Source organism: Phacochoerus africanus, chromosome 2 (assembly GCF_016906955.1).
Source record: "Phacochoerus africanus isolate WHEZ1 chromosome 2, ROS_Pafr_v1, whole genome shotgun sequence".
NCBI lineage: Eukaryota > Metazoa > Chordata > Mammalia > Artiodactyla > Suidae > Phacochoerus > Phacochoerus africanus.
In genome coordinates this window covers 205,695,662-205,839,840 of record NC_062545.1, presented here as the reverse complement: position 1 = coordinate 205,839,840, position 144,179 = coordinate 205,695,662, and the positions used below count along the sequence as shown (strand labels likewise).

The window sequence follows — 144,179 nt, the reverse complement described above, 5'->3', positions numbered from 1 at the left end:
AGACACCAACATCCAATGCTTTCACTGACATGTGGAATCTGAAAAAAGGACACAATGAACTTCTTTGCAGAACAGATACTGACTCAACAAACTTTGAAAAACTTAAGGTTTCCAAAGGAGACAGTTTAGGGGTGGGGGGATGCACTGGGGTTGTGGGATGGAAAGCCTATAAAACTGGATTGTGATGATCATTGTACAACTATAAATGTAATAAATTCATTGAGTAATAAAAAAAAGATTTGGGGTAGTCATTTGTCTTTTAATAGGATTAGTTTAGTCAGATTTCAGTCTATCAATAGACTAAAATAACTATTCATTCAAATACTTAGTGAGAGATACTATGAACCATTGTCCTAGGGATTGAGAACACAACAATAAATCAATCATTAAACAACTAACACGCAAGTTGCAAATAACAAAAGGGCATCTTGAAGACAGGAAAGAAAGTAGTTATGCTGAAGCTTGGGACACAGGGGCGGGCAGGCCTGGGGTCTCAATGGGGGTCTGTGCACAGCCACAGGACACTAAACTCCTAAGGGAGGGAGCAGTGGGCAGCCAGGAAGCAGATGTGATGCAAGGACCAAAGGGAGCTGCGAGACATTTCCCAGGTCTCATGTCCAACCTCTCAGAGGCCAGCAGGCTGACCTCTCACCTGTGGTCAGGCTGTCACTCCAATGGCATTAAGCCCCATCTGCGGTGTCACAGGGTGAAGAATGGGACAAATCAGGGGTGATGTAAACTGGTGCAGCCACTACAGAATACTTTGTGGAGGTTCCTTAACGAATTAAAAATGGACCTACCATACGAATCAGTTTCACTTCCGGGTATACGTGCCAAGGAAATGAAAACAGGCTATCTGCACCCCCTCATTCACTGCAGCATTACTCTCAACAGCCAAGACATCAAAACAACCTCAGTGTCCATCAGGCGATGAATGGACAAAGAAAAGACGGTATCTGCACACAGCAGAACATTACTCAGCCATTTGTGACAGCATGGATGGACATTGGAGGCATTACGTTCAGTGAAGAAAGCCAGACAGAGAAAGTCAAATGACAACATAACATTTATATGTGGGACAACAACAACAAAGTCAAACATTAAACTCAGAGAAACAGTAGTGGTTTCCAGGGAAGTGCGATGGGGAAAATAGAGAAAGATTGGCAAAAAGGCACAAACCTCCAAACTTCCAACTGTAAGATGAGTAAGGTCTGAGGATCTAGTGTATAACATTATGACTATACTTGAGGAAGGGAAGAAGGAAAGAAGGAAAAGGGAGAAGGAAAAAAGGAAAGGCAAACTATGTGAGGTAATTGCTACATTAACTAGATGGGAGGAATTCTTTCACAACATAGATCAAACTCTCAAGATGTATACTTTATATCAGTTTTAATTGTCAACTACACTTCAATAAAGCTAGGGAAAAAACTGTAAGAAAACCGTCTTTTCAATAACAGTCAAATAGAGGGGAGTTGTGGGGACTGAAGTGTGTCCTAGCCACTGCGGGGAGTTTTTCAAGCACAGCTCTCTGTAAGCTCTTTCTTTCTTTTTTAGGGCCGCAGGTGTGGCATATGGAAGTTCTCAGGCTAGAGGTCAAATCAGAGCAGCAGCCCCTGGCCTACACCACAGCTGCAGGAACAGGGGATCCAAGCTGCATCTGCAACCTACAGCGCAGTTCATGGCAATGCCAGATCCTTAACCCACTGAGCAAGGCCAGGGAACAGAACCCACATCTTCATGGATACTTTGCTTCCATGAGCCACAATGGGAACTCCTGGAAGGAAGCACTTTTGAACATGTATGCAATTTAGCTGCTCATCTAGGTGAATGCTGATGACAACACTCAAAATTCATTAATCCCCAACTCAAAAGCAAGTCATCGTCCCACTAACTGATGGATCAATTTAGCCAAACTGGCCAAGTGTCATACATGCGGCAAATTGTTATTCCCAAGCAAAAATATGTATTGTGCCTTCAAATAAACAAAGGCACTTCATTTTGTTCAGCACCACACAGCTCTGGCAGACAGAACTGAATCTGTCTCTACTGTCTGTCATTTTCCCTTCTGCTCAGAGAATAAAAGACTGATGCTAACAACAATTTGCTAAAGCTACTTTCCGTATCTGCGGGGGAAATGGTAATCTTTGTTTTTAAAAACCTTCCAAATTAAAAAAAAAAAAAATGTTTTAATCCCAGTGGAGATGAGAAAGGTCAAAAGGAATTTTCAAAATTAGGTCACCCCAAAGAGTCACAGCAGAAAACTCTCAGAGATGATGTTGGTTTTTAAGCATGAGGAGACCTGCCACTTCTGAGATTATAGTTTGAGTTGAAACTAAAAACTCAACTAGGAATACCCAGAGAAACAACCATGATGACATAAACAGCTCAAAAAGGAGTCCCCTGTTCTAAGATGTGGCAAAAAGAGGGAAATGGCAGATGCTTTCTTGGCTCTGTGTGGACTCCTGAGAACCCAGGTGGAAACTGTGAAGTAATAGAAGCAATTTGGTATTTAAATCTTCAAGGAGAGGCGTACACAGGGTGAAATGGAACAACTATCAGGGAAAACTGAGACTTCTCATGGTGTTACTCCCCAAGTGGAAGCCCTCTGCCTACTAAAACAGCTGTGAGAAATCCTGACTCCTACATGCTTTCAATCCTGAAGCCGGTCAGATTTTCCTTCACGCATGCAATTTCCATCACCTTCAGAAGAGAATATTCACTCTTCTAAAGAGGCAAAGTCCTTTAAAGTTTGGGGGGGGCGGGGAGTTCCCATCGTGGCGCAGTGGTTAACGAATCCGACTAGGAACCATGAGGTTGCGGGTTCGGTCCCTGCCCTTGCTCAGTGGGTTAACGATCCGGCGTTGCCGTGAGCTGTGGTGTAGGTTGCAGATGCGGCTCGGGTCCCGCATTGCTGTGGCTCTGGCGTAGGCCGGTGGCTACAGCTCCGATCGACCCCTAGTCTGGGAACCTCCATATGCCTCAGAAGCGGCCCAAAGAAATACCAAAAAAAAGTTTTGGGGGGGTTGGAGGGGAACAATGTTTACAAATAAACATTATTAAAGCTTAAAAAAAAAAAAATCCCATTTGGAGTTGAGACCTCATAGGTTCACTGGCACTCATTCTGCACCCTGCTCTTCCCAGGAGGGTCTAAGGTGCTTCATTGGCTCTCAGGTCCTCCTCAGCAGAGAAAGCCGTGATCCGAGGGAAGGCAGCCCTGCCAGCACAAGGGCTGGAAGCCCCATTTCCTGCCTGCTTATGAATCCGTGTTTCCTCCACGCTTACCTCAGGTGGGAAATAAAGATGAGCCGGGAGCTACTCACTGTTTCCTTACACTTCTGGTCCTGCTAAACAAACACTCCGCTTAGCCAGATTCCACACTTCTGGAAACCCCAAGCTTTCAGAACATGGCCAAGAAGTCAGAACAGCACCAGCATTGGTGCTGCCCCAGAGCTGGACCTAGGAGGCCTCCTGTAGGACCCTCTCTTTTTCTTTTTTTTCTTTTTAGGGCCACGCCTGCATCATATGGAAGTTCCCAGACTAGGGGTCTAATCAGAGCTGCAGCCACCAGCCTTCACCACAGCCACAGCAATGCTGGATGCAAGCCACATCTGCAACATACACCAGAGCTCATGGCAACACTAGATCCTTAACCCACAGAGCGAGGCCAAGGATCGAACCCACATTCTCACAGATACTAGTCAGGATCATAACCCACTGAGCCACAACAGAAACTCCCCTGCAGGCCATTTTCTTGACTTCTTTGTGCACCCTGTTGGATTAGCTGGTTCTCAGAATAGAAGCAGCTTATTAAAAAGCAGGGGTGGGAGTTCCCGTCGTGGCGCAGTGGTTAACGAATCCGACTAGGAACCATGAGGTGGCGGGTTCGTTCCCTGCCCTTGCTCAGTGGGTTAACGATCCGGCGTTGCCGTGAGCTGTGGTGTAGGTTGCAGATGCGGCTCGGATCCCGCGTTGCTGTGGCTCTGGCGTAGGCCAGTGGCTACAGCTCCGATTCGACCCCTAGCCTGGGAATCTCCATATGCCGCGGGAGCGGCCCAAGAAATAGCAACAACAACAACAAAGACAAAAGACAAAAAAAAAAAAAAAAGCAGGGGTTAAAAAGACAAACCAATTGCAGGCAGTCACACTGACTATAAGCAAAGCACTTTTAAGACAGGATCAATGGGTCCATGTTTCTGCTATCAGGAAAAAAATTATTAAAGAAATCAAAATGCTATATAATAGTACTTTCAGAAATTCTCTTTCAAAGTGATTTACCTGAGTAGTAAACATGGAAAACCCTTCCTTTCTCAGTACCACCACTGCCTAAAGGAACATTTTATTAGACCCAGTTACTATGACTATCTACCAAATATTGAACTTTTAACCATATGCCAGGCTCTAGGCTAAATACTTTAAAAATTTTTAAAGTCAGGAGTTCTTTGATGGCTCAGTGGGTTTAGGATCCCAGCACTGTCACTGCTGTGGAGTGGGTTCAATCCCTGGCTCAGGAACTTCAGCATGCCACGAGCATGGCCAAAAAAAAAATTTTAATGTAAAGGTTACATAGTAAAATAAATACATATATTATCTCATAATCTTTACAACATCAAGAAACTAAATCTCAGAAAAGTTAAAGAAATAAATTTTTAAAAAAGCAGGCCTGTCTAACCCCAGAATCCCTGTCAATACATCACATGGTGCTGCATTGCTCTCTAGTTCTTTTATGTTAATGCTCCAAATGCATAAATTTTAAACTATTTTTTGGCCACACCCAAGGCATGCAAAAGTTCTTGGACCAGGGATCTAACCCATACTACAGCAGCAAACTGAGCCACAGCAGTGAAAATGCTGGATTCTTAACTGCTAGGCCGCCAGGGAACTTTTAAACACTTTAAAAACGGGAATTAAGTTGTCTACTTATCTTCATGGTGCCTGAAACCCAAGCAATGATCAGAGCACTAAAAAGCATTTAAATAATGCTGACTGGACTTTAATACCAAACAGCTCATTTTTTAATAGTCCTATTTCTCCAAATCCTCTAGAACTACCTAAGGAGGCATCTGAGCCCACTGCCACCCTCTCAGATGAAAGAGGCAGGGATTGGCACAACCACGAACTCAAGCACGCACATGTCTTTTCCTCCCTTATATGAGAACGCGAGGGATGAGTGATTTTAACAACAAATGACTGAAGGAGATACACCCTAGAGCCTATGGAGATTCCCCGCTCAACTAAACTGAGCATAGAAATAAAAAAGACCAAAAATTTTTCCCAGTAAGCATTTCCGTTCCTTGTGTGTCCAGAACCAGGTCTTAGATTTTTAAGACCTGAAGCTGGTCAACATCCTTTCTAACTGCAGACAAATTAGTGGAAACTAAAGTTAAAAATAAGATTCAGGGGAGTTCCCGTCGTGGTGCAACAGAAACAAATCCGGCTAAGAACCATGAGGTTGCAAGTTCAATCCCTGGCCTTGCTCAGTGGGCTAAGGATCTGGTGTTGCCGTGAGCTAGGGTGTAGGTTGCAGACGCCACTTGGATCCAGCTTTGCTATGGCTGTGGTGGTAGGCCAGCAGCTACAGCTCCAATTAGATCCCTAGCCTGGGAACCTCCATATGCCACGGGTATGGCCCTAAAAACGACAAGAGACAAAAAAATAATAAGATTAGGGAGTTCCTGTAATGGCACAGCAGAAACAAATCCAACTAGTGCCCATGAGGACATGGGTTCAAACCCTGGCCTTACTCAGTGGATCATAGATCCAGCATTGCCATGAGCTGTGGTGCAGGTCGCAGACTCGGCTCAGATCCCCCATTGCTGTGGCTGTGGCATGGGCCTGAAGCTGTAGCTCTGATTTGACCCCTCGCCTGGCAACTTCCATATGCCACAGGTGCGATCCTAAAAAGCAGAAAAATAAATAAGATTCATACTAGCAACCCCACTCCTGGGCATCTATCCAGAGAAAACCATAATTTGAAAAGACAATGCACCCCTAAGTTCACTGCAGCACTATTTACAGTAGACAAGACATGGAAGCAACCTAAATGTCCAACAACAGAGGACTGAATAAAGAAGATATGGTACATACACACAATGGACTATTATTCAGCCATAAAGAAGAATGAAATCATGCTATTTGCAGCAACATGATTGGACCTAGAGATTATCACACTAAGTCAGAGAAAGACAAATATCTTATGATACCATTTATAGGTGGAATCTAATAAAAATGATACAAAAAAACTTATTTATAAAATAGAAATAGACTTAGTCTCACATGTAGATGGTTCCAAAATTTCCAGGAGGTAGTATGTTTAGTAGCCACTAAATGTGACTTAACTATGTACAGTGTTTCATTCATACTAGTTAATCATTTTCAGATTGTTCATACTTTTTCTTGAGGAAGAATAAGCTTTTTCAACTTGATTTTCAAGCTTACTTTTTATATTCTGATTCAACAAATGGAAATGTAAAATCTGGGTTCATTGTATCTGAGCTGCTTTACAATTTTTTTTTTTCAATGCTATACTACTGTCTCAAGGTTTAAATTTTAATGCAGAGTACTTTCTTGGTCTGAGGCACACAGGTAAGAGGAAATGTCAACATTTAAATGTATGACTTTTTTGGTAAAAAAAAATTTTTTTAAAAGGAAACTAAAAAATAAATACAAATAAAATAGAAATTTTAAAAAGGAAAATAAAAGATAAATAAATAAAAATAAAATAAAATAGAAATAAACTCACAGGTTTCAAAATCAAACTTATGGTCACCAAAGGGGAAACCACGGGGGTGGGATAAATTAGGAGGATGGGATTAACACATACACACTACTATATAAAAAATAGATGACTAACAGGGACCTCAAGTGTAGCACAAGAAAATCTACTCAATATTCTGTAATAACCTATATGGTAAAAAAGAATTAATATATGTACATGTATAACAGATTCACTTTGCTGTATGCTTGAAACTATTACAACTCTAAGTCAACTATAACAAAATTTTTTAAAAGATTCATAGGCTAATATGCATCTTTAATTCAATATTAGCTTTACCTAATGTCATATGGATAATTATTTAACTCAAACCAATATAGAAAAAAACTGACAAGTTTGACAACCAGTCAGTTTTTTAAAAACCCAAGGCCCAATTATTCCACTTGTGCTCTCTCTTCCCTCACTTTTCCCTATTTCTACATTCTTATTAAACCATTTCATGTCTTACCAGCATGAAGGGATAGATTAAAAAAAGAGAGGAGAAACAAATGAGGCAACAACGAGCCACTCTGCTGTTTTAACCGTAGGCAAGCAAAGAGAAGAAAGCCAATAGAGAAAAGATTTGGAACCATCATTTTCACTTATCTGTACTTAGTCACCATACGTGGTTAATAGCTAGTTTTATTTTCTTAAACCCTTGCGGTCCCTTCAGGCACTATTAAAGGGGCTAGGGGGCCTCACACCCCTAGCACCACCCCACCCCCCAAATACTTAGGCCTAAATTATTAAAGTCATCTGTAATAGCCTAAAGGTGCACAGAATCTAAACTGAAAAAATGCCACATGTAAATGGGATCTAATAACTGACTTGTGCGTGATCTACAGACATGAGGAGCAGGGTGCAAACAGAGTCAGAGGCACACATAGGAAGGTGCCCCCAGCACCACTCCCTTAAGGACACAGAGTTGCTCCACCCAACCAGCCCCTCCCTGCAGGCCAAGGTCAGAACATCACAAGGGGATATCCAATCAGCCCAATCATACCACTCTCCTTGCTCAGAACCCAGACAAGCAACTTGGCAATTATATGGTGGCTTCTACTGTTAATTTTTCTAGAAGAAAAGTACACTCTGCTCAATAAAAGTTAGTTTCTGGGCCTCCTCTGCAGATACAGCTCATCTAAATTAAGAAAGAGGCATTTTGGAGTTCCCATCGTGGCTCAATGGAAACAAATCTAACTAGTATCCATGAGGACATAGGTTCGATCCCTGGCCTCACTCAGTGGGTTAAGGATCTGGCATTGCTCTGAGTGTGGTGTACGTCGCAGATGCGGCTTGGATCCAACATTACTGTGGCTGTGGTAATAGGCCAGCAACTACAGCTCTGATTAGTCCCCTAACCTGGGAAATTCCATGTGCCACAGCTGTGGCCCTAAAAAGCAAAAAAAAAGGAAAGAAAGAAAAGAAAGAAAGGAAGGAAGGAAGAAAGAAAAGAAACACACATTTTAGCTAACACATCCTCTCTGTTGGCCTGGTGAGGGTTAAGGCAACCCCAGGGTGATGGCTGGGGAATTCTAGGCCGTTAGACTGTCCCCAAGAATCAGGCATCTCCCCAGAAACTCTCCAGCCTCATCAGCCTCCACCAGACTTCCACGTCCTCCACCCAGACTGAAAGGTGGCCCCAGAAGCTGACAGCAGGTCCTCCTTGCACACAGTTAGCTCCAACTGACTTTCCGATGAGCTGAATTGAGATCCGGAGGGAAAGACATTAGTAGAGTGTGAAAGGAGCACCACGTGCACTGCACGCCCACTCAGCCTACAGGTGGGCACCCACCTCACTTCACTGCACTGTGGTAACAGGCTGAGAAGCTTTGAAATTTCAGTCCCTTTTACTTTTTGAGAGATTATGTTGCCCTCTTGTGGGAAACGGGAAGGTAAAGTTTCACGGCACTTTCCTTTCCCTTTATCCTAGGACACTAGAGAGAGAACCAGCCCCTTCTCTGGGAAAGGAAGGATCATCCCCACTTAGGAACGTGGTAACGGTGCTGTCACATCTTTTAGTTTTCCAAGAGAAACAAACTCCAGACTTCTTAAAAAAAAACAGGAACTATCATGTCAGCAACCCATTTCTTTTTCGAAGAAAAATATTTGGCAAGCCCCCTCTTTGTGAACTGGGTACTGCATTCTCGTCTGTGTAACAGTCTGGTGGGTCTGGAAGATGGGGTGTTAGAAGAGTTCACATACAGGGCATCAGTATAATTCCTACACAGGGTATCAGCACAGCTTGAGGAGCCTAGCACACAGTGCGTATGGCAGGGCATAGCTGGAAAGACAGGCCGGGGTTGGGGGAGGTCTTGAACAATGGAGAGTTTGTCCTGTGATCAATGGACAACTACCAAAGGCATTGATCAAAAGCCACATGATTCAAGTTTCAGAAAAATGCCTGCCAGAAATAGCACTGTGACTAGTCCCAGGTAGAGAGGAAGAGAAAACAGAAGCAAGGAGCTCAAGCAAGCACCTCTCTGGCAACCCCAAACATGGTACAAAATTGCAAGAAGCTGTGTCAATGGATGGAATCTTCTCGCTCAGATCTGAGGCTTCCTGAGAGAGGAGGGGCTCAGGAGGACCAGAGCTTTGTTGCAGGCATTACCAGATGCCTCCTCCACCCACCATGAGAATGTGGGGTCCCCCCGGCATGGAGGCTGCACAGGGGAGGTGAAGCCAGTGATGCTGAATTTGCTCCTGTGGATGTTAGGACATCCGTGAACCAGGCCACAAAACAGATGGGGGGACCTGGAAAGCATTAAAACCTCCCAGAGAAGTCTGACTAAGACTTAAGGAGGGGGGAGCAGGGAGAAGTGAAAGGTCCTTTCCCAAGGGAGATGGGGAGGCAAGTCAGAGCTCCAAACAGAAGACACTTCTCACTGACGGTGATGGAGGGCGATGAGTGCCAGCACCACATGTCAAGTCTTATTCCAAACAACCCTTGCCAAAAACTCCTGTAAGAACAGACCACATCTTTACCTTGCTTCTTTATAATCAACAACTGGAAAGATCTGAAAGACTCAAAACCATGTCTCTTCTCCTCAAAGAAACACATGCCTTTTGTTTTTGAGGTCGATCGTAATGAAGGAGCTACGTGTTTCTCAACGTGTGGTCCACGGACCACCTGCATCAGAATCACGAAGGTTCATTGTTAAAACTTGCAGATTCCCAGACCTCAGACTCACAGAGCCAAACTACACGGAAGGAGGGCCCCGGAGTTCACATCTTTCAGAGAGTTCTCCAGCTGGGTCTTAAGTACTCTCAAGCTGGAAAACACTGAAATTTCAGACCTTCACATGCAAGGGAAGGGCACCAGGTAGGGAAAGCTTTGTTTCTCCCCAAGGACAATAGTATAAAATCCATTCCTGTGATACAGCCATTATGGCAAGGCTGTCAAATCCTAATGCATGGTTTAAGAATGCCTCTAGCCTAGTGATTCTCAACAGAGATGATTTCGCCCCCCAGGGAACACATGGCAATAACTGAAAACATTTTCTCTTGTCACAGCCGAGCGGATGTCACTGTCATCTAATGGCCTGAGGCCAGGAATACTGCTTAAACATCCTTATCATGTACAGGACAGGCATCCACATCAAAAATGCCAAAATGTGCCACAGCTAAGAAACCCTGTTCTAATTGCACTCTCACAATTTCCTACAGAAACATAAAACAGTTCTTACCAATTCATAAACCAATTTCTTTTTTAAGGGCCTAACATCTGAGTCGCTTCCTCTGAGGAACCCCCAACCATGTTCATCTCAGGAAAGGCAGTGACCACAGCTCCAGAAACCAAAAGGTCAAACAACCCTCCCAATCCTCAACTCCACAGCAAGGCCGGACACATGACCAAGACATGGCAAATCAGAAACTCCCACCTGGAAATTTTAATGTAGAACAAATGGTGCAAAAATATATTAATTAAAAATGGGTTGCAAGTAAGGAATTCACTCCAGAGGAGGGACATCAGCAGGGTCAGGGCCATGTCCACTGCAGGAGCGCCATCACCAGCATCCTCACCGGGCATCCCTGGAGAGTGACTTACGCTGTGGCTCTGGCCTCCAGGCCTCTCCCCATCTTCCATGTGCAGCTCTCTGCCCTTCCCGCTAACTTTGTGCATTGCACTACAGCTTTTCATTTGTTTAAACCTGCTTAGACCAGCCAGTGTCCATTTCAGTTGCTTCAGCCAAGAATTCTGAATAGTATAAGCATTCTAAAAGTTCTCCTTGGTACTAGCATCATCATGTGAAAATAACCACACCAAGTTCCTACACCTTGGAGCTCCCGCTGTGGTGCAATGACATCGGTGGTGTCTTGGGAACGCTGGGATGCAGGTTCGATGCCTGGCCCGGTACACTGGGTTAAGGATCCAGCAGGTTGCAACTGTGCTCATATATGATCCTTGGCCTGGGAATTGCATATGCCTTGGGTGGCCAAAAAAAGTTCCTATACTTTATGTAGGGACTAAACGCTTGATAAGTGAAAGACAGCAAAGCATAAAATCCACACTCGATAATGACTCCAAGCAGATGCCCAAGCACACTATAGGGATGCAAGACCTGGGCCTAGTCACCATGTTTTTCTTTCTTATTGCACTGCATTATGTGGGTTATTTAAGATTCCTCACATTTCTATGAAGGAAGAAGGCACCTTAATAAAATCCATTTAGAGATAGAGCAGTGGAAGAGACATGTGAAGGTGTGATTCGTGGAAGTGTCAGGATTCCAGGAACTCTCACTGTGGGCAGCAAGGAGGCTTCCCAGCCCACAGCCAGCTGAGAAGAGGCCCCAGGGTAGTGTGCAATGCGATATCGTAAGGCAAGGGAACCATTGGCCATCCCAGTGTTGCAATGGGACATGTGTCAGAAGTCTATACACTGGTTGCTGGACTTGAAATACATTTCCCACCAAAGTATTGCTTCATATAGTGGCCAGTGTCCCAGGCCAGCCCACAAAAGCCTCCCCAACATGAACCTCTGCACATAGACATAATCAGGGGAAGTTATGGAAGCAAAAGATGAAGCCTTCTTAGACGTTCCCCAAAGGTTATCAAAGGGCTCTCAGAAAAGCAGGAGCACCAAGGAAAGAGCCAGGTTCAGCAGGAACAGTGCGTGAAGACAGGAGGCTCTAGCCTGCACATGTGCTTTATGCATTAAATACAGATGCCTTAATAACCCTCTTAACTTCCTTGGTTTTGCAGGCACATATGGATCTCAGCTTATTCTCCCCATCACATGCACCCATAGTTCTTTCCTCTGCGGTTGTCTTTCAAGTTCAATCATAGTGTTAAAATAAATGCTATTTTCTCCTCCCAGAAATCCAGGTTTTCAATGCTGAAAAGGACCCTAGAGATCATTTTGTCAAAGCTCCTGTCTAAGCAGGAATCCTTTCCACAGCATCCCACAGGCATACACCCAGCTCCAGGGCCAAAGCCAGTCCCCTTCAAGTCCCTATGGCTCTGCTACAAAATGCTGCTTTCTCTGTACTGACCTCAGACCAACTTTCCTAAAGCGACCACTCAGTGGTCTTAGATCTACCCTCTGTTCAACCCAGAACAAGTACAGGCCCTCCTCTGCAGAACAGAGCCTACTTGATTATCTATCCATTCCCGATCTGGTTAAGTTCACATTATCTCACTTCCAGAATACATTCCCCTCTGGCCTTCATGATCACTTGCTGGTATCCTTTAAAAAAATACAGTGCCCCCCAAATGGAAATGTCTCCTTCGGTTGTGTCTGACCAAGCCCAAGTCCAATTAGGCAATCATGTGTGCTGACCTGGACCCCCTACTTCCACTGAGCCTGAAATGACGTTAATGTTTCTTAGCAGTCACATCAGACCATCAAGATCACATTAAGCTTGTGGTTAAGTCAAACCCCAAGACCTATGGCCAAGACAAACTTCTCCCATTATGAATATGCAGAACTGATTTTTCATCCCAAATGCAGTGATTCATGTTGACTCTTGTTAAGTCTCAGCTTGGTTTGGGGCCCTGCATTCCAGCCTGTCAAGAATAGTTTGAATCTTGACTCTGTTATCTATCACTTGTGATCTCCGTCCCATTTTGTGTTTTCAGTACATTTGATAAGGATGACTTCTCTGTCTTCAAGTTTTGATAAAAATGAAAAGGAAGAGCTCATGATGGGGTCTTATGGCAACGTGCTGGTGATATTGTTCCAAGGAGGCAAAAAGCCATCAGTCGACACTCTAATGGGCCTCCTTGTTCGAAGATGCGGAAGCCACCTCACTATACTATCATCCAACCCATCCTTCACCAACTTTATCTACAATGGTATCTTGGCAAGAGTCTTCGAGAATCCAATCATTTCTCATCATTGTTTTTTTTCTACCCACAGCCTCTTACACAGAACATCCCCCTTCCCCAACTGCCCATTTTGTATTAGATAACCTCCCAGGCCCTACTGACTGGACCATGGGGAAGGACGCTGAATGCCAGAGGAACCAGCTCATGAACTGACCCAACTAGGCCCTCTTCCATTTGAAATTTAGAAATAGGACACTGAACTCAAGTCCATCCCTTTTGCTACATGAAATAAATAATGGAAAGCTAGGGCTGACAGCCACACACAGCCAACATGCAGAGTGCTGAGGGGAAGCCAGATCAGATTTGCATCCAAGATCAGACAAGGCCCCCACGAGGCGTGAAAAAGATCTCATTCTAAACAGATGCTCAATAATTTTTGGCAAAGTCAAGAGAACATCTGTCCATCTTCAGCTCTGTGACACATCTTCAAGATCACCAACAGAGGCACAGGGAGACTTCTGCACACACCTTCAGAATCCTGAGACGGAAATTCTCTGGGCTGAGGAAAAAAAGCTATGATAGATGATAAGGGAGACCCCACTGTCTGATGACCACTAACTTTTTATTTTAGCTTTATGTGCTAAGAGCACATATGAGATCTATCCTCTTAATTTTCAGTGCTCAATACAGTATTGATGACTATAGGTAATGCTGTACAGCAGATCTCTAGAATGTATTCATCTTATACAAGTGAAACCAAGCTCCCCATTTTCACCTCCCCTCATTACCTGGAAGCCACCATTCTACTCTCTGATTCCGTGAATTTGACTATTTGACATAACAGGGTGAGTAGAATCACATATTATTTGTTTGTGACTAGCTTAATTTACTTAGCATAATGTCCTTTGAGGTTCATCCATGCTGTTACATAATGCAGAATCTCCTTGTTCTTTAAAAATCTAAAGAACAGTCTATTACATATATAAACAATACCTTCTTTATCCATTCACCCATCAGTGGACCTTGAGGTTGCTTCAACATCTTGGCTATTATGAATAATGCTGCCACAAATGTATGAGAGTGCTAAGATCTCTTGGAGATCCTGCTATCAATTCTTTTGGATAAATACCCAGACCTGGGATTGCTGGATTATATGGTAGCTCAATTTTTTATTTTTTGAGGAACCCACCATACTGCTTTCCATCGTGGCTGCACTATTTTGCACTCCCACCAACAATGTGAAAAGGCAGCCCATCAAATTGTAGAAAAGATATATCCAGTAAGAGGCGAACTCCAAAATATATAAGGAGCTCATAGAACTCGGTAGCCAAGATAACTAGATTTCAAAATGGACAAAGGACTTGAACAGACACAGGTAGTAGCAAAAATCTCAATAGCACTAATCATCATGAAATGCAAATCAGAGCCGCAATGAGGTACCCTCTCCACACACTTTTATCAAAAAACAAAACTGATGATCACTGGTTTTTAAAAGTTGAGACATTAAATTAAAAAAAAAGAAAAACCTGAACAAGTTCACAAACCTTATAATTAACCAAAAGTGAGTCTAGAATTTAAACATTCCCACGGTCCCAAGTTCTTTCCCTAATACTACCCACTGCCCTCCCATCTGAAGCAGAATACAAAAACAAGGGAGTCAATCAACTCTTTGCTTTTCATTTTGAGCTCTTGTTTACAGATACTATGTAGACTTTATATTTGAAGAACAGAGTTGAAATACATTATACTTGAAAGAGAAAATGGATAATTATGGGGCAAAGTTTTAATTTTTAAAAATAATCACTTAAAGGATAATGTTTCTAAAATTAAGTATCTGACCAGCAGGGGCAGAAATTTAACTTATTCCTACATTACAATTCAATTTATTAACATAAGAATAAGGGGTTTGGGGAGATTCTGGACAGCTAAAATAAGGGGTTTGGGGAGATTCCGGACATCTAAAATATAGGGACATATTTGCCTAAGTGGTTTACTTGACAGCAGTTTAGAAAACCCTGTCTTTTCCTTTTAGAGAAATAATCACAGATGCAAAGTTATTTCAAATGATCCCATAAAGAAAACCCCAGAAGAGAATGGTAGCGTACACTATGCCATGAAGATGCTTCTTATCCCCAGGTCATTGTTTTCAAGACTTGGACAGCACTACCCGGACGAAAACTTAACCTTAATGTTTGTTAATGTCAGTCTGAACTTGAGAAGTAGAATCATTACTGGACTCAAGTATAGACAGCCCCACGAGGGCAGAGGGCTTGTCAGCTGTGTCAAGAGCAGGTTCAGTCTTTGCAGACCAACCCCTACCCTTCAGATTTAATCAAGTTCCCCTAGCACTTCTGCACATCTCTCAGCCTTAATTCTCCACAGAGCATTTCTCACTACCTACCAGTTAATAAACAAAATTAACGCTCTCCCCAGAGTGCAAGCTCTCCAGGAAAGCAGAGGTCTTATTCACACCTCCCAGAGCTTCACGGCCTAGAATGTAGACTGACATCTTATTTATATTTATTTAATAATCCTTATCTATGCCTTACTATGTATGCCAGGCACTGTTTTTGCTTAATTAGGACACAAACCTCACAACAACTCTATGGATCAGGCTCTGCTGTCATCTCTGTTTTATAGATGAGAACACTGCGGCACAGAAGGGAAGACCATGCTAGAAAATGGTTCAAGACACAGTACTACGTTAGCCATAAAAAAGAACGAAATAATGCCATTTGCAGGAACATGGATATAACTAGAGATTCTCATATTAAGTCAAGTCAGAAAGAAAAAGACAAATACTGTATGACATCACATATCTAGAATCTAATATGTGGCACAAGTGAACCAATCTACAGGACAGAAACAAACTCCTGGACATGCAGAGCAGACTTCTGGTTGCCAAGAGGGAGGAAGAGGGAATGGGATGGACTGGGACTTTGGAGGTGGTAGATGCAAAGTATTGCATTTAGAGTGGATGAGCAACGAGATTCTGCTGTATAGCACAAGGAACTATAGCCAATCATTTGCAATGGAACATGATGGAGAAAAAGGATGCATGTGTATGTGTAACTGGGCAACTCTGCTGTACAGAGTTACAAGACCTCTGCTCCCCTGGAGAGCTTGCACTCTGGGGAGAGGGTTAATTTTATTAACTGGTAGGTAGTGCTGAATACTATAAATCAGCTATAATTTTTAAAAAAGAAAGAAAAGAAAAAAAAGGGAGTTCCCATTGTGGCGCAGTGGTTAACGAATCCAACTAGGAACCATGAGGTTGCGGGTTCGATCCCTGCCCTTGCTCAGTGGGTTAAGGATCTGGCGTTGCCATGAGCTGTGGTGTAGGTTGCAGACGCGGCTCAGATCCCATGTTGCTGTGGCTCTGGCGTAGGCTGGCAGCTACAGCTCCGATTCGACCCCTAGCCTGGGAACATCCCATATGCTGCAGGAGCGGCCCAAGAAATGGCAAAAAGACAAAATAAATAAATAAATAAATAAAATAAAATAAGAGAGGGAGGAAAAAAAAGAGAGGAAAAAAAATAAAAAAGGACACAGCTGCTGAGAGGAAAGGCTGGGACATGAACCCAGGCGGTGGGTCGGGCTCCAGCATCTGTGCTGAGGGCTGGCTCTCAGAGTAAACCATCAGTAACTTTATGCATTATTTGATGCATAAAGTTAAAAAAAATGACAAGAATGGAACAGAGATGATACATTTAAAAAATATCAGCATTCCAATTGGACCCCTAGCTTGGGAACCTCCATATGCCATGGATGTGGCCCTGAAAGGTTAAAAAATAAAAATAAAAAACAATACAAATTATTAGCAAACTGCAAATCCATTTAGAAGATCTAACTGAATAATAAACTTAAGGTTGGCCTGATTCACATACTGCATGTGCATTTAACAGGAGAGAGAGAGAGATGCTGTTCCTTTAAGTACTTCTCTTGAAGAGAAGAGTGTTTTATTTGCCTGCTCTCTTTGCTGCCTGAGTTCACTTTCTGGGGCATTGACAGGCCCCTGGGCAATTTGCCACCAAGGAGCGTCTGGTATGATTCCCCTCCCCCACCTTGGGCTCCAGCACTCAATGTAGCTGGGAGGGCTCCACATCTCTGACCATCAGGCCCCTGCCACTGGGCATTCACTCCACCCCCACCCTGCCCCAACAAAACCCTTTCCTTCAGAGCTCACCTCTCAATTCCAGGTCTGTTAAGGTATGATGACGATCCCCCCATCACCCCCCTCCACCCCTCCTCCACCTGCATGGGCTCAGTTACAAAGCTGCAGAGCCAGGATTTGAAACCAGGAAATCTGACTTCAGCACTTACTCTCCTAACCACCCCAAGAAAATTATCTCCCCTTCCTAGAGCTTGCAAGGTACCCCTCCCAGAGCCATCTTCCCACATCTGAAATCCCACGTCACCTACTATATCTGTCTTGTCCATTTATTTGTAGCTTGGCTACTATTCCTACCACCACCCCACCCACCTGAGACACGTCACCTTCTCAAATAAACTCTATCACCTGAAGGTCAATCTAAACTATTTTAATATCACTGGTTGGAACAGTGTTTCAAACTACCCAGGCAGGATGGAATTAGAGCAGGGGTTCTCTAACTCATCCATTTAGAAACTCTAAGACTGAGCAGACCACTTTAACTACTATGATTTGAATTACAGTACTAAACTATACTCTGTATTCTTCTAATATCTGAAATTTGACTAATTATATATACTGACTTATACTCATTTTATAAGATGAAAGGTATCTATGAGCAAACATTAGCCCTGATCGCACAAAAATACCATTTTTAAAGATCATACAACATAACATTTGAGTGCATAAGTTCTGCAATAAAAATAATTCAATATTAAAATGAAAGGTTTTTTTCTTGGCTCCTCTATCTGGATTCTGTTAAAGATAAAAACTCACCAGCAATCATCTATTAAAAGCTGTTCTTTGTCTCTTTTTTCTTAAAGAGAATTTATGAAGTCAATTTTATTTAAATTAAAAACAAGAATTCTTCTTGAAACATGTAATATCAAACCAACTCCTCGATTTTTTTTTTCCTTCCTCTTAATTTGTAACAGAGACTCTAAGAAAATAAAATCTAAGGTTAAGGAAATTTCCATCGATGTGAAGAAAATATTTTCCAAAATTAAAATAACAAGTTCCTCCCTGGTTAACATAACTGATTTAAGTTGCAGATACATGGCTGCCCCTGAGATCACCTTCCTCCCCAAGCTCTGTGAAAGGGCCAAATCCACATCCTTTTCAGCAATTTGCAAGTCCTCCATGGGACTACCTTTTTTATGAAATGCTGCACATACTACCAATGCTACATAAATATTTCATGATACATTACCCAGTCCTGGAATTTCCTGTAAGATTGCAGAAAGTCTTTAAAACAGTGCACTGCATGCCATAAAATAATCAGATATAAAAGTAAGCTATATCAATCCCTTGATTAACCACAATTTTTTTTACAAGAATTTCAGAACAAGTAGTGTTACTACGTCTTAATCTCAGGAGAGAGATTTGCTATTTATATTACTTTACTAAAAGGCTTTTAGAATTACACCTGTTTTTTTATATCAGATAATATTTCTTAACTGGACAGGAGCTTTCCTATTATAATCCAGTCAAAAATGGCTCAGAGTGACTTGAAAGCAGATCACAGACTAAATTACAACATCTAGCAGTGTCAGATATATGTAAAAGATGAATAAAAGTTAACTGCTGACCTAGTTGTGTCCAAATCTTAACAAAAGATGTTCCTTTTTATTAAAATTAATCTCAATGCTTCAAATTCCTTATCTGGAAAATAAGAGCTCAAGACTACTAAAATGAGTCCTTTCAGCTTTAGAGAGCTGATTAACAATTCACTTTATCTATCTGCCCCAAGCCCCCCTCCTCCCACCCTCCAATTTCAAATGGAGTAATCTGGCACAGGAACAGTTCAGTAAACAAAAAACTTCCCTAGGGAAAAACAAAGGCTAAGATCAAGGAATCAAATTTCCCAAACTAAGCAATACTCCCATGTTGAGGGACAACCCCTCCCAGGAAGATAATAAAGTATGAGAAAGCGGCTTTTACATTTTTCAAAATGCTGCAGAAACTGTGAAAGGTGGCGGGGTTTTTTGGGTTTTTCTTTCAGTAACAGAAGTGCTGGGGATATTCAGCTGATCTTATTTTCTCATGTACAAAAGTACGGTCAAATCCCCGCAAAGGAGCTCTGTTATCAAGATAATTAAGTGGTAGGATGGTTAGAAAACATTTTTTTTTTTTTTGCCTGTATTTTTTTTCTCAATTTATTTTTTATTATTACTCAATGTAGAAAACATTTTTAAATGGTTCCCACCTTGCTATATTTCTACAAATCATGTATAGTTTGCTTATTTGGCATTGATTATATGGGAAAGAGATTATGATACTGATGTTAATAATTCTGATTGCTGGATTTTGATTGTCAAGTGGAGAGCTGTTGTGGCTGAAACCACAACCAGGAAAATGTGTCTGGTTTTTTAAAACCAGCAAAAGTCATTAAAAAGTTTTATGAGTGGTTGCAAACTCTAGATTGATATATTTACAACACCTTCACTTTATAATCTGTGATCTGCTCCTCAAGGTATATCATTTCCTGAGATCTGCTGAGCCCTAAACTCTAATTGGTATAGATTTAAGTTGTCTAATTTTAGACATGCAAGAACTCTAAAGCAGACATTTAGGCTTGTCTGGCAGAGTGTTAGTTGGGAGAAGGCTACCATCTTGTGGCCAACATAAAGAACTGCTCCAAGAGCACAGTCTATCTCTCGAGTCTCTAACAGGTGCTCTCATGGCGGCAGCCTTCCCAACCAGCATGCATCCTGAGCCTTCCCACTAACAATGTCTTTAAAAATTAAAGTTAAAAGAACATTAAATAACTTTTGGCTCGAACAAACCCTTAGGAAGAAAATGAAGTGGAACTGAGGAAGAAAGAGATGTGGGCTTCCCTAGCAGCTCCAAGTTCTTTCGCAAGTCTCCTGATTTTAAATATTTGGAGGAACTAAAGCCCTAGGAAATCAGAAACCCCAATCTCCCCTCTCCCACTTAAAAAGTGCTCTCCTCTGACCAGTAGAGTTCATCTTCACACATGCTTTTCCTCCAGATTTCTCATCACTCGTTCCCATAACCTCAAGCTAGAAAAGTAAAAAGTAAAAAAAAAAAAAAAAAAAGCTTTGATTTATAGAGCCTAGCGAACACCTATAAAATACCTCCTGGAGTTCCTGTTGTGGCACAGCAGAAACGAATCTGACTAGGAACCATGAGGTTGTGGGTTCGATCTCTGGCCTTGCTCAGAGGGTTAAGGATCCTGCGTTGCTATGTCTGTGGCATAGGCCAGCAGCTACAGTTCTGATCAGACCCTTACCCTGGGAACCTCCATATGCCATGGATACGGCACTAAAAAACACACACAAAAAAAATCTCCTCTCAGTCTATTCCAACCCATTTATGAGCAGATTTAATTGGGAGGTAAAGAGGAAGACTTTCAAATAATGAGACTCTAGATCAGCACTGTTCAATGTAACTTTCTGCAATGACGGAAATGGTCCCTACTTGTACTGTCCCATAGAATAGTCACCACACTATGGCTGCTAAATACTTGGAATGTGGCTACACACATGACTGAGTACATGACTGAGGAATCGACATTTTATTTAATTTAGATGAAGCTGCCATATATGACTAGCAGCTAACCTACAGGACAGCACAGCTGTAGATCTCGCCTCCCTACACCATTCCAACTTAGCACCTTGGAGTTCCCATCATGCCTCAGTGGAAATAAATCTGACTAGCATCCATGAGGATGCAGGTTCGATCCATGGCCTTGCTCAGTGAGTTAAGGATCTGACGTTGCTGTGACCTGTGGTGTAGGTTGCAGGTGCGACTCAGATCTGACATTGCTGTGGCTATGGTATAGGCCAGTGGCTATAGCTCCAATTCAACTCCTAGCCTGGGATCCTCCATATGCCATGGGTGCAGCCCTAAAAAGTGAAAAGAGCAAGACTACTTATCACCTTGACAAACAAACAAAAAAAATTTATTCAAAAAGATGTTATGACTATTCTATGGAGAATAGTGTGTTGGTATCACCCAGAGCACACACACAAATACAAAACAAGGTCTCTGCTTTACAAGAGTACACAAAGAGGGAAGAAAGCATGCAGACAGGTAACTAGAATCATTAACAGAAAATGGGGTCGCTCTCTGATGGTGAACTATAGGGCTGGGTTAACAAGACATGCAACTGAGAAGGGCCTGAAAAGGTCATGCAGGAGGAGGAGGGGACACTGGCATTTTAAAGAAGGGGAGGCAAGAGTGAGGAACAGAGAAGGGTGGTCACAAGTTCTGCTCAGTTGATGCCAGGAAGCCCGATCCCACATAAGGAGTGGTTTCATGTAAGGGGATCATAGGAGAGAACTAGAAAGGTACACTGGGATGAGTTTCCAAACATGAGAGACCCAAGGGGAGAAAAGAGAGAATAAAAAGGAAGGGACCAATAAATACACAGATTGCAAAGGAAGAGAGCTCAAGACTCTGGAGACAATCAAATGCTGGGGATAGCAGAGAATAATATGCTTCGAACGGTTTTTGGGTTTTTATAGCCACACCTCTGGCACACGAAAGTTCCCAGGCCAGGGGTCGAATAGGAGCTGCAGCTGTCAGCCTACGCCACACCACAGCAACACCAGGTGCAAGCCTATACAGCAGCTTTAGGCAACACTGGCTCCTTAACCCACTGAGCAGGGCCAAGGATCAAACCAGCATCGTTATAGAGGTTAGTTGGGTTCTTAACTCTCTAAGCCACAGCGGGAACTCCATGATTCAAAGGTTTAAACCCAGGGTAGATAAATGACAGCTGGCATTGTCAACAAGGCAGATACTAGAACAAAGGGAAAATGGTGACTGAAGGTTGTTGAAGCTGAGATTAATGAGGTAACAAGATAGACCAACAAGTACTTTAAGAAGCGAAATGAGACTAAGAGAGGCTGCTAGATATAAGCATCAAAGCAGAGACCCCTGACTGAAACCAGAGTGGAAGGGTAGGTTCAGCAGAGGAGGAAGGAAAGAAGGGATCCACAGACACACTGATATCTGATGGGAAATAGCCCCTTTTCAGAGATGAACAAGAAACGGAGAAGGGACATCACCTCCTTACAGGGACAGGAGGGCGATTTCACACTGTATACCCTTTGCATGTCCTCAATGAGCATTCCACTTGCCTTTCTAGCTGGAATATATACAGTGCAAAGATGGTCATATATTTCAATCCCAAGGGTCCCAAAGAACAAATTAAGCCCCAGTGACAATCCTACCTGAGTAAGTCAATATCTCGAGAGGAAACAGGAGCATATGTAAGGGACCCCAGAGGAGGTTGAACCATAGAGGTTTTGCCCCAGCAGTGTACAAATTAGCCCTAGATTAAAACACTGCTCTGGGCCCACCCAACCCTCAACAAAGCTTAAAAAGCAAGACCCCTGCTCATATATGACCTAGTTCAGTGGTTCCCAGTCCTGGCAAATGGTAGAACCACCTAAAGGCCGCTGCAGGGGCCCACCCTCAGAGAGGATGATTTCACAGGCTGGCCAACCCGATCATGTTAAAGCTCCCCAGGTGACTCTAGTGAGCAGCTAAGGTGGAGAACTGCCTACTGATATCAGAGACATGTAAGGCTGCTACCCCAGTTTCTTCAGTCCCCTTTAACTCGCCCAACTACTGATGCCATTTTCAAAGCACAGACTCTTTGCAGATTTCAAGATGCTGACACACTTTAAGCACAACCCATGAGGAGTCTCACATACATTATCTCATTGACTCCTTAGAGAATCCTGGAAAAGTTCTGTTACCTGCCCACCCCCTCACAATTAACAACAGCCCCAGAAGGTTGACCCCAGAGCTGTCCCTCTTTGTCTGTTGCTCCTCCACTGTCCCCAAGCCAGCAGCATCTTAGATGTCCTGGGAAGCAGGAAGGCTCAGGCGCTGTAAGATACTAGAGAGGAGTAGATAGCCACAATTTGACTAAAAGCCATGATTTCTCCCTGGAAACACCTGCCTTTGCCAGCTTCGCCCACACCTAGTTTTTCAAGGCAATGAATGGCTCAGAGAAACACCTGGCAAGGCAAGGACAAGAGACCGCTAAAATAATTACCATTCCTTATTCCTGTTCCACTCTACACAGGTGTGAACACGAGTTTTACAAATTCTTTACATTTCTGACAAAGTAGCAATTATTTCTCCCAGTGAGAAACACAGTTACATTAAAGATTCCTCTTCCCCAACTCAGACCCTTTCAAAAGGAAACCAACAAAAGATGCAAGACTTGTCCCAATCTGGCCAGGGGCTTTCTAGCCTTGTCTGACCCTCTCTTGGCTGCAGGGAGGGGAGCACAGACTCTGCAGGTCTGTGCCCGTTTTCACCCTCCATGCAGCTCTGGGGCAAATGAAGACCAACAAGGCCTGAGCATGGCCACGCTCATGAGGCCTGACTGAACCCGCCACCTTAACTGTTAGTTAACAGTGCAGCCTAAAGGAGGCCCACAAATGGACGAAATCACCGTGATGCTGCCTGTGACCACAGAGCACAGCGGCAGGTCACAGCCTCGCCTCCACATCTGCAAATGTCCGCTCCTGGGCCCCAGACCGCCTTACCCACAGGAGCACAGCTCGCAGATGCACTTCCTCTTCACCGGAGTCATACCGAGGCCTGGAGGTCCGCGCTGAGCATCCCCCCCCATGGTTGCCGCCTAGACCCCGTCCACCTCGCAGGTAACACGCCAACTCTTAAGGGCCTTGGCCAAGGTTCGGAATCCTGCCTCCCAGGAAAAGTTAAGTGGCCCTTTGCAAAGTCCGGTCTTCCGCTTCCGTCCCTGAGCTGGCCTTGCGCGAGAGCAGCACCAAGCGTGGACCTCGCAGCCCTGGCAACTTCCCCCTGCACACGCCGCCCCCGCCTCAGCCCGCCCTACCCACGCACCCGCCTCGCCTCAGGACCTCGGGGTCTCTGTTACGTCACCGGGGCCGCGAGGTGTGCCCTGGGTAACAGTGATATCACGAGCACTGCCTGTGAGGTGAGCAAGCTCCCAGAAGCTTACCTGGCAGGCACAGGACAAAGGTCTCCCACTGGGCCTTGTTGAAAGTTCAGGATGAACAGAGGATGTGACATCGACTTTGGAAGGCTCATGGGTGCACAAGTCAGCAAATGCCATGCTCACTAGAGCAGAAGCCTACAAACCCCACTGTCATCTCAATGGATGGCATTTTCTTTCTCTAGGATCCATGGTGCCCTTTCTTATAGAAAGCCATCCTTTAACTTCCAGAAGGCTGGCCTTATACGCCATTTCAAGATCTTCCTGGTGGAAATCGATGCCTTCAGCTCCTCCCATAGACCTCCTGCTCTGAGAACCTAGTTACTTCAGGGCAGCACGGTCTCGACTGCCCAGGTGGATGCTCAATCACCTAGTAATGCTAGTAATGCTAGGCGATCCTCAAGTTGTAGTGGGCATCAGCATCACCTGGCTTGATAAAAGCCAGACTGCCCACACCCCAGCCCCAAGTTTCTGATTCAATAGGTCTGAGGCTTGCTTAGGATTTACATGGGTAACAGGTTCTGAGCCACACTGATGCCACTGGGCCATGGACCACACTTTAAGAAGCACAGTTTGGAAGCTCGTTTTTCCCTCTCTATAAGCAGCCTTCCCCAGTATAGTTTTGCTTTGGCTCACCTGCCCATGAGAATCACTACATTACAGATCCTGCCCAGAAGCCACTGGGACATCAAAATCTCTAGTCTGGGACCCTGGTTTCAACAAGAAACCAGGTGATTCTAATCACCTAGCAAGCTCAGGAGACACTGCTCTGGTAAGTGATTTGGAATTAAATATGATGACTTCTCGGCTGTGGAAAATGGGAGCTTAAAGTATTGACAAGCCTATTTTTGTTTTTCTTTTCCACACTTCCTCTTTCCTTTATTAGCTTTAGTCAGGAGTTTCTTAGACTGCAGGACACTTAACATTCAGAGTTTTTTGGATTTTTTTTGTTCCACATTAGGCTCCAGTACAGAAGTCAACAAACTATTGCCAACAGGCCAAATTCAGCAAGCCACCTGTCTTTGTATGGCCAGCAAGCTGAGAATGGGTTTTTTTTTTTTTGCATTTTTAAATGGTGGGAAAAAATTAAAATATTACATAAATATGAAACATAAAATTCAAGTTTCAATGTCTACAAATAAAGTTTCAAATTTCATAACAAATTTGTGGGAATATTTCTGATTTGCCTCTTGGCCCACAAATGCTAAAATATGTACTGCATGACTTTTTACAGAGAAAATTTGCTGACCCCAGATCTAGAAGGTCAAAGATGGAGTTGCACCGGGGAGCAATGCTTACTGATCATTCTTTTTTGTTGTTGTTTTTGTTTTTGGTTGTTGTTTTTTTTTTTGTCTTTTTGTCTTTTCTAGGGCGGCACCCGCAGCATATGGAGGTTCCCAGGCTAGGGGTCTAATTAGAGCTGTAGCTGCTGGCCCACGCCACAGCCACAACACAGGATCTGAACCGCATCTGCAGCCTACACCACAGCTCTAGGCAATGCCGGATCCTTAACCCACTGAGCAAGGCCAGGGATCAAACCCAAAACCTAATGGTTCCTAGTGGGATTCGTTAACCACAGAGCCCAACGGGAACTCCTGGACATTCTTTTTTGTTTTGTTTTGTTTTTCTTTTTGGCCAAGCCCAAGCCATAGCAGTGACCTGAGCCATCTGTCTAGGCCATCTGATTATTGATCATTCTTAAGAACAGTGGAGGGTGAGACTGCTTCTTGCCTTCTTGGTAGGAGGTCAGGGCCCTAAAGAGGATGAGGGAAACCTGAGGGGAGAGGCTGGAGAGTTGGGAGCTGCTGTCGGAAGCCAAGGAAAAGCCTGCCGACCATCCTTTGCCATTGACAAGTAACATCACATGGGCCTTACAGAGAACTACAGTGATGAGTAGCAGCCTTCTCTTTATGACTGCCTAAATGTTATCTATGAGTCTTCCAGAAGAAGAATGGCCCACTCATGACCCCCTATTTGGATGAGAACCAACCCCTCATTCAAAGTGCCCTTGGGGACAGCAGCTTTGGCAAGAACCTATGGCATTCCCCACTTACACATCCCCGGCCTCAACAAAGGGTGAGGATCTTTAAAGATGAAGAGGGTGTGGGTAAATACTAGCCTCAGCACTAGTATTTCTGCAGAGATGGTCCTAGACAGGACAACCTTCCCCCTCCTCCTTGTTATACTTACTGCCCATCTTGCGTTAGTTCCAGCCAACAATATCCTGACTCAAGCAACTCTATAAACTTGTTCAAAAATGTCCTTGCCTAAGAAGAATTTGCTGTCACTTGCTATGCATTAAGTACTTTGGGGAGTTCCCATTGTGGCTCAGAGAGTTAAGAACCTAACATAGTGTCCTTGAGGATGTGGATTCCATCCCTGGCTCACTCAGTGGGTTAAGGATCTGGTGGTGTTGTACACTGCGTCATAGTTCGAAGATGTGGCTCGGATCCAGCATTGCTGTGGCTGTGGCCAACAGCTGCAGCTCTGATTTGACCCCCAGCTCAGGAAATTCCAAAGGGGGGAAAAAGAAATTGCATCTTTTTCCTTAAGCTCTCTGGTCTGTCTCTTAAAACTGACATGAATCACTTATACCGATATTATAATAAGAACACCAGAGATCCCTTCATGGCTCAGTGGTTAACAAACCCAACTAGTAACCATGAGGATGAGGGTTCGATTCCTGGCCTCACTCAGTGGGTTAAGGATCTGGTGTTGCCACGAGCTGTGGTGTAGGTCGCAGATGTGGCTTGGATCTGGCATTGCTGTGGCTGTGGCATAGGCCAGCAGCTATAGCTCTGATTAGACCCCTGGCCTGTGAACCTCTGGTGCAGCCCTAAAAAGCACAAAAAAAAAAAAAAAACACACTGAAGCTGGGAGGTAAACTCACCCAAGATCACACACCTAATGAATACTAGAGCTGGGACTCAGGACCACTTTGATTTTTCTTTTCAAACTTATCCACCCAGGAAAAAGAATGAATGAGTAAACTGGAGATCTTAGGGAATCACTGCAAATGGTATTTTATATTTACTTTTTTTTTTTTTTTTGCCTTTTTGCCTTTTATAGGGCCACTCCTGTGGCATATTGAGGTTCCCAGTCTAGGGTCTAATCAGAGCTGTAGCCGCCAGCCTACGCCACAGCCACAGCCACAGCAATGCCATATCCGAGCCACGTCTGCAACCTACACTACAGCTCATGGCAACGCCGGATCTTTAACCCACTGAGCAAGGCCAGGGATCGAACCCAAAACCTCATAGTTCCTAGTTGGATTTGTTAACCACTGAGCCACGACGGGAACTCCTATATTTACTTCTTAATAAGGCCATTTTTAATATTGTCCCCAAAAATCTTTTTGTGAAATTGACATTCAGTGAAGTTACAAAATTTTTTTTCTCTGGCATATAACCTACCAAACCCCAAATTCAGAGATGTATGCCACCTGAAAATCTGCTCTTTGTAGAACATTATCAAAAATCCATGGTTACTCCTTTGAGCACAAAGCACTTTAGCAAATAGTCTTTTTTAGCATTCTTAACTATTTGGGATTACTAAACTTCATTGGCACCAGTAGAAGACTAGCCTATCATGACACACAAATTGGGCATCTACCGTTCATTTACTCATTCCACAAACATTTGTTGACCTCCTGTGATGAACCAGACACTGTGCTGAATGACAGAGACAAGGGACAGTGACCTAATGGCACATAATCTAGAGAGAGAAGCAGGTGACCAAAATATTGCCCAAATGTATCATTATAAACTATGTTAAGTATCAGGAAGGATAAATAGGGCACCTGGTGACTTCAATTAAGTATTTGAGAAAGAAATAAAACCAGTCCTACATATACTCTTTTCAAAGTAAAAGTACTCTTCTCAATTAATTCTATGAAAACCAGTATTATTCAAACTCCAAAGCCAGACAAAATTGTTACATGAAAATGACAGACAATATCTCTTATGAATATAAATGTGAAAACACTTTAAAAATGGAAGTTCCCTCGTGTTACAGTGAGTTTAGGATCCAGCATTGCCATAGCTGTGCTGCAGACTGCAACTGCAGTACGGGTTTAACCCCACATGCCTCAGGAGTGACCAAAAATATATATATTAGCAAACTGAACCAGTTTTATATGGTTCAATTTAGCAATATATATATTAGCAAATTGAACCAGTTTTATATGGTTATATGCCATGACCAAGAGGTGTTTATCCCAGAAATACAAGGTTGTTTTAATACTGGAAAATCAGTTATGTAATACACCAAATCAACAGAATAAAGGACAAAACTACCTGATCTTCTCAACATATTCATAAAGGCAATTAGGCAAAACCCTATCCTCATTCTTAATTTTTTAAAGAAATCCTCAAGAAGTTAGAAAAAGAAGGAATTTCTTCAACCTGATAAATGGCATTTACAAAAAAGCTACAACTACCATTTTATTGAATGTTCCCCACCTATGTGAGAAATAAGACAAGATGTCCATTCTCACCACTTCTACTCAACACCCTACTGGAGGTTCCAACCAGTGGAATAAAAAAGAAAAAAGAAAAACAAGTTAAAGGCATCCAGATTGGAAAGGAAGAAATAAAACCTTATATAGAGATGACAAGTTCCCATACATAGAAAATTCTAAGACATCTATACACACATGCACACACATTATGAATTACTAAAAACCAAAAGTTAAAGCCACAGAAGACCAATCACAAAAAAAATCAATTGAATCTCTATATTCACGATAGTATAAAATAAATTAAATATCTAGGAATAGGAGTTCTCTTGGTGGCTCAGTGGAAACAAATCTGACTTTTATCCATGAGGATGTGGGTTCAATCCATGGCCTCGCTCAGCGAGCTAAGGATCCAGCGTTGCTATGTGCTGAGGTGTATGTCACAGACACAGCTCAGATCTGGCATTGCCATGACTGTGTGCGTAGGCCAGCAGCTATAGCTCAGATTCGACCCCTAGCCTGGGAACTTCATATGACATGGGTGTGGCCCTAAAAAGACTAAATAAATAAATATCTAGGAATAAATTCACCCTATAAGTGCAAGACAATGAAAACTGCATTGCTGAGCGAGATAAGATCTAAATCATTGGAGAGCTATACATCTCATGTGCATGGATCAGAATATTCAATATTGCAGTATAGCAATACTACCAAAATTAATTTATAGATTCAATTCAATCTATCAAAATCCCAGCAAACTTTTTGTTACAGACATCGGTGTGCTGATCCTAAAGTAATCAAGACAGTGTGATGTTCATAAGGATCACAATCAAGGGAAAGAATGGAGAGTCCATAAACAAACTCTTATATTTATGATCAACTGATATCCAAAAAAAGTGGCAGGTTGGTAATTCAGGGAGGGAAGGATGATCTTTTCAACAAATGATGCTGGGATAATTGGACATCCATATGCAAGAAATTTTAAAGAGAACTTATAAACTTTGACCCTTACACCACCTCATACAAAAGTTAACTCAAGGAGTTCTCCTATGGTACAGTGGGTTAAGGACCCAGTGTTGTCGCTGCAGTGGCTTGGGTCACTGCTGTGGCATAGGGTACGGCCAAAAAAAAAAAACCAAAATACATCATAAATTTAACTCTAAAACCTAAAACTTTAAATTTGTAGAAGAAATCATATAAGTAGATTTTTGTCACCTTCAGTTAGACTAAGGTATATCAGACATACACCAAAATCATTATCCATAAAAATAAAAAATTGATACATCAAACTTTACAAAAATTAGTGTTACTCTTCAAAAAAAACACTGCTAAGAGAATGAAAAGACAAGTAGAGACTAGAAGAAATACTTGCATATCATTTATATGACTAAAGGACTATATCCAGAATATATAAACAACTCTTTACAACTCCATAATAACACAACCCAATTTAAAAAGAGCAAAATTTAAGAAATATTTCACCAAAGAAAATTCGTGAATGCCCAATAAGCACACAAAAATATGCTTGTGCAGAAAAGAGTTAACATAGCAAGCCTGAAATTACTATCCTTAGGAAGTTCTGCCTTTGGTTAAAAACTTGGATTTCAGGAGAGTTCCCATCATTCCCTAATAATAATGGCCCATTGTGCCCAAGCTGTAAGCAGTGTGGTTTACACCAAACAACTATTTCGCTTTTAGGAGCCCAGAATTTTTTGGTGCATGCTAGGTAGATGGTGCCTATATGACTGGCCCCTAGTAAAAACCCTGGACCCTGAATCCCTAGTGAGATTTCATAGTAGATGAAATTTTGCATGTGTTGTCACAACTCGTGGCTGGAGGAATTAAGGATATCCTGTGGTCTCCACTGGGAAAGGACTTTGGAAGCTGTTGTACCTGGTTTCCACCAGACTTCACTCCATTTGCCTTTTCCCTTTACTACTTTTGTTATAAGTTCTTTTACTGTAATAAATCATAGCCATGAGCATGACTACATGCTAAGTCCTGTGAGTCCTCCTAACAATCATAGACCTTGGGGGTAGACTTCAGGACTCCCAACACAATGTACAACATCAATAATCATTAGGGATGTGCAAATTATAACCATAATGAGATTCCACTTCATATCCATCAGAATGGCAGTAACCCAATATTGTTACTGAAGATAAGAAAAAAGTGGAACCCTCATGGATTGCTGGGAGGAGTATAAAATGATATAGCCACTTTAGAAAAAGGTTGGTAGTTTATTAAAAAGTTAAACATAAACCCCAGACTCCCAGTCCTGGGTTAATAGATGAAAAGTATTGCATTTGGAGTGGATAAGCAATGAGATCCTACTGTATAGCACAGGGAACTATATCTAGTCACTTATGATGGAACATGATGGAGGATAATGTGAGAAAAAGAATGTATATATGTGTGTGACTGGGTCACTATGCTGTACAGTAGAAACTGACAGAACAGTGTAAACCAACTATAATGGAATAAACAAAAATCATTTAAAAATTTTAAAAAAGGAGGCACAGTCTTTGAGGCATTAGCCTGTGAGCCTGCTTGACAAAGCAATAAAAAATTTTTTCTCTGTTGCCCCCCAAAACAAAATTTTAAAAAAACTTAAACATATACTTACTATATTTCCACCCATAGGTACTTACCCAGGAGATATGAAAACATATATCCATCAAAAACTTTAATATAAATTTTCATAGTAGCATTATTCATAACAGCAAAAATCATGGAAAAAGTTCCAATTTCCATCAACTGGTGAATGAACAAAATGTAGTAGTGTATATTCATATGATGGAATACTATTTAGCAATAAAAATAAATGGAGTACTAATAACATGTCACAATATGGATGAACTTCAAAAACCTTATGCAAAGAGAAAGAAGCAAGATATAATATACACTGTCTGATTACACTTAAAAAAAATTTCTAGAAAAAGAAAATTATAGAGACAGAAAGCAAAATCGTAGTTGCCTGGATCTCAGGTTGGGAGTAGAGATTCACTGTAAACAGAAGCAAGGAAAACTTGGGTGGTGGTAGAAATATTTTTTTAAATGAGCTATAGAAATTTCTATCAATAGATGAATGGATAAAGAATATGTGGTAAATATATATAATGGAATATTACTCAGCCATATAAAAGAATGAAATAATACCATTTACAGCAATATGGATGGAACTAGAGATTATCCTACTGAGTGAAATAAGTCCGAGAAAGACAAATATTACATGCTATCATTTATATATGGAATCTAAAATATGATACAAATAAACTTATTTATAAAACAGAAACAGACACAGAAAACAAACTTAGAGTTATCAAAGGGGAGAGTGGGGTGAGGGATAAATTAGGAGTTTGGGATTGGCAGATGCAAGCTACAGTGTATAAAATAGATAAACAATGAGGTCCTACTGTATAGAACAGTATCTTCTAATAAAGTATAATGGAAAAGGGAGTTCCCTATTGGCTCAGTGAATTAAGGATCTGACGTTGTCACTGCTGTGGCTTGGGTCACTGCTGTGGAAACAGTTCTATCCCTGGCCCAGGAACTTCTCTATGCCACAGGCATTGCCAAATAAATAAATAAACTATAATGGAAGAGAAAAAATAATAAAAAAATTTAAAAATAAAAATGAGCTGTGGTAATGGAACTGTACATTTATATAAAATGGATGAATTGTGCAATATGTACATTGTACCTCAATAAAAAAATTTTTTTTGTCTTTTTGCTGTTTCTTGGGCGGCTCCCGAGGCATATGGAGGTTCCCAGGCTAGGGGTCGAATCAGAGCTGTAGCCACCGGCCTACGCCAGAGCCACAACAACTCGGGATCCAAGCCGCGTCTGCAACCTACACCACAGCTCATGGCAACGCCGGATCGTTAACCCACTGAGCAAGGGCAGGGACCGAACCCGCAACTTCATGGTTCCTAGTCGGATTCGTTAACCACTGCGCCACGACGGGAACTCCTCAATAAAATATTTTTTTTTTAAATCAATTGCAAAAAGTCCCATTCAGTATCATTATCAAATTATTATTATTTAGTTTTGAATAACTTAGGTCAAGAATTTTCTTATTTCCAAGTAAGATGGTAGATTGAACATGTGGATTTATATCCAAAGAAAAGAAAATTATAGGCCAATCTCTCCAATGAACATAGACGCAAAAATCCTCAATAAAATACCAGCAAACAGAATTCAACAATACATCAAAAAGATTGTACCGGGAGTTTCTGTTGTGTCTCAGCAGTAACGAATCGGACTAGCATCCATGAGGATGCAGGTTCAATCCTTGGCGTCTATCAGTGGGTTAAGGATCCAGCACTGCCATGAGCTATGATGTAGGTCACAGATGTGGCTGGGATCTGGCATTGCTGTGGCCATGTTAGGCCAGGAGCTATAGCTCTGATTTGACTCCTAGCCTGGGAACTTCCATATGCTTGCTGCAAGTGCAGCCCTAAAAAGCCAAAAAAAAAAAAAAAATTATACACCATGACCAATTTCTCACTTATCCCTGGGATGCAAGACTGTTCTTAACATATGGAAATTAATCAGTGTGATAGAGCACATAAAAATCACATGTTCATAAATAAATGCATAAAAAGCTTTTGACAATGTTCAACATTTATTTGTGATATAAATTCTCAAAAAAATAGGTACAAAAGGAAACTTTCTCAACATAACAGAGACCATTTATGAAAAGTCACAGCTAAATCATAATCAATGCAGAAAAACTGATAATTTTTTTCTAAGATTCAGTACAAGACAAGGATGTCCACTCTTGCCACTTCTATTCAACATTGTACTAGAAATATTGTAAACAGCAATCAGAGCCCCCACAAAAAAGAAATCCAAATCTAAAAGGAAGAAGGACAGTTCTCACTGTTTGCAGATGGCATGATCCTGCAGGAAGAAAACTCTAAGGACTCCACACACACGCACACACGCACAAACTCTTACAACTAATAAATCCAGTAAATTTGGAGTATTCAAAATCAGTACACAATAATCAGTTGTGCTTCCAACAGACACATAGATCAATGGAAAAGAAAAGAAAGCCCCAAAATAAATCCACACACTTATGGTTAATTAATCCATGATAAAGGAGGCAAGAATATACAATGGAGAAAATATATTCTATTCAATAAGTGGTACTAGGAAAACTGGACAGTTACTTGTACAAGAATGAAACTAGAACATTCTCTAACACCATATATAAAAATAAACTCAAAATGGATTAAAGACCTAAATGTAAGACTGGAAACCATAAAACTCCTAGAAGAAAAAATATAGGTGGGGGAGTTCCCTGGTAGCGTGGTGGTTAAGGATGCAGCACTGTCATGGCTATGGCTCAGGTCACTGCTTTGGCATGGGTTCAATTCCTGACCCAGAGAATCTCCACATGCCTTAGGCATGGCCAAACACACACACACACACTCACACACACACACACACACACACACAATAAGATATCACCTTACAATGCCTATCATCAAAAAAAAACCCAGAAATAACAACAGTTGGTGGGGATGTGAAGAAAAAGGAACCCTTGTTCACTGTAGGTGGGAATGTAAACTGGCATAACCACTATGAAGAACAGTATGGAGGTTCCTCAAAAAATTGAAAACTGCCATATGATCCAGCAATCCTACTTCTACGTATATATTCAAAAGAAAGAAAAACCACTATCTCAAAAAAGATACCTATCTGCACCTTCATGTTCATTGCAGGATGATTTACAACAGCCAACATATGGAATCAACCCAAATGTCCATTGATGGATGAACGGATAAAGAAAATATGACATCAGTATATCAATATATATCAGAGGAAATTCAGCCATAAAAATGAAGGAACAATGTTGTGAAACAACTATATTTCAATAAAATTATTTCTAAATAAAGGAAATCCTGCCATTTGCAATGACAGATGGACCCTGAAGGCATTATGTGAAATAAGTCAGAAAGAGAAAGACAGACCCTGTATGATCTCATCTATACATGGAATCTTAAAAAAAAAAAAAAAAAACCCAAACTTGGAGTTCCCATTGTGGCTCAGTAAGCTGTGGTATAGGTGGCAGACACTGCTCGGCTGGCAGCTACAGCTTCAATTCAACTCATAGCCTGGGAAGCTACATATGCCACAGATTCGGCCCTAAAAAGACAAAAAACAAAAAAAAACAAAAATGAAAACCCAAACTCATAGATACGTATTGGTAGTTGCCAGAGGTGGGGTTTGGGGGTGAGGGGTAAAATGGGTGAAGGTAAGCAAAAGGTACAAACTTCCAGTCATAAGATAAATTCTAGGGATGTAATGTATAGCATGGTGAGTATGGTTAACAATGTTGTATATTTGTAATTAGCTGGGAGAGTAGATCTTAAAAGTTATTATCACAAGAAAAAGAATTATAACTATGTGAGGGTATGAGTGTTAACTAAATTTATTATGGTAATAATTTGGCTATATATACAAATATGAAATCGCTATGTGTACAACTAAAAGTAGTACAATATTATATGTCAAGTATATTTCAGTAACTGCTGGGGAAAAGGGGGGAAAAACCACCATAATTCAATGTAAGTACTAGAAGAATTTAAATTAACTGAATGTTAAAAACCAAAAATGTATTTAAGGAATAGCAGGAATTCTTCTGTTGATATATTTTAGCTAAAATTTATTTCAATATCCACTTGTAGAATATGGTGTTAGAGAACATGCTTGTTGGCTCAGAAAACTCAAGATGTATTAACTTTTAAACATAAAATCACTCATACCAGTCAGAAGGGCCACAGATAACAAATGCTGGAGAGGGTGTGGAGAAAAGGGAACCCTCCTGCACTGTCGATGGGAATGTAAGCTGGTACAGCCACTATGGAGAACAGTATGGAGATACCTTAGAAAACTATACATAGAACTATCATATGACTCAGCAACCCCACTCTTGGGCATATACTCGGACAAAACTTTCCTTGAAAAAGACACTTGCACCCGCATGTTCATTGCAGCACTATTCACAATAGCCAAGACATGGAAACAACCCAAATGTCCATCGACAGAGGATTGGATTAAGAAGATGTGGTATGTATACACAATGGAATACTATTCAGACATAAAAAAAAGAAAAAAATAATGCTATTTGCATCAACATGGATGGAACTAGAGACTCATACTGAGTGAAGTAAGTCAGAAAAAGAAAGACAAATACCATATGATCACATATCTGGAATCTAATATATGGCACAAATGAACCTTTCCACAGAAAAGAAAACCATGGACAAGAAGAACAAACTTCTGGTTGCCAAGGGGGAGGGGGAGGGAGTGGGATGGACTGGGAATTTGGGTTTAATAGATGCAAACTACTGCCTTTGGAATGGATAAGCAATGGGATCCCGCTGTATAGCACTGGGAACTGTGTCTGGTCACTTGTAATGGAGCATGGTAATGTAAAAAAAAAGAATGTATACATGTATGTGCGACTGGGTCACCTTGCTATGCAGGAGAAAATTGACAGAACACTGTAAACCAGCTATAGTGGAAAAAATAAAAATCATTATAAAAAGATAAACATAAAATCAAAACTTTAACTTAAAAAAAGAAATGGTGGGAGTTCCATCGTGTCTCAGCAGTAACAAACTCGACTAATATCCATGGGGATTCAGGTATGATCCATGGCCTCACTCAGTGGGTTAAGGACCTGGTGTTGCTGTGAGCTGTGGTGTAGGTCGCAGATGCGGCTTGGATCTGGAGTTGCTGTGGTTGTGGTGCAGGCCAGCAGCTAGAGATTCCGCCCCTGGCCTGAGAACTTCTCTATGTCCAGGAGTGCTGTCCTAGAGAGACAAAAAAAAAATATATATATATATTATTCACTTCAGAAAGGAGATCCTACTACTGGCAACAAAAAGGATAAAACCGCGAAGGCATCAGACTGAGTGAAATAAGCCAGACATAAAAAGAAAAAACCTTACATGATATCATTTACATGTAGAATCTTAAAAAGTCAAAATTCATAGTAGCAGAGAGAAGGATGGTTGTTCCTAGGAAGAAGCAGAGGTAATGGGAAGACATTGGTCAAAGGGTACAAAGTTGCAGTTACATAGGATAAGTTCATTTTTTTTTTCCTTTTGTCTTTTTTGTTGTTGTTGTTGCTATTTCTAGGGCCCCTCCATGGCATATGGAGGTTCCCAGGCTAGGGGTCGAATCAGAGCTGTAGCCACCGGCCTACGCCAGAGCCACAGCAACACGGGATCCGAGCCGCGTCTGCAACCTACACCACAGCTCATGGCAACGCCGGATCGTTAACCCACTGAGAAAGGGCAGGGACCGAACCCGCAACCTCATGGTTCCTAGTCGGATTCGTTAACCACTGCGCCACGACGGGAACTCCATACATAGGATAAGTTTAGAGATCAAACCTACAACACGATGACTATAGTTAAAACTACTGAATACTGGAAGTTTACTAAGAGAATAGATTTCAGGTGCTTTCACCATATACACGGACAAAAATTGTACCTATACAAGATATGCCAGCTTGACCTTAATCATTTTATTGTGTGTATCAAATTATGCTGTTCACCTTCAATATATACAATTTGTATTTTAAAAAATAAACTGCATTTCAGCATTTAATACACCTGTATTAACCCCTATAAGCTTCGACTGACTTATTTGAAAATAGGATTATTTATTCACAGGGTTATTGTGAAAATTAAGTAATGTACGTGTTCCATATTATAGTTTCCTCGAGCTGAAATTCTGATCTAAATTCCAAAGTCTGAGATTACAGGGAAAGCAGGTGTAAGAAAGGAACTTGCTTCCAAATGGAAAAAACACTAGCTGGGAGTCAGGATATCTCCCAGTAGGGATTTACGACCATTCAGCTGTGTAGCACTGAGCAATCACTTACTTTTGCACATCTCTATAGTTTTCATAAGTCCTGCCCCATTCAGTAAACCAGGGAATCTGGGGAGGTCTAACTGGGCTGATAAATTAAACCTTCCTTTGCTTCACCCGTCTGTGGCCCGCGCCTAAAACCACCGCAAAGCACAGCGCGGTCTTAAGGCGGGTAGCGGTGTGTTGGGGGTTTCGGCCACGAGATGGCAGCATTGGCCCAACCGCCCACATACGTACACCTTGCAATCGTAACCTCAGTTTAATAGAACAGAACGCCAGAGTCCTGGGTTCTCCCCCCATTTTCTCTTTCGGATGGGCCCTGCAGAGTGTCAGTAAAAGAGCAGTTTATCGAAGCTCGTTGGGCAGCGACGGCCGAGAGCGCGGGTTCTCGCGAGACCGCCCCCGGAAGTGGGTGGCAGCGGAGACGCAGAGACTCTCCTCTCCGGAAGGCCAGCGTTTTTCCGGAGCTACTGCAGCTGTCCGCCCCCCACCGGCGCTCTCCTCTGAGCAAGAACTCACTCGCGGCGGCCTTTCCAGCCCCGAGCTCGCGCCTTCGGCTTCCCCGACTGCACAGCGGCGGGCCCAGTCAGCGAGCCCCCGCGACTCCGGGCCCTTCCCTCCCTCCGCGCTGCAGTTAGGCCGCGCCCTGAGGCCCAGTCCGCGGCAGCTCCAGCGGGTGATGCCAAATACAGCCATGAAGAAAAAGGTGCTGTTGATGGGGAAGAGCGGGTCGGGGAAGACCAGCATGAGGTCGATTATCTTTGCAAATTATATCGCTCGCGACACCCGGCGCCTCGGTGCCACCATTGATGTGGAGCACTCCCACGTACGATTTCTGGGCAACCTGGTGCTGAACCTGTGGGACTGTGGCGGTCAGGACACCTTCATGGAAAATTATTTCACCAGCCAGCGAGACAACATTTTCCGTAATGTCGAGGTCCTGATTTACGTGTTCGACGTGGAGAGCCGCGAACTGGAAAAGGACATGCATTATTACCAGTCCTGTCTGGAGGCCATCCTCCAGAACTCTCCTGATGCTAAAATCTTCTGCCTGGTGCACAAAATGGATCTGGTTCAGGAAGATCAGCGTGACCTGATTTTTAAAGAGCGAGAGGAAGACCTGAGGCGTTTGTCTCGCCCTCTCGAGTGCGCCTGTTTCCGAACATCCATCTGGGATGAAACGCTCTACAAAGCCTGGTCTAGCATCGTCTATCAGCTGATTCCCAATGTTCAGCAGCTGGAGATGAACCTCAGGAATTTTGCCCAAATTATTGAGGCCGATGAAGTTCTGCTGTTCGAGAGAGCAACCTTCTTGGTCATTTCCCATTACCAGTGCAAAGAGCAGCGCGATGTCCATCGGTTCGAGAAGATCAGCAATATTATTAAGCAGTTCAAGCTGAGCTGCAGTAAATTGGCCGCTTCCTTCCAGAGCATGGAGGTTAGGAATTCTAACTTCGCTGCTTTCATCGACATCTTCACATCAAACACCTACGTGATGGTGGTTATGTCTGATCCCTCGATCCCTTCTGCAGCTACACTGATCAACATTCGCAATGCCAGGAAACACTTTGAGAAGCTGGAGAGAGTGGACGGCCCCAAGCACAGCCTCCTTATGCGTTGAATACTGCCAAAATACGCTTTCTGAAAATGCTGAATTGCCTTTCTCCCCCCACCCCCACCCGCATCCTTTTCTTTTTAATATTCATAATGTTGTGTGCTTAAAAGTGGGCTTTGAAATGTGTGCTGCTTACTCCTTCCTTCTCTTTCTTCCCTGCTCCCCAATCTTTAAGCCTTGGACGCTATTTACTCAGCTATCCAGTAGAGCTTTCAAGATGGCCTTTCTGAAAAGTTGGTATGGTAAACAGTAAAGTAGGTGGTGTGTGTGTGTGTGCTCTAATTACCTGGTTATAAAGATATACACATCAAAGCCTTTACATTACCTTCCTGTATTCCTTGATTGCAAAGATGGAATGTTATTTTATCAGCAAGGTATTAAAATGCATTTATAAATTCTACTTGGCTTCAATCATGAATAAACATTTGCTTGTTAGCAATTTAAAATATGGTCTTATTTGAAATAATTTGAACATGGTTAATACTAAATCTCTAGATTCTGACTGCCCACAAGTATTGCTTAACAAGTTAATTTTGTGATCTTGGCTCCCATTGCCTTAGCAATGTTTAAAATTGACTGTAGAAGTGTGATTAATAAAGGGACTCTGGAGCTAGACCACCTGAGCTGAGTTAGTATTCTAGTCCCTTCTCTTACTAGCTTGATGAACTGAGAAGGTACTTAATTTTACTATGTTTCTTTCCTCATTTTGTAAAATAGGGATAAGAAAAGCATTGCTTCATTAAGACTAAATTAAAACAGGGACAGCATTTAGAATGGTGCCTGCCACATGCTCAGTACTGTTCACTGTCAGTACCACCTTCTGGGCCATTCTTCCTCCTCTTTCCCAAATTACTGGATGTAAAACTTGGCAAAATATTTGAGCCCTTACTTGATCCCAGGTATTCTTAAATAGTTGATTGCATTTTTCTACTTAATCCTCACAACCTGTGAGGACTTTCATCTTTTAATAGATGAATAAACAGGTATGACCTTATTAAGGTCATACAGCTGAACCTAGGCAATGAGTACAGATCCTCCCCCTCCTAATCCTTACATGCCACTACTTGATAGAAAAGTTAATCATAAAATCCTAGCTTTTTAGGTGTATATTATTCCTTCATATAATTTCACTAATTTTACAGTTTGTGTGAACTGAAGCCTAGGAAGTTGACTTCTCAAAAATGTTTTACTTCAGGTAAGATCACACTCCCGTCTGTATTTATCTGGAAATTGAATAATACGTAATCATTGTTAGATTATGTACCTTTGGGGAAGGATTCTAAGGTTCTTATTTTGGATTGGCAATGTGGTATAGTGAAATCAAGAAAGTTCCCATTATAGCTTAGTGTGTTAAGTATCCCTAGTTGCTGCAAGGTGTGGCATAAGCTGCAAATGCGGCCCCAGTCCGGTGTTGCCATGGCTCTGGTGTAGGCCTCAGCCCCTAGACCTAGACCAAAACTTCATATACTGCAGGTGTGGCCATTCATTAAAAAAAAAAAAAAAAAAAAGACCTAAAACATCCTGGTTCAGCTGCCTTATAGTTTTAAATGAAATCTAAGAATCTTAGAGCAGAGACCTCTAATAACTCTTCTCACTTCTCATTTTACAAATGAGGCATTATCTCTATATATAGACATTAAATATGTGATAGGGAATCCCCAAACCTTTATAGTTATTTAACATTTATTAAACCCTTTATAGCAGCAGCTGTGGATGACAGGGTCCTACCCATGAAGAGCAAGAAGCCATTCAGATGTTATTAAACTAATCTAATTAGGGTGTTTGGTAATAATATAATAATATATAATAGTAATATAATAATAGTATAAAGATTCCAAATAGGAAAAACTTGAAGGTTATCAATTTACTTTTTAAAATCACTTTAAAATACCCTATTTAGTAACTCGAGAGCTAGAAGGTAAAATGCTGAATGTTTGTTCAAGACTGTAGTGTGTAAAACACTTAGAAATAGTACCATGGAAGACTTGCAAATATTTTTAATTTAGGATGTAGACTTGACCTTCACAGTACATAAGGAGAAAGGTAGATCAGCCATGTTTCTGTAACTTAATGTGAAAGAGAATTTTACTTTAGCAAATACTTCCTTTACATTGTGAAAAACATCCTTTAACATTTTAATTTTAGCAATACTCAGAGTAGAAAAAAATTATTTTCCTTTTATATAGGTCTCAAGAATTAAGTAAAATTGACTCCAAAATTCCTGGATAAACACAAGGTAGAGAACAGTTTCAAAATGCTTGTATTTTTGTTCTCAATTAAATTCCAATTGATTTTAACATCAAATATTCTTTATTCTACTTGATAACATTTTTTATGTTAAACAATACATGCTTGTCCTCTTTAAACATTTAAAACAATTAGGACATACTGGCATTACCTAAAGTTTCAAACTGACACAAAACTCATTTACACACCTTCATCTTATGAATAGTGAAAAAAACAAGGTACGTTCTGCTATGAATATAATGAGAAAAAAATATTCTTACAAGCAATAAAGTAGCCCTTCCTCTTTACCATTACTTTAATTCCATCACAGAGAAGGCAAAGAAAACAATTTGAATAATATCTGCTAAGGATGATCTATGGAGTATATGTATGTGTGGACACACCCCACACACACACATATACATGGCTATATATGTCCATGTATTTAGTCAATATAACTGGAGAACCATGAAACATACAACCATGAAAAGATATGATAAAAGCAATAAATGAAAAATTCTAAGTGAATAAAAGTTAAGATAAACCATGGGAGATTACAGAAAAAGGAGAGGCCTATGAATAAGGAAAGAAATTAAGACTTCAAGGTGAAAGACTTGTTCTGACCCTAAAGGACAGCTATAATTATGATAAAGCTAGGAAATGAAAGTTAAGATATTCCAGCTTCAGATTTGTGAATTAAGATTTATAAAGATCCAGAGTTTACATCGTGGATCAGGGAAATGAATCTAGCATCCATGAGGATGCAGGTTCGATCCCTGGCCTTGCTCGGTGTGTTAAGGATCCAGCATTGCTGTGAGCTGTGCTGTAGGTCGCAGATGTCGCTTGGATCTGGTGTGGCTGTGGCCTGAACCTCCGTATGCCGCAAGTGTGGCCCTAAAAAGACCAAAACATTTTTTAAAAATAAATAAATAAATAAATTTAAAGAGTTATGAAGATCCATGTTCACCAAAGCACTTCAGTAAAATATGGGAGAGCATAGTGGAAGGGGGAATGGAGAAATCTATGGAAGGGAACATAGATTAAATCTGACCTCAATTGTGGAATTACCAATGAACTATTACTGGACTTTTAAAGTACTAGATCAAAGCAGTCCCTTAACATCAAAAGGCCGGTACCAGGCAATACTGGGTAAGGAAGAGGTTGAAGATAGTCATAATCAAATTGATTTAGAAGAAAATGGTACATTTAAGACACTTTTGTTTATAATACTGGCATACAAAGCACAGGAAAGAATGCCACAAACTCTCGGCAATTTCATTTTGTAAATCCATAATAATCATAGATATTTTGACCTTTTGATTTCTCAGCAATTCAGGGCCAACACTTACTGGTAAACTTGAGCTTCTTTATCAGGTAAGATCTCTGAAGTAGTAGTGACAGCCTATGTTGCTTTCTTAAGATATCCCAGGGCTAAATGTGAATGAATCTATATCTCCCAGCATTGGTTCACAACCTTATTGAGCCTAGGAATTACCAGGGAAGCCTAATGAAAAAGCAGAATTCTAATCCCCATTTTAGACCTATAAAATCTACTTTCTTTTTTTTTCTTTTTTTTTTTTGTCTTTCTGCCATTTTCTAGGGCCGCTCCTGCAGCATATGGAGGTTCCCAGGCTAGGATTTGAATCGGAGCTGTAGCCACCAGCCTACGCCAGAGCCACAGCAACGCAGGATCCAAGCCACGTCTGCAACCCACACCACGGCTCACAGCAACGCTGGATCCTTAATCTACTGAGCAAGGCCCGGGATTGAACCCGCAACCTCATGGTTCCTAGTCGGATTCATTAACCACTGAGCCATGACAGGAACTCCTGAATAATGGATTTCTTATGGCAGATTAGAGAAGTAGTTTCCCACTAGACTTGCAGAGTCCATATTTGTTCTATTAACTAATAAATACAGCACCTTAAGAAAAGCTTTTCTCTTCCTCTTTCTTTTCCACTGCAAATAAGGTAGTTACATGTGCTTTTCTTCTGTCTTTTCTCACACAAAAAAAAAGTCTGACCTTCAAACTGGGATTAAACCAGTAACTTAAAGTAAGCCCAAAATGACTAAAGAAAGATGAACTATTAAGCTCATCTACTTGCAGAACTCTCCCCTTTAAACTCTTCTCCACTTGTTGCCAGTTTCTTGGCAAATGGACAAAGTTGTGAGAGTTGGGACTAGATGCAAGGGTGCTGTAGGTGCTATCACCCTTCCACTGCATGCTCATTCTTCCTGGCATGTATTCACTTGGATGCTAAAGCCCTTTTCTTAGACAGGGATCCTCACTAAGTGAGGCAGGACACTGTAGGAAAGGCCTCATATCCCACTCTCATTCAGCGTCTAAAAGGTCAACTGGAGGCTCACTCCTGCAGCCATATCTACATCCTAGCCTTTTAGTTACATTGAGGAGGTCTTTTTGGTATATTAAGGAAAGAAATAGAGTCAAATCCTAGCTTCACCACTGACCTAGCTGTGTGACAATGAAAAAGCTATTTAACCCCAAATTCAGTTTTCTCAAGTTAATTTGAAACTACTCCATAGGCAGTGGAGAAGTGACAATTTTTGAGGAGGAAAGTAACAAACAAAATTAGCTCCTTTCCAGAGTTCCCACTGTGGCTCGGTGGCTTAAGAACCTGACACAGTATCTAAAAAAAAAAAACTCCTTTGCTCAAAAAGTGTCCCTCAATCACCCCCCAAGAGAAAACAAACTAGTTTTTAATTTACATTTTTTGTTACAATTTTAAAAACTAGATTTAAATTCTCAAGTCTAAATTAGACTAAATATAAAACTGCTATACAACCCACTGAATGGATTTATAGTGTTCCTCAAAAGTGTCTAGTTATCCTCCATCTTTTTCCTTTTTTCTAAATTCATTCTATCCCAGTCTTCACTATCACCACATGCACTTTATTCCATCAAACATTCTTTAGGATCAACCTACTAAAACTCATTACACCTGTTTAGAGCTTTCCCAAAATTAAACTTTGTCATTTTCAACTACACAACCCAAAGCATTACTTTTCTCACATTTTTCAGTACCAGAATGTTCCATAAAGAAACAATTAAAGTTTGTACATTTCCCTAAAAAGAAAGATCAGAATACTAAATGGCTATTATGTTAACCACTTAATAAAATTACATCAAAAACTACTCAGCCTTATGTTAATTAACTGAAATTAGAACATAAGTTAAACTACTCCTTGCCATTTACTGAATGTTTAGAAGTTTACTCAAAAAATCAAAATGGCTTCACATAACTTTATAAGCAAGCATCCATTAGTGAACAGCCTCTAGTAGTCCTGCTCAGTCACTGGTAAGCACTGTAGTGGACCCTTCCTCCAAACAAGGAGCCTGAATTCAGACTGAAGCAATTTGGTTTTCTGAGACACTAGTCTGCCATCTTCTCCGTCCACTGGCTTTTGGATTAAAGTCATTGTCCCTTGCCCCAATAACTCGTCTCCAAATTTACTGGTCTGTTGTGCAGTGAGCAGAGTGAACTTGGGTCCAGTATCAACTTGATGTTTGTTTTCCAAATACTATTTCACTCCCACATCAATAAAAAGAGAGAAAATCCAAACATACTCTCCTTACATAAAAATGACAGAGAAGGCTAAAAGGCATTATTTAAGACTTTTTTAGACCTTGAAAAATTATTCTTCCAATGTGTTATTTAAATTTACAAATCAGTTTATCTTGTGACACTGCTTCAATTTCAACGCATCATAGTTGAGCTGACTGGCTACTGCTTCATCTTTTCAAGTCAAATGGAGATTCTCTTGCATTAAGGCTCTTATTCAAGACTTCTTCTTCTGCAAAATTGATGTTAAAAAGAGAGGAAAAAAATAAGCAAACATTACAAAGAAAAAAAAGGATAAATTCCAAGTAGTAGCAAACTTTAGTTTTAAGTAAAAAGTTTATATACAACACTTAACTATGATAAAATTGCCATTATTTTCACTGAGATACCTTTTCCCCAGAAAATATCAACACATCCCTCTTAGAATACTTATTCATATGTCAGTGTTATCATGAGCAAATCAGAATGATATATAAGCTGTTATCACCAGATATGTATCCATTCTAACATTCTTTAAGAGCAAGTTTTGTTATTCTTAGGGCTGTACCTGCAGCATATGGAAGTTCCCAGGCTAGGGGTTGAATCAGAGCTTCAGCCACCAGCCTATAACATAGCCACGCCAACACCAGATCCAAGCCTCATCTTCGACCTATGCTGCATCTTGCAGCAATGCTGGATCGTTAACCCACTAAGCGAAGCCAGGGGTCAAACCCACATCCTCACAGACACTAACTGGGTTCTTAGCCCACTGAGCCACAACGGGAACTCCTAAGAGCAGTTTTTGTTTTGTTTTATTGAAGTAGAGTTGATTTACAATATTGTATTAGATTCAGGAATACAAGCAAAGTGATTCATATATTTTTATTACATGTATTTTATATATTACACATATTTTTATTATGTTACTTCTTTCAGACTATTTTCCATTATAGGTTATTACAAGATATTGAATATAGTTCCAAGAGCAATTCTTTTTTAACTCTTTATGATGAACCAAACTTATCCACCATCAGGCTTCAATAATTACAATTTTAACAATTAACATTAATACTAATTGTTACAGGACGAACTGTGTCCCCAAAAAAGACATGTTGAAGTTCCAACCTGAATACCTCAAATGGGGCCTTATTTGGAAATAGGGTCACTGCAGATACACTCAGTTAAGAGTAGACTGGGAGAAGGATATGTCCTTAATCTATATGACGAGTGCCTGTACAAGTATATAGAGGGAGTTCCTGTCATAGCGCAGTGGAAATGAATCCGACTAGGAATAATGAGGTTGAGGGTTTGATCCCTGGCCTTGCTCAGTAGGTTAAGGATCGGGCGTTGCTGTAAGCTGTGGTGTAGGTCACAGACGTGGCTCGAATCTGGCATTATAGTGGCTATGGTATAGGCCAGCAGCTGTAACCCTGACTAGACCCCTAGTGTGGGAACCTCCATATGCTGCGGGTGCAGCCCTAAAGAGCAAAAAAAAAAAAAAAAAAGAAAGAAAGAAAGAAAGAAAGTATATAGAACACAGCAGAGAATGTCATGTGACAATGGAGGCAGAGATGAGTTACACTGCCGTGAGTTATGAAGCCAAAGGATATCTAGGTGTATTAGAAGCTTGAAGAGTCAAGAAGGATCTTCCTCTAATGGCTTCCAAGGGATCATGGCCCTGTCAGCACTTTGATTCTAATTTCTAGCCTCAAGAGACAATAAATTACTGCTGTTTCAAGCCACCGAGTTTGTTACACCAGCCTTAGGAAACTAATACACTGACCTATGTTACCACCATACCCACATCAAATTATTTCAAAGCAAATCACAGATATTATACTATTATAAAAATGATATTTAACATAGCATTTCTCAACTTTTTTAGAACCATCTTCCATTAACCAAGGTTTTCAAGAGATTTACTTTCAGCAGTTTGTATTATAAAAGCAATAGGTTTGGGATTTTGGTTCTGTTTTCCAACCCTGACCCATACCAATTATAAATTACATACACATCACTAGAGATTCTGAAAATACTCATAAAAATGAAGAGCTCACTCTTCTTGTCCTAGTTGAAGGAATGAGGGCACATTTTGTCATATTTACAATAAGGATCATATAACATTCAATACATACTATTTTTAGGAAAAGTTGAAAGAGAACTTCAGCAGGTCAATATGCACAGGTCCAGTTAAATCTTACCTGTTAAATTAGGTAGAAGTTCTCCAAGACTACATGATATTGTGGTCCTCAATCTTTGTTCCACTGGAGAAAACTTAATTAGTGGTGAAAGAGACCGTTTTCTTTCACCAGAGGACATGGGTAACGATGGTTTTGTGTAGTCTGTGTGCAAATCATGAGTGCCCAAAAAGTTAAGCATATCATCTGCTTGCATGTTTTGGGGAGAGAGGCTCAATTCTAGTTCATGTCTTCCAAGTGTTTCAGGATTAGAGAGGTAAATTTCTTCCCTTTGCTCGGACAGAGTCTTTTTCAGAGCCTCATGTCCACTGCAAATAGCCTGTAAATTGAAGTTTAATTCTGGAGTAGTTTGTCTTTCTCCCACATCTTCTGGGAAAATGCCACTGTGCATAGGACTATTTGGTTCCAGTTTAAAACTGGCCTCTGTACTACTGGAGCTATTAAGACTTAAGCGACCATCATCTTCTGGAAGAGTTTCATGTAATATGCCAAAATCACTAACTTTAAAATTGGAACTAATTCCACTGGATATTTGGAAAGAGTTCCATAACATACTTTTATGCATTGAAAGATCTTTGTAAGAAGCTTTCGAGTGGTCTGATATCTTAATACACTCCTTTTCACTGTCATCTATCACATCTCTCTTATTGCCTACAATGGGGGAGAACGTGTCTATTTGGCTAGTTTCTAAAAGCTTGTTCTGTAAAGCTGTACGCTCCAAATCTTGCTTACAAATTATTTCCTTATTTAACAAATCTGATATATTTTGTGTTGTTGGTTCACCTCTGTGACTAGACACCACAGGTTTTTGAGGCACACACTTAAGACGATCTGAAATAACTTTCTCTTCAGGAAAATGAGAATGGCTAGAATTGGACATGGTGGTTGTTGAGAAATAACTGGCCATGCTAAATTCTCCTTGATTATGCACCTCAGGAAAGGATTCTGGCAGTACTTCTCTATGTTCAGTATCCATTTGAATTGGTTCTGTACTTTTGGTATCTTCTACTTCAACAGCTTTTCTCCATGAGCTTCTAATTTCACTTACTAATTAAATGAAGGGGAAAATAACACGTTATTAATAATATTCCCAAACAGAGCATGCAATTAAACAATTCTAGTGTTCAAGATAAAACTGCTGACTCAGTATATGTTCCACAGGTCTGCCAGTTGGATGACAAGGCTCTACAACATAACAAAGCCCAACAAACATCAAAGGACTCCATCTGCAACTGATCACATACAGAAAACAAAAGCTGTGCCTGAAATATACATATACTTTCACACAGCACATACAAATTATATGTATTAAAAAAAATATTTTCTTGTCCATCTAGGCCAGGGTTCAGCAAACTTCCAAAAAGGGCCAGATAATATCTCTTCAGGTTTTGCAGGCTATCCGCTCTGCTACTATATACAGTGTGAAAGCAGCCATAAACAATACGTTGACAAACAGGCTGGGTTCAATACAACTTTATGTACAAAAATAACAGGGTGAGCCAGACTTAGTTTACAAACTGTACTTTGCCAACTACCAATCTAGACAGTGGCTAAGTTCAACCTGAAATGAATCAATTTAACTTTGGATATGCCACTTGTAGTAGCAAAACAGAAATTAATCATTCAACCAGGATGGTATGCCTACATAAGGACAACAAAGCAGAACTTAGCCTACATAATATAGGTTCTAAGAAGAAAGTATTGGAGAGTCTGCCTCGCTTGGGAGAGGTAGATAAGATCTCTGTACGGTTTTTGGCTGATGCTGCTGGTTGTTGCCTAGAAGAGTATAGCCTCCACACTCTATAAATGTTGATCACAGATCATATGTGGTGACAGAAGGTTTTTTTTAAATGATCCACTATTCTCCGAAGAAAAAGCCAAGTAAAACAAGAGCAAAATTGTGTTTCATCAGCAAAATAATACTGATAAAGGACTACCATGTGAGAGTGCCGACATTCAATATTTCAATAAAAGTCCCCTACATCAAAACAAATAGAACCAATGCCACTAAACTGAAAGACACAGTAAAGTTATAAAGTGAGTTTCCAGGAGTTCTCACTGTGGTGCAAGGATTGGTGGCATCTTGGGAGCTCTGGTATGCAGATTTGATTCCCGGCCTGGCACAGTGAGTTAAGGACCCAGCGTTGCCACAGCTGAGGTTTAGGTTACAACTGTGGCTTGGATTTAATCCCTGGCCCAGGAACTCCATACACTATGGGGTGGTCAAAAAATAAATAAGTAATAAAGTGAGTTTTCCAGAAGATCTGTCAGACCACAATTCCAATAGTAGTAATGTCTAAGAAAGAAAATAGTGGCAGAAAGCATTATTAACTTACTCAAGTTTTCTGGAGTTCGGGGAATTTGGTTCCTTGTTAAGAACGGATTAGAAACTAGAGAGTCAATTAGTTCCTCTAATTTCACTTCTCCTTTAGAGGGCTGTGGTGAATCAGATAAAACTGCCCTTGCAACCTAAAACAAAAAAGAAAAAGTAAAAGTTACCAAGCCCACTAACAGAATGCAATAAAACCCCTGATAAAAACAATAAGCACTTCACCACCAGCAGCCCTTTCCACAGCAGAAAGCAGAAAAATAAGCTCAAGCTCAACAACATAGCTCTCAAACACTCCATACACATTACCCAGGCACAAACCTATAAGGTGAATCAATTTCCTCCCTTCTTATCGTAAATGGATATCCCATCATACAAGAAAGATAAGAAATCTTCATATTTGGAAATATTTAAATATAGTTCTTAGAGCACAGTGAATGGAGCTGCTCTCTGCCACAAAATTGAGCTTCATAACTCCTAATGAATGGTTCTAAAGCACACAAGTTCTTCTTAATCATAATTCACTGCACAGTAACACTTCTATTAATAAAAATAGTGCATTCTTCTTTCCCAAAAGCCTCATTATCAGACAAATTAGTGAACAAAGCATAGGAATATATTTTAAAATAGAGAAAAAAAATGTACAATATGAAAACAGCACTCTATATTAACTAAATTTTAATAAAACCACAAAGAAGACATGCAAACTAAAACCTTTGTGTCCTGAGATCCCCAAAAAAGAAAATGGCTACAATGGTAATCAAATTGACTCCAACTGACCCTCCGCCATGAAAATAGAGGCTTCTTAGAATTCTTGGAGTTCCCGTCCTGGCGCAGTGGTTAACGAATCCGACTAGGAACCATGAGGTTGCGGATTCGGTCCCTGCCCTTGCTCAGTGGGTTAACGATCCGGCATTGCCGTGAGCTGCAGTGTAGGTTGCAGACACGGCTCGGATCCCACGTTGCTGTGGCTCTGGCGTAGGCCAGTGGCTACAGCCCCGATTAGACCCCTAGCTTGGGAACCTCCATATGCCGCAGGAGCGGCCCAAAGAAATAGCAAAAAGACAAAAAAACAGAATTCTAACACACTAAATATTCCTTGTCATAAATACTATTAAAGGAAATTAATTTTACTTTACTTTCCAGCTTTATGAGATTTCTTTTTTTTTTTTTTCTTGGCTGTACCTGCAGCATACAAAAGTTCCTGGGCCAGCAACTGAACCCACACCACAGCAGCGACCCAAGCTGCTGCAGTGCCAACACCAGATCCTTAATCCACTGCACCACAGGGAAACTCCAGAGTTTTAAGAGGTTTCAGGACCCTCCTCTTCCATCCTATCTTATTCCACTGCTATAAAAATTATTTACCAAAAAAATGTGCCTTTCCTCCTACATCAGGAAAGAGAAAAAAGAATGATTAACCATCTTTTCTTTAGCATAGTCAATCAACAAACACAGAGAAAACAATAGAACTTGAGAGATCTTTAAGTATTTGAGAGACCATAAACTGATCCAACCTCAAGTTAAAAACAAGTGGCTGACATCCACATCTCTTATTTGGATAATATTCATTAACTCTGATCATGATTGAGATAAAGGAGGGAAATCCAATACCTAAATCAATATGCACTAATCCAAATTTTTCTTTCCATCTCTCAGGAATATAAAGTAGCTGATTTATTTCCTGACTGTTTCTCTAAATTCAAACAATGGGGAGTTTCTGTTGTGGTGCACTGGTTTAAAATTCCAACTTCGGGAATTCCCATCATGGCGCTGTGGTTAACGAATCCAACTAGGAACCATGAGGTTGCAGGTTTGATCCCTGGCCTTGCTCAGGGAGTTAAGGATCTGGCATTGCCATGAGCTGTGGTGTAGGTTACAGACATGGCTTGGATCTCGCATTGTTGTGGCTCTGGCGTAGGCTGGCAGCTACAGCTCCAATTAGACCCCCTAGCCTGGGAACCTCCATATGCCATGGGTGCAGCTCTAAACAGCACAAAAAAAAAAAAAAATTTAATTTTTAATTAAAAAAATTCAAGTAATAGGAAATGCATAATAAAAGTAACATTAAGGAATAGCCTATTTATGGAGTTCCCATCATGGCTCAGTGGTTAACGCACCCAACTAGCATCCATGAGGATGTGGGTTTGATCCCTGGCCTCGCTCAGTGGGTTAAGGCTCCAGCGTTGCCATGAGCTGTAGTGTAGGTTGCAGACATGGTTCAGATCTGCCGTTGCTGTGGCTGTGGCACAGGCCAGCAACTACAGCTCTGACTGGACCCCTTAGCCTGGGAACCTCCATATGCTGTGGGTGAAGCCCTTAAAAAAAAAAAAAGACGAAAGACAAAAAAAAATGGCCTATTTAATTTGTATTAACTGAGTTCTGCAATTCTCAGCAGCTATAGTGAAAAGTATTAAGGAACAGGGCTGGTTAAGAAATCCAAGATCGGGAATTCCCATCTTAGCTCAACGGTAACGAACTGAACTAGGATCCATGAGGATGTGGGTTCAATCCCTGGCCTCGATCAATGGGTTAAGGATCTGGTGTTGCTTGGGATCTGGCGTTGCTGTAGCTATGGCATAGGCCAGCAGCTCAAATCTGACCCCTAGCCCGGGAACTTTCATATGCTAAGGGTGTGACTCTAAAAACACTAAAGAAAAAAAAAAAAAAAAACAAGATCATGAATAATGATACATCTATTCACTTATTAAAAAGCAGAAGGACAAAGTTTCTACTGTGGCTCAACGGTAACAAACGAGGATATGTGTTCAATCCCTGGCCTCGCTCAGTGGGTTAAGGATCCTGCATTGCTGTGAGCTGTGGTTTAAGTCACAGACATGGCTCAGATCTCACATTGCTGTGGCTGTGTCATAGCCAGCAGCTGTAGCTCCGACGGGACCACTAGCCTGGGAATCTCCATATGCCATAGGAGTGGCCCTAATAAGACCAAAAAAAATAGTAGAAGGACAACTTTGTTCAGTGATATTTTGCATAATCTTTGTTCTAATATCAAAAAAGAACTATAAATCTAATAAAAAAAGTTAAAGAAAAGAGGAAGTTTGGCTAAGCAACAGATAACATTCAGAGAGTATTTTAATGAAGTATAATCATTGGGTATATTTATCCAACAATTTATGTAAGGTTAATCCCCAAAATATTACATTTGTTTTATAATTTTGGATATTTATAGAATGAGACATAAGTTTTAACCATGGATATAATCTTAACTAAGTTTATTTTATATCTATTTCTACTTTTGGGAAGGACCAATTCTGCTTTAACCATGATTTTTATTATCTGTGACCTCCTTCTCCAAATTATCCCCAATTAATAATTATTCTTCACTTATGACCCCAACACCACTGAGAAAATAATATTTCAGTATATTTCTTACAATCTTTTTCTAACCTCTTCTACCAGATGATCTTGCTCTTTTTGGAATGGATCACTTTTTTCAGCTGGCAGAGATCCTCCAAATGCACTACTATTTGTATTCTTTGCAATACTTAATGATGAAGATTCTTTCATTTCAAATTCTGTTTTCTTAGAAATTATTTCATTTTTCTCTCTAGGAGTTCTCTCTTTCATGTCCTGAAGAAGAGAGACATGTACTGTTAAAACCTTAATAATTGCAGCTGACATTTATTAGAGATTCCTGAGTTATCATGAATCTATAAAAAGTTGCTAACATTACTGTGAAATTATATGTTCACTGGCACAATTTCAAAATTCCAATATTCCCATTTAGAAGTAAGAGCAAATGTATAAACAGGGATGATATATAACGTGTACATACTGGGAAATGTGAAAATAGAAATTTAATTGAGATATCAACAAAAGCAAAGAAAATTTTATCATAAGTGAATATGGTCAGAATTAACTGTTTTAAAAGGTACCTTTTCAAGTAATGTGACACTGTTCCTATGTGATGATGAAATGGCCTGCAACAGGAAAGAAGTGGGGCTAAAAGGGAAAAAAAGTAAGTGAAATTCAAGGTATGAGTTACAAAGAATTCCATTCACTTGAAGTATCTGACTATTCTAAAGAAACTGTCTGCCTCGTATCTGTCCGTTACGATTTCACTCAATTCGTCCCGGTCATCAAAAGGCAGTTTGTTCTAGGGAAGTATGGTGACAATTAGAGCAGTACTCCAGCCCAATTTGTGTATCAGCCTCCCAAATTAAGAAAAATTTCCTTACCTGTTATGTATTTTAAGTAAACAGAACTTTTTACAAGTGCTGAATGACCTGATGAACAGTCAAAAATTCAACTAACTAGAATGACATTTTTATATCACAGAATCTCACTGCAGCAGAGACTTTCAGATGCCTTTGATGTATCCTGTCCAAAATCAACTTCTCTTATGCTAAATTTTCTAAAGCAAATATGGTACACTTATAGTAAATGCATGAAATTATCCAATTTCAGCTTGTTGCATTCCACACATAGTATTCCTTGATTTCTTAGATTCTCTTGCCCCTTTTGACAAACATGAAAACCTTATGCATCTTTTCACTGTAATTACAAAATAAGTTATTAATTTTTAAACCTTCAAAGCAATGATAATTTAAATAATTTATCTTCATTTTGAAAACGCTTTCAGGAGTTCAAGTTGTGGCTCAGTGGTTAACAAATCTGACTAGGAACCATGAGGTTGCGGGTTCGATCCCTGGCCTCACTCAGTGGGTTAAGGATATGGCGTTGCCATGAGCTATGGTGTAGGTCGAACATGCAGCTCGGATCCCGCAATGCTGTGGCTCTGGCGTAGGCCAGCAGCTACAGCTCTGATTAGACCCCTAGCCTGGGAACCTCCATGTGTTGCAGGTACCACACTAGAAAAGACAAAAAGATAAAAAGAAAGAAAATGACAACAACAACAAAAAGACAAAAGACAAAAAAAATAAAAAATTAAAAAAAATTAAAAAAAAAAAATGGAGTTCCCGTCGTGGCGCAGCGGTTAATGAATCCGACTAGGAACCATGAGGTGGCGGGTTCGGTCCCTGCCCTTGCTCAGTGGGTTAACGATCCGGCGTTGCCGTGAGCTGTGGTGTAGGTTGCAGACGCGGCTCGGATCCCGCGTTGCTGTGGCTCTGGCGTAGGCCGGTGGCTACAGCTCTGATTCGACCCCTAGCCTGGGAACCTCCATATGCCGCGGGAGCGGCCCAAGAAATAGCAACAACAACAACAACAAAAAGACAAAAGACAAAAAAAAATAAAATTAATAAAATTAAAAAAAAATAAAATAAAATGTTTTCAAATTCAATCATGGATTGGGTCTGCTCACTGACCAAAAGCTTTTCTATTCTAGATTAAATGAAAGGAAGCATTACCACAGAGACCACAGGATTACCCTCTAACATCAGGCACATGTTTTTCTTTCTGTTCATAAACAGAAAAGTATGTAATAGCAGCTTTGCAAATATTTTATATAATAGCAAATAGGAATTTCAAACTTCTTTAAGTGTGTCCTTACAATCATCTACCTTTCAAACATAACTCAAAATCAAATTTTTCAAGCTTTAACTTCACCTCCACAGGTTATAATCTAGATATCTAAGGCAAAAAATTACTGATCAGTATCTACTGTGATTTTAACCAAAATTTCCCCTAAGCTTGACATTAAAATGATTTAAAAAACCCTTGAAGCAGGGCTAGCTATGAACCAACATCATTAAGATGCCACCAAAACACTCATAAGCTCCTTGAAGACAAAAATTATGTCTTACCAAAGGCTATTCCCAAGGACTAACACGGTGCCTGGTGCTTGAAAGTGCAATACATATTTATAACTGACTGATGGATTGACAAATCAATGAATAAATGAATAAACTCACTTGAAGATGAGGTTTTATAGATGCCTATAAACTAAATTTTCCTCTTCGAATCATTCTTACAAAGCCTCACAATAGAGAAAATGGAACCACAATCTATACCTTCCTCTCTCAAATTTCTGATTGGCACATGATAATATCTCAATTCCAGTCAACTTTAAAGCAGCCCTGGCTCAGTCCTTACTCCCTACCCACTTGCCATGCCAAAACTGAGGCCCATGAAATCCTAGCACTGTAACAGATAAGAAGAAAGGGTGTTGATCCCATTGGGGAAATTTATCCAAGGGCACTTCCAAAAGAAAAAGACATGCTTTTTATAGCAGTAAAAATTTTGAGAGAAATCTAAAGTCTAAAAATAAATAAACGTGGAGTTCCCTTCATGGATCAGCAGTAATGAACCTGACTAATAGCTATGAGGACACGGGTTTGATCCCTGGCCTCTCTGAACGGGTTAAGGACACAGCATTGCCGTGAGCTGTGGTATAGGTCGCAGCCTCAGCTTGGATTGCTGTGGCTGTGGCATAGGCCCAGGGCTTCTGCTCCAATTTGAGGAACTTACATGTGCCACAGGTGCAGTCCTAAAAAGACATAAAATAAAAATTTTAAATAAAAACAAATGCTACAGAGCTATTTTAAGTGAAAATTGGTAATAATGTAAATGTTAAGTAAACATACATCACAAACTAAAAAACCTCTATTTATGCTAAATGTTGAGAAAATTCTGTATTTTAGAATATAAGACTATATCCATACTATAAGTAAAGCCAATAAGAGAACTTGGAAAAGAAACTAACAAGTGATTTGTTAGAAATTTTAGCTAATTGTTTTTTATTTTCATTTGTTGTTAACCATTTGTCTACAGTTGACAGAGAAATAGTACACAGAGATTATAAAAAGGAAGATATAAGGAGTTCCCATTGTGGCTCAATGGAAATGAACCTGACTAGCATCCATGAGGATGCAGGTTCGATCCCTGGCCTTGCTCAGTGGGTTAAGGATTTGGCACCGCCGTGAGCTGTGGTGTAGTCACAGACGTGGCTCAGATCTGACATTGCTGTGGCTGTGGCTTAGGCCAGCAGCTACAGCTCCAATTCGACCCCAAGCCTAGGAACCTCCATATGCCCCAGGTGCAGCCCTAAATAGACGAAAAATAAATAAATAAATAAAAAGATATGAGATTAGGACTGAATTTCTAAGACTAGGATGTTTATTCAGCATGCATGCAAGATCATACTGCTTCCTATCTTTGAAATGCAAAAAAGAAACTGGAGAGGTTAAGGGTGTAGAAGAACTGCATCACCACCACTAGAAATATGAAAACTTCCTTTCCAGAAACGATTGCAAAGAGAGTTAGTACCCACAGTTTTACAGCAAAGGCATCACTAATCATTCAATTCTGATTTTACTATCATTATGCCTCTAAGAGCTCATTCTGATCAAAACCAAACCAGATTTATGGACAACACTAGTTATATTTAAGTACTTGTGAATGAAAACTACATGTGAAAGGGCTAAACTAACATCACACATAATCTAAAAACTACATTCATTTTTTTTAACTGAATAGTGGTATTAAGTAAATCCAGGAGTTCCCGTCGTGGCGCAGTGGTTAATGAATCCAACTAGGAACCATGAGGGTGCGGGTTCGGTCCCTGCCCTTGTTCAGTGGGTTAAGGATCCGGCGTTGCCGTGAGCTATGGTATAGGTTGCAGATGCGGCTCGGATCCCGTGTTGCTGTGGCTCTGGTGTAGGCTGGCGGCTATAGTTCCGATTCAACCCCTAGCCTGGGAACCTCCATGTGCTGTGGGAGCGGCCCAAGAAATGACCAAAAAAAAGACAAAAAAAAAAGTAAATCCACTATGCATTTCCCAATTAACTACACTGATATTGATGTAAGATGACAGTACAAATATTTAGTATAACAGCTGAACCACAGGCAAAAAAAAAGGGGTTTTCTTTAAGTGCAGTTTACCCACGTTACACATAAAACATTTTATTATAAAATAATTTTTAAAGTAAAGAATTCTGAGCAACAAGTTTATTTTCAAATCCCAGTAACTCAACTCTTCTGTTTATTAAGCAGTAATACTCTTTCATTTCCCATTACCACTTTGGTCACATTTATCCCTTGTCACAAAATCCTTCCTCTACCACCTCCTTTCAATATCTCAACATGAGTAAAATAAAGTATTGATTGGAGTTTCCTTGTGGTGCAGTGAGTTAAGGCTCTAGCACTGTCACTGCAGTGGCTCAGGTCACTGCTGTAGTGTGCATATAAACCCTGGCCTAAGAACTCCCATTATGCCATGGGCACAAAAATAAAGTACTGAAAGATAGTTAAAAGATCCAGGAGTTCAGAATAAAATAAATGTGTAAGACAAAATATATTTAATGCAACTTTTTTCTATACTAAGAGAATTCTATTCGAATCAAATTCTTAGAGACTGAGTATTCGGCTCCTGTAGAATTCTGATAGTACATCTTAATACAAAATTCTACTTCAAGAAGGAATCTTGAGGAGCTTCTCAGTGGCCTATTGGGTTAAGGATCTGGCATTATCATTACTGAGGTGCAAGTCACTGCTATAGTACTGGTTTGATTCCCTCACCTGGGAATTTCTGCATGTCACAGATGCAGCCATTTAAAAAAAAAAGAAAAAGAAAAAAAAGAAAAAATCTTAAGGTTAAATGGAATTCATAAATAAAACAGATTTATGAATTAATCTACTAACACCATCAATCTTTAGTCCAACAATAGATTTTAATCAAAATATTTAATTTGCTCTCTCAAGAAAACACACACCAGGAGTTCCTGATGTGGCTCATCTATAAATGAACCTAACTAGTATCCATGAGGACACAGATTTGATCCCTGGCCTCACTCAGTGGGTTAAAATATGCGGCAGTGCCATGAGCTGTGATGTAGGTCACAGACGAAGCTCAGATTCCTATTACTGTGACTGTGGCACAGGGAGGCAGCTTCAGCTCTGATTTGACCCGTAGCCTGGGAACTTCCACATGCCACAGGAGCAGCCCTAAAAAGACAAAAAAAAAAGAAAACACACACTAAAAAACATGATTGAGATTGTGAAGCACCAACCATTTCCCTCTAATGGGCATGATTTAAGAACAACTGTGATAAGGGTATAAAATTAGCAAGCCCAATAACTTCACAATTTCTTCAATATTAAGTCTTCACTAAAGATTTCATTATATTTCTTTAGGTACTCAGAAAATCAACATCACATCCAGATCTAAGAACAAGGTAAAATTCTTCCATAAGTAGTCCAGACCTCCTATGAACAAGAAAATAAGTGCAGAGGGAACTGTCAATAACATAATTTCACATGTAAGTTTTGACTCTAGTCACAGTGTTTCAACTTATTAACATATTACGATTATACAGAATGAAGAGGGCCTCAAGTCACTTAAAATTTAGAATTTTCTTTTAGAATTTCCCAAAGTTTTTTTTTTGTTTGTTTTTTGTTTTTGTCTTTTTGCCATTTCTTGGGCCACTCCTGCGGCATGTGGAGGTTCCCAGGCTAGGGGTTGAATCGCAGCTATAGCCGCTGGCCTACGCCAGAGCCACAGCAGCGCAGGATCCGAGCCGCGTCTGCAACCTACACCATAGCTCACAGCAACACGGGATCGTTAACCCACTGAGCAAGGGCAGGGATCGAACCTGCAACCTCGTGGTTCCCAGTCAGATTTGTTAACCACTGCACCACCACGGGAACTCCCCCAAAGTATTTTGTTTCCATATCTGTGCCTCACTGACATAGGGAAGGTGAACTTAAAGACACCTATTAAGGTCAAAGGGTAATAAGAAAAAGCAAAATAATAAAGGAATCTATTTAGTGTATCTCTGTTTGACTACTATTTAATAATGTTTCGTTTCAATAGAGAACAAATACATTCCACATTGTAAATCAACTATACTCCAATATAAAATAAAAACTAAATTTAAAAATAATAAAATACAAATTAAAAAAAAGGTGGGTTTTTTTGCTTTTTAGGGCCGCACCCACAGCATAAGGAAGTTCCCAGGCTAGGGGTCAAATCAGTCGGAGTTACAGCTACAGACCTAAGCCACAGCCACAGCAATGCCAGATCCTTAACTCACTGAGCAAAGTCAGGGATTGAACCCACATCTCCATAGATACTAGTCGGGTTCGGTTACCGCTGAGCCACGATGGGAACTCCCAAGTTAAAAACTTAAAAAAAAAAAAAAAAAAAAAATTCCCCAAGTGGATTACATACATTTTGAGATTTGTGCCTTTATAATCTGACATCAGCTTACTTAATGGCCAAAACAGGATAAGAATCTGACTAGGAACCATGAGGTTGTGGGTTCGATCCCTGGCCTTGCTCAGTGGGTTGGGGATCCAGCTGTGAGCTGTGGTGTAGGTTGCAGATGCATCTCAGACCCTGCGTTGCTATGGCTGTGGTGTAGGCCAGAGGCTACAGCTCCGATTAGACCCCTAGCCTGGGAACCTCCATATGCCATGGGTGTTGGCCTAGAAAAGACAAAAGAAAATAAGACTACTCCTAAAGGAAGTTAAAACAAACTAAATAGGTTCAGTTTTTTCATATGCTAAATTTAAGGATTAGATTGAATCAGAAGTCTTCCTCCTGCAATTTTTTTTAAAGCATAGAACTCTTTTTTCAAATAGCATATAAAACCCCAATATACAATATAGATAAAAGAATGAGCTGCTCAGGTTGAAGTGGAAGATTGGAACAGTCACAGGCTAAATTTAATTCATCTACAGCACAACAGGGCACTGCAGAAAACAGAATGAAAACTACCAACTAGATGGTCTCAGAAGTCTGTAAATTTTTGTATTTAGTCAACAGTCACAAGTGGTTTCAAAGAAGCTCACAGATATAAAAAGGCAAAAATTCCTAAACCTGCATTAGACAATTTTCTTATGTATCACTTATATCTGGAATCTAATATATGGCACAAATGAATCTATCTACAGAAAAGAAACAAATTCATGGACATGGAGAACAGACTTGTGGGTGAGAGAGTGTGAAGGACTGGGAGTTTGGAGTTAGCAAATACAAACTATTGCATTTGGAGTGGATAAGCAATAAGATCCTGCTGTACAGCACAGGGAACTATATTTAGGCACTTGTGATGGATCATGATAAAGGATAATGTGAGAAAAAGAATTTAAGTGTATGTGTATATATGACTGGGACATTTTGCTGTACAGCAGAAATTGACAGAACACTATAAATCAACTATAATAAAAAAATTAACTAATCCCCAAGAATCCCAATGTTTAGATAATAAATAGGAGGAAAAAAATGCCCATGCATCAGATTTAATCTCTCCTGAAAATGCGGCTCCACAGTGGAAAAACACTGTCTGGTTAAAAGAAGAAAATTATGAGCTATCCCACAGTAGAGAAGCTTGAAAACTGGCTGAAGATGTGACTAAATTTAATGAAAGGGGAAAAAAAAATCAATATGAAAATAAAATTTGTTTTACCTCTTGGCTAGATCACACTTAGTTCCCAGTACATCACTTGCTCTTCTGCAATCATTTTCCTGCTTATATTGCTTAGGTGTATCTAAAGAAATACAAAAATTAATGGCTCTTTAAATATGTTTATACATTCTAATATTCAGAGATCTCTTGATCAATATCATCTAAATAGAAGAAAACAAAAATAAAGTAATGCTAATGTTAAAAGATATATATTCAATTGTTAAGTCTATAGTAATACATATAACAGTGATCGGTAACATGTATAATAGGCTTTTCTAAAAAGCTAACTCATTCTAAGTTTCAAAAAAAGGGACAATCCATAATTTTTCAGCCTTATTTAGCCATGCTTCATGTTTAAGTACCCAAATAATGCAATTACCACATAAACCAGCAAGGCCAACAAGTTACAGTACTTAGTATATTTTAGCCCAGCATTTATGATATCAATCTATATATTTATTCTTTAACATATCATTTAATAACTATGTGTCATTACTGTACTAATAATGAGAAAAAGAAATTAAAAACTGACCTGCCTTCAATGAGTCAGTTTAGGAAACTATTGATCAAGAGAAAATTATGGCATACTGCTACAATATTATGATACAAGTATGCACAAAATGCAAGGAGGCAGAAAGGCACCTGGCCCAGAGTAAGGAACATGAAGAAGCCATGAAAGTACAGAGAGAATAAGTGTGCATTTGGTATGCTGGAACATAGGGTATATCTATGGAAACACGGTAGGAAATGAAATTGGTGAAGAAAGCCATGGCTACATTACAGAGGATCTGACGATATTCCAGAGGTTCCTCTTCTTTCAACATGTTAGTTTCTGAAAGACTACTTATACATGTGTCCAAACTGTTACTGTTTAGGACCAATGTATGTACTACATAAAGTTTTTCTTTTAATTCATCATAATGTCACCTTATAATATTTTCAGTACCCTATGCTTTTGAATCTACTAATTACTTTTTTTTTTTTTAAAAGGGCCGAACCTGTGGTATATGAAGTTCTTAGGCTAGGGGTTGAATCGGAGCTGCAGCTGCTGGCCTATACCACAGCCACAACAATGCCAGATCCAAGCCACATCTGAGACCGAAATCACAGCTCACAGCAATGCCAGATCCTCATGGATACTAGTTGCACTCATTTCCACTGAGCCATAATGGGAACTCCAGAATCTACTAATTATGACTGAGTTAGTTATTTATAAAACATTTTAAAAATAAGCACAAATACATAGGAATGAAATTAAATATGTAATAAAAACACTCCCTACAAACAAAAGTCCAGAACCAGATGGCTTCATAGGTGAAGTCTACCAAACATACAAAGAACAACTTACACCCATCCTTCTTAAACTTTTCCAAAAGACTGAAGAAGAAGGAACACTCCCAAAGACATTCTATGAAGCCACCATCACCCTAATACCAAAACCAGACAAAGATACTACCAAAAAAGAAAATTACAGGCCAATAACTGATGAATATAGACACAAAAACTGTCAACAAAATTCTAGCTAACCAAATTCAACAATATATAAAAAATATCATACACCATGACCAAGTGGGATTCATCCCAAGTTCACAAGAATGGTTCAACATACACACATCAATCAACATTATACACCACATTAACAAAAGAAAAGTCAAAAAATCACATGATCATCTCAAGAGATGCAGAAAAAGCATTTAACAAAGTCCAACATCCATTCATGATAAAATCTCTTAAGGTAAAGAAGGAATATACCTTAACATAATAAAAGCCTTTTATGACAAACCCACAGCAAATATAATACTCAATGGAGAAAAACTGAAAGCCTTCCTGCTAAGATCTGGAACAAGACAAGGATGCCCACTCTGACCACTTTTATTCAGCATGGTATTGGCAGTCCTAGCCACAGCAATCAGACAAGCAAAAGAAATAAAAGGTATTCAAATTGGAAGAGAAGAGGTAAAAGTGACACTCTATGCAGATGACATGATACTATATATAGAAAAACATAAGGACTCCACACAAAAACTACTTGAACAGATCAACAAACTCAGCAAAGTAGCAGGATACAAAATTAACATTCAGAAATCAGTTGCATTTCTGTATACTAACAATGAAATATTAGAAAAGGAATACAGAAATACAATACCTTTTAAAATTGCACCTCAAAAAAATCAAATACCTGGGAATACACCTGACCAAAGAGGTAAAGGACTTAATATGTCGAGAACTATAAAACATTAATCAAGGAAATTGAAGATGTAAAGAAATGGAAAGATATTCCATGCTCCTGGGTTGGAAAAATTAATATTGTAAAAATGGCCATACTACCCAATGCAATCTACAGATCTAATGCAATCCCTATCAAATTACCCATAACATTTCTCACAGAACTAGAACAAACCATCCAATAATTTATATGGAACCACAAAAGACCCAGAATTGCCAAAGCAATTGGAACAAAAACCAAGCAGGAGGCATAACTCTCCCAGACCTCAGGCAATATTACAAAGCCAGTCATCAAGACAGTGTGGTAATGGTACCAAAACAGACATACAGACCAATGAAACAGAACAGAGAACCCAGAAATAAAGCAAGACACTTATAGCTAATTAATCTTTTTTTTTTTGTCTTTTTGCCTTTTCTAGGGCCACTCCTGCAGCATATGGAGGTTCCCAGGCTAGAGGTCTAAGCGGAGCTATAGCCACTGGCCTACACCAGAGCCACAGCAATGCAGGATCTGAGCTGTGTCTGTTTTATGGCTAATTAATCTTTGACAAAGGAAGCAAGAACACAAAATGAGAAAAAGACAGTCTCTTCAGCAAGCATTCCTGGGAAACCTGGACAGCTGCATGTAAATCAATCAAACTAGAACACACCCTCACACCATGCATGAAAATAAATTCAAAATGGCTTAAAAGACATAAATATAAGACAAGACACCATCAAATTCCTGGAAGAGAACACAGGCAAAACATTCTCTGACATCAACCTCATGAATATTTTCTCAGGTCAGTCTCCCAAAGCAACAGAAATAAGAGCAAAAATAAACCAATGGGACCTAATCAACCTGACAAGCTTTTGCATGGCAAAGGGAACCAAAAAGAAAACAAAAAGACAACTTACAGAATGGAATAAAATAGTTTCAAATGATACAACTGACAAGGGCTTAATCTCTAGAATATACAAACAACTCATAAAACTCAACAGCAAAAAAGCCAACAACCCAATTGAAAAGTGGGCAAAAGACCTGAATAGACATTTTTCCAAGGAAGATGTACAGATGGCCAATAAGAACATGAAAAAACGCTCAACATCACTGATTATTAGAGAAATGCAAATCAAAACTATGAGATACCACCTCACACCAGTCAGAATGGCCATCATCAATAAGTCCACAAATAACAAATGCTGGAGGGGGTGTGGAGAAAAGGGAACCCTCTGCACTGCTGGTGAGGATGTAAGCTGATACAACCACTATGGCCATCAGTATGGAGATATCTTAGAAATCTATACATAGAACTACCATGTGCCCCAGCAATCCCACTCTTGGGCATATATCCGGACAAAACTTTCCTTAAAAAAGACACATGCACCTGCATGTTCACTGCAGCTCTATTCACAATAGCCAAGACATGGAAACAACCCAAATGTCCATCAACAGACAACTTGATTAGGAAGATGTGGTATATATACACAATGGTATACTACTCAGCCATAAAAAAGAACGAAATAATGCCATTTGCAGCAACATGGATGGAACTAGAGACTCTCATACTGAGTGAAATAAGTCAGAAACAGAAAGACAAATACCATATGATGTCACTTTTATCTGGAATCTAATATAAGGCACAAATGAACCTTTCCACAGAGGAGAAAATCATGGACTTGCAGAACAGACTTGTGGTTGCCAAGGGGGAGGGGGAGGGAGTGGGGTGGTTGGGGAGCTTGGGGTTAAGAGATGCAAACTATTGCCTTTGGAATGGATTAGCAATGAGACCCTGCTGTGTAGCACCGGGAACTATATCTGGTCACTTATGATGGAGCATGATAATGTGCGAAAATAGAATGTGTACATGTATGTGTAACCGGGTCTTCTATTAGTGAAAACAAAAACAAAACAAATTCAGCAAAGTAGCAGGATACAAGATTAACATTCAGAAATCAGTCGCATTTCTGTATACTAACAATGAAATATTAGAAAAGGAACATAAAAACACAGTAACTTTTTTAAAATCACACCCCCAAAAATTAAATACCTAGGAATAAACCTGACCAAGGAGGTAAAAGACTTATACATGGAGAACTATAAAACATTAATGAAGGAAATTAAAGAGGATTGAAAGAAATGGAAAGCTATCCCATGCTCCTGGGTTAGAATAATTAATATCATAAAGAGAGCCATACTACCCAAAGCAATCTACAGATTCAATGCAATTTCTATCAAATTACCCATGACATTTTTCACAGAACTAGAACAAACAATCCAAAAATTTATATGGAACTATAAAAGACCCAGAATTGCCAAAGCAATCCTGAGGAACAAAAACCAAGCAGAACGCATAACTCTCCCAGACTTCAGGCAATATTACAAAGCTAAAGTAAACAAGACAGTGTGGTTGTGGTACTGGTACTGGTACCAAGACAGACATACAGACCAATGGAACAGAATAGAGAACCCAGAAATAAACCCAAACACCTATGGTCAATTAACCTTCAACAAATGAGGCAAGAATATAAAATGGGGAAAAGCAAGTGGTGCTGGGAAACCTGGACAGCTGCATATAAATCAATGAAACTGGAACACACCCTCACACCACACACAAAAATAAACTCAAAATGGTTTAAAGACATAAATGTAAGACAAGACACCATCAAATGCCTAGAAAAGAACATAGGCAAAACATTCTCTGACATCAACCATACAAATATTTACTTAGCTAATTTTCCTAAAGCAAAAGAAATAAAAGCAAAAATAAACCAATGGGACCTAATCAAACTGACAAGCTTTTGCAGATCAAAGGAAATCATTAAAAAAAAAAGAAAAAAGAAAAAAGAAGACAACCTAAGGAATGGGAGAAAATAGTTTCAAATGATGCAACTGTCAAAGGCTTAATCTCTAAAATATACAAACAACTCATACAACGCAAAGGCAAAAAAACCAACAACCCAATTGAAAAAATGGGCAAAAGAAGAGTTCCTGTTGTGGCTCATCGGAAATGAATCTGAAATGCAAATCAAAACTACTATGTGGTACCACCTCACAACTATCACAATGGCCGTCATTAACAAGTCAACAAATAAATGCTGGAGAGTGTGTGGAGAGAGGGGTACCCTCGTACACTGCTGATGGGAATGTGAATTGATACAACCACTATGGAAAACAGTATGGAGGTACATCAGAAAACTAAATAGAGAACTACCATATGACTCAGCAATCCCACTCTTGAGCATATATCCAAACAAAACTTTCTTTGAAAAAGACACATATATCCATATGTCATTGCAGCACTATTCACAACAGCCAAGACATGGAAACAGAAAAAAATAATGTCATTCGCAGCAACGTGGATGGAACTAGAGACTCTCATATAAGTAAATTAAGTCAGAAAGAGAAAGATAAATACCATATGATATCACTTACATCTGGAATCTAATATATGGCACAAATGAACCTTTCCACAGAAAAGAAACTCATAAGAGTTCGCATCGTGGCTCAGCGTGGCTCAGCGGTTAATGAATCTGACTAGTATCCATGAGGACACAGGTTCAATTGCTGGCCTTGCTCAGTGGGTTAAGGATCCAGCATTGATGGAAGCTGTGACTTAGGTCACAAATGTGGCTCAGATGCTGTGTTGCTGTGGCTGTGGTGTAGGTCAGCAGCTACAGCTCCAATTTGACCCCTAGCCTGGGAACCTCCATATGCTGTGGGTGCAGCCCACCCCACCCCCCAAAAAAAACAACTCAAGGACTTGGAGAACAGCCTTGTGGCTGCCAAGGGGAAGGGAGTGGGATGGACTGGACATCCGGGGTTAATAGGTGGAAACTACTGCATTTGGAGTGGATGAGAAATGAGATCCTACTGTATAGCACAGGTAACCATATCTAGTCACTTACAATGGAATATGATGGAGGATAATGTGAGAAAAAGAATGCATATGTATATGTGACTGGGTCACTTTGCTACACAGCAGAAACTGACAGAACACTATAAACCAACTATAATGGAGAAAGTAAAAATCACTATTAAAAAATAAAAATAAAAAATGTATAATAAAAAAATGAAAATAAGCACAAATACAACTACACCACAAACTTAGTAGACAACCATTAACTAAAACAATGGTGATATATTCAATTAACTTGTAATAACAAATAAAGGAAAAGAATCTGAAAAAATATATGGATAAATGAATCACTCTGCTATACACTCAAAACACTGTAAATCAACCATTATTCAATAAAGAAAACTTTTTAAAATTTTTTATATAAAAATAAAATGATAATGCACAACTGTAAACACCTTCTGGTGGTGGTAGGCAGAGTTGATGCACATTTCTTCTGGTATGAAAGTCTGTAAGGTAAAAGTTGCTGAGTAAAAAAGCATCTCGAGTTTTTTCCTAAAGGTGATAGGCAATAGGAAGCAGTGATGGGTATTAGACCAGAAGATAAAGATCATATTTACATAACAAAAAGATCACTGATAGCCATTTGTAATACAAACGATAGAAGAGTGGAGGCAGAGTAGCTAGACCACAATCACATGCGAGAAATGATGAAAACTGGAGTTCCCCCATGGTGGCGCAGTGGTTAATGAATCTGACTAGGAACCATGAGGTTGCAGGTTCAATCCCTGGCCTTGCTCAGTGGGTTAAGGATCCAGGGTTGCTGTGGCTCTGGCATAGGCCTGTGGCTGTAGCTCTGATTCGACCCCTAGCCTGGGAACCTCCATATGCTGCAGGAGCGGCCCTAGATAAGGCAAAAAAGACAAAAAAAAAAAAAAAGAAATGATGAAAACTAAATTACGCTATTTAAGATGCAAAGGGGGGACAGATAAAACAGTGCATTTAGTTATTAAAAAAAAAAAAAACAACAGGAGTTCCCGTCGTGGCTCAGTGGTTAAGGAATCCAACTAGGAAATGAGGTTGCAGGTTTGATCCCTGGCCTCGCTCAGTGGGTTAAGGGTCTGGCGTTGCCGTGAGCTGTGGTGAAGGTCTCAGACGCAGCTCAGATCCCACGTTGCTGTGGCTCTGGCATAGGCCGGCAACTACAGCTCTGATTAGACCCCTAGCCTGGGAACCTCCATATGTCTCAGGAACGGCCCTAGAAAAGGCAAAAAGACACACACACACACACACACACACACACACACACACACACAAATAGGAGTTCCCATCATTGCTCAGTGGAAATGAATCTGACTAGCATCCATGAGAACGCACGTTCAATCCCTGGCTTCGCTCAGTGGGTTAAGGATCCAATGTTGCCATGAGCTGTGGTGTAGAGGTCACAGATGCAGCTCAGATCTGGCATTGCTATGGCTGTGGTATAGGCCAGTAGCTACAGCTCTGATTTGACCCCTAGCCTGGGAACTTCAAAATGCCAGGGGTGCAGCCCTAAAAAAAGCAAAAAGAAAAGAAAGGGAATGTATATATTTATGTATGATTGGGTCACTTTGCTGAACAGAGGAAACTGGCACATTATAAATCAACTATACTTCAATTTAAAAAAAATAAAATAAAAAAAAATGGGCAGAATATCTAAATAGACATTACCCCAAAGAAGACACACAGATGGCCAACCAGCATATAAAAAGATGCTCAAGGGAGTTCCCGTCATGGCGCAGAGGAAATGAGTCTGACTAGGAACCATGAGATTGCAGGTTCAATTCCTGGCCTTGCTCAGTGGGTTAAGAACCCGGTGTTGCCATGAGCTGTAGTATAGGTCACAGACGTGGCTCGGATCCTGCATTGCTATGGCTGTGGTGTAGGCTGGCAGCTATAGCTCTGATTTGCCCTCTAGCCTGAGAACTTCCATATATAAGCCTCAGGCGTGGCCCTAAAAAGCAAAAAAAAAAAAAATGTATTAACACTTTTTAATATTCTGAAATATAATTTTAAAAACTACTAAAATCACTTCAAGTAAGACATAATATGTAAAGTGTAGGAGGAGGAAAAAGTTGTTTTACCTTTGATAAAGTAGTTTACTACAAAAAGAATAAAACAATGTTGCGGTCCCCCGGCTCAGACCAAGGCTCTACCTTAGAGGAAAAAAGGAATCCCAAGAGTATAAATTACAATGTCTGAAGAAGAGAGTTACCTCCAAAGAACCTACCAAACACTTCTAAAGTATGGACTTATAACTAAATTTCCTAAACGGACACAAATATGCCCTCACTTTCAAGGTAACATAGAAATCTCCAGGTGGACATGAGGACAATTTCAGATTTCACAAGGTCTAAACTAAGGCTGCCAAGAATGCAAAGGCCCTTTCCAAGCTGAAGTGAGAACACAATGCCAATCAAATATGCCAAGACCTATCAAATTAATTTTATCATCTCAAGTAATGCTCTATAGGTAGAGTTTCAGACAAGTCCTTGTATTACTGAGTTTTATACACTGTGTCAGATTTGATGCCACCAACTGTTCTCAATGCAGCATCAACAGAGGACAAAAATATCTATGTGACCATGCCGAGTGGTTCCATTCCTTTGGACAAGGTAGCCCAAGCTGACTCTGGACCATAATCAAAATTGTTACCAAGCATAACCTGGTTCTTTTCTCTGCTTGGGCCCCTAGTTAAACAATTCTTGTACTGATCTAGTCTCTTCCAGAAGCGAACAATTCCATCTCCAGATGATGCTCTGACAAGGTTTCCAACCCATTTCACCAGAAACTCCACTTTGCCTGAAATGGCTTTTATTTTTTTTATTCCAACCCACCAGCACAGAAAACCACTGAAGGACCTAGGTATGGCGAACATGTCGCCCTTGTTCAGCACGAAATAGCTACAGAAGATGAGACCTTCCCCCAAATAGCAAAGATCTGGCATTGCCAGTCTACTGCAGCAGGGGGTGGTGGAACCATTTTATACACAAGCCATATTCTGTTAACCTCCAACCAACTAATGAGCTGCCTCAAATATCAGCCAACCAGAACCTCCATATTTCAATCCCTTATTTGCATGGCAGCAACTGAGAGGACTATCAGTTGGAAGCCAAACCAGTTTCCTCATAAAAAGAGACCAAACCACTACCCCCAGGACAGACAAGCTCTCCTGAACACTGCTTCCCTTAGCAATGTACTCAATAAATCTTTTCTATGAGTTCCTGTTGTGGCCCAGCAGGTGAAGGACCCGATGTTGTTTCTGTGAGGATGAGGGTCTGATCCCTGGCCTTGCTTAGTGGGTTGAGGATCCAGTGTTGCCGTGAGCTACAGCAAAGGTCACAGACGTGGCTCAGATCCGCCATTGCTGTGGCATGGCATAGGCCAGCAACTACAGCTCCAATTCGACTTCCATGCCCAGGAACTTCCATATGCCACAGGTGTAGCCATAATAAGAAAAAAAGAAAAATAGAAATCTTTTAAAGAACAAAAATGAGGGAGGCTAAAGAGGAAAATGAACTGTGGTTCTTAAAAAAAAAAAAAAAAGAATTATTAGTTTTTAGATATAACAGTATGGTAAATAAATAGAAAACAGTCCATTTTCCTAACAGTGCATGCTAAAACGAAGTCAAGTGTTAAGGTTTTGAGCTTACATGGTTCAGCAAAAATACAAACATACACATTTAAAGCAAAAATATCAACTGTTGAAACAGGTAGTAAGTATTCCAGTAATTTTTTTGTGTGTCTTTTTAGGGCCGCACCCACAGCATATGGAAGTTCCCAGGCTAGGGGTCAAATCAGAGCTGTAGCCGCTGGCCTACACCACAGCCACAGCAACATCAGATCCAAGCCGCATCTGGAACCACACCACAGCTCACAGCAACACCAGATCCTTAACCCACTGAGCAAGGCCAGGGATCGAACCTGCATCTTCATGTACGCTAATCAGATTCATTTCCACTGAGCCACAACAGGAACTCCTCGGGTAATTATTGTACTGTTCTTTCAAGTTAAAAATTCATTGGCTTCTACATAACAATTTGTAAACAACTATTTAGAGCAGCATTACTAATAATAGCCAAATGGTGGAAACAACGCAAATGTCCATCAAAGGACAAATGAATATACAAAATACAATTCAATCATACAAGAGAATTTATTTACACCAAGTAATGAAGTACCAATACATGCTACAACTTGGATTAACCTTGAACACACTGGGCAAAGTAAAAAACTGTCCAAGTAAAAAGAAGCCAAGCACAAAAGGTCTCGTATTATATGATTTCATTTACATGAAATATCCAGAATAGGCAAATCATAAAGACTAGAAGTACACTGCTGGTTGTCAGGAACTGAGGGAGGAGGAAATGAGGAGTGACTGCATAATAGGTATGGGGTTTCCTTTTGAGGTTATAAAAATACTCAGAACTAGCTAATGGCAATGGCTGCACAAGTTTGTGAGTTTATTAAATGCCGCTGAGTTGGACAAGTTGCAAAGACTAAGATGCCATGTGCATTTCACATTAATACAAAATTACTCGGAGAAAAAAAAGAATGTAAAGGAACTGCTATCATAGAGAGAAATATTAATGCAAGGGAAATGTAAAAGAAAAAAATAACAAACCTGGAAGTGAAGCAGGATACTGCAAAAGAATACTCTTAGCATATACTTCTTCTGAGGCAGGATCAAACGAAAGGGGAGACATAGGTGGTAAAAGATCCACAGCCTTAAAACAGAATTTGAAATACATTTTGAAATACACACATTTTACTCAGCACCACAAATAACACTACTGTTAATCTATGAAGGAATGATGTTTCCCCCTAAAAGGAAGACAGAATTACCAAACATACAGATTACCTTTTTCTTTTCTTTTTTGATTGTCCTGCAGCATATGGAGTTCCCAGGCCAGGGATCAGACCCGAGGCACAGTTGTGACCTAAGCTGCAGCTCACGGCAACACCAGATCCTTAACACACTGTGCTGGGCCAGGGATCGAACCTGCATCCCAGCGCTCCAGAGACACTGCCAATCCCATTGCCCTGCAGCGGGAACTCCTCCTATAACTATTTGTAAACTAACAAGTAGAATATTAGGAACAAGAGGACTTACTTTGCCACCCAACTTTGCCTCAAATGTAATAATACCTAACATCAAGAGAAACGTCTTCTCTGTTTAATACAATCCAACGAATCTAAAAATATTAACTATAATTCCAACAGCATCTGATGAACATTCTAGTATGTATTTAGAAAAATTACAGAAAGCAAGACATTTGAACTTTAGGCTCAGGTGCAAAGACGACAAGCATATACATGCATAGCATTTCTAAGTCATTTGTAATAAGATAAATCAAGAGCCTGCTCTCCAGGAGTTCCCATCATGGCGTAGCGGAAACAAATCTGACTAGGAACCATGAGGTTGCGGGTTCGATCCCTGGCCTTGCTCAGTGGGTTAAGGATCCGGCGTTGCCGTGAGCTATGATGAGGCTCAGATCCCGCGTTGCTGTGGCTCTGGCAAAGGCCGGTGGCTACAGCTCCGATTGGACCCCTAGCCTGGGAACCTCCATATGCTGAGGCAGTGGCCCTAGAAAAGGCAAAAAAAAAAAAAAAAAGGAGAGTACTCTCCAAAAGACAAGTCAGTAATACTTACTGGAGTCCAACCTTTAATTAGACTGAAAGGAGATAAACCAAGAAATTTTTTCCACTTTTTATGCCATTCTCCTTCTTGTTCAACAATAGAATGTCTTATAGTTGTGAGATCTTCCTTTATTTTATACCTATGATAGCATAAAAAGTAAAATTTATTCAAAACATGAATACATTAAAAAAAAGTATTGAAGCAAGAATAGTTTGTAGAGAAGGGAAAATGCAACTCAAAGTTCAATCAATACAGCACACATACACTGAAAAACTCATTCATACAAAATTCAGAACCTAGAAGTTCCCATCATGGTGCGGCGGAAACAAATCTGACCAGGAACCACGAGGTTGCGGTTGATCCCTGGCCTTGCTCAGTGGGTTAAGGACCCGGCGTTGCCGTGAGCTGTGGTGTAGGTTGCAGATGCAGCTCAGAACTGGGCATTGATATGGCTGTGGCACGGGCCGGCAGGTGTAGCTCCAATTTGACCCTTAGCCTGGGAACCTCCAAATGCCACTGGTGCGGCCCTAAAAAGCAAAAAAAAAAAAGACCAGAAAAAACAAAAATTTTTTTCCTTTTAAGATCAGATAACAATCATACATGGACACTTCACTTATCTTTAAATTTTTTTTTCCTAGTTCTAAACTCAAGTTGAAATCCTACTCCTACTCTCTACCCATTTCTAAAGAGAGCCCATACCTCCCAGTCACTCTCCTCAAGATAAGTCACTTTTTTTTTTTCTGCTTTTTTGGGCTGCACTCGCAGCATATGGAGGTTCCAAGGCATAAATAACTTGTTTGAGGATTAGTCTAATTAGTAAACACTACAGAAGAAAAGCCAGAGAAAAATTAAGAATATTTCATAAAGAACTGTCACTCAGGGCAAATAATATATTCCAGACAAAAGAAAATTACAGCAGTTCCCATTGCAGCTCAGTGGTAACAAACCCAACTGGTACCCTGGAGGCTATGGGTTCAATCCCTACCCTCACTCAGTGGGTTAAGGATCCAGCATTGCCATGAGCTGTGGTGTAGGTCTCAGATGCAGCTCGGATCCCTGTTGCTGTGACTATGGCATAGGCCAGCAGCTGCAGCTCCAATTCAACGCCTAGCCTGGGGACTTCCATATGCCACAGGTGCAGCCCTAGAAAGCCAAAAAAAAAAGAAAGAAAAAAGAAAAAAGAAAAAAATTACATTAATCTTCCTTTCTACTTCATGTGTCTCTATAAAAGTTGATGACATGAGGTTATTGAGTACTAGTAAAATTTTCATAGCTGTTTGCCAAAACTACAGAGTTGTTAACTAAGCAAAAGTTGTTCTGAGAAATCATCAAACCCACCCTACTCCTCCCCCAGTGAAATAAGAGAAGATCTTTCTAGTGTACCTCATATGCTTCAGATCTGACAATCTTTCTCTCTGAAATTTGGTCTCTTTTTCAAGGAAGTGAAGGTCTATTGTCAGTCTTGCTTGGTCAGCCTGACAATGTTCATATTTCATTACTTTCAAGACTTCATTTAATAACTGAATAACTGTTAAAAGGTTCAACTTTCCAGCCTCATAAACATTTCCTATGTGCAACTAAGGATTCAGAAAAACAAAAAGGTGGTGAACTACAGAATCTTAAAATAAAACGCTACAAAAATTACGTCTTTTTCACTATTACATAAAAAGATTACCTTAAAGAGTGGAAAAAAAATCAAATGTATAGCCCAAAATAAAACTACATAAATAATTTTGGTCCAAAGAAAACTACTGTGGAAGAATTAACATGCCATGCTACATTTTCACATCATGCAAAAAGTTGAAAACTAGCATAGAAGAAATGCAAATAAATGGAAAGCAAAATAAAGATTGAGGAGAAAGAGGAGGTTTAGACAAAGATCCTGAATTCGTATTTTAACAAAAGTTTGCAAGTTGAGGGTGCATAAGGCCTGAATCCAACATATTTATTTGGCCTACACAGTTGTGGTGTTTTAAAATCATGTGAAGAGTGTTCCCATCGTGGCGCAGTAGAAATGAATCAGACTTGGAACCATGAGCTTACAGGTTTGGTCCCTGGCCTTGCTCAGTGGGTTAAGGATCCAGCGTTGCCATGAGCTGTGGTGTGGGTTGCAGACAAGGCTCGGACCTGGCATTGCTGTAGCTGTGGTGTAGGCCAGCAGCTGTAGCTCCAATTAGACCCCTAACCTAGTATCCTCCATATGCTGAGGGTATGGCCCTAAAAAGCAAAAATAAATAAATAAATAAATAAATAAATAAATAAATAAATAAATAAATAAATAAAATCATTTGAATTAGTTGCCAATACTTTTTTAAAGTCAGATTTCACAGAAAAAATTACTAGTCCTCCAAAGACTCTGTCATTTTCTACTTTTATCCCTTATTGTTATAATTAGCATACTTCATTTATACATATTACCTGCAAAGGCCATGTATGAATCTAAGTTTGCAGACCCTGATTTTTATGTACTCTGGATCTAAAGTGTCTAACATGTTACCTATTAAAGTGAAAGTTCTTCAGGGTCACAAGAATATTTTATCTTTACATCTGCTATACTACAATAATACCTGGCATATAGCAGATACTTAATAAATGTTAAGTTTACTAAGAAGAGAAATGTAGACTACTCAAAGGGAAATGTCCCAGGAGCTAGTGGAAATAGTTTGATATAATTTGAGTTGAAGGGGAGAGAATGAAATACCAATTTGAGAATATTATTATACAGGAGCTGATGAAGCCATGGAACTGCATAAGAAAATACAGATGAATTTGTACTGTGGAAAAGGGGATATTAAAGGAACCATGGAGAAGACTTTTATTTAAAAGTTAGTGAAGGAGTTCTCTTGTGGCACAGCAGGTTAAGGATCTGGCACTGGTTTTGATCCCTGCCCCAGGAATTTCTGCATGCCATGGGCATGGCCAAAAAAAAGAAAAAAGAAAGTTCCCGTTGTGGCTCAGTGGGTTGCAAACCCGACTAGTATCATGAGGATGTGGATTCAATTCCTGGCCTCACTCGGTAGGTTGGGGATCCAGCACTGCCATGAGCTGTGGTCTTAGGTGGCAGACACAGCTCGGACCTAGCATTGCCGTGGTGTGGTGTAGGCTGGCAGCTGCATCTCCAATTCAACCCCTAGCCTGGGAACTCCCATATATGCCACAGCAAAAAAAAAGAGTTCCTTCTGTGGTGCAATAGGTTAAGATGCATTGCTCTAACTGGGGTGTATGTCACAGCTGTGGCCCAGATTCCATCCCTGGCCCTAGGAACCTCTATATGCCCCGGGAGCAGCCAAAAAAAAAAAAAAGGAAAGGAAAGAAAAGAAACTTAGCAACTAGGAGATCACTGATGCTCTCTTTGAGAATTTATCAAGAACTAGTTACTATATCATCTTCCTACTAAGTACCTGCACTCTCTACACTTTATGATATAGTACTGTACAAGGTATGGATAATTAATAAAAGTTGATAGAAATATACACAACCTTAAACATACCCCTTTAGTGAAAGATTTACCAGATACACTCACAAAAATAAATTCTGACAACAAAAAAAACACTTTAAGAAAAACAGTAACTGATATATAAAATAATTACACAAAGCTCAAAAGCTTCCTTAATTACCAAATGCTTACCTGACACATTTGTTTCTCAATTTTCTCAAGTAAGAGCCTTGGAATATTGATAGCAACATTAGTTCCATCTAAAGTATACTGGTTAACAAGACTAAGGACTGAACTAACAACTTCTCTCTCTTCTTCCAAAAACATGAGTGTTTCATTCACTGAAGCCCACAAAGACTGAACCTTTGAAAACAAAACATTAAAGTCTATACATAATCCATACATACATTAAAGAAATGTAAAACACAAATATATGCTCACTCCCAGAACAAATAAAGTATTCCTGGAATGGCTTATGGTGAGAAAATTATTTGTATTTTAACAGTCTAAAAGCATTGATATTACTTTCAAAGGGGCTTAAAAGAATTTTTCAGGAGTTCCCATCATGGCTCAGCAGTAACGAACACAGATTTGACCCTGGCCTCGCTTAGTGGGTCAAGGATCTGCTGCTGCTGTCAGCAGGAGTGTAGGTCACAGACATAGTTGGGATCTGGTGCTGCTGTGGCTGTGGCATAGGCCAGCAGCTATAGCTCCAATTTGAACTCTAGCCTGGGAACTTCCATAAGCCACAGGTGCGGGCCTAAAAATAAAAGAATTTTTCAAGAGAATCTAACCCACTAGGACCTTCAAAACATTACTAAGAAACCTTATATTACCAAGATGAAATTATGTTGTGTATTCTGGCAAGCCATCAATATAATGGTAATATTTCAGGGAGAAAGAGTAAGGGATTTTCAGTAGAAGAAAACACTATACCTCAATTTTAAGAGTCATTCAAGTTTCAAAATGTTGGAATTCCTATTGTGGCCCAGCGGATTACAAACCAACTTGTATCCATGAGGATGTGAGTTCAATCCGTGGCCTCCCATGTTGCTATGGTTGTGATGTAGGCCAGCAGCTACAGCTCCAATTTGACCCATTGCCCAGGAATTTCCACATGCCACAGGTACAGCTCTAAAAAAGCAGAAAAAAAGTTTCAAAATGTTAAAATCTGAAAAACTACATATTAACCTATACTTATTAAAATTCCTGTACAACAATGTTCACAGCACTTTTTTTTTAAGGCCACACTTGCAACATATGGAAGTTCCCAGGTAAGGGTTCAAATCGGAGCTGCAGGTGCCAGCCTACACCAAAACCACAGCAACAGCAACACGGGATCTGAGCTGCATCTGCAACCTACACTACAGCTTGCAGCAACTCAAGATCTTTAACCCACTGAGGGAGGCCAAGGATCGAACCCACATCCTCACAGACACTATGCTGTGTTCTTACCTCGCTGAGCTGCAATGAGAACTCTGATAGCACTTCTATTTGTAGTGGTCAAAAAATGCAATCAACACAAAGGACTACCTTGACTGAGCAAAGGCCAGGGATCAAACCAGCGGCTACAGCTCCAGTTAGACCCTTGGCCTAGGAACCTCCATATGCCTCGGGTGTGGCCCTAGAAAAGACAAAAAACAAACAAACAAACAATAGTATGGATGAGCTAGCATAAGAAGTCGAACGCAAAAGAATATATTCTACATGTTCTCACTTCAAGATTAGGAATAGGCAAAACTAATCTTTAGCATAAGAAGTAAGGATAGTGTTTAATCTTGGAAAGAAACAGCTGTGAATCAAAAGGCGCTCAAGGCTCCTATGGAGATGGTAAGGCTCTGTTCCTGATACTGGATACTGGTTATACAGATGTGTTCATTTTGTGAAATTTTGTCAAGCTTATGATTTTTGCACATATTTGTATATATGTATGTCTCAAAAGAATTTATAAATGTGGGAGTTCCTGTTGTGGCTCAGTGGGTTAAGAATTTGACCAGTATCCGTGAGGATGCGGGTTTGATCCCTGGCCTCACTCAGTGGATTAAGGATCCGGCACTGCTGCAAGCTGCAATATAGGCTGCAGATGCAGCTCAGATATAGCACTGCTGTGATGTAGGCCAGCAGCTGCAACCCCTACCCTGGGAAGTTTCATATGCCACAGGTGAAGCCATAAAAAATAAGATAAAATAAAATAATTTACAGAAGTAGAAGGGAGGAGGGGAAATGCAATAACTACACTTGTGTAGGCGTCTGTGTCTTCCCAGAGTACAAGGTAAAGTTGATCCCCAAAGAAAGATTCACTGGCTAACCATCTAGAGGTTTCGCAGGATGGCAATTCCTTGGTGAATGTACAAAGATCCAAGACCCGGCTCTCAGATATATACATTTTTTTTAATTTTATGGCTACATCCGTGGCATATGAAGTTTCCACACCAGGTACTGAATCTAAGCCACAGCTGCAACAACACCAGGTCCTTCAACCCACTGCGCCAGGCCAGGGAATGAACCTGTACCTCCATAGTGAACCCAGCTGCTGCAGTAAGATTCTTAACCCACTGTGCCATGGCAAGAAAGTCTCGGATTTTTTAAGTCTAGAAATTTTATCTTGTCAGTGGCTCAAAGAGGACTAGACTCAGGAAAACTGAACATTACCTAAACTAAGGAGAGATTGCTATGAAAACTCTTTGTAGGTTTCATACCAACCTAACCTTTTAAGCTTACAATCAAAGATACTACATTCAGGAGTTCCCGTCGTGGCGAAGTGGTTGACGAATCCGACTGGGAACCATGAAGTTGCGGGTTCGGTCCCTGCCCTTGCTCAGTGGGTTAAGGATCCTGCGTTGCCGTGAGCTGCGGTGTAGGTTGCAGACGCAGCTCGGATCCTGCGTTGCTGTGGCTCTGGCTTAGGCCGGTGGCTACAGCTCCGATTTGACCCCTAGCCTGGGAACCTCCATGTGCCGCGGGAGCGGCCCAAAGAAATAGCAAAAAGACAAAAAAAAAAAAAAAGATACTACATTCAGTAAAAGGAATATTCATAGTCACTAAATTGGAAGCTCCACAAAGGAAGTAACTTGGCCTGTCTTCTTCACTGCTCTCGCCCTAATATCTAGAAGAGCAACTAGTACATAGCAGGTAATCAACAAACATTCACTGAATGAATAATTATTTCCTCAGGACACACAACTTTTCCATTGACAAAGTACCTAAAAAGCCAAATTAATACCACAAAGCAGCTTAATGACCATAGAATCAGAACAAAGAACTTGAGATTTTATCCAAACACAGGCATAAGAAGGCTTAAGAAAATATACCCCTATCCCATATCTATCAAAGCCAATCTCTGAAAGCCTCAGGTCATTTATATATAACAGATTCGTCTCTATTGTCATACCAGCCTCAATGTGACCCCTCATTTTTCTTCCATACTTAAGCATCTTCCCTTAGTATATTTCATTTAATAAATATTACTGATCAAGCTGAATTTTTCTTGGTGGCATGAAAGATTTTAAATTAACCACATTCAAAATTGCTTTTGGAGTTCCCGTCACGGCACAGAGGAAACGAACCAAACTAGGAACTATGAGGTTGTGGGTTCGATCCCTGGCCTCACTTAGTGGGTTAAAGATCTGGCGTTGCTGTGAGCTGTGGTGTAGGTTGCAGACGTGGCTTGGATCCCTTGGTGCTGTGGCTGTGATGTAGGCCGGCAGATGTAGCTCCGACTGGACCCCAGCCTGGGAACCTCCATATGTTGCAGGTGGGGCCCCAAAAAGCAAAAAATAAATAAATAATACAAATAAAATAAAATTGCTTTTGTATATATTTAGTCTCATATATTATAACCTAATAAACTATTTTTTCCATTGTACTCAAGAATTTCAAGACACCTCATTAATACCTTTATATATATATATAATACTCACTTATAATGAATAAAAGGGGAAAAAGTAACAGTGATATAAAAGAGATATAAGAATCCAATTGAGATATGAGACAGATATAAGAATAACAGAGATAAAACAGAGATATGAGAAAGACATAGAATCCAACTGAGTAAGCAAATGCTGCATATCACATTAGAAAAATTAAACTTCTCCCTTCAAAAGCTGTCTCACCTTTTGAATTTTCTCTTGTATATTAGTTTGGTCATCATAGGGTTCCATTCTAGTTAAAAATTAAATAATCTCATTAGTCATTTTAAAAACCACATGGTAATTTAACATCCCAGGAGTGAGTTAATCTGCAAACCCACTTGCTAACAACCATTCCTATTAAAAACAAAAATAAAACTGAAGCTCAAAGCTACCATAATTTATTAGAAGAACTGGACTAGGACTAGGAAATCAGAATTATGTTCTAGTTCTATCATCAACTAGCAACTGATATGTCATTTTAACTAATATCAGATTCCTTATCTGTAACATGCCGGGGCTAAACTAATATCTAAAGCAACTTGCAGCTCTCAAAGTTACTTACTTTTTTATTTGGTTTTGCTGTCCTATACATTCTGATCTTAAATCTCGTACTTGTTTAACTGACAATCTGCAAGAAAACACACAAAATGACAACTATAATTCTATTACAACTAGTATAGCCCACTTTTGATATTATCCCCCTTTTTCATATCTTTGCTCAAGGCCCCTGAGGAACTCTTTCTAATATACCCAGCAGTCATTCTTAGTTACAAGAGCACGGAGCTCCTGTCGTGCCGCAGTAGAAACGAATCCAACTAGAACTATGAGGTTGCGGGTTCGATCCATGGCCTCGCTCAGTGGGTTATGGATCTGGCGTTGAGAAGGAGAGGGTAGAAAGGAGAGGGAGAGGAAAAAAGAATTTTAAAAAAAAAGCAGTGCTGAATAGATGAATGTAAATATAAGGTAGCATGAAATGGTTAATGAAACTATGATGGAATACCTATTTGAAGGAATATTTACTTAACGGATACTCAACAGATATTAAGTAGAAATTAAAAGTATTACATTATGGGGAGTCCCCTTCTTGGCTCAGCAGTTAACAAACCCAACTAGGATTCATGAGGATGTAGGTTCGATCCCTGGCCTCATGGGTTGGGGATCAGGCATTGCCATGAGCTGTGGTACAGATCACAGACACAGGTCAGATCCCACGTTGCTGTGGCTGTGCTGTAAGCAAGTAGCTACAACTCCGATTTGACCTCTAGCCTGGGAACTTCCATATGCCAAAGTGTGGCCCAAAAAAAAGCAGCAAAAAGTACTACATTATGGCAATATGGAAAAATTTAGAGTGAAATATTAACAGAAAAAAATGATATAAAATAGAATGAGCACTATAATTATAGCTTTAAAATGTAATTCATGTTCAAAAAAAGTAAAAACACCTAAAGAAAATGAATTTTTGAACTAAAATGATATCTTCTTTTCCTCTAAACTTTCATTTACAGTGTGTATAAAGTTTTAAAAAATTTTATTCAGAAGTTATTTGATTTTAAAATGGAAAGATAACAGCCAGGGGGGTTTGAGGTAGACAAAGTATTATCACTGAAAGTATATGATGATATTTGTTCAAAAAGAAAGAAATCTTCATTTACTATCAAAGTATTACTTACTGTGCATTTTCCTGATATTTTCGAGTAACACAATCTTCTCTTTGCAAAATCTGTAAAAATCTGTTACGTGCTACATGGCACCTGGCAATGCACCTGTGCAAATCTTGTGGCTTTACATTAAATGCCTCCATAAAATGTACAGAAGAATCTACATGAAACACAAATAAAATATAGGTAACTTAGATTTACAAGCCAATAAATATCAAAAATGTTGAATTCTGTTAAATTTTTTTTTGCTGGCTCCTGCGGCACACAGAAGTTCCCAAGTCAGAGATGGAACCTGAGCCACAGCAGTGATAATGCTGAGTTTTTAATTGCTGGGCCACCAGGGAACTCCATGAATTGTGTTTTTGAGAGACAAGCAACCTCATTTAACTAACAATTCCTTAAAAGCAGGTAAGCCACATACATGATAAGATACAATTAATCTCACAAAAGCAAGGATGACCTATTTTTAAAGGAAGCTACTGCAAAAAGATATCTGAAACTGAGTTATTTTACAAAAAAACTTTTGGAGTCCATCTGTTCAAAATAATTCTTATTATTCTTATATTCTTAATACGTTCATGAACAAATACATAAGCAACTTAACACAGTCTTTCAAGAACGAAGGAAGAATATCAACTAAAAAAAGATGAGGTGAGATCACATCACCTTCATAGCTACCATCAGCTTACTTTTCTTCCTAGTAAGACCAAAAGGACAAGACGAGATAAAACCAATCTCCATTTCTCAAGTAATTCTTGACTATGTTACTAATGATCAAAGCAGACCCTGAGAACAATCCTTCCAAACATTTCATAGTCCAGGTTTTTACCTGTAATAAAATGTAACAAATCCTACTTTAAGGTAGCTCAATACAATAAAGATGGATAGGCTGAAAAATAGTCACCACACACCATATTTAACATTATTAGTCTAGGTCCTAGCAATACTCACAAAGAAATAACCACAATTTCTAAATATTTAACAAGGGATGAGTTCACTGGATGTAGAAGTCTGAATATATTGACTGCATCTGCTTTAAACCAGAAATAGGAAAACTCATGCGTTAAAAACCTTATGTACAATAAACTCTTGCTAAATCCAAACACACATAATTCATATAAAATAGTCTGGGTTACATGTAATTGGAACAGCTCATCTAATAGAAAAACTGGTAAAATGCTTACTCTACGTTAATTTAAAGTGTGCAAATGGGAGTCCCCATTGTGGCTCAGCAGGTTAAGAACCCAACTATTATCTATGAGAATGCAATCTGACCCCTGGCTTCGCTCAGTAGGTTAAGGATCTGCGCTGCCACGAGCTGCAGTGTAGGTCACAGACGCAGCTCGGATCCTGCACTGCTGTGGCATAGGCTGGCAGCCACAGCTCCAATTCGAGCCCTAGCCTAGGAACTTCCATATGCCACAGGTGTGGCCCTAAAAAGCAAAATATAAAAAAATAAAATATGCAAATGATTATAAAGCAAAATCACATGTACATTTTTTTAAAAATCACGCATAGAAGATAAACTGGCAGTTCCCGTCGTGGCGCAGTGGTTAACGAATCCGACTAGGAACCATGAGGTTGCGGGTTCGGTCCCTGCCCTTGCTCAGTGGGTTAACGATCCGGCGTTGCCGTGAGCTGTGGTGTAGGTTGCAGACGCGGCTCGGATCCCGAGTTGCTGTGGCTCTGGCGTAGGCCGGTGGCTACAGCTCTGATTCAACCCCTAGCCTGGGAACCTCCATATGCCGCGGGAGCGGCCCAAGAAATAGCAACAACAACAACAACAACAAAAAGACAAAAAAAAAAAGATAAACTGGAAAAGTTGTGTGTATACATATATACACAAACACATGTAATATGTATATTTGAACATATATAAAATAACGTATGTATAAAGTTTGTCACTGCAGCATTGTTTTTATAGCAAAAGATTAGGGGAAAAAGCCAAATGTCTGTCAGCTTGTCTGATTAAATACACTAGTATACATCCATTTATACATTTTCAGTTCTAAGAAAAAGAGTAAGAATTCTATGAACTGATATGGGATGATCTCCAGTATACATTGTTACACACCTAAAAAAACACAAGATTAAAAACCAGATATATGTTACCATTTAAAGTTTTTAAAAAAAGAATAGATGTGACTCAGATCTGGTGTTGCCGTGGCTATGGTGTAGGCCCCAGCTCTAAATCCAATTCAACCCTATCCCAGAAACTTCCATATGCCACAGAGGCAGCCATAAAAATAAAAAATAAAAATAAATAAAAATTTTAAAACATACACATATGTGCTAGTATTATTCATTACACTGGCTGTTTCTGGCAAGAGTAATGAGGTAGAATTAGGGGACAGAGGTGGCAGACAGACTTTTCAATTTTTGATTTTTGAATTATGAGAATACACTATGTAATCAAAATAATTTAAATGTATAGGTATAATTTGTTCACTTAAACTTAAAAGAGGAGTTCTCCTGCAGTGTAGCAGGTTAAGAAACTGGCATTGTCACTGCAGCAGCTTGGGTTGCTGATGTGGTGTGAGTTTGATCCTCAGCCCAGGAATTTTCATGCGCCATGGGTGCAGCCAAAAAAGAAAAAAAGAAAAGAAAAAAGAACCTAAAAGAAAATAAACCTAAATGTCACTAATGGCTGTCTACAGAAATTCAAAGATGAATGGGATTTGACTGCATTTATTTTTCCATCTTTTCCGTTCCATGTTTTATGATCATAACCCAATTAAAGAGAACAGTACATTTGGCGTTCCCGTCATGGCACAGAGGAAACGAATCCAACTAGGAACCATGAGGTTGAGGGTTTGATCCCAGGCCTCGCTCAGTGGGTTAAAGATCCAGGGTTGCCGTGAACTGTGGTGGTCACAGATGCGGCTCAGATCTGCGTTGCTGTGGCTATGGCACAGACTGGCAGCAACAGCTCTGATTAGACCCCTAGCCTGGGAACCTGCATATGCTGCAGGTATGGCCCTAAAAAGACCTTAAAAAAAAAAAGAGAGCGAGAACAGTACATTCAAAAAGATACAAACAGCATTCTTTTAAGTCTTAACCTAAAAATCCAGTATTTTGCTTTTATGGTTTAGCAAATAGATTAAATCTCTTTAAAATGGCAATTTTGAACCAAAATATACCAATAAACTGCCAGTAGCCAAAATAAACCTAGAGACTCAAATTCAACACAACAATTGACATACGTATTAGAGGCAACTATATACCTGCACATCTAATCTGTTCCATTGGCTGCTTCTGTGAGGTCAGCAAGCTAGGACTGCTTTCTACATTTTTAAGAGACTGTATTAAATAAAAATAACACCCCACAGAGGGGAGCTCCCATTGTGGCTCAGCAAAAACGAACGTGACTAGCATCCATGAGGATTCGGGTGCAGTCACTGGCCTCGCTCAATGGGTTAAGGATCTGGCATTGCTGTGAGCTGTGGTGTAGGTCACAGATGCAGCATGGATCCCACATTGCTGTGGCTGTGGTGTAAGCTGGCAGCTGCAGCCCCAATTCAACCCCTAGCCTGGAAACTTCCATATGGCACGGGTGTGGCCCTAAAAAAAAGAGAGAGATCAAGAGACCCTATGCCCCATGTGGTCCAAAAATTATTAACTATTCACTGTCTGGCTTTATATACAAAATATTTCCCAACCCCTGTATTAGAACATAATAAATTGCTATTTATGTTCATTATGAGAGGATTCCTAACTACAATTCCAATATTAACTTCTGAGGTAAAGTAATATTTTTATCTTACCTTATTTTAATAAAATCTTGATGATTTACAAATTGTAAAGAATAACAAAAATTTAAGAATCAGAAGTTCCTGTCATGGCACAGCTGTAACAAATCTGACTAGTATCCATGAGGACTCAGGTGCGATCCCTGGCCTTGCTAGGTGGGTTAAGCATCCAGCGTTGCCATGAGCTGTGTGTAGGTTGCAATTGTGGCTCAGATCTAGTGTTGCTGTGGCTGTGGTCTAAGCTGGCAGCTGCAGCTCCAATTCGACCCCTAGCCTGGGAACTTCCATATGCCACGGGTATGGTCCTAAAAAGAAAGAAAAGACAAAAAAAAAATTTAAGAATCAAAACAAGAAAAAATTCCTACTATAAGCTTAACTTACTTTTAGAATGAGTTTCTATATATTTTATTGCAACAAATCTTGCAAAGTGATACATCAGATGAATAAACTTAGGACCACCAGGAGAAAGAAACAATGATCCAACAACTTGAGGAAAGCTACTTCCACATTCAGCCTGTGTAAAAAAGAAATAAGAAGATTTGAAGATTTTATCAATAATCTTTATACTCAAAATCATACTGTTTTTGATTTTTGAATTATGAGATCTGAATTATTCCATTTGAACCACAAGTTGAATTTGTGAATCTTTAGAAAGATTCAACTCTTGGTGGACTTGGTCACAAAAATAATTATAATTTAAAGTCACAATTATTGATATTATCTGGGACCCAAGCTAAAACAGTCTATGAACAAACATTTTTCCTTAAAAAAAAAAACTGTGATATAAATTACTACGGGGAGTTCCCATTGTGGGGCAGTGGAAACGAATACAACTAGTATCCATGGGACCTGCAGGTTCGATCCCTGGCCTCACTCAGTGGGTTAAGGACCCTGCAGTGCCGTAAGCTGTGGTGTAGGTGGCAGACACGGCTTGGATCTGGTGTTGCTGTGGCTCTAGCATAGGCAGGCGGCTACAGCTCTGATTAGAGCCCTAGCCTGGGAACCTACATATGCCTCTGGTGTGGCCCTAAAAAAAAAAAACCAAAAAAAACCAAAAAAAAACAGAATAGTAATATACCTCAATAAGACCAGAAAAAAAATTAATATAGTTTTTAACTTCTTAGAAGTTTACATCTTTCAGAAAAGGAATACTCACAGAAATCTTTTTTAACCATTCACAGCAATGTTTTCGGAATTCAGTATCACTTTTTTTGTCAAATGGAGGCCAACAATGTCTTAAACACAAAAATAAAAATTAGAATTAAAAACAAAAAGCAAACTCTGCGAAACTTAAAACACCAAACTTATCTCCCATAGTAGAAGCAGTAATGCTAAATCAAGGCTAATATTCATAAATTTCAACTAAAGAGAGACATCAACCTGTAAGAAAACAGGTCTTTTTCTTTATAAATATCTACAGGGTTGAATTCAATTTAGTGCAAATAATCAATGAATACATACGGTTAAAGAAGGAATAAAATTACTGAAAATAGGAGTTCCCATCAAGGCACAGGGGAAATGAATCTGACTGGTATCCATTTGGATGGGGGTTCAATCCCTGGCCTCACTCAGTGGGTCAGGGATCTGGGACTGTCATGAACTGCGGTGGAGGTCCAGTCGAAGACACGGCTCAGATCCCATGTTGCTGTGGCTGTGGCACAGGGCAGCAGCTGCAGCTCCAATCTGACCACTAGCCTGGGAACTTCCATATGCTGTGGGTGTGGCCCCAAAACACAAACAAAAAAAAAATTACTGAAAATCAGCTGAAGAGGACACTTTCAATGGATTCACTGGACTAACGCATAAAGATGGTATTAAAAAATTAGTACATTAAGCCTAGGGAAAAAAGAGAAACATAATTATACATGAAAAGCAAGGGAAGAATGGCATGAGATTATGACTCCTAGAGAAAACCAATAAGACAGTAAGTAGGTGTTACTGTTCTGTGGACAAACAAAATGTAAAATTTTAAAAAGAAAAATTTGGGCTCAGTTTTAGTCAAAAAATGGACTTTAAAATATGCCTTAGAGGAGTTCCCGTCATGGCTCAGTGGTTAACGAATCCGACTAGGAAGCATGAGGTTGCAGGTTCGATCCCTGGCCTCGATCCCTCAGTGGGTTAAGGATCCAGCATTGCCGTGAGCTACGGTATAGGTCACAGATGTGGCTCAGATCCCAAGTTGCTGTAGCTCCAATTCGACCCCTAGCCTGGGAACCTCCATATGCCGGGTGCAGCCCTAGAGAAAAAAAAAAGACAAAAAAAATAATCAAATATGCCTACAGGGAGTTCCCACTACAGCTCAGCAGTAATGAACCTGACTAGTATCCATGAGGATGTGGATTCAATCCCTGGCCCCACTCAGTGCGTTATGGATCCAGCATTGCGGTGAGCTGCACTGTAGATCACAGTTGCAGCTCAGATCTGGCATTGCTGTGGCTGTGGTACAGGCTGGCAACTGCAGCTGTGACTCAACCCCTAGCCTGGGAACTTCCATACGCCACGAGTTAGGCCCTAAAAAGACAAAAAAATAAATAAATAAAACATGCCTATTGGACTTCTCCTGTGGCTCAACAGGTTAAAAGATACAATGTAAGAATTCCCATTGTTGCACAGTGAAAACAAATCCAACTGGTAACCATTAGCTGCAGGTTAGATCCCTGGCCATGTTCAATGGGTTTAGGATCTGGCATTACCATGAGCTGTGCTATAGGTCACAGACACAGCTCGGATCCTGTGTTGCTGTGGCTGTGGCCGGCAGCTGTAGATCCAATTTGACCCCTAGTCTGGGTCAAGAATGCAGCCCAAAAAAGCCAAAAAAAAAAAAAAAAGGATCAGATGTAGTCACTGCTGTGATGCAGGTTCAGTCCCTGGCCCAGGAACTTCCATATGCCACGAACACAGGGGGAAAAAATGCTTACTGCTTTCCCTTGATAATCAGTCTTGTCTAAATTTTTATTCTGGTTCCTAATTATTTAAGTCCCTTTTCTCATATTTCTATAGCATAACATACATCGTTTATTCATAAAAAATTATTTATGCGTAGAAAAAAAGACTAAAAGGCTGGAATGTCAACAGTGATATTCTCTGGTTGGTAGGTTTAGAATTTTTTTTGGTCCTTTTAGGGCTGCACCTGCGGCACATGGAAGTTCCCAGGCTAGGGGTTGAAGTGGAGCTGTAGCTGCCAGCCTATGCCACAGCCATAGCAATGCCAGATCTGAGCCATGTCTGCAACCACACCACAGCACACAGCAATACCAGATCCTTAACCCACTGAGCAAGGCCAGGGCTGGAACCTGCATCCTCATGGATGCTAGTCAGATTCGTTAACCAGTGAGCCACGATGGGAACTCCTAGAAATGATTTTTAGCTTTTTCTGTATTTGCTAAATTGCTTAAAATGAGCTTTATTTTGTTTATAATCAGGAAAAAAATCAGAAAATCTATTTTTATTTAAGCAGAGGAAGACCTATACCTTAATGATAGGGATTTCCAAAATATGTTTCAAATATACTTGTTCTCCTGGTCACTCGTAACTTTAACTGAAGGCAAAATATTAACATAAATTATCAAAACTTTTAAAAATGCTCTAAACAATGGACTTATTTCTTTTTCTAAGAAGATGATGGCACAATATAAATATTAAAACAAATTTGAACACTTTTTCTGAGAGAAGAAACCCAAATCACAAACAAAATAACTTGGGAACAAAACTGCTGAGTGTTCCCATATTTATCCCATCTTAAACTTTTTTTTCTTCTGTCTTCTTAGGGCCTCACCCACAGCATATGGAGGTTCCCAGGCTAGGGATCTAATCAGAGCTGTTGCTACCAGCCTACACCACAGCCACAGAAATGCCAGATCCAAGCCAAGTCTGTAACCTGCACCACAGCTCACGGTAATACCGGATCCGTAACTTACTGAGTGAGGCCAGGGATCGAGCCCACACCTCATGGTTCCTGGTCGGATTCATTTCCCTGCCCCACGACAGTAACTCCTTTTTTTTTTTTTGCCTTTTTCTTCAGCCTCTCCCACGGCATATGGAGGTTCCCAGGCTAGGGGTCTAATCAGAGCTGTAGCCACCGGCCCTCACCAGAGCCACAGCAACATGGGATCCAAGCCACATCTTTGACCCACACTACAGCTCACAGCAACACCAGCAACCCACTGAGCAAGGCCAGGGACCGAACCCACAACCTCATGATTCCTAGTCGGATTTGTTAACCACTAGGCCACAACAGGAACTCTAGTAACTCCTTCCTAAACTATTTAATATACAACAGTTTATGATAATAGGCTAAACTTAATTAATAGGAATGATTTTTGTCTACAGCACTTGATACTTTTACATATCACCAACAAAAATAATAAGGATTCACAGAGACGTAGGAAATTTAAAAAAAGACAAAATGCATAGTATTGCCTACAAAAAAAGGAGTGAGAGGGGGGATAATTAACAACAACAAAAAAAAGTAAAGCAAAATTAAGTGTACAGATAGATTAGTACTAGTTAACTGTTCTGGAAAGTAATTAAGACTATGATAGGAATTAAGTTTATAAACAAAATCCCTTTTACTTATGAAATCTACAGTGATTTTAGTATAATTACAAAAAAAAAATCACTCAGATTTATAAATTTGTAAGACCCAAACCTGATTTTTCTAACACCCATTGAAAACAATATTCAATGCCAAAGTAGAAATTTTGGCTTATATCATAGCATAATCCCTTATCAAAAAAAAAAAAGGAACATCTTTTACTTACTTGAAAATTTCTTTGGTGAGAGACTGGTCCAGTGTTTGAAACAAAAAATAACAAACTATTTGAAAGGCATCACGGTTCAGCCTATCAAACATGTTCCTAGTGGTATGAAAAGAAACAGAAGGGGGTGAGGGGGAATGGTTAATAAAACTAAACATCATTAAAAGTTTTATAACAGTTTGATACAAATTAGTATTTTTCGGAGTTCCCATCATTGTGCAGCAGAAACGAATCCAACTAGGAACCATGTTGTGGGTTCGATCCCTGGCCTTGCTCAGTGGGTTAAAGATCCAGTGTTGCCGTGAACTATGGTACAGGTCGAAGATGTGGCTCGGATCTGGCATTGCTGCAGCTTTGGCATAGGCCGGCAACTGCAGCTCCAATTAGACCCCTAGCCTAGGAACCTCCATATACCATGGGTGTGCCCTGAAAAAGCAAAAAAAAAATTAATATTTTTAATTCTGTTCAAGGTCATGGCAAATTAATTTTTGTAATTCATGTACACATACTTACAGCCAACTAAGAAAAACATACATGGAGTTCCCCTCATGGCTCAGAGGAAACAAATCTGACTAGCATTCATGAGGACACAGGTTCTATCCCTGGCCTCACTCAGTGGGTTAAGGATCTGGCGTTGCCATGAACTGTAATGTAGGTTGCAAAAGTGGCTGGTTCCATGTATCTCAAATTTCCCTTGGCCTACAGTGAGAAAGATAATAGATACTGCCTAAAGTTGGCAAGTTAACACACAAAAATATAAACAAAGTATTCAGTATTAGGAATAACAACTGTAATATTTGCGGCAAAGTAGGAAATGGTTTTACTCTTCATCTTAACACCATTCTTTACCAGTTTTTTGCTAACTGTGGCAAGTTCATGCAATTTGCTAATTCAAGAAGTCGAAATATAAAGAGTAACCACTTTAAAAGGTTCCCTAGAGTCCTAAAGGCGTTTGCACACGTCCTTCCATTACCAAGCCGCCACCTCTACCTCGTCATCACGGACTACTCAGCTTGCTTCCAAAGCAGAAATAAGCCGCCCCTCCAGTTTTTACCCCACTTGCTGACCCTACTCCCCTACAAAGCGCTCCCAGCAAGGTCCAGTAATTGATAGTTTCCATCGCCAAGCTAGCAGCCACTGAGAGCAGGAACTAGAAGACAGTGTCGGGCCACAGCAACCGCTCCAATACTTAATTCAACACCTGGGAGGTCCGCAAGAGAGTGGATCGCCCCGGCGCGACTAGGTTCGGATTTTCCCGCCCCATCGCCCGGGCCTCCTTACACTCCGAGGTGCGTGTGAGACACGATCTTTCCGCAGGCTATGGTCGCCGGGCCCGGGTCGAAGCCGAGCGCCCGCAGATACATCCAGAGATGCTCCTTCTCGAAAGAAGTGACGCAGGCAGAGCTCATCTTAGCAGCAGGCAGGGACCCGCCAAAGGAAAAAAGCTCAGGCTCCAACGACTAAGAGGTTCCTCAGACTCCCTCCCTACCGGCAGCCTGAGGTGGCAGCAGCACCTCCATTACCACCGCCTTCTCCTCTCTCGCCCGAAGCCATTTCGCCTTAAATAGCCTCAAATGCCTCGAATGGCCTGAAATTGTAACGTCTCAGGGAAATAAAGCCTCTAAGGATAGTATGGGACAGCGGTCAAAAGGAAACCACCACAAACCGAGCTTCCCGCGCTGCCCGGAAAGCGGTTGGCGCCGACACCGCCCGGTTTTCAGAGGAGGAGGGACTTCCGCGGAGAATTGTCTCTCCCGCCATGCAATGCGCCCTCTCTCCGCCCCTTCTGGTCCTAACCAACCAAGATCTTACTAGACCCTCAACGCAATGCCGGGGTTGTGGATTTTGCGGACTTTTTCCGGTTTCGCTTTTTCTGATCCCTATGGTTCCTTTTGCTCGTGTAGGCTTATTAAGTCAGGCAAAAAACGCAGACTGTTGTTCACTATTGTAGAAAAAGCATGTGAGGGTACATGTCTAAATCTGAGTAACTCGCCTAACTTCTGATCCTCGGGCCTATTTGTAAAAATCTTCTGTGCCCTCAAGTGCTGAATGTTCCCTTCACCCCTGGTGGCACGTACGGGGGAAACCTCACTGACCGAATTCTCTTACTTCAGCTTTTGACAAGACCCTCATTGTCGCCAGCCAAAGAAAGCACAAACTGTTTAAAGTCTCTCAAGGGACATTCTCTGGAAAACAGTGACAGAATCTAAGGGACAGAAATTCCAGCATCGGATCTGTCACTATCTAGGTCGGAATTTGACCTGGGACAGGGGGGACTCACTTTCCTCTTGGCACTGATTCATTTTCTTTTTCTTTCTTTCTTTCTTTTTTTTTTTTTTTCCTGTGCAATCAACACTCCGTTTTTCTTTTCTTTTTTTATTACTCAATGAATTCATTACATTTGTAGTTTTACAATGATCATCACAATCCAATTTTATAGGCTTTCCATCCCACAATCCCAGCGCATCCCCCCACCCCCCAAACTGTCTCCTTTGGAGACCGTAAGTTTTTCAAAGTCTGTGAGTCAGTATCTCTTCTGCAAAGAAGTTCATTGTGTCCTTATTTCAGATTCCACATGTCAGTGAAAGCATTTGATGTTGGTGTCTCATTGTATGGCTGACTTCACTTAGCATGATAATTTCTAGGTCCATCCATGTTGCTAAAAATGCCAGTGTTTCCTTCCTTTTAATGGCTGAGTAATATTCCATTGTGTATATGTACCACATCTTCTTGATCCACTCCTCTGCTGATGGAGATTTAGGTTGTTTCCATGTCTTGGCTATTGAAAATAGTGCTACAATGAACATCAGATTACATGTGTCTTTGCGAGTCATGGTTTTCTCTGGATAGATGCCCAGGAGTGGGATTGCTGGATCAAGTCACTGATTCATTTCTGAGACTCCTGGACATCCGACTCCAGAATGAATCTCTCTAGGTCCCACAGGGGGATGCCCTTTCTGAATTTGGGGATTCCCAGAATAGCCCCTGCCCTCGAAAGTCTCCTATCTTCCTTCTAGTTGTCCTTATGGACAACTGTCAGTCTGCATAGGCAAAAGACTCTCCCTCGGGATGACTCCTCAAACATGGGAAAGATCTTAGATTAGACAACCTCAAACCTTTAAATGAACGATCTTTTTCTGCAATACTGCTAGCCCCAGTATAATTTGGCAACAAGGAGGTCTGGCCCAAGGACAGCCCTCTCAACTATGCTATTCTCCAACTTGGCCTCTACTGTCATCCTCTCAGCAAATGGTTTAAATTCCTTGTGTCCAGGCTTTCCTTCAACTTTCTCAGTACTCTAACCTGCAGTCCTCTTGCCACATGCTCCTATTAACCCCTACTTCTCTGTCTCCTCCTTTGGACCCTGAAGATCTCCCACTGTCCCTCTCCTTGTGTTCCTCTCCAGGTTCATCCCCTCTCCCCCTCTCAGACCCCGGACACCCTCTCCCTCTCTGCCTCCAGCCTATCCTCCACCGGCCCCTTGTTCTCCTTCTCCCAGTCATACTCAGTCTGGATGTGCTCCTCAGCCCCCTTCTGAGCCAGCCACCCAGTTTCTCTTGCAAGAGGAGGCTGACCCCTAAGGAATCATATTTGTTCATGTCCTTTTTCTATGGCTTATTTTTCCCAAGTAGAACTCAAGTTAGGCAATTTCACAGAAGACTCCACCAAATTTACTAAGGAATTTGATTACCTTACTTTAACCTATGACCTTTCTTGGCAACATACTGTCATTTTCTCCTCTTGCACTAATACAGAAGACTGAGCTAGAATCTGGACTAAAGCTGGAGAATATGGGGATGACCTCAAAAAGCATCAACCCAGTGTTTAGGCACCAGTATCCACAGCAGTCCCTGACAATTATCCCAATTGGAACTATCAAGTAGTGTCCCAAGACAGTTTTGGTTGTGTTTTGTTGTTGTTGTTTTTTGTTTTTATCTTAGGGCCACATCTGCAGCATATGGAGGTTCTCAGGCTAGGGGTCAAATCGGAGCTACAGCTGCTGGCCTACACCACAGCCACAGCAACATGGAATCCGAGACACATCTGCAACCTATACAGTAGCTCACGGCAACACTGCATCCTTAACCCACTGAGCGAGGCCAGGGATCGAACCTGTGTCCTCATGGATCCTAGTCAGGTTTGTAACCCGCTGAGCCACAATGGGAACTCCAGGGTCCCAAGATAGACACAGACCAGACTATATGCTTACTTGCCTCATTGAAGATGTGAAAAGAGCCACTATCAAGGCTGTGGACTATTAAAAAGTTAAAGAAATTACTCAGGACCCAGATGAACACCCTGCTCTTTTCCTGTCCTGCCTTTCCGAGGCTCTATACCTTTTCACCAATTTAAATTTAATCTCTAGGAGTTCCCGTCATGGCACGGAGGAAACAAATATGACTAGGAACCATGAGGTTGCCGGTTTGATCCCTGGCCTGGCTTAGTGGGTTAAGGATCCAGCATTTCTGTGAGCTGTGGTGTAGGTCACAGACGCGGCTTGGATCTGGTGTTGCTGTGGCTCTGGCATAGGCCGGCAGCTACACCTCCTTTTGACTCCAGTCTGGGAACCTTCATGTGCCGCAGGTGTGGCCCTAAAAAGACAAAAGACCAAAAATAAATAATAAATAAGTAAATAAATAAATAAATTTAATCTCTAGGGAAGGCAAAACAATCCTGGCAATACATTTCACCTCCCACTCAGCTCCTGATACCCGTCACAAACTCCAAAAATTGGAAAAGGGCCCTCAGATTCCCCAATCTGAACTTACCAACCTGGCCTTTGAGGTCTTTAATAACGGAGATGAGGATAGACAGAAGAGGAAAGGAGGGAATGAGACCGGCAACAATCTTGAGAGTAAAAACAACCTTCCCAAATGATTGTCTCTACAATCAGAGTCACCTTTCAAGATAAGATTTATCCGGGAGGCCCCTACCAAAGACAAAGAAAACAGTCTTTGAGCCCCAACCCTGGTTCATGCTTAAATTACAAACAGGCAGGGCACTGGAGTCATGAATGCCCCAGGAGAGTGTTATCCTGGACCATGCCCATTCTGTAAATTAGTGGGGCAATGGAAAAGGGATTGCCTCTCCTCAATAAGAGGGGACAAAGAGACCCAGGGAACTCTCCTGCAGGGCCTCCTCCATCACCATGGATCTCTAAGGACTTCTACAATCCTCAGACTGAGGGGCCCCAAAGCTAGACCTGGGTCCACGTCCTAAGATCAGAGCTTCCACTGTGGCACAGTGGGTTAAGAACCTGACTGCAGTGGCTCAGGTCACTGTAGAGGCTTGGATTCCATCCCTGGCCTGGCACAATGGGTTAAAGGATCCAGCATTGCCACAGCAGCAGTGTAGTTCAAAACCACACCTCGGATTCAATCCTGGCCCAGGAACTTCCATATGCCTCAAGTATAGCCAAAAGGAAAAAAAAAGAAAAAACCTAGACTCTATAGCTAAGGGATGGCCACCCTATTTGAGGGCATTTGCTGCTGTTGCCCTCCTCATAACAGAAGTCAGCCAAACTTACTTATGGAAAGGCACTTCACATCCTTACACCTCACCAGGTGATGGACATTCTGAACAACAAGGCTCATCACTTTCTCACCAACAGTAGGATTACTCAATTTTATGCTTGACAATCCATCACCCACTCTCTCTACCTGTTCAGTTCTCAACCCAGCAACTTTACTACCACATCATTCTCAATCTCAAATGTTGGAACACTCTTGTATAGACATCCAAGAGCATTCCACTGCTGTCCAGTCTGATCTGACTACCATTCCCATATCCTCCCTGGACCACATTTTGTTTATTGATGGCAGCAGTTATATGGCCAATGGACAATGCAAAGCAGGATATGTTATAGTCACCACCACCCAATGCCCAGGTGTAGAAATCTCTCCTGTACCACCCAACACCTTAACCCAAAAGGCTGAACTGATAGCTCTCATCAGAGCCTTACAATTAAGTAAAGGCCTCATGGTCAATATCTATACAGATTTAAATATGCCTTTCATATCCTCCACTCACACACTGCTATCTGGGAAAAAAAACCTACTCCCCACCCAGGGCACCTCCATTAAACATGCCGATCTTATCCTAAAGCTCATACAGGTAACTCAGTTACGTGCTCAGGTGTCAGTCATACACTGCAAAGGACACCAATAGACTCAGTCCTTAGAGGCTATAGGCATAGCCAACAAAGAAGCCAAACTGGCCACTTCTCATCCTTTCCCTTCCACACAGGCTTTCTCTATCCCTTACCTCTCCCATGTTTCCTCCACTTAGAAAAATCGAGACATATTTAAAACAAGGAACTACTTGGGAGGGGCCATGGCTATTACTCTCCAGAAAATTTGTCTTGCCTCAGCAACAGCAACAGGCTATTCTAAAGGACCTACATAATTCTCTTCACATTGACACTAGGCCCTTGAAAGTTCTCCTAGCTCCCTCTATTCATGCTGCTAACTTGGCGGTTGCCCCCCGGGGGTGGGGGCATTACAATACACTGCCCAATCTGCAAACAAGTGAACCCCCACAGACATTTAAGGCCCCCACCTTCTCTTCCAACATACCAGTTGAGAGGTCACCTACTAGGACAGGACTGGCAATTAGACTTTACCCATATCCCCTCCCTCCCCCCACACACAAAAATACATATATTTGTTAACACCCATAGCACTTTCTCTGGATGGGTTGATGCCTTCCGCGCTACATCCAAAAGGGCTTCTGAAGTAACTCTGATACTTCTTCAAGAAATAATTCCTAGATTCAAACTCCACACTCCTCTCCAGAGTGACAATGGTCCAGCTTTCACCTCTCAAATTACCCAACAGGTGTCTCAAGCTTTAGACATTAAATACAAATTACATGCATCCCCAATCTTCAGGAAAAAATAGAAAAGATTCACTCCTCCCTTAAAAGGCAGCTCACCAAGTTTGCCTTGGAACTCAAAGCTGTCTAGAACTTCTTCCCTATGCCCTTTAATAATTCTGGATTACTCTGAAGGCCCCCCTATAGCTCAGTACCTTCAAACTCAGGTACAGACACCCAGCTCTTTGTCCTTTTTCTGCCACAAAGCCTCCTCCAATGGGCTCTTACCTCCCATTTTTAGAACTAACTCTCAGCCTTTTACAGACCCATGCTAACAGTGACCAAACCTCAGGACCTGTCCTCATCTACAGTCCTACAACCCAGAGACTCAGTCCTATTAAAGGACCTCCCTGGACATACTAAACCTCTCCAAACCCTCTTAAAAGATCCATTTCAGGTACTACTTACAACTCCAAAACAGTCAATTCTCAGGACACCCATCTTGGATCCACCTGTCTTTGTTAAAACTTGCCGACCCTTCCAACCAACCTCCTGAAATCCATCAACCAGCTATCTACACAAGCCACCCACTCTCAGACACCACGCTTCAAATCTTAAAGATTCCAGAGTCACTGGAACCATAAGAATGTCTATAGTTAAAAGCTTATATTTTAATCTCTTTATTCTCCTTTTCTTTCTCTGGGCCTTCTTCCTCCCGTGGGTTCTCTTATCCCATTCTCTCAGTCCCACTCACTGGCATCTCTGATTCTCTAAGGCATTCCAAAAATGTTACAACTACAACTCCACCTCTCCCACTCCTTTGTCACACCTGTCAATCCCACACTCGAGCAACTTCATCTCCCTACTGTTACCAAAAGCGTCGGACTTCTCAAACAATTTCCAAATACTTCCTATGAAGACCTGAATCTGCACTCGTGTTCTCCCTAGAGGGCTTAATTTCTGTTCCTGCCCCTGCTACTCAGTGGGACCTCTTAGACTCCCCAACTGGCCCCAACCTACCTCACCTGACCAGGATGGAGAATCAGCCCCAGTGTCAAACTTACCATGGATCATTTCCTTCTCAGTCATTTAGGACCAAGACCATCCTATAATTTGCAGGGACATGTGTCACTTCTGGTCACACTGTTCTCTGTATTATTTCAAATAAGTCCCATGCAGTGGCCCATGAGTACCTTTTCCAGCCTTGCAAAGGCCAGCAACCAAACCTTTACTCTCTCACCTACCTGAAAATGGATGATCTTGGATACTTCAACTTACATTTTCCCTATTTTTTCCTCCCCAGATACCACAGTCTTATCATGAACTGGACCCAAATCAGTTATCACGGCACCTCTGTTTTCCCAACTCCTTCCCAAAAAATGTCCCTTCAAGGACCATAATTTCTGATTCCCACCCTTGAACCAGCCAACAGTAAGTTGCCAAAAATTACAGCCCCCTGACAAGAAGCCCCAAACCGAGATTGGATAGAACCCAACAATATCTTCCTTCCAAATAATTCTTCATTATGCATCATCTCAGCTTGTTTAACCCTCCTAGAGGGAATGGCCTTAGCCTCAACATATGAAGGGATCAAAAAATACAGTTCACACCTAGCCAAACCTTACTTCAACATCACATCAATGTCTGCCTAGATCCTCGCAATCACATTTACTTTCTCTGTGGCACTGATGCTTACCTTTGCTTAGCTGCCAACTGAATTGAGACTTGCACTGTAGTCTCTATTTTACCCCCATTATCCTGCTCACACAAAACTATTCCCCTTCCAATTTGCACTTCACAAGTCACCTCCCAACCACAACGCACGCACCCAGAACCTATCTCTGTACTTACGATGCTACGTATTGCTGCCGCCATAGGACCCCACAGAGGTTACCTAACTCCATTTTCACTGCTAAAGCCTTATCCCTAGAATTAACAAATTACTGTTCTTGCCTGTGAACTCTTCATGGCACAGAGCTGACTAGACTCCCTAGCACCACAGTTCTCCAACACTGCAGAGCCCTACACTTATAGCTGCACACGGGGGAGTTTGCTCTTTGTTGAGCGAAGAATGCTGTTTTAATATCAATCATTCTGAAAGAGTACAAACTAACCTTATAAGGGACATTATTAAATAAGCGGCTGACTTAAGAGAACAAGGAGCCTCAGGTAGATTTGACTGGTGGGACTTTATCTGTTATTATTATTTTATTTATTTATTTATTTATTTTTGTATTTTCTACGGCCGCACCCATGGCATATATAGGTTCCCAGGCTAGGGGTCTAATTGGAGCTGTAGCCACCGGCCTACCCTACAGCCACAGCAACAAGGGAACCAAGCCGCATTTGCAACCTACACCACAGCTCACAGCAACACCGGATCCTTAACCCACTGAGCAAGGGCAGGGATCGAACCTGCAACCTCATGGTTCCTAGTGGGATTTGTTAACCACTGAGCCACGACGGGAACTCCTGATTGGTGGGACTTTAAAGTCAACATCCAATTTTGGTTCTCCTGGTTGACTCCACTTTTTTTTTTTTTTTTTTTTTTTTTAGGGCCGCACTTGCGGCATATGGAGGTTCCTAGACTAGGGGTTCAATCAGAGTTACAGCCACTGGCCTACGCCACAGCCTAGCAACTCAAGATCTGATCCGAGTCTGTGACCTACACCACAGCTCGAGACCCATACAACATCATGGCAACGCCAGATCCTTAACCCACTGAGCAAGGCCAGGGATCAAACCCACAACCCCTTGGTTCCTAGTCAGATTCATTTCTGCTGTGCCATGATGGGAACTCCTAACTCCACTTTTAGGCCCAATAACAGCCATATTTTTATACCTCTACTTGGCTGTTACCTCATTGGCTTTCTACTTTCTCAGACAGCGTCTTGCAACTCCAAACAAACCCATTCCTTTGGCTTCAGGCTTGGCCTTTTGGACTGTCCAATTCCAATTCTTGCCTCAAGGAGACCCTATGGCCCACATCAGGTAGGGACAGCTCTATGCCCCAGTTCAGCAGGAAGAAGCTGCAGAAGATGAAATCTGAAGGAGTTCCTGCTGAGGCGCAGCAGGTTAAAAATCTGGCATTGTCTCTATGAACTTCCATTTTGCCGCAGGTTTGGCCAAAGTAAAATAAAAGATGAGCTCTCCGCCTACTCCTGAGAAAATGATCAGCTGGATCTTATATAATACTCAAGTATAATTTAACAGGCAGAGAGAGGAAATGTTAACCCACCTCACATTATTTAAAATGGAGTCACTCTTTTTGGGGGAGAGCAGGGGGTAGGGCCTGCACCTGTGTCATGTGGAAGTTCCCATGCCAGGGATCCAACTACCATGGCAGTGACAATGCTGGATCCTTAATCTGCTGAGCTGCCAGGGAACTCCTGGGTTTTTTTTAATAATACAATTACAGAATTTTACTCATTCCTCTCTCCCCTTTTCCTTACAATTTATCTGTTGAAAAACCAGGGATATTTGACCTCAATAATTCCCCTGGTCTGGATTTCATTGATGGAATCCTTATAGTACCTTTCTGTGTGTTTCACTGTCCCTTCCCTCTATATTTCCTTCAAATTGGCACTGGATCCAGAGAATTGATCAGACTCATGTGTGATCCCTTTGGCAAAACTAGATGATGGTTTGGGAGTCCCCATTGTGGCTCCGTGGGTTACAAACCAGACTAGTATCCATGAGGATGCAGATTAGATCCCTGGCCTCACTCAGTGGGTTAAGTATATGATGTTGCTGTGAGCTGTGGTATAGGTGTGAACATGGCTCAGATCCTGCATTGCTGTGGCTGTGGTGTAGGCAAGCAGCTGCAGCTCCAATTCAACCTCTACCTGGGAACTTCCATATGCCAAAGGTGAGGCCCTAAAAAAACAAACCAACAAACAAACAAAAAAACAAAAAAAAAGGAAAAAGAAAGAAATGTTAGTTGTTTAAAGAACTCAGTCTAAGGTAGTTTGTTATAGCAGTCTAAACTAAGCTATCATTTCTTTTTCATTTATAAGTAGGAATACTCCTATGAGAGTTTTCCCTCATTTACTATTTGTTTGCCTAGTGGTAAAGGTATAAAGAAGGATAAATTCTTGATTCCATGCTATTCTTTATCAGTTTTCAAGATAATGTGTTGGAAGTTCCTGTTGTGGCTCAGTGCATTAAGGACCTGACATCGTATCTGTGAGGATTCAGATTTGATCCCTGGCTTCGCTCTGTGGGTTAAGGATCCAGCATTTCTGCAAGCTGTGATGTAGGTCACAGGTGCAACTCAGATCTGGCAATGCTGTGGCTGTGGTGCAGGCTGGCAGCTGCAGCTCTGATTCGACCCCCAGTCTGGGAACTTCTATATGCTGTGGGTGTGGCCCTAAAAAATATATTTTTTTAATAAGATAATGAATAACCCTGAAAGTGACCAATTATGTTGCATATGTGTGTACACACACACACACACACACACACACACACACACACACACGGATATTCGATGGGGTTATTGAACCCTATTGCAGTTATCCTTATTGAAGTTCAAATCATTCCATCTTTAATCAATGGGCACCTCTTCAAATCAGCTTTATTTCTATCTGGAATAGCAAGAAGTTCAAGGTTCATCTTGTACAGATTTGGAATCAGCCATTTCTCCAAGAAGCACTTATTTCTTTTAATGGGAAACGGTATTTCAGTATTATATTCTGGACACTGGAGATGCTCATCACTACTGGGTTGGCCATTGTTTCTGCAATTTAACTAATGCTTAACTAGTACTTATTTAATGCTACTCTGTACTAGACATTGCTATAAGTTTTCCAAATGTTCATTTATTTATTCATCATAACAAACCTATTGTTTATTTATTATTTATTTATTTATACTTTTTAGGGCCACACCTTTGACATATGAAGGTTCCAAGGCTAGGGATCAAGTCTGAGCTACAGTCACCAGCCTACGCCACAGCTACAGCAATGCAGGATCCGAGCCATGTCTTTGACCTACACTGCGGCTCACGACAACGCCAATCCTTAACCCACTAAGTGAGGACAGAGATTGAACTCACAACCTCATGGTTACAATTCAGACTCATTTCCGCTGTGCCACAATGGGAACTCCAAAAGACCTACTATTATCCTTATTTTACAGATGACGAAATTGAAGTACAGAGAAGCAAAGTAATTTGTTTAAGGCCCGTAGCTAGTAAGTAGCAGAACCAAGATTAGAACCCAGAATCTGAGCCTTTGCCCATTGTGATATGCTTCTTCCCAGTTGACCTGTTTTTTAGTCATATGCCCACCCCCTAGGCCAAGGGAAAGCAAAAATAAGTCCTTGACTAGCAGACCCACTGAGACAGCCCCCCCCCCCCCAAAAGACCCAGAGATGCTGTTATCAGAAGAAACAGGAATGAATCCTGGGAGGAAAAAAAAAAAATCCTAATCTACTGTATCAGTTCAAAAAAAAAAAAAAAATAGGAGTTCCTGCTGTGGCACAACAGGATTGGCAGGGTCTCTTCAGCACCAGGACACAGGTTCCATCCCTGGCCCCACACAATGGGTTAAAGGATCCAGCATTGCTGCAGATTGTGGCATAGGTTGCAACTGTGGCTGGGAACTGATCCCTGGCCCAGGAACTCCATATGCTGTAGGCCAACCAAAACAGAAAATAAAAGCATTCCCCTTGTGGCTCAGCAGTAACGAAACTGACTGGGATTCGTGAGGACAGGGGTTCGATCCCTGGTCTCACTCAGTGGATTAAAAGATCTGGCGTGGCCATGAGGTGCAGTGCAGTTCACAGAAGCAGCTGGGATCTGGTGTTGCTGTGGCTGTGGTGTATGCCAGCAACTACAGCTCCAATTCAACCCCCTCACATGGGAAATTCCATGTGCCACAAATGCAGCCCTAAAAAGTAATAAAAAACAAAACACTCTGATTCAAGATTTTTTATTATAGGCATTTCAATGGTTAAACTTTGAAGAAGTATATAAAATAATATATGATGCAGGACTAGAATCTCATACAAAAGTATAGGTCAATCAGAGTTTTGTTACAATTAAGACCAAGTAGCCAAAAAACAGATTAACCCCCAGAGAGATCAATCCCCAAAGCCAAAGTAATAAGCATGTGAGTAAACATGAAGTTTAAAGTCACACAAACTGTATTCAGCAAAAGGAGATTTTTTTTGTTAGTTATTTAACATTATGCCCTGAGAGGTCTCATGGTTGGTAGCATGTGAATGATCTGGTCCATCCTCCTCTTCCAAAGCTATAATATCTGGAATTTCATCAGGCTCGGATGTCAAGTCTGTGATACTAAAGTCAGGTACCTGTAAAAGAAGAATCTTGGATATTAAAACAAACACTAACAAAGTGAGCTGTCAAGTCCAAGTGAGCTCTTAGAAACATGAATTATTGCATGTGCATGAACCTTTCTTTGTCCATAACCTATGTTTTCTGACAAGATGTTTACAGTCTTATTCCCATAGTTCACTCATTGTTACAAAAGCAGTATGGAAATTTCTCTTTAAAAGGAAACCAGGAATTCCCGTCGTGGCGCAGTGGTTAATGAATCCGACTAGGAACCATGAGGTGGCGGGTTCGGTCCCTGCCCTTGCTCAGTGGGTTAACCATCCGGTGTTGCCATGAGCTGTGGTGTAGTTTGTAGACGCGGCTCGGATCCCGCGTTGCTGTGGCTCTCGCGTAGGCGGGCGGCTATAGCTCTGATTAGACCCCTGGCCTGGGAACCTCCATAGGCCTCAGGAACTGCCCTAGAAAAGGCAAAAAGACAAATAAATAAATAAATTAAATAAATTAAAAAAAAGAAAGAAACCAACTGGGGGTAGAACATATTAAATGAAAGCTTTTTGAAAATACAAGCTATAAAGCATTTCTAGCTATTCATCTCTATTAATCTTTTATTCTCTTAAAAACATAAATACTCCACTTTTCCATAAGTCTAATTTCCAATACTATAAACCCTTTGGAAAATATCTAGGAACTGAGTAGGCAAAAGGTCTTTTAATAGTTGAAATATCCATCACAAAGCCTTATCTCTTCTTTGCATAGGTAAAGCTTTCAGGGATAAGAAGTTCTATTCTTTGAGTTCCCGTCGTGGCTCAGTGTTTAACAAATCCGACTAGGAACCATTAAGTAACAGGTTTGATCCCTGGCCTTGTTCAGAGGGTGAAGGATCCGGCGTTGCCATGAGCTGTGGTTTAGGTTGCAGATGGGGCTTGGATCCCAAGTTGCTGTGGGTGCGGTGTAGGCTAGCGGGTACAGCTCTTATTGGATCCCGGCCTGGGAACCTCTATATGCCGCGGGAGCAGCCCAAGAAATGGCAAAAAGACAAAAAAAAAAGTTCTATTCTTACTTTACATACAATTTTGATAAGCAAAGTAACATTTTTTTTCTTTTTTGGCCTCACCTACGCATGTGGAAGTTTCCCAGGGCTGGGATCAAACATGCACTACAACAGCTACAACAGCCCCTGCTATGACAACACCAGATAGTTAACCTGCTGGGCCACAGGAGAACTCCAAAGTAATGTTTCAAACAAATGGAAGATTAGAAGCAGAAAATTAGTAAGGTTAAATAAATTATTAAATGATAAATCTTAATACCAGAGGAAGAAATTAGCTGACTGACTAACAGAGGCAAAACAACTAACGACAACCAAAAAAATCCATCAAAACACAGGGGGGTGGGAGAATGGGAAGTTATTATCTAATGGGTACAGAGTTTATGTTTGGGAGGATGATAAAATCCTAGAAATAGGGAGTTCCTGTTGTGGCTCAACCCAATGAAGCCAAGTATCCATGAGGATGCAGGTTCAATCTCTGGCCTCACTCAGTGGGTTAAGGATCCAGAGTTGCCATGAGCTGTAATGTAGGTCGCAGATGCCAATCGGATCCCACTTTGACTGTGGCTTTGGTATAGGCTGGCAGCTGCAGTTCTGATTCCACCCCTAGCCTGAAACCTCCATAAACTGCAGGTGCAGCACTAAAAAGTAAAAAAAAAAAAAAAAAAATCCTGGAAATAGATAGTGGTGGTATTTGTACAGTTGTTGCTGTGGTGTGGGTTTGATCCCTGGCTAGGAACTTCCACATGCCGCTGCCGTGGCAAAAAAAAAAAAAAAAAAAAAAGTAAATTTGATACTATGTATATTTTACCACAATTTTTAAAAATATTTTTTTAAAAAGAAAAAAAAAATATTGCTTTGCTCATTGGGTCCCTTACGTGGTTGTCTGTGGCCATTATTCCCTAAGAACCAAGGTGCTTAGCGTACTGTCTGGTCTGAAATAAAAACTTCCACCATTTATTCCTGAGGCTTCCCATTTAGGGAGTTGGCAGTGCATCCTAGCTCTTCATGAATGTTCACTTTGCAAAGATTATATCCAATCTGACAGCCACGAGAGGTAGCAATGCTTATACAAACTGATTCAGAGCATCAGCCAGGCAAGTTGACTATTGCAACCTTAGCCTTTTTAGGCTAAAAAAATCTTGCTTAGCTCTCTCATATGAGCTATTTCTATTAAAGGTATATTTTAACATCTAATATCATTGTATTTGTTTTTAACAAATTTTTTTTCTTTTTTTTTTTGGCCTGCAGCATGTGGAAGTTCATGGGCTGGGGGATCAAACCCACATCACAGCAATGACCTGAGGCACTGCAGTGACAATGCTGGAGCCTTAACCCACTATGCCACAAGAGAACTGTTTTTAATAAAAATAGAACAGGAAGCTACAACACAAGAGTATATAGATGGGGTGGGGGGTAGGCCCCAAATAAGGAAGCAAGCAGCAGTTTTCTCCTATCTGAGGCTAGAATGCGAGAATGGAAAGCACTCTGACATCAGTAAGACATGAAACTAAATCTCTACTCTGCCACTTACCTCTTTTCAACCTGTTTTCTCACCTGTCAAGTGAGGAAAATACCTAATTGATTGCATTGCAAATGAGGAATAACAGTAGAATGAACCTAGCTTGTAAAAGGCACTCTTAAAGGAGTTCCCACTGTGGCATGGTAGGTTAAGGTTCCAGCATTGCTGCAGCTGTGGCATAGGTCAGAGCTTCAACTCAGATCTGATCCCTGGATCCTTGGCCCATGAACTTTCATATGCCACAGGTGCAGCCAAAAAAGGTGGGGGGTACTCAGTAAATAGTAACTTTAATTCTCTTTAGTTCTTAAATATCACCACACACACACCCACCCACCCACAAACCTACAAAGTCACCTAGAGACCAAGTAAGTACTGGCCTAAAGCAGAATTCTTCGCAGAAGATTGGAGATCCCACACTTGGAGTTTAGGAGAAAAGTCTCCATCAACACCAAAAAAAAGTACTTCTAGTCTTTGAGATGACTAGTCTTTGAGGGGAGCCTGTGAACAATTCACCTTTCATATATCCAGAATATTCAGAGTATCTAATTTTCTTCATTCCTGACCATCACCAAAACTTATTTGGGAGCTGGGAAAGAAATAGAAGACAGTGGAGCAAATAAGAAGTAGCCACAGTCTATCAAGTTTCCATCTTGTTTCATTTAAAATGTAGTGGTTGTGGAGTTCCCTTCGTGGCTCAGAGGTTTATGAACCCAACTAGGATCCTTGAGGATGCAGGTCCGATCCCTGACCTTGCTCAGAGGGTTAAGGATTTGGCGTTGCCGTGACCTGTGGTGTAGGTCGCAGACTTGGCTCAGATCTGAGTTGCTGTGGCTGTGGCGCAGGCCAGCAGCTGCAGCTCTGATTTGACCCCTAGCCTGGGAACCTCTATATACTGTGGGTGTGGCCCTAAAAAGCAATAAAATAAAAAAATAAAATGCAGGGGTTGTGCCTGACCATCTTCATGGTGTTTTTAGAAATGTGACACAAGAGAAATGACCTCACAGATTTATAAAATAAATTTCTTTTTCATTGACCTTAACAACTACAGTCTGGACCATCAAAGTGGGAGCGTGAAGAGTCTCTTGCTGAGGAGTTTCCATCGTGGCACAGTGGAAACAAATCCAATTAGGAACAATGAGGTTGAGGGTTCGATCCCTGGCCTCATTCTGTGGGTCAAGGATCCAGTGTTGCCATGAGCTGTGGTGTAGGTCACAGACCTGGCTTGGATCTGGCCTTGCTGTGGGTGGTATAGGCCAGCAGCTGTAACTCCGACTGGACGCCTAGCCCGGGAAGAGTCTCTTGCTGAGAATGCCAATCAGGCATTCTGAAGCCAAACTCAATCATATACTTGCTAATCATATACAAACTCAATCATGTATTTACTACATATGAAACTAATGAGACAACCATAGTCCCTCCCAGCAAGGACATTCTCTTTAAGAAAACCAAATGACCATGCTAGGATTCCAGGGATTTGCATAATTTTTGCAGGTTATTCACCATTCAACCATAAGGGGGCACCTTTCATTCATAAACGTCATTGATTCCCATATTTATTATGACAGTTTTCCAGAAGGTGGCACTAGGCACATTGAGAATAAAGTGCCTTTTTTTTTTTTTTTTTTTGTCTTTTTAGGGCCGCACCTGAAGAATATGGAGGTTCCCAGGCTAGAGGTCTAATCAGAGCTATAGCTGCTGGCCTACACCATAGCCAAAACAATGCCACGACTGTGACCTACACTGCAGCTCATGGCAACGCCGGATCCTTAACCTACTGAACAAGGCTAGGGATCGAACCCAACACCTCATGGTTCCTAGTCAAATTCGTTTCCGCTGAGCTACAGTGGGAACCCCAAGGTGTCATTTTCTAATTTGCATAAAGGTAGGCTAGTGGTGGCCCTGGACTCTGAAAAGGTGGGCCTACTACAGAAATAAAAACAGCATTTATGGGAATTAACATGCTGCTAAAGGTGAGTGTGCCACAGTGCTCATAAACATGACAGAATCAGTAAAATGTATTGACTTTAAAACAGAAAATAATTATTTAACAAATGGAGTAAAAAGAAACACTAAAATTTTAGCTTATTTTAAAGTAATTCTGGAGCTCCTGCTGTGGGGCAATGAGATCATCGGCATTTGTGGAATTCTGGGATGCAGGTTGGAACCCCAGCCCAGCATAGTTGGTTAAGGATCCAGCTATTGATGCAGCTATGGTGAAGGTTGCAACTATGGCTCAAATATGATCCATGGTCCAGGAACTCCATGATTAGCTCTAACACCATATATGTAAGATTAACCCTGCTGAGGTTTTGGTTTTAACAGAAACTTCTCCATAATAGGTTGCATATCCAGCTTGATTATGTGCTTGCAAATTTAGACTGCTGGGAGCATCCTGATTCTGGTTTACTCTTTTTTTACCCTATCCCTGTACAATTTGGTACAGCTGAGTGGGCTAATGCACATCCCCTGCCTTACAGCATGAACACCCTCTTCTATGCTGATGCTCTCTCCTTAGCTAACAAGAGTCTGTGGAAGAGATTAGAACACAGCCTTGAAAGCAAGTTGGCATCCATCTTTTTTAGGGCCACACATAAGGAGGTTCCCAGGATAGGGGTCAAATAAGAGCTACAGCTGCAGGCCTAAGCCACAGCCATAGCAATGCAGGATCCTAGTCACATCTGCAAACTACACCACAGCTCAGGGCAATGCCAGATCTCTGACCCACTGAGGGAGGCCAGGGAGCGAACCCACATCTGCATGGATACTAGTCAGGTTCATTTCCACTGTGCCACAACAGGAACTCCGAAAATGATTCTTCATGGTCACTGCACAACATTCAGCTAGTCAGTGTTAACCTCTGTGTATTTGATTCATTTAAGCAGGCATATCAAGAGTAGGTCTTTCTGAAATTGAAGATTATACAGATAAATGGAAAGATATTTCATGTTCATGGAATGGAAGAATTAATATTAAAATATCCAGACTGCCCAAAGTAATCTACAGATTCAATGCAATCCCTATTAATATATCCATGGCATTTTCCACAGAACTAGAGCAAATAATCCTAAATTTGTATGGAACCAGAAAGACCCAGAGTAGCCAAAGGAAACTTGAGACAGAACAAAGCCAGACTCACTCCCTGGCTTCAAACTACATACTACAAAGCTACAGTAGTCAAAACAGGATGATACTGGTACATAAACAGACATATAGAATCAATGGAACAGATAAGGAGCCCAGAAATAAAGCCACATACATTTGGCCAATTAATCTATGACAAAGGATGCAAATATATACAATGGGGGAAAGAGACTCTTCAGTAAGTGGTGCTGGTAAAACTGGACAGCTACATGTACAAGAATAAAACTAGACCATTTTCTCACAGCATATACGAAAATTCAAAATGGATTAAAGACTTAAACGTAAGGCCTGAAACCGTAAAACCCCAAGGAGAAAACATAGGCAGTACACTCCTTGATGTCAGTCTTAGCAATATTTTTTAAAATCCACCTCCTCAAAGATAACAAAAGCAGAATAAACGAATGGGACCAAATCACAGTAAAAAGTTTTTGCACACTAAAGGAAACATTCAATAAAATGAAAAGGCAACCTACTGAATGGGAGACGATATTTGCAAATATATCCAGTAAGAAGTTAGTATACTATATATATTTATATTTATATATATGAAACTCATGGGAATTCCTGTCATGGCTCAGTGGAAACGAATATGACTAGTATCCATGAGGACACAGGTTCAATCCCTGGCCTCGCTCAGTGGGTTAAGGATCTGGCGTTGCCATGAACTGTAGCGTAGGTTTCAGAAATGCCTGGTTCCCGTATTGCTGTGGCTGTGGTATATAGGCTGGCAGCTGCAGCTCCAATTGGACCCCTAGCCTGGGAAGCTCCATATGCCATGGGTGCTGCCCCTCTCCCCCCACAAAAAGCCTCACACAACTCAATATCAAAAAATTCAAGAAATAGGCAGAGGCCCCAAATAGGCATTTTTCCAAAGAAAACTTACAGATGGATGACAGGCATAGGAAAAAAATGCTCAACATCATTAACCAGCAGAGAAATGCAAATTAAGGCCACATGAGATTATCACCTCACATGTATCAGAATGGCTATTATCAAAAAGACAAGTGTTGGCAAGGATGTGAAGAAAAGGATACCTTCATGCATTGTTAATGAGAATGTAAATTGGTACAACCACCATGGAAAACAGGTTACTTACTCAAAAAAATAACAATTGAGTTCCCGTCATGGCGCAGTGGAAATGAATCTGACTAGGAACCGTGAGGTTGTGGGTTTGATCCCTAGCCTCGCTCAGTGGGTTAAAGATTGCCATGAGCTGTGGTGTAGGTTGCAGACACAGCTTGGATCTGGCATTGCTGTGGCTATGGCATAGGCTGGCAGCTGCAGCTGTAGCTCCAATTTGATCACAGCCTGAGAACTTCCATATGCCGTGGATGTGGCCTTAAAAAAAAAAAAAGACAAAAAAACCTCCGCAAACAGCAATAGACAAGATATGGAAGTTACCTAAGTGCCCATAAACAGATGAATGGATACAAATACACACAAAAACATATACACACAGGAATATTACTCAGCCCTAAAAAAGGAACAAAATCTTGCCATTTGCAACAACAATTATGGACCAGGAGGGTATTATGCTAAGTGAAATGCTGCAATACTGTATGTTCTCACTCATATGTGGAATCTAAAAAAACAAAACAAATGAATATAACAAAATAGAAACAGACTAACATACACAAAGAACAAACTAATGGTTGCCAGAAGGGAGAGGGGTGAAGGGGATCAAGAAGTAAAAGCCAGCAATTATAAAATAAATAAGTCATAAAAATGTAATGTACATCTCAGGGAACAGAGTTCATGGTTTTTTGTTTGTTTTTTAGGGCCACACCGGCGGCATATGGAAGTTCCCAGGCTAGGGGTCAAATCGGAGCTGTGACTGCTGGCCTGTGCCATAGCAACAGCAACACCAGATCTGAGCCATGTCTTTATCCTACACCACAGCTCACTGCAATGCCGGATCCTTAAACCACTGAGCTGGATCCTTAACCCACTGGGGATTGAACCTACATCCTCATGGATACTAGTCGGGTTCGTTACGGCTGACCCACAACAGTAACTCCCAAGTCAATATTTTATAATGACTTTGTATGGTGTGTAATCTATAAAAATGTTGGATCACTATATTGTACACCTGAAACTAATATTGTAAGTCAATTATACCTCTATTAAAATTTTCTAGTTAAAAAGAGAGTAGGTCTTTCTAAAATAAGACATTTTATGGCACCCACACTAAGGGTCTTATTTGGTAATCCTAGCCCTACCTTCGTTTTAGGTTAAAATCACTTGTTTCCTATTTCCTTCAAACTTATGGTTACCAAAGGTGAAAGTGGGGGTGAGGGGGAGGAATAAATTAGGAAATTAAGATTAACAGATACACACCACTGTATATAGAATAGATAAACAAAAAGGACATACTCCATAGTACAGGGAACTCTACTCAATGCTTTTTTTTTTTTTTTTGGCTTTTTAGGGCTGCACTTGTGACATACAGAGGTTCCCAGGCTAGGGGTTGAATCTAAGGCTACAGCTGCTGGCCTATACCACAGCCACAGCAACGTGGGATCTGAGCCGCATCTGTGAACTACACCACAATTCACAGCAACACCGCATCCTTGACCCACTGAGCAAGGCCAGGGATTGAACCCACATCCTCATGGATCCTAGTTGGGTTCATTAATCACAGAGCTACAAAGGGAACTCCCTTAATGTCTTATAATAACCTATAATGGAAAATAATCTGCAAAAACACACACACACACACGTGTGTGTGTATGTACAACTAAATCACTTTGCTGTATACCTGAAACATTACAAATCAACCATACTTCAATTTTCAAAAAATTAGTAGCCTGGAGCCCTTCAGGGTGAGGGAACAGCAGTGTTCTATACAAGGATATTACTTGTATAGAATAATCACCACATATTACTTCACCTAAGACTATACAAGTCTCTCGAAGACAGTTTTTCTTTTTTTTTGTTGTTTACTTTTTATTTCATAATCAAAAACTTAACTTTGCAATCCAGCTAAACTTGGAGGGGGATGAGGAAATGGAACCCAAGGAACTGCAATGAGAGCACAAAGATTATGGGCTATTTCAAGCAGGTGGGGGTAAAGGGGTGCTCTCCTGAGCTACAGAAGGAATGGTCTGATGGTTAAGATAAAACAAGTCAAATTTATTAGATTTGTCCACAGTCAGCAATGGTGATCTTCTTGCTGGTCTTGCCATTCCTAGACCCAAAGCGCTCCATGGCTTCCACAATATTCATGCCCTCTTTCACTTTGCCAAAGACCACATGTTTGCCATCCAACCACTCAGTCTTGGCAGTGCAAATGAAAAACTGGGAACCATTTGTGTTGGGGCCAGCATTTGCCATGGACAAGATGCCAGGACCCTTATGCTTCAGGATAAAATTCTCATCATCAAATTTCTCTCCATAGATGGACTTGCCACCAGTGCCATTATGGCATGTGAAGTCACCACCCTGGCACATAAATCCTGGAATTATTCTGTGAAAGAAGGAACCTTTATAACCAAATCCTTTTTCTCCCCAGTGCTCAGAGCACGAAAGTTTTCTGCTGTCTTTGGAACTTTGTCTGCAAACAGCTCGGAGATGCGGCCCAAGGGCTCGCCATCGACGGCAATGTCTAAGAAAACGGTGGGGTTAACAGCACTGAAAGATCTGGGGCGGCGGCGTCTGCAAGGCCTCGAAGACAGTTTCTGGTCTATACATCCTAAGCAGGGTGGAGCTGGAATTTATCTCTTGCACTATTAGGAACTCAAATATTGAATTGAAATCATTTCATTAATACAGCTACTTATATATAATAATGTAGCTACTTTATATAGCCACATTGTATACAATGAATGCACCGACTAGATTTTTTTTTTCAGTGTTAGCAAAAAATGTAGATATTGTGATATGGCTCTAATAATTTTATGTGGCTCTCTTTTAAACAGCAGCTTCATAAAATCTGCACCAAGCTAAAGAACTTAGGTCTATTCTACAGGACTAGGTTCTTCGTGAGACTTAATCCTTTCATTATATTCTATCCTGTTTCTCTCTAGTCTGCAGGTCCAGTTTAAGCAAGTGAAGCATGGAGGAAAAATCCCAGGCAATTTCCGCAAACATTTTCCTTTCATACTGCCTAGCTAATATTTCATTTAGTCATCTTCCTGACAGTATTAACAACTAAAGATGCGTTATATATATATATATATATATTTGTTGTTGTTGTTTGTTTGTTTTTCCTTTTTTCAGCTACACCCACCGCATATGGAAGTCCCCAGGCCAGGGATCGAATCCAAGCCTCATCTGCGGCCTACAGTACAGCTGTGGCAACACTGAATCCTTAACCTACTATGCCAGGCCAGGAATCAAACCAGCAATGCCACAGAGACAAGCCGGATCATTAACCAACAGTGGCATAGTGGGAACTCCCAAGAGGCACTATATTAATCTCACCCGTCAAACTCAACAAGGCAACAGGCTGCCTGCCTTGCCACCAGCTGAGGGTGTGACTTTCCTAGTCAGTCTTTTCCACCTGAGCACGGGCCTCAGCCTCCAGCTCGATTCCTGCTGGATAGTGAACAAGAAGGCCTCAGCCCCCACCAGCCCTAAAAACACGATCTGAACCTATCTCAGTGAGGGTCTAGTTGACACCGTTTCTTCAAGCAATCACTAACTTCTCAAATATGGGGAAGTTGAATAAGAATCAAAAGGTAAGCAAGGGGAACAGGAAAAATAACTCTTAAAACATCATTCTTTGACCTAAGCTGACCTCAAGCTTGAAGTGACTTATTCTTCTCCTCCTCTCTGAATAGTCTGATGCTACCTCTAGTTTCTCCATCTTTCAGAAAAAGTAGGCTGCTATAGGATAGCCTGGGAACTTAAGAGTTATCCAGTGGAATTATCCAATAGCAATTGAGGAAATATGATGGGATATCCTACATTACAGGATACCTGTTGGGAAGGTGGTCACTTATGGCATGAAGGTATTGCCCTTAAAATATCTTGGTTTACAAGGTAGGGACATCTTACAAGACCATCAGCTACGGAGGCCTCTGTGCTTGGTCACTGCTGGAGATGGATCAGGGCTGAGGCCCAGCTGGCCCAGTCCCAAGTCCACAAGAGCCCACAAAGAATAGGCTGGCCTTTTTTTCCATCCCCTACCTGCTCTCCCAGTCATCATTAAACCCCACCTCTTCTCCTTCCCTCACCACCCACCTCCATAAGCTAAATGATACTGTAAAAGACTATCACAGGTAAACCAAATTTTAGTTTTCCCCATTTCACTTCCTTAGTTCTTCAATATCTATTGTGCCTTATCAAAATGGATATTTTCCTAATCATGATCTGATATTATATACTCACTGCGGAACTGGCAAGTTAAAGACTCGTGTCACTGTCCCACAGATGTTATCCCCATGGCTCTAGGACACCCTATGCTTTTTTTTTTCTTTTTTCCAACTGGAGCTGCAGCTGCCGGCCTACGCGACCACAGCAATGCTGGATGTGAGCCGCATCTGTGAACTATGCCATAGCTTGTGGCAATGCTGGATCCTTAACCCACTGAGGGAGGCCAGGGATTGAACCCGCATCCTCATGGATACTAGTCAGGTTTTTAACCCCCTGAACCACAACAGGAACTCCAAGACACCCCATCCTTAACCACTTCACTTCCATCTGTTGAAAAACATCACTTTTACTTTACAGATGATAAAACTGAAGACATTAATGGCTAAAATATCATGTTCCTTTTTTGGCCTAGAACTACCCAGAAAGTTCTTATTACTTGCAAAGGAAAAAGCATCCTTGAGCACTTAGGCACACTATGCCAGGCTTCATGCTGCTAAATGTTCAAGGACCTGCCATGGACCTACCAGAGACTGTGCTAGGCTTAGTCAGCTTTTTTCCCCTCAAAAGAATTGTCCTCCTTGGGGAAAAGTCTGTTAAACTTAAACTGCCAGCTTAAGCAACAATACAACTGTGAGATGCAACGACACCACAAATTTTGAGACATTTTGACAATAAAATGAAATACAGGCTTGAGACACAAAGTAGACAGTCAAAACTATAGTATGCTCATGGCAAAAAGCAAGGGCAGTGGTGTTCTAGAAGCTAAGAGTTCTGCTTTAAATTTGATCTTGCTCATGAATAACAGCTTTGAAACCTGTCTCCTTTTTACAAGCAACACAGGAGGTGCTGTAAGTCTTGAGAAGGGGAAACACAAAGGTTTACATTCAGTACTGAGAAGCCTGTGTTGGAGTTCCCGTTGTGGTGCAACAGAAATGAATCTGCCTAGGATTCAAGAAGATGCAGATTCAATCCCTGGCCTTCCTTAGTGGGTTGGGCATCTGGCATTGCCACAAGCTGTGGTATAGGACACAGATGAGGCTCAGATCCCGTGTTGCTGCAGCTGTGGCATAGGCCAATAGGTATAGCTCCGATTTGCCCCTAGCCTGGGAACTTCCACACGCCTTGGGTGTGGCCCTAAAAAGAAAAAAAGGCCTGTTCCTCCTGTGGTGCAACAGGATCATGGCTCCTCTGCAGTGCCAGGATGCAGGTCTGATGAAGGTTTGATCCCAGGCCTGGCACAGTGGGTTACGTGTCACAACTGTGGCTTGGATCTGATCCCTAGCCCAGTAACTCCATGTGCCATGGAGCAGCCAGAAGAGAGGGAAAAAAAAGTAAGCCTGTGTATAGCTGTACTATAGAATTTTCTAACGAATTAGAATAAACTACAAAATACCAGCCTTGAAGGTTTGAGGCAAATGGCAGCAGGGTCATGTCCAATTTGGACTAATAAAAAAATTCTGAGGAGTTCCCATCGTGGCACAGTGGAAACAAACCCGACCAGGAACCATGAGGTTGCGGGTTCGATCCTTGGCCTTGCTCAGTGGGTTAAGGATCCAGCGTTGCCATGAGCTGTGGTGTAGGATGCAGACATGACTGGGATCTGGCTGGCATTGCTGTGGCTCTGGCACAGGTCAACAGCTACAGCTCCGATTAGGATTAGACCCCTAGCCTGGAAACCTCCGTATGGCAAGGGTGCAGCCCTAAAAGGACAAAAGGCCAAAAAAAAAAATTTTTTTTTGGAGACAGAGTCTCTAGAAAAGCTTGTCACTGGGGACAGGCAGGCCAGTGTATAGATATGGGCTTGCCCAAAAATCATGACAGTCCACCTTTCCAGAAACCAGAAACTCCTTCAAGTATCTCAGAGTCCCTCCAACTGAGCTCACCTGTTTGCTAATTCCTGGAGATATCTCAAGCAGAAGAAATTTAATTCTCTAATGTAAGAAGCTTTAGTAGACTCATTCACACCAACAGTCCATGTAAAATTATACGCTGCATATTTTCATGGGGAGATAGGGGTAAAGCAGGATAGAAAGAGGAGACAATTTGACTTAGAATTCAGTTCTGCTGAAGGACAGCCTAGCTAACCCTTGAGCAGGATAGGCAGAGGCATGTAGAGTTGTTTTTCTTCCCTTTTCTTTTTTTTCCTGTCTCTCTAGGGCCACACCCACAGCCTATGGAGTTCCCAGAATAGGGGTTGAATTGGAGCTACAGCTGATAGCCCACCCCATAGCCACAGCAACACAGGATCCAAGTTGTAGCTGCTACCTACACCACAGCTCATGGCAATGCCAGATCCTTAACCAACTGAGCAAGGCCCCTTGGCAAGAAATGCTGCTCCTTTTTCATGAGACTGAGGGCACTATCACTCATGTGCTTCCTTTCAGCTCTGATTTTTTTCTCAGCAAGGCTTTCCAAGGTTATTACAAATCCCCCAGCAGGTCATTTGAATTCACGTGTACTCACAACTTTGTCATGCAGGCAAAGCAGTTCTAAGCAAGCCACACAAAAAGCACATGGAACACACAGCATAACACTCATCTATTCTGCAATGAATTTTATTGAATTCAAAGGAGGCATTCCTTTATGAAAAATAAAAAGCTCAAGTTGCACAAGCATGCAATGTGAGACAAACCAGTGCTGAGGCCTGCTCAGACCAAACAAGAGCAGATATCAGTACACACAATAGCCCACATGAAGGTGTTTTTATTCAATACAGACAGATGGCAACAGTGGCAACAGAGGCAAAAGAATGAGACCATAAGTGCACCGGAACTGGCTAGGCTCTGACCAGTCTGTCATTCTTTTCTTACCAGCCAGGTCCACAACAGAACCCTATCTGCTAATATAGAAATGTTAAAGCTCTTAAGACCATTGGAAAACTACAACTGAGAAGCTTTTTTTCTCGCTAGCTGCTTCTCCACTTGGGAATTGTCTAGCAGGTTGCAACAGTACAGGACGTGTCACCTGACTGGCTGCCCCATGCACTGCTGGCAGGGGCAGGTTTAATGTGTTTTGTCTCAGGTTGCTGGGTCTCTGGGCTCGTTGTGTTCTCTGCACCCTAGGACTGAGCATCCTGAGACTCGGTCAGTTGAGGATAAAAGGGACCTACCAGCCAGTTGAGGGGCGTGTTGTTAACAAGATAATCCATCACATCATCTAAAGACTCCTTCATTTTCTGCAGCTGCCCCTTGCTGGAACTGAGGAGGCCATCAGACATTTCCTTAAAGGAGGAAGCATTGTGAAACACTGAGTAGATGTCGCCAGCCATCACCCCCAAGTGGTTGGCCTGATCGTGGATGTTCTGTGGTAACCCTTGGATGTTGGACACGAGGGTGTGGCACGTGGTCTGGAGCTGCTGAGTCAGGTTGCGGGCAATCGCCAGAGTACGTAACTCTATGTGCTGAAAATAAGACAAGTTTAAGAGTTAGCAGTGGATCCAATAGTGCTATGTATGAACTAGTTCAATCACTGTAGGCTGGTTATATGTACACTACACATGTGGATTCTTTAACTTTTTAAAATCCTCACAAACAACCCTGAGTGCAGCACTATTATTTCACATTTCTTAGACATGAACATAAGCTTAGCGTTTAAGTAATATGCTGAAGGTAAAAGCTAGAAAACGGCTGAGTGGAGATTTGAACTAGTGCCTGAGTCTTCAACGTTCATGGTCTTTTTTTTTTTTTTTTTGTCTTTTTGCCATTTCTTGGGCCGCTCCCGTGGCATATGGAGGTTCCCAGGCTAGGGGTCGAATCGGAGCTGTAGCCACCAGCCTACGCTAGAGCCACAGCAACTCGGGATCCGAGCCGCGTCTGCGACCTACACCACAGCTCACGCAACACCGGATCGTTAACCCACTGAGCAAGGGCAGGGATCAAACCTGCAACTCATGGTTCCTAGTCGGATTTGTTAACCATTGCGCCAGAACGGGAACTCCAAAGTTCATGGTCTTAAGCTGAAGAAACCTAACAGGGGAGCAAGGACAGAATACATTCCATATTCATAGGGCAATTCAGGTATTTTGTCCTCCAATATGATGTAATCCTGATCTCAAAGGCAAATGCATACCAGCTTTTGGAACCTAAAAGCCCACTTTCTAGGACTACAATATGCTATTTATTCTGTCTGGAACATCGCCCTCTTACTGCCCTTTCACCTAGTTTATTCAACCCTCCCCTGCGTCTCGGCTTACCACTCATCTCTTCCAGCAAACCATCTGACTCATCCATCCTCACTTCAAGGCTGAGTCAGTACCCTCCCTACATAGTGTTCTCACAGCACCTATTTTAGGCTGCCACAAAAAGACCATGACAGGAACAATGCCTGTATTCACTGTTAGTCTGGACCCACTGTCATGGCAAAGCCTGTGTTTTTTAGTTAGCTGCATCCTGTTAGAGGCAATATCCCTGTCTGTAAGTTGTTAGGTAAAGTCACTGTACACTTTTGCTTTTCTGTCACATAACAAGCAACCTATGTACACAGTATTGTTCACAGTAACATATCATAAGAGTATTCTAGAGGAATAATAAGAACACTGAGGAGCCTGGTAAAAACTTCTTCAGAAACTGTAGTGCATGACTCTGTCCCAGGTCTCACCTCAGCACAGTGGGATTCATCTGTGTCATCATAGCCAATGCTTCTCTTCCACTCCACCCAGGACAGATAGAGCTTATCCTGAGTGCCTTGAATTTTCTGGTTGGCATTATGCACATTCTTCCTGGCAAATTCAATCTGGAACACATTGAAAGAAGACAAAGGAACAAATTCATCAGATGTTCAAGTTAGCCTGTTCTCAGATCTAGGATGTAAATCTAGACAAAAACCCTTACAGAAATTCTTGGTATTTAAGTTCTATCCCTGATAGCACCTTATCAATATGTGTATGTCAACTAAGCAATCGTCGTACTTTACTGGCTCTTATTTAACTGGTAAACCACTGTCTCCAAATTTACCTCATATTGTTTTTTGTTTTTTTGCACAAATGTTTAGGGTGACATATGGACGTTCCCAGGCTAGGGGTCAAATTGGAGCTATAGCTGCCAACCTACACTACAGCCACAGCAATGTGGGATTCGAGCCGAATCTGTGACCCACACCGCAGCTCATGGCAACGTTGGATCCTCACGATCCTAGTTGGGTTCTTTAACCTCCAGTTTAACACAGGTAAGACAACTGAAATTGTTTCTGTGTAAAATGTAAAATTAAATGTAAATCAACTATACTCTTATTTTTTGTCTTTTGAGGGCCACACCTGCAGCATATGGATATTCCCAGGCTAGAGGTCGAATCGTAAATATAGCTGCCGGCCTACACCACAGCCACAGCAACTTGGGATCCAAGCCAAGTCTGTAACCTACACCACAGCTCACAGAAACACCAGATCCTTAAGCCATGAGCGAGGTCGGGGATCAACCCGCATCTTCATGGATACTAGTCAGGTTCGTTATTGCTGAGACACAACTGGGAACCCCTGTAAATCAACTATACTTTAATAAAAAAATTTAAAAAGAAACTAAAAATTACAAAAGAGGAGTTCCCATCGTGGCTCAGCGGTAATGAATCCAATTAGTATCCATGAGGACTCAGGTTCAATCCCTGGCCTTGCTCAGTGGGTTAAGGATCTGGGGTTGCCACGGGCTGTATGTAGGTTCCAGATGTGACTTGGATCCCACATTGCTGTGGCTGTGGTGTAGGCCAGGAGCTACAGCTCCAATGCAACCCTTAGCCTGGGAACCTCCATATGCTGCAAGTATGGCCATAAAAAGCCAAAAATAAAATAAAATAAAATAAATTACAAAAGAGAAAGGAATTCACTTCCTCTTCCTTATTGTCAGCCTACTGCCTACTTCCCCTTCCAAGAATAAATAAACTGGATTCTAATGGCCACACAATACATACGGTTCTGTAACTTGGCAATCCTTAATGGCCACAACAGTAGTCTTTGGTAATTTTTCAATTTAATTAGTGCCCTACTAGTTGATATGCACCGTCTACATACTCTTCTGAAATTCCTAAGAAATATACCCATCTTTAGGATAAGTTTCTAGAAGCAAAGCTGCTTCAGAAGATGTCTCTGTAACTTTATTAGGACAGTCCCTTTAATCCTCCCTAAACACCCAAAGACAAGGCCACCTCTTTGTCTACACCACTGCCCACAGCCTCTAACCTTGCATCAGTACTTTGACCCCTGGGTAAGATTAACACCACTTCATATATTTCTGCTATTTATACTTTCCTTTTCTGTGAGCAGTCTGTATACTTTGTCCATTTTTCTATTGGGTTGTTCATAACGTTAAGATTAAAATTCTTGGATTCACGATTACATTTACTCCCAATTCTTGAGATAAACATGAACTCACTTCAGTTATCTTTAAATGAAGTTGTACTCACCAGGTTGACAGTGGAATGGAGCTGAGAAATGGTCTCCTGGCTTTTTTGCTTGACTTCTTTAACCCTGGTGAGGGCCTGCTGGTAGGCCCGTGAGCGGAGCTTGGTGGACAGGGATCCCAGTCTAATATAATAACTTGGCTTCTGAACCATATCAAATCCTTCCACTTTTTTGGCTTCTTTTTCTAAAGTTATGAAGGAATTTAGAAATAAAATCAGGTATCACAGTTCTAAGTGACAAGGCCTGGACTCTAACTTGGATCTGGACTGTTGAGTCCACATCTAGCAATTCTGCACCCCCTTTCCCAAGATGGCTCATGTCTGCTGCCAAGCTTGGCAACCCAGAAGACATCACTGTGTTATCTACACAGGTCCCTTGCCACTAGAGCTTCTTAGGCAACCTGGCACACAGTAAGCACTAAATGATTCTGTATAGCAGCCCATTTGTAGAAAATATTTTCATAGGCTAGTTTCTCCTGAAGTTTACTATGTACAACTCATTGTAAAACTTAAGAATGCCTTAAGAAGGAAAACCATAGAGACAGAGTACTGGTTGCTCTGGCAGTGGTGTGTGGAAGGGGGAGCAGGTAAGGAAACTGACTCCCACAAGGAATGAAGGAACTTTTTTTTTAAATTTTTTGGGAGTGATCTTTGTGAAACTATAAATTTAGAATGAAAATGGGTGAATTTTTTGGGTTGTAAATTACATCTCAATGAAGCTGTTTGAAAGACTACTTTAAGATATAAAGCATTATTTCAAGCAAGAATCCAATTACCTAGTTCTTCTTCAGTGAGAGGGAGGTACTGGTCTACCAGCAGCTCTGATTTGGTGAATGCCTTTTCTACTCCACTGCTCACCAGCTGCATCATCCGACTTCCCAGGACAGTATTAATGCTTCCATTAACCACAGACTTGGTCTTTTCCACACTTCCGGTCACTGCTTCTTTGGTCTTGTCCACCACCTCAGTGATCGTGCTGGCCACACAATCCTTGGCCCCAGTCACAGTAGTCGTCATAGCATCTTTTGCCCCAGTCACAGCGCCTTTAGCATTGGCCACAACCTAGAATGAAAAGATCACATGGCTGCTGAGAAACATGGGCATAATAAATACATATTTAAGGTCTTAACTAAGGTCATATAGTTCAAGAATTAAAAAATGAATCTGTCCCCTTCACCTTCTAGTAGAAGGTCTGGGACAAGTCACTGAGAACTAATGAACCTCTACTTCCTTATCAGGTGTAAATGCCCTACCTGCCACCACTTAAGGGTTGTTGGAGTACCAAAAGAGGTGAACAGATATAAAATTTGCCAATGTGTCAAGTTTTTACTTTATTTGGACTTTTTACAACCACACCTGCATCATATGGAAGTTCCCAGGCTAGGGGTTGAATTGGAGCTGCAGCTGCAGTCTGTGCCACAGCCAAGCAAACACAAGATCTGGGTTGCATGCATCTGTGACCTTCACTGCTCCTTGCAGTAATACCAGATCCTTAATCCACTGAGTGAGGCCAGGGATTGAACCTACATCCTCAAAGAGAGGAGTCAGGTCCTTAACCCACTGAGCCACAATGGGAACTCCCATTTTGTTTTTTAATAGGTGAACCTGAGGCAAGGCACAAGGGATACTCTAGCGAAGAATGGCATTTTCCATGTTATAATGAGCCCCTTCTGCAGGCCTATAAGCACACACTTAGGTATATACACAGAGCCCCAGGCCAACACCAAGGCAGAGGTTTCAGTTTTCTGTCCTACTGGATGTGCTCTCAGATACTAAGTGAGAAAAGACTCTATTTTATCTACCACCTCTGCATTTATCCAGTACCACATAGGAATTAGTTATTTGAGAAAGCAATTTCACCTACACAGATGAAGCCACAAATTAATAGAGATCAAACTGCAGGGATTATAGCCCAAAGGTGAATAGTTGACCTCTGCTTAAGACATAACCTGACAACAATTCAAGATGTACAGGAGTGGTCATAACTTTTTCAAAAATATATCCCAGGTTGGTTGAGGGAACAAATGTTTATAGTGTGCAGAGCCTATATTAAACACATACAACTTAATAACATAAGGTGGCAAGCCTCAGCACTCTTGTCTGGAGCTCACCTGGTTTGTTGGCTGATTCAGAATAGGCAGCTTCTCCTCAATCCTGTCTAGTCCCTTACAGGCATAAGTGTTGGCAATGGCAACTAGAAGAATCACAAATGGTAACCATGTTAACAGTTCAGAGGCAAGAATGAATACATATCTTGAATTTTTATTCTTACTATTAAACAAACAAACAGGAGTTTCCACGGTGGCATAATGGGATTGGCCGCATCTCTGCAGGATGAAGGTTAGATCCCTGGCTTGGCACAGTGGGTTAAAGAATCTGGTGTTGCTGCAGCTTTGGTATGGGTCACTCAATTGTGGCTGGGATCTGACCCCTGGCCCAGGAATTCTGTAGGCCATGGAGTGGCCAAAAAAAAAACCCCTAACAAAAATGTTTTCCAATTACCACACAGTGCTTTACCTGGTTTCTCTAATTTAGAAATAAGATTCTTGGCAGGTGTCTTCTGGAAACTTTCTTCTACTGACAGGGAAATAAGGATGTGCAGGGAAACAGCAAGCAGAGGCAATGACAGGCCAAGAAGGAAGCTGGCCACAAAGCTTCTTCCTTATCAACTGCCCCCTAAGGTTGACGCCAAGAGAAGCCAGGCTTCCCCTGAACCCTCATTCAGAGAATGAGGTATCTGAAAACTCTCAAAATTGGCATTTCCAAGCTAGTTTAATTGCTACCAACACTTAATTCAGTAGGGGGCAGTGTTATTTTAGGTTAACACTGGGAAATAGTAACCTGGATCTCACTAACAAGACCCAGATTTTAGTTCAAGCTCCCTCTCCCCCTCCAAGGATGACCAACCCTAACACTAGTACTAAACCCACTTGGGAAGTGGCAGAGTTGAAAAACTGATTCCTAAAAGGTTCCTTATAATCTTAAAAGTCCATGACATAACCATTTTGAGGGAAAGGTTTTAATTTTATTTTAAAGTTTTATTTTTGCTTTTTAAGGCCACATCCACAGCATATGGAAGTTCCCAGGCTAGGGGTGGAATCAGAGCTGCAGCTGCCAGCCTACACCACAGGCATAGCAACTCCAGATCCGAGCCCAATCTGCAACCTACACCACAGCTCATGGCAACACCGGATCCTTAACCTACTGAACTAGGCCAGGGATCGAACCCACATCCTCATGGATGGTAGTTGGGATCGTTACTGCTCAGCCACAACAGGAACTTCCTTAGGGGGTGATTTTAAACTTTTATTGAAAAGCAGTTTATAATGTGGATAAATTGTAAATTCCACTCCTAAGTGTATATATACCCAAAAGAATTGAGAACACATGGACACACAAAAACTTGTGTGTAAGTGTTCACAGTTGCATTCATTATTCATAATAGGCAAAAAGAAACAAACCAAACATCCAACAACTGATCAATGAATGTGACATATCCACACAATAGAATGTTATTCCATATTAAGAAGGAATATAATACTGAAATGCTACAATTTAGATACACCTTGAAACCTTATGCTAAGTGAAAACAAGCCAGTCAGGAAAGACCACATATTTTGATTCTGTTTATATTAAGTGGCCAGAGTATGCAAATCTATAAACAGAAAGTAGATTAGTAGCTGCCTTAAGGAGGGTGAGGGGGATGGGGGGTGACTGCAAATGAGCATATGGTTTCTTTCTTTTTTAAAAAAATTGTAGTAAAATATACATTTAAAAACTTCACCATTTTAGGGAGTTCCCGTCGTGGCACAGTGGTTAACGAATCCGACTAGGAACCATGAGGTTGCGGGTTCGGTCCCTGCCCTTGCTCAGTGGGTTAAAGATCCGGCGTTGCCGTGAGCTGTGGTGTAGGTTGCAGACGCGGCTCGGATCCCGCGTTGCTGTGGCTCTGGCGTAGGCTGGCGGCTACAGCTCCAATTGGACCCCTAGCCTGGGAACCTCCATATGCCGCGAGAGCGGCCCAAAGAAATAGCAAAAAAAAAAATTTCACAATTTTAACTATTTTTTTTTCTCTTTGGCTGTGCCCCACAGCATAGAGAAGTTCCCTGGGCCAGGGAAACCATGCCACAGCAGTGACCTGAGCCTCAGCAGTAGCAAAGCTGGATCCTTAACACACTGCACCAATCAGAAAACTCCCCTATTAACTATTTTTAAGTGTACAATTCACTAGCATTAAATTTATTCACAATATTGGGGAACAATTACCACCATCATTTCTAGGACTTTTTCATCAAACCAAACAGAAATTCATGATGTTTCTCTCTAGGGTTATGAAAATGTTCTCAAATTGATCATAGTAATGTCCACATAACTCTGAATATATTAATAACCACTGAATTGTATACTTTAAGTGGGTGAATTATATATTGTCATTTATTTATTTTAAACAGTTCATGTATACTGCGTAGTCCCAAGAAAGTTAGCTCTTTCTCTGGGTTCCCTTGTTATCTCAGTTCCCAATGTAGAAGCATCTCTGGGGTATTTTTTTTTTTTTTAATATCATAGCATCTGCCATTGCTATGAAGCGGCAATAAGGGTTCCATAACATTGTGAAACCTTCCATAACACTGAGGGTTCATCTGGCAGTTTTTCCAGTAAAGGAAGCATGTACTTCAGAAAAGGCTGAGGATTCCCTAGCATAGCTATTGTGTGCTTAGGGCCCAACACAGACATTTATAATATTCAGGCCAGCTTCAGGCTCACTCCTGAATACCTGGGACTAAATTGTGAGGGGAAATGGGAACTTACTCTGAGGCTCTAGCTTCTGGATGATAGGGAGAGCACCGGACATGGCCACGGAGGTGATGGTCTTGACGCCCTTCTCTGCCATCTCACACAGAGACTTCAAGTAGGGATACTGATCCTTTGTACTGATGTAAGCCGAGGAGACAAGGTCATACGTGGAGCTCACCAAGGGTAGGTTGGCCACCCTTGTCACCACACTCTGCAACCAAGGGGGAGGGAGGTGTTAACTTCCAAAACACACGGGGGAGGTAACGGAATCAAGAAACAGCTATTTAAAAATCCTACCGGTTGTGGTTCAACGGCAACGGATGCCATGTTTCTTCCTGGAGTAAGAAATCTGTGGAAGAGAAATTTATTTCAGGACATTGTAATAAGACTCTCCCAAATTCCACCCCCAACCAAAGCAAAAGCTAGTTTCAAGCAAAGGGAGAAAAACAGAGATGAGGGTAGCTGGCACTTCTTCCCACCCTCTGACTCTCAGAACTCTCCCCTGGGTAAATACATTCCCAGATGCTTCGGAGCTCACGTGTATAATTCACCCACTTAAAGTGTACAATTCAATATTTTCCCCACCAGGACATTTGAGATGCCTGTGGAAGAGAACTATCTGTGGGTAAAAATGCTAACCAAGTAAAAATCCAGGTTAAAGAGTTCCCATCGTGGCTCAGTGGTTAACGAATCCGACTAGGAACGATGAGGCTGCGGGTTCAATCCCTAGCCTCGCTCAGTGGGTTAAGGATCCGGCCTTGCCATGAGCTGTGGTGTAGGTTGCAGACGCTGCTCGGATCCGGAGTTGCTGTAGCTCGGGCGCAGGCTGGCGGCTGTAGCTCCAATTAGACCCCTAGCCTGGGAACCTCCCTGTGCCGCGGGTGCGGCCCTAGAAAAAGACCAAAAAAAAAAAAAAAAAATCCATGTTAAAACTAAAGCTGCCTTTCAAGTAGAAGACGTCTTGGATAGTCAAGACGATCAAGAAGAAGCACTTTGAGGGGAATTTATTCTTTGTAAAAGGGCTGAAACTAGTTCAAAGGACACTAAGCACAGGAGAAACGGAGTGCTCCGAAGAACTGAAAAAATTTTCAGGACGCTTTTAAATGTCAACTTATTGCCCCAACGACCCGCAACCACACCAAACAGCCCTACAGCTGAGCAGCAGAACTGGGAAGGAAGGAACCCGAACACCCTCTGTCCATCACTTCCAGGCCAGTCAGTTCACACTGCCGCCAAGAGTCTGTTTTACATGAAACAAGAACCACGCTGAAGGCGGAAGCCAGGTGCCAGTATCAATAGGCCGGTATGTCACCGCGTACCCCCAGAAAATTCTGGCTTAAGACGATTTTCTCCCGCGTTTCCTTTTAATAATGTCCTTTCGGAACAAATGGAAACTGTTAACCCGCAACCAAGCCAAGAAGCTACAACCACACTATAGCAGCGGCCAGAAAAGAAGCTTCAACCACCAAAAGCGAGGGTGGAAAGCGCAGGCCCAGGAGACCGCCCCTTCCCAGCCGGGGCCGGAAACCGCCGTGAGGCCGCGAGAGTCCAGCCTGAAGCCCGCTGGCGCCGAGCAGCCAGGAGAAACCACAGAAAGAGGCGCACACCCACCGACCAGCAGCAAATTAGAGCCGAGAGCCCGGGAAATCAGCGAGGCAGTCAGAGCTGGGCCCAGCAGCGCCTGGCTTTATAACCCGCCCCGCACCACGTGACCCGAGGCCTCTTGAAACCCGAGACCTTAGAGGCAGCTGCGCGCCTTTGGCGGGGGCGGGGTCTGTCCTGCGTCGGCGGGGGCCCTGCCTAGGTCAGGAGAGCTGAGGGGCCCAGCCCCCGGCAAAAATGCGCCAGCGCCTACGCAGGCGTAGTTGTTTTGCAAAAGGCGGTGGAGGAGTGTTGGGGACAGCCTGTAACTAAACTGTTGATTTCTATCAGTCCTCGGAGTAGAACTGTCTTTAAAAATGGTAACGGTGGCGTCTAGACTGTTATTTATACCAAGGAAATAAGTCCTACAGTTTTGTGAAATTCCAACCCAGGAAGAATCTGTAGAGATTGCGGTTTTGCTGCTCTTTAGATTTTAAAATCAGTTCCTCATACATCTGCCTAATTTAAAGTTGAATCGGAATTTCCAAAAGTTTTGAGACTACCCTCGGTTGGTCTCTTTTGTTTCCTCATCAAGAATAAAATCACCCTGGGGTGATTGCTGCCTATGTTTACTATACAGGATGATCTCTTTTTTAAAAAGTTGTGGGTTATGCCTTTTCTTTTTAAATAAACAAATCATCAGGAGTTTGCGGGTTCGATCTGGCTTTGCTCAGTGGGTTAAGGATCCCGCGTTGCGGTGAGCCGTGGTGTAGGTCGCAGACGCTGCGTTGGCTGTGGCTCTGGCTTAGGCCCGGCGGCTACAGCTCCAATTAGACCCCTAGCCTGGGAACCTCCATATGCCGCAGAAGCGGCCCTAGAAATGGCAAAAGGCCAAAAAAAAAAAAAAAAAAAAAAGTTCCCTAGTGGGAGTTCCTGCTGTGGGCCCAACAGGCTCTGCAGCGACTTGCCAGCGCTGAGACACTGGTTGGATCCCTAGCCTGATACAGTGTGTTAAGGATGGGGTGGGAAGGATGTTGCCGCAGCTGCGGCTTGGATCTGATCCCTGGCCGGGGAACTCCATACGTGTCCAAAAAAAAAAAAAAAAAAGTTCTCTGGTGGCTCAGGGAGTTAAGGGTCCCCTGTAGTCCTCCTGCTGTGGCTTGGTCACAGCTGCGGTGTGGGTTTCATACCTGGCCAGGGATCTTTCACATGCCACTGGCATGGCCAAAAATAAGAAACAAAGTCATCATCCTATGAGCCCCAGTTTTTTCTTGTGTAAAAGGCAAGGACTTGAACAAACTTGTATGAGCAAACAAGTTACGCAACCACCCCAAGCAGAAGAGGGTTTGTGTGAACCTTGCCACCGTGAATGGCTGGGGATCTGATGACATTGCCCCGGGGCCTCAGCCTCCCCAGTTCTCTCCTGGGGAAGGTAAAGGATAGAGGACAAGTGGGAGATTCAGGGATTGCTGGCATCAGGTCCTCAGTCTCCAGGATGGGGGCGGGGGGGACTCATGTAGGTGTGATGGTGTCGGAGCCTGGCAGGGAGTTTTGTTTGTCAAGCTATGGGGTTTGAACTGTGGGAAACCCTAAAGGCATTCACATGAATTACTTTTTTTAACTAATGTTGCTTGCACAGTGATAGTTTCTCATATTTAAAGAGCCAAATTGATCTACTAAAAATGTATTCCTTCGAAGTTCCTGTTGTGGCTCTGCAGTAATGAACCTGATTAGTATCCATAAGGACTTGTGTTCCATCCCTGACCCCACTCAGGAGGTTAGGGATTGGGTGTTGCTGCCAGCTCTGGTATAGGTTGCAGACATAGCTCAGATCTGGCTGTTGCTGTGACTGTGGTGTAGACCGGCAGCTGCAGCTCTGATTTGACCTCTCGTCTGGGAACTTCCATTTGCCATGGTGCGACCCCCCCGCCCCGCAAAAAAAAAAAAAAAAAATTATCGCTTCTACATGACTGAAGATGTCTAGAGGTCCCAAGCAAGGAAAAAAACTATTATGGTATCTCCCCCACCTCCCCCAACACACTAGGTAATTCAAAACAAAATATAAGTACTACCATAAAATAGCTGTTAGGAAGTCCACATTTTTCTTTTCTTTTTTCTATTTTGACATCTTCAATGCTTTAAGCAATCATATTATTAACTTTTTCTCTTCTTTTTGCCGTTCAGTCTTTGTTGGTACTCTCAGCAGATGTTTAGTGTGCCTGCTGTTATTCTATCTCCACCCTGAGGTAAAATGGCAGGCATATACTGGATTTTGAATGTTGACTGTGGATTGTTTTTTTACCTCTCACGAATCTGACTTCTCTTATTTTACAACAGAGGATTCTTGCCCTTTCACCTACAAGTGCCTCCAACTTTCTGTCTGTTTTAGCCCTGTGAGTCACTTGCCCTCTTTAAGAATAATCAAGGTTTCTTCTTATTAGGAGAGGGCTCCAGAGACTCTTAGAGGCCAGACTCTCCAAGCATCCAAAGGATAAGGTACACCAAATTCTGTACCTCCTACTCTTTCATCTTCAGGAAGTCTGGGTGAACATGGAGCTAAGTGTAAGAATAGCACCCAAGTCATCCAGGTGGTTCTGATAGTCTCTAAAGTTTTTGTTTTGTTTTGTTTTGTTTTGTTTTGTTTTTGGCCAAGCCTGAGGCATGTGGGAGTTCCCAGGGCCAAGGATCACACCTGAACCACAGCAGTTAACAATACCAGATCCTTAACGCACTGAGCCACCAGGGAACCCTTAGTGTCTAAAGTCTGAGAACCTTTGTGTATAGAAGTGGTTTTTCATAGGTGGTCTTGGGACTCGTGCATCAGAATCACCTAAGGTGTTTGTTAAACATGCTGCCTCCTATTTCATACATACTGAACCAGAAACTGCAGGGGGTGAAGCCCAGGAACATTTTTAACAATACTTTTTTTTTTTTTTTAATCTTTTTTAGGGCTGCACCTGAGGCATGTGGAAGTTCCCAGGCTAGGGGTCTAATCAGAGCTGTAGCTGCTGGCCTACACCACAGCCACAGCAATATGGGATCTGAGCTGAATCTGCGACTTACACCACAGCTCACAGCAATGCCAGATCCTTGACCCACTGAGCAAGGCCAGGGATCAAACCCTCATCCTCATGGACACTAATTGGGTTCGTTTCTGCTATGCCACAAAAGGAACGCCTTCGCAATACCTTTTTTAGTTACACCACTTTTCTCTTACCTAGCACTTTCCCATGTTCCTTCTTATTTGAGCTCCACAATAATCTAGAAACTCACACCATTTTGGAAACTCAAAGGATGGAGATTATTACTCCCATCTAAATAATAAGAATCAGTCTCAGAGAAGTTACCCGATTTGCCCAGTCATGACCGACTACGAAGCAAGCTAGGTGAGACTAGATCCCAGGGACATAACCTGAGCTAGTTACCTAATTGTCTTTTGCCTTAGTTTCTTAACTTGAAAAAGGAAATAATAATAGTCCTTCATGTTCAAAGTAAAGGGTATATGGGTATTCATTATATGTACTAGTTTTTCAACCTTTTGGGGGATTTAAATATTTCAAAATAAAAGACTGAGGATATTATCCAACAATGAGAGAGAATAAACAGACTGTTGCCAGAACTCAGCCTCTGTCCACTGGTGCCGAATAGAAATGCAGAGACAGAATTTTGGGTGAAGGAAGAAAAAAAATAACTTTATTGCTTTGCCAGGCAAAGGAGGCCACAGCAGGCTAATGACCTAAAGATTGTGAGTGACCTCCTTTGGGAGAGAATCAGCTGAGTGAGGCTTCTTCCCCACAGACAAGAAATGGGGGGAGGGGGGTGGGCACAAAAAGGCTTTTGTGCCCAGAAGCTCCACAGGCTCTGGCTCAGTTTCAAGACCTATATCTACATGCCATGTAAGTGAAAGAAAACTGTCTATATAATACGGTACAAAACAAGCAAACTGAACTCTGTAGTTAGACGTAAGACTGGTAGTTGCTTTGGGGGCTGAGGAGGACTAGTGACTATGATAGGGATGGAGTAAGATAGTCACAGAGGTAGTTGTAGATGTCCCATAGATAGAGATGGAAATCTAGGGAACCTAGGGAGATCACTGTAAGTTAATTATTGCTCAAGAAAGTCTTCAGAACCAGGCAGACTTGCTCAACTTGTGGAGGCACGAGTTATGCCTCAGGTCATTGTGTGGGGGTTGGAGTGAGGCCTGTACTTAGGTTTGGACCCAGGGCAGGAGTTTAAGGACCACCCTTCTGCTGATTTGAATAAGCACCATGACAGCCCTAGCTTGACCTTATAGGGTCAAATACTCTCTTACTGAATACCAAGAGGTCTTTTCCCATCCTTACTGTAGCCCACCTAATCCTCAGGGTAGAGCCTCCTTGCCTGTCTACTTGCATCCCTTATAAGCTTCCTATCTTAATAAATCTATTTCTTGCCTGTCACTTTGTCTCTCACTGAATTCCTTCTGTGCTGAGGCACAAAGAACTAGAACCTCAGTAAGCCTAGACACCTGGTGAGTGATTCTAATTTAAAAACTGTGGGTTCAAGTCCCAATCTGGGTTCTGGCTACATTCAAGTTGTAAATGCTGTCAGTTTCAACTGGATAGGGTCACAAGGGGCCTTTTGTGTGCTGGTAATTTTTTTTTTTTTCTTGTTCTGGTTGCTGGTTACAAGTATCTGCCCTTTTGTGAATATTCATTAAACCGTATACCTATATTTTTACATGTATGCTATACTTCTACTTTTATTTTATTTTATTTTATTTTATTTTATTTTATTTTATTTTATTTTATTTTATTTTATTTTATTTTATTTTATTTTATTTTATTTGCTTTTTAGGGCTGCACCAGAAGCACATGGAAGTTCCCAGGTTAGGGGTTGAATCGGAGCTACAGCTGCAAGCTGGATCCTCAATCCACTGAGCAAGGCCAGGGATCGAACCTGCATCCTCATGGATACAAGTCAGATTCATTACCACTGCACCGCAGTGGGAATTCCTATAATACTATTTAAAAAAAAAAAAAAAAGTTTGTTTTTGTTTTGTTTTGCTTTTGCCACTCTGTCCCGTGGCATATGGAGTTCCTGGGCCAGAGACCAGATCCAGGCTGAAGTTGTGACCTATACCACAGCTTTGGCAACACTGGATCTTTAACCCACTGTTCCTAGCTGAAATTAAACCTTTGTCCTCATGCTGCAGAGATGCTGCCAATCTCATTGTTCCACATCAGAAACTTAAAAAAAAAAAGTTTTGACAACTTACGGTTACCAAAGAAGAAAGGGGAAATGGAGGGAGGGATAAATTGGGGGCTGAAAATAACATATACACAATACTATGTATAAAATAGATAATCGGGTGATGTTCCTGTTGGTCGAGGGAACTCCCTTGCCCCTGGTCACAGGCCGGAGATCCAACCTGGATCCCTATGGACTAGCATCCATACATCCAACATACATCCAACCTGGATCTATGGTCTGCATCCATGAGGATACAGGTTCCATCTCTGGCCTTGCTTAGTGTGTTAAGGATCTGGCAGCTGTGGCTGTGGCTAGCAGCTACAGCTCTGACTCAACCCCTAGCCTGGGAACATCCATGTGCCACGGGTACAGCCCTAAAAAAGACCAAAAAAAAAAAAAAGAAAGAAAAAGAAAAAAAAAAAGAACCCAGAGTTCCCTGGTGATCTTGTGGTTAGGATTTGGTACTTGTACTCCTGGGTTGAATCCCTGGTCAGGGAACTACGATCCTCTGTCATGGCCAAAAAAATATATTAATAATAACCACAAAGAGGAATTCCCATTGTGGCTCATCAGGTTAAGAATCCGACTGGTATCTATGAGGATGTGGGTATAATCCCTGGCCTTGCTTAGTGGGTTGAAGGATCCAGCATTGCCATAACCTGTGAGTAGGTCACAGACATGGCTCAGATCTGGTGTTGCTGTGGCTGTGGTGTAGGACAGGTGCAGGTGCAGCTCTGATTCAACCCCTAGCCTGGGAACTTCCTTATGCCCCAGGTGCAGGCCTAATAAATAAATAAATAATAACCAACAAGAACCTACTGTATAGCACAGGGAATATACTCGATATTATATGATAACCTACAAGGGAAAAGAATCTGGAAAAAGATATAACTGAATCACTGTACTGTTCACCTGAAACTTACGTGATATTATAAATCAACTGTACTTCAATTAAAAAAAATTTTTTTTAAGTTTTGACAAGTCGAGAAAAGGAAAAAATTATGGTGCTTAATTCATAAGATTTTTTTGTGAGAATTAAATAATTTAATACATTCAACAGAACAATGGTACATAGAAATGGTAGGTATTATTTATGATCTCTAACCACACTCAGAGCCTTTTGCCCCAGAAGGCTTGCTCACAGGGCAAGCAGAGTGGGTTCCATGGAACCAGCAGTATCCCAGGTCCTACCTTCTTTCCTGGACTGCAAAGTATGGGAAACTGTTGACAATGATATATTTGAGAGTTTGTAGCAATTCAAGCTGGGTGTTTTATTGATACAATGTAATTGTAAAAGCTAACTTGGGAAGTTCCCTGTTGAGCTGCAACAGAACAATCTGACAAGTATCCAGGATCCATGAGGAGGCAGGTTCCATCCCTGGCCTTGCTCAATGGGTTAAGGATCTGGCGTTGCCATGAGCTGTGGTGTAGGTCACAGATGTAGCTCAGATCTGGTGTTGCTGTGTCTGTGGCATAGGCTGGCAGCTGCAGCTCTGGTTTGAACCCTAGCCTAGGAACGTCCATATGCTGTGGTGCAGCCCTAAAAAGCAAAAAAAAAAAAATCTAACTTGGAGTTTCTTCATCCAGGGGTAGGGAAATTGCCTCCTCTCCCATGCTTATTGTTTTTCCTTCCTCACCTATAAGCACTGTAAACTCTAGATACATCTACCTATATCCAGGGATCCAACCCTCACCAAAGCCAGGACCCAAGTGCTGCAGAAAAAACACCAGATCCTTAACCCACCGCACCACAAGAGAACTCCACTTAGTGAGTGTTCTTAAGCAATAAATACACTTGACCATCGTAGGCCTCAGTGCGCTTAAGATGGAGGAGTCAGATGATATCTAGGGCTCCTTCCAGCTGTATTATCGTAATCTAAAAAATAACAATGCCTTACATAGTTTATAGCTTTGCAATCCTTTCTGTGAACATTATCTCATCCCAGGCAGGTGCCTTTTCCTATCTGTTGTCACAAAACAGGGGAACTATTACTCTGCTCAATTTCTTTTTATTTATTTATTTATTTATTTACTCATTTCTTCTTTTCACCCAAGCTTGAAACTAGATAAAACTACCTTTCTCATGGACCAAAGACAAAGATCATGGGTCACAAGTAATGAGTCATGATAATCTCTATTTTGAACAGTTCAAGTCCATGCAACCTGGTCACCAGCAGAAAGAACTTCTTGGATGAGCCAATTAATCTACCTTCTCACTCACCACTGAACTTGAGCTTCTGTCATTCTTTAATCCCCACCAAATACCTTGGAGAGGAAAAGGCAATTCCTCTTTCACATGGACTTCATTTTTTTTTTTTTAGGGCCATACCTGTGGCATATGGAGGTTCCCAGGCTAGGGGTCGAATTGGAACTGTAGCCACTGGCCTACATTACATCACAGAAATGCCAGATCCAAGCCACATCTGCAACCTACACCATAGCTCATGGCAATGCCAGATCCCCAACCCACTGAGCAAGGCCAGGGATCAAACCTGCAACCTCATGGTTCCTAGTCGGATTCATTAACCACTGAGCCACGACGGGAACTCCTGGAAGAATACATTTTATATAGTTCTTAAAAGGGCAAAGAGAGGGGGTTGGCTTGTGGCACAGCAGGTTAAGGATCTAGCATTATCACTGCAGCAGGTTGAGTTGCTGCTTTGGTGTGGGTTCAATCCCTTGCCCAGAAACTTCCACATGCCACCATGGGCATGGCCAAAAAATAAAACAAAAATTAAAAAGTAAGGAGAAATTAATATGAAGCTTATTGTTTTTCAGTTACCATTATTATGTCAAGTAATTAGTGTTTACACTAAGAGAAATTCGGTGATTCCACAGGGATGAAGAAACAGTTCCTAAAATAGTAATCTATTGTATTGGAGTAAGGTGCTGCACTGGAACAATACAATTGTTCAATTATAATAAGCTCTTTTGTAGTTTCTTACTATAGCATGATATTGTGGGGGGAGAAAAAACATGGACTTTGAAGGCAGAATCCCAACTTTTCGTTTTCAGCTTTGTTGAGATACAGCAGGCATATAACATTGTGGAAGTTCAAGGTGTACAATGTAGTGATTTTATCTATGTATATATTGAAAAAGAATTAGACCAAAAAAAAAAAAAAAAAGGAGTTCCCGTCGTGGCGCAGTGGTTAATGAATCCAACTAGGAACCATGACATTGCCAGTTCCTTCCGTGGCCTTGCTCAGTGGGTTAAGGATCCAGCGTTGCCGTGAGCTGTGCTGTGGGTTGCAGACGCAGCTCGGATCCCGCATTGCTATGGCTCTGGCGTAGGCTGGTGGCTACAGCTCTGATTAGACCCCTAGCCTGGGAACTTACATATGCCACAGGAGTGGTTCAAGAAAAGGAAAAAAGACAAAAAAAAAAAAAGAAGAAGAATTACCACAAAAATGTTAATTAATACATCCATCACCTCATATAGTTACAATTTTTCTGTTTGTTTGGTTTGGTTTGTTTTTGGGCTGCTCCCACCGCATTTGGAAGTTCTCAGACTAGGGGTTGAATCAGAGCTATAGCTACCGGCCTGCACCACAGCCACAGCAAAACCAGATCAAAGTCTCGTCTGCAGCTCATGGCAATGCCAGATCCTTAAGCCACTGGGACAAGGAATAGAACTTGCATCCTCATGGATTCTAGTCAGGTTCGTTATCACTGAGCCACTACTGGAACTGCCACAATTTTCGTATGTGTTTATGATGTGAACCTTAAAAATCTTCTATAGGGGAGCAAAACTGCCACCTTCAAATGTGTCTCTGGCATGAGGATTAATTTAGGCTGATTATTTTTAAGAAATAGAAGCTGCTGAAATTCTTCCTTTTACCTCCCCCTTAGCTGCCTAAAGATTTTAGATAAAGGGCCTATTTCTGTAATAGAGCTATTACCAGAAGTTCTGCAAAGAACATGGACTAGGTGTGGAGAGGGAAATTGTGTCACAGTGTCTCTGCAAGACCCAGCAAACGTGTTTACCAAACATTTGTTTTCCATCTCCATGTGAAATGCCTTCCTTCCCACTGAAGTCCCAAATCACTACCCCAAGGGTATCCTTTGACTTTAGCTGAGAATGACTTAAATAAAGGCAAAGGTTTTAGGAGTTCCCACTGTGGTATTGTGGGTTAAGAATCTGACTACAGTAGTCGCTGCAGAAATGTGGGTTCAATCCCTGGCCCAACAGAGTGGGTTAAAAAATCCAGCATTGCCACAGCTACAGCGTGAGTCATGGCTTCAGCTCAAAAAATAACAATAAAGTGAGACTTTCGGGAGTTCCTGTTGTGGCACAGTGGAAATGAATCTGACTAGGATTCTTGAGGATGGAGGTTCAATCCCTGGCCTCACTCAGTGGGTCAGGGACCCAGCATTGCTGTAAGTTTTGGTGTAAGTTGTAGACATGACTTGGATCCTGCTGTGGCTATGGTGTAGGCTGGCAGCCGTAGCTCTGATTCGACCCCTAGCTTGGGAACTTCCATAGGCTATGGGATGCAACCCACCCCCCTAAAAAAAGACAAAATAAATAAATAAATAGAGAATTTCAGCCATTTTGAGAACTTACTCGGTTTTTCTCTGTCTCTCCCCTGTAAACCTGTTTTAAAATTTTTGTTTGATTTTCTCCTGTTAATTTGTCTCATATCAATTTAAATCTTAGACCGGCCAGAATAACCTAGAAGGGTAAAGGAAAATTTCTTCCTTCTCAACACTACTCTCTCAGCAGCTTTTAAATATACAATACAGTCCTATGATCTATAGTCATTGTGCTGAACATTACATACAGAACTTAGTCCTCCTATAACTGGAAGTTTGTACAGAGTCCCAACTTTTTAAATTTTTTTTTAGCTTTTTGGGGCTGCACCAACAGCATATGGAGATTCCCAGGCTAGAGGTCAAATTGGAGCTACAGCTGCTGACCTATACCACAGCCACACCAACTCCAGATCCGAGCTGCATCTTCGATCTACACCACAGCTCATGGCGAAGTCAGATCCTTAACCCACTGAGCGAGGCCCGGGATCAAACCTGCAACCTCATGGTTTCTAGTTGGATTCATTTCTGCTGTACCATGCCAGGAACTCCCCAGAATTCCAACTTTGAATCTATGCACACTACAGTGATGATTATAATACTTACCTCAAAGGAATATTATGCAGCAAAATAAGATAGCATGTATATAATGAGCCACACATAGCACCAGGCCAATAGTAGGTTCTTAGCAGTGTCATTTCCTTTCTCCCTTTTTTCTTTTTTCTTTTTTGGCAATGCTTATGGCATGTGGAAGTTCCCAGGCCGGGGACTGAACCTGGACCACAGCAGCAACTAAAGCCATGCAGTGATAATGCCTTATCTTTAATGTGCTGCACCACAAGGGAATTCCCCTTTCTCCTTTTAATGTTGCTTTGTTCACTAAAATCAATCAATCAATCAATCTAAATTTCAGCTCATGAGAATTAACAGGATTTTAAAGTAGGAATGAAACTGAGCAGGACCCTGTCAGGCCCTCCTGGATCCAAAAGGCTTTCTGTGTCCCCCATTTCCTGAAGGAAAAATACTTCAACCTCCTAGGCTTTCCCCAAGTTCCAAAGAGCGGACTGGAGCATTTAATAGGAAAATAGAGGAGTTGTTGCTGTGGCACAAGGGGATTGGTATAGGTTGCAACTCCTATTTTGGATCCCTGGCCCTGGAACTCCAGATGCCATAGGGGAGTGGCCAAAAAGAAAAAAAAAGAAAAGAAAATAGGACAACAGCATCACAGGACTCCTAGTTCTTCCTGAAGGAATATAGATAACAATCTGATGCTTATCTTTAAGTTGTTCTGCAGAAACTAAGACCCCAAGCCTGTGGAGAATGGTGACTAAAGGCTGACCACAAGCACTAGACCCCATGCTGGTTGGAACCAGAAGGCTGGGATTCTTGAGACATCATCCTGTACCTCACCACCAACCAATCAGAAGAAAGTCACACACCTGGCAGCTCTCACTCCAAAATTTTGCCTTTAAAGTTTCCTGAAAGCCACCGGGGTGTTTGTGTCTTTTGTGCGTGAGGCGCCCATTCTCCTCACTTGCTGCCTTGCGATGACCTTTTCTCTGCTCCAAACTCTGACATTTTGGTTTGTTTGGCCTCACCATGCATCAGGTGCATGAACTTGGGTTGGACAAGAGGAAGAGACCCTATTGATGGTCCTATCCAATGGATCACTTTGTGCCTGATAATGGCCTGGGACATTTGCTAAAAGTACAGATTCTGGGGCTTCATCCTTGTTACTGAACTGAACTTGGGCTTGCCTGCCACACTCTGAAGCCAGTCTACTGACACATGGTTGTGGTAAAGGAAAGTACAGCATTTATTGCAGGGCGGCAGGCAAAGAGAACAGGCAGACCATGCTCAAAAGACTGAGACTCCTTGATGGCTTTCAGAGAAGAGTTTTTGAAGGGAGCATTTGGTGTGAGAGTTTCAGCTCATGGACTTTTCTTCTGACTGGGGTAGCTGGCCGTGAGGTAATAGAAATCTTAATCCCCAACCTTCTGGTTATTTATAAGCCTTGAGAACTAGGACTCTGTCTTATTGCCAAACGACTCTCATTGCTTTTCTTACTTAGCTTGTTTTTCCTTGTCTGCATTCCTTCAATTCCCTAATTAGTAACTGCTGGGCCTACTCTTTGGAACTCAGGGAAAGCCTAGAGATGAAAACCTTTTTATACAAGCAAGAACTGAGGGACTTAGAGGGGTTTTTGTACCCAAGAGAGTCCCATAGGATCCTATTTGGTTTCAATCCCCCCTTTTCTTTGATACTTCTCACTCCTGAGAGGAAGAAAGGTAGGCCCAAGGAGGGAGTAACAGTCTTGGAAAGAAAGGTTCATCATAAGTTTGGGAGGGTAACTTGGTTTTGAGGGGATTTGGTTTCATCCCAAGCGATTCTGATTCACCTAACTAGGTGACAGTCCAGAAATGTTTAAAAAGCTACCCAGGTCATTCCGATGCAGGTAATCCAAGACCTACACTTTAAGAAAAACTGCATTCAGGAGCTCCTGTCTGGCTCAGTGGTAGTAAACCTGACTAGTATCCTTGAGGATGCAGTTTCAATACCTGACCTCACACAGTGGATTAAAAATCCTGTGTTACTGCAGCTGTGGCATAGGCCAGCAGCTGCAGCTCCGACTCGACCCATAGTCTGGGCACCTCCATATGCCCCATGTGTGGCTCTAAAAAGAAAAATAAATAAATAAATTTAAAAAGAAAAGCTGCATTCAAACTAGATTTTTCTACTGAATGATCTGCCTAAGACACCACAGCTGGCAGAATTGAAACCAGAAAGTGAGACCTCTGACTCCATGGCCTTTCCACAATACATACAAAACATGTCAACAATACATCTGTCTCTTTCTGGCAGTGACAACTATTCGACAAGAACATGCCTCATGCAAAGGCTGTCCTTCACCCTTCTCCAGAAGAGGAAGAGGAGACACAGGAAGAGGCGCCTGATGCAGAACCCCAATTCCTAGTTCCTGGATATGAAATACCCAGGATGCTATAAAATCACCATCATCTTTAGCCGTGCACAAACAATTTTTATTTATTTGGTGGTTTGTTGGAGTTTTTTGGCCATGCCCACAGCATGTGGAGATTCCCAAGCTAGGGATGGGACTGTGTCACAGCAACAATGCCAAATCCTTAACTGCTAGGCCACCAGGGACTCCCACAAACAGTAGTTTTGTGTGTTGGCTGCTCTACTGTCCTTTGCCAGCCTACAGGAGAAAAAGCAAGGTTTATACAAGGATGCTCCTTTAGACGGAAGCAGAGCTAAAAGCACCCTGAATCAAAATGAATGGGAAACAATCCCAATAAACACATTTTGGATTAAAAACAAGAACAACAAAAAATAAAAAATGAATGGAGTTTCTATCGTGGCTCATCAGTAATGGACTAGTATACATGAGGATGTGGATTCGATCCCTGGTGTTGCTCGGTGGGTTAACTGATCCGGCGTCACCATGAGCTGTGGTGTAGTTCGCAGAGGAGGCCTGGATCTGTTGTTGCTGTGGCTGTGGTGTAGGCCAGTGGTGCAGCTCCCATTAGACCCCTAGCCTGGGAACTTCCATATGCTGTGGGTGTGGCTCTAAAAAGACAATAAAATAAAATAAATAAAAATAAATAAAAACAACAAAAAGTCTGTCTTATCAAATCATTTTGGAAAAAATGATTTTCCTTTATAACATATATTTATCATTTAAACTTGAACTCAAGCATACTGGCCAGCCCTAACACTGAAAAGAAAGTCCTTTCTCAACCTCAAGGCCTAATAACACCAAGAACATATGATTTTGAGGTTACAAGAGCATGGCAGTTTGTTTTGCAGGACGAGCAGACTTTATGCTTAATAACCTAAGCAGCCCTGCCTAGTGGTTATTGTTCACCATGGATCCAGATCACAAACAGGGCTTCACCACAGGAAAATAAAAGCAGACACGTTATTTTCTGAGGACCTCTTGCCTACTCTTTCGGCCCCCTTTCTCCTCCTTAGCAAATCCTCCTTTCCCTAGGTGCTCGGAGTCTCCCTACTGCCATATCCTCCCCAACACACTTCAATCCTAACAAGTCTGTGCTCGCAACTAAAAAGTCAAGTGAATTTTATTTATTTTTTCTTTTTATAGGCACACCTGCAGCATATGGAAGTTCCTAGGCTAGGGGTCAGATTGGAGCTGCAGCTTCAGCATGCACCATAGCCATGGCAACAATGGATTCTTAACCCACTGAAGGAGGCCAGGGATTGAACCCATATCCTCATGGATCCTAGTCATGTTTGTTAACTTCTGAGCCACGAAGGGAATTCCAAAACCTTTTTTTTTTTTTTTTTTTGCTAACAATTTACAAAATATGTTCTCTTGTAAAGTAGGAAGGACATGCTATTCTTACTCTGCCCTCTGACTCAGAGTCACTCATGCAAATTCACCTAATCTGTAAGCTATAGCATGGGGTCAAAGATCTTATCTAGAACCTTTTGGCTATATCTTGCTATCTCCAAAGGATAGATACCTAAAGATCTCCAGTGATTTGTTAAATGAATGTTAAAATAAAAGCTAGAGGGAATGAGGTAGCAGGAAAGAAAGAGGGAAAAAAAAAAAAAAAAAAACCCAAAAGATCAGGGGCATGTCCTTAGGGGAATTGTTCTTGGTAGATGGGAAAGAAGGCTATGTGAAGTCACGAAAGTCTGCCCCAAACCCACACTGTCTCCCATATACTACCTCCGTGTCAGACAACAGGGTTGGTCAATTCCCAAAGGACCTCAAGCCTATGGATAAAATGTTTATTTCTTTTTTGCTCTTTCTCAAGAATTACAAATCATAGTCACATCTTTTTTTTTTTTTGTCTTTTTGCTATTTCTTTGGGCCGCTCCCGCGGCATATGGAGGTTCCCAGGCTAGGGGTCTAATCGGAGCTGTAGCCACTGGCCTACGCCAGAGCCACAGCAACGCGGGATCCGAGCTGCGTCTGCAACCTACACTACAGCTCACGGCAACACTGGATCGTTAACCCACTGAGCAAGGGCAGGGACTGAACCCGCAACCTCATGGTTCCTAGTCGGATTCGTTAACCACTGTGCCACGACCGGAACTCCAGTCAGATCATTTTAATTTGAGGCCACAAAACCCAGATGAATTTTAGAGCAGGAAGAGACTCTACTGATTATCTAATCCAGTGGGTCTCTCTGTGCATCTGCCTGGATGAAGATAGCTTGGGCCACAGATCTTCAACCAAGTGCTTTCTCCTGGGAAGGCCCCTTCAGCAGTTTTATTGGAGGCAAAAGGTACCAGCCAGCCACCCTTGGAAAGTGGTCCTTTGAGCCTGGATTTATCTTTGGGAGGATGCCTGATAATTCCATTTCTCTGATTCCCCTATTGGTGGAGAACAAGGGAGGAAAGTTAGGGTGAGACAGGAGTGATTTGTTTTTTTTTTTTTTAAGTATGTTAATTTTGGAAAGGTGACTGAGCCAAAAGTTTCAGGCTGACAGCTATTTTACTCATTGTCTGCTTCCACATTCCAGCTCTAGAAATTAGACTTGGCAAAGATGCTTTTCCTAGGTTGGCTTCTGACAGAGCCAATATTAGCATCCCTTAATGACTCAACAAACAACTGAGAAAATTGTGGGAAACATGACTTTGCCAATAATGCCCAGTGCCATTTCCAGAATCATTCCACTCTCTGAGCTACAGAATGAAACCCTCAAGGTCAGGATCCATGTTGTCATCCAAGAGTCATTCTTTTTATCTGAGCCAATTAATCAAAGTTCCGCATTTAATTTACTATTTTGTTAAAGAAAAATCCAAAAAGTTTCAGAGTTCCCCTATGGCTTAGCAGGTTAAGGACCCAGAATTGTCACTACTGAGGCAAGGGTTTAACCCTGGCTAGGGAACATCTGCATGTTGCAAGCAAGGCCAAAACAAACAAAAATCTTTAGTAAGTAAAGACACAGATAGATCATGATCCAAAGATCAGCACATGTGCCCAGCCACACTACTACAAATGTTATAAAAGTCAAGAATTCAGAATTCATCTTCTAAGATTTAAGACCATACTGGTAGGAGTAGTCCTTATACTATTTTAACAGATTGTAAAAAAACAACAAATCAATCAGTCTTTGATGATCTTTAAACATTAGAACATTGACTTTTTAAAAATTAAAATAAGTGGAGTTCCCGTCGTGGCGCAGTGGTTAACGAATCCGACTAGGAACCATGAGGTTGCGGGTTCGGTCCCTGCCCTTGCTCAGTGGGTTAACGATCTGGTGTTGCCGTGAGCTGTGGTGTAGGTTGCAGATGCGGCTCGGATCCCGCGTTGCTGTGGCTCTGGCGTAGGCCGGTGGCTACAGCTCCAATTAGACCCCTAGCCTGGCAACCTCCATATGCCGCGGGAGCGGCCCAAGAAATAGCAACAACAACAACAACAACAACAAAAAGACAAAAAAAAAAAAGGAGCTTCAGGTTGGCCTTACAGGTCACAAGATATAATCCTTGAGATACAGAGAAATAGCTATATCTATACATAAGTAGGTAATAGAGAGCTGAATTAAACTGAATGTCATACATATAAGACATGCTGGTTTTTAATTCCTCCTCCTATTCAACTCCTCTTACTTTTTTTTTCCCTCTTTAGAGCTGCACTTGTGACAAATGGAGGTTCCCAGGCTAGGGGTCGAATTGGAACTACAGCTGCTGGCCTACACCACAGCCACAGCAAAGCAAGATCCCGGCTGAGTCTGCAACCTACACCACAGCTCACGGCAACACCGGATCCTCAACCCATTGAGCGAGGCCAGGGATTGAACCCACAACCTCATGGTTCCTAGTCAGATTTGTTTCCATTTCTCTATAAAGGGAACTCCTCCTCTTACATTATTTATGCTTCCCAAACCATTCTCTCAGAGTTGAAAGGAAACCACTTAGTACTTTGTTTTAGCTAAGAAGGAGAGCTACTAGGAGAGAGAGGATAATAAAAATAAATGCAATTTTCTTTATTATTATTATTATTTCATGGCCTCACCGACAGTGTGTGGAAGTTCCTGGGGCCAGGGATTGGATCTGTGCTGCAGCTGCTACCTTCGCTAGAGCTATGGAAATGCCAGATCCTTTAACCCACGAGCCAGGCTGGAGATAGAACACAGGCCTCCACAGTGACCCAAGCTGCTGTATTTCGACTTTTTTTTTTTTTTTTAACTTTTTTAGGGCTGTGGTGTAGGTGGCAGACTTGCCTCGGATCCTGCATTGCTATGGCTCTGGAGTAGGCTGGTGGCTACAGCTTTGATTAGATTCCTAGCCTGGAAACCTCCATATGCCGTGGGTGCGGCCCTAGAAAAGACCAAAAAAAAAAAAAAAAAAAAAAAAATATATATATATATATATATATATATATATATATATATATAAACATGAATGAAATAATAATAATCACCCATAAACCTTAACTCTTATCACCTAGAGATAACCACTGCTGGTATTTTGGATTATAGCATTTCCATATTTTTTCCATGTAAGTGCATTTATCTAATCTTATAT

At 41.4% G+C, this 144,179-nt stretch overlaps 4 protein-coding genes, 1 non-coding gene and 1 pseudogene across 9 annotated transcripts; 2 read left to right on the top strand and 4 right to left on the bottom strand.

Moving 5' to 3' along the window:
• The first annotated feature begins 37,716 nt into the window (after positions 1-37,716).
• Positions 37,717-39,544, top strand: RRAGA (Ras related GTP binding A). The gene has a single exon (XM_047767601.1). It carries the CDS (start codon positions 38,163-38,165, stop codon positions 39,102-39,104), a length of 942 nt encoding a protein of 313 aa, XP_047623557.1. The 5' UTR covers positions 37,717-38,162; the 3' UTR covers positions 39,105-39,544.
• Positions 39,545-44,946: 5,402 nt separating this feature from the next.
• HAUS6 (HAUS augmin like complex subunit 6) lies at positions 44,947-91,724 on the bottom strand. 3 transcript variants are annotated; one of them, XM_047767599.1, is made up of 17 exons: positions 91,661-91,724; positions 89,998-90,093; positions 86,394-86,472; positions 85,619-85,751; positions 81,501-81,648; positions 80,393-80,458; positions 80,032-80,080; positions 76,112-76,282; positions 73,867-74,060; positions 72,496-72,622; positions 71,467-71,569; positions 60,742-60,823; positions 53,308-53,374; positions 52,820-53,002; positions 49,419-49,551; positions 47,086-48,129; positions 44,947-45,137 (listed from the first exon to the last, which is right to left on the bottom strand). In XM_047767599.1, exons 2-17 carry the CDS (start codon positions 90,087-90,089, stop codon positions 45,076-45,078), a joined length of 2,733 nt encoding a protein of 910 aa, XP_047623555.1. In that variant the 5' UTR covers positions 90,090-90,093; positions 91,661-91,724; the 3' UTR covers positions 44,947-45,075. The 3 variants fall into 3 exon arrangements, with proteins under 3 accessions (XP_047623555.1, XP_047623554.1, XP_047623556.1); XM_047767598.1 differs by having other exon boundaries at positions 91,276-91,714; XM_047767600.1 differs by lacking the exon at positions 47,086-48,129 and having other exon boundaries at positions 91,276-91,714.
• LOC125121751 (small Cajal body-specific RNA 8) lies at positions 53,459-53,589 on the bottom strand. Its single transcript, XR_007133615.1, has one exon. It is a non-coding gene; the product is annotated as a small Cajal body-specific RNA 8 (non-coding RNA).
• Positions 91,725-102,724: 11,000 nt separating the features above from the next.
• PLIN2 (perilipin 2) lies at positions 102,725-127,010 on the bottom strand. 3 transcript variants are annotated; one of them, XM_047767593.1, is made up of 9 exons: positions 126,925-127,008; positions 125,611-125,662; positions 125,329-125,524; positions 122,631-122,713; positions 121,296-121,581; positions 120,523-120,704; positions 118,729-118,863; positions 117,242-117,532; positions 102,725-103,122 (listed from the first exon to the last, which is right to left on the bottom strand). In XM_047767593.1, exons 2-9 carry the CDS (start codon positions 125,638-125,640, stop codon positions 102,982-102,984), a joined length of 1,344 nt encoding a protein of 447 aa, XP_047623549.1. In that variant the 5' UTR covers positions 125,641-125,662; positions 126,925-127,008; the 3' UTR covers positions 102,725-102,981. The 3 variants fall into 3 exon arrangements, with proteins under 3 accessions (XP_047623549.1, XP_047623551.1, XP_047623550.1); XM_047767595.1 differs by lacking the exon at positions 117,242-117,532 and having other exon boundaries at positions 126,925-127,010; XM_047767594.1 differs by lacking the exon at positions 102,725-103,122 and having other exon boundaries at positions 116,816-117,532; positions 126,925-127,009.
• Positions 111,928-112,400, bottom strand: LOC125119982 (peptidyl-prolyl cis-trans isomerase A-like). Its single transcript, XM_047767597.1, has one exon. It carries the CDS (start codon positions 112,264-112,266, stop codon positions 111,952-111,954), a length of 315 nt encoding a protein of 104 aa, XP_047623553.1. The 5' UTR covers positions 112,267-112,400; the 3' UTR covers positions 111,928-111,951.
• Positions 127,011-139,541: 12,531 nt separating the features above from the next.
• Positions 139,542-139,934, top strand: LOC125120811 (40S ribosomal protein S27-like; annotated as a pseudogene).
• The last annotated feature ends 4,245 nt before the right edge of the window (positions 139,935-144,179 follow it).

Excerpts from the sequence above, each read along its gene's own strand:
- RRAGA (XM_047767601.1), top strand. The coding sequence starts at position 38,163 with ATGCCAAATACAGCCATGAAGAAAAAGGTGCTGTTGATGGGGAAGAGC.
- HAUS6 (XM_047767598.1), bottom strand. The coding sequence starts at position 91,403 with ATGAGCTCTGCCTGCGTCACTTCTTTCGAGAAGGAGCATCTCTGGATG. Across the intron at positions 90,094-91,275 it reads TCTCACACGCACCTCGGAGT|GAACATGTTTGATAGGCTGA; the intron begins GTAAGGAGGCCC and ends TCATACCACTAG. Across the intron at positions 86,473-89,997 it reads CTCACCAAAGAAATTTTCAA|ACATTGTTGGCCTCCATTTG; the intron begins GTAAGTAAAAGA and ends TTTGTGTTTAAG.
- LOC125119982 (XM_047767597.1), bottom strand. The coding sequence starts at position 112,266 with ATGTGCCAGGGTGGTGACTTCACATGCCATAATGGCACTGGTGGCAAG.
- PLIN2 (XM_047767593.1), bottom strand. The coding sequence starts at position 125,640 with ATGGCATCCGTTGCCGTTGAACCACAACCG. Across the intron at positions 122,714-125,328 it reads CCAGAAGCTAGAGCCTCAGA|TTGCCATTGCCAACACTTAT; the intron begins GTAAGTTCCCAT and ends TGATTCTTCTAG. Across the intron at positions 120,705-121,295 it reads TCTCACTGAAGAAGAACTAG|AAAAAGAAGCCAAAAAAGTG; the intron begins GTAATTGGATTC and ends TCATAACTTTAG.